Source organism: Haemaphysalis longicornis, unplaced genomic scaffold, assembly GCF_048455015.1.
Source record: "Haemaphysalis longicornis isolate Haplotype H1 unplaced genomic scaffold, Haemaphysalis longicornis Haplotype H1 scaffold_5, whole genome shotgun sequence".
NCBI lineage: Eukaryota > Metazoa > Arthropoda > Arachnida > Ixodida > Ixodidae > Haemaphysalis > Haemaphysalis longicornis.
This window is the reverse complement of record NW_027526385.1, coordinates 2,497,452-2,641,156: the sequence shown is the minus strand read 5'-3', so window position 1 is coordinate 2,641,156 and position 143,705 is coordinate 2,497,452. Positions and strand designations below refer to the sequence as shown.

The 143,705-nt window shown below is 50.9% G+C and overlaps 3 protein-coding genes across 9 annotated transcripts; 2 read left to right on the top strand and 1 right to left on the bottom strand.

The window, feature by feature from the left end:
• Positions 1–13,606: 13,606 nt before the first annotated feature.
• Positions 13,607–22,079, bottom strand: LOC144137795 (innexin inx2-like). Its single transcript, XM_077669780.1, has one exon. The coding sequence runs from the start codon at positions 21,880–21,882 to the stop codon at positions 20,797–20,799; it is 1,086 nt and encodes a 361-aa protein (XP_077525906.1). The 5' UTR covers positions 21,883–22,079; the 3' UTR covers positions 13,607–20,796.
• Positions 22,080–34,182: 12,103 nt separating this feature from the next.
• LOC144137794 (alpha-tocopherol transfer protein-like) lies at positions 34,183–48,622 on the top strand. 2 transcript variants are annotated; one of them, XM_077669778.1, is made up of 5 exons: positions 34,191–35,271; positions 36,554–36,816; positions 40,010–40,180; positions 41,044–41,154; positions 46,473–48,622. In XM_077669778.1, exons 1-5 carry the CDS (start codon positions 35,166–35,168, stop codon positions 46,647–46,649), a joined length of 828 nt encoding a protein of 275 aa, XP_077525904.1. In that variant the 5' UTR covers positions 34,191–35,165; the 3' UTR covers positions 46,650–48,622. The 2 variants fall into 2 exon arrangements, with proteins under 2 accessions (XP_077525905.1, XP_077525904.1); XM_077669779.1 differs by lacking the exon at positions 40,010–40,180 and having other exon boundaries at positions 34,183–35,271.
• Positions 48,623–60,900: 12,278 nt separating this feature from the next.
• On the top strand, positions 60,901–137,836 carry LOC144137792 (glutathione hydrolase-like YwrD proenzyme). Of its 6 annotated transcripts, XM_077669772.1 has the most exons (10): positions 60,908–61,247; positions 68,691–68,844; positions 85,544–85,697; positions 87,811–88,014; positions 91,223–91,475; positions 103,738–103,906; positions 105,419–105,581; positions 106,927–107,097; positions 133,261–133,355; positions 136,776–137,836. In XM_077669772.1, the coding sequence occupies exons 1-10, from the start codon at positions 61,079–61,081 to the stop codon at positions 137,029–137,031; spliced, it is 1,788 nt and encodes a 595-aa protein (XP_077525898.1). In that variant the 5' UTR covers positions 60,908–61,078; the 3' UTR covers positions 137,032–137,836. The 6 variants fall into 6 exon arrangements, with proteins under 6 accessions (XP_077525901.1, XP_077525900.1, XP_077525899.1 ...); XM_077669774.1 differs by lacking the exon at positions 133,261–133,355 and having other exon boundaries at positions 60,906–61,247; positions 136,776–136,992; XM_077669773.1 differs by lacking the exon at positions 136,776–137,836 and having other exon boundaries at positions 60,907–61,247; positions 133,261–133,359.
• Positions 137,837–143,705: the final 5,869 nt, after the last annotated feature.

Genomic DNA, 143,705 nt, shown 5'->3' with positions numbered 1-143,705 from the left:
GCAAAGTTGGGCATACATAACTCCCTGGAGGAAATCGGGGAGGCCCAACGGGCGGCGCAGATTGCCCGCCTCGGAACGACCGCGACGGGAAGAATGATACTGCAGAGCGTCGGGGCGAGTCCAACGACGACCGGGGAAGATCGCGAGGACCTGCCCGCAGAGCTAGCAAGATCACTGAGGGTGCCGCCGCTCCCGCGGAACGTGCATCCGGAACGAAACGAAGAGAGAAGACTCGCGAGGGCGAGAGCCCTGGCGGAGGCGCACAAGGAAGACCAGCGGGTGGCCTACGTCGACGCGGCGGCGTACGGCGGTAAGCCGGGACGCTACGCAATCGTGGCGGTCAGGGCGTCCGACGGGGAGATGGTGGCAGCCGGCAGCGTCCGGGCGGCCACGAGCGAACAGGCAGAAGAGGCAGCCATAGCGCTGGCGCTAAGAAACTGCCCAGAGATGACTACAATACTCAGCGACTCCCGAGCCGCCGTGGCAGGCTACAGCCGCGGTCGCGTCGGAAGACCGGCTGCGAGAATCCTCCCGAGAGGAAAGGAGACCGTAACAACGCTGAGGTGGTTCCCGGCCCACGTCGGAGCCCTCCCCGGCGGTACGCCCAACCGCAACGAGGGCGCGGACGCCGTCGCGCGAGAAATCGTGCACCGCGCGACGCCCCCCCCGTGCCCAAGCCCTGCGGACGGAAGACAACATGGCGCCCCTAGCCGGCTACAGTGAGATACTGGCGTGGTACAAGGAGGGACGCCGCGAGCTTCCCGGCCCTCATCGGGGGCTGGGGAGGCACGAGGGCGTGCTCTTCAGACAGCTACAAGTCGGGACAGTGTTGACGCCGGCACTGGCCCGGCACATGTGCTCGGACATTCCCGGCGACGGTGTGTGCTGTGTGTGCGGGGTGGAACTGGCCACCCTGGCCCACATACTTTGGAACTGTGACGAACCTGTGCGGGGTGTGCGGGGCCCCGGCCCGCTACCACCGGACATCGAGAAGTGCATCCGCTCGACGGATGAGGGCGACCAACTATACGCGATCCAGCGGCTCGAGGAAGCCCTGGGCCGGCAGAAGCGAACGGGAGACCCTCCTGCTGGGGGAGCGCTCCCTAGTAGCTGAAGCCAAGGCCTGGGTACCCCTTGAGGCCCAGGGTAGGCGGGGGCGGTGAAGCCCTGCGTGGTGAATCCCGCCCCCCTCGCAGGATTTATTAATAAAGGTCATTTTCTCTCTCTCTCTCTGCTCCCAGCGCGCGTCTTGCCACCCACCGTCTCGAGCGTCGCGCGTCGTTCTTCAGCCGCGGTAGCATTTGCACTCGCAGCGCCTGCGTCACATCCACGGTCGCTTTTTAATTAAGCGCCTCACGAGATCAGTACGTGGGGGCATTCGCAGAAACTGCCGTCGATGCTGATTCGACAGTGCTACGGCGGCTCTGCTCTGTGATATCCCTCCGACGGTCACGTGGTCAGCTTTGTTCACACAAAATCCACAAAATCCATCGTTTCGCGGCACTCGCTGAAACCGAAACTGCGACTGGCCGCATTGAAAATGCCTCTAATTAAACAACCGTTGCACGCTGAAGCAAATGAGGTTTCTACAGGTTATAAGTAGGTCACTAGCTACTTATCGCAAAAAAAAAAAAAAAAAAACAAGATGCAAAATTTTTGTGTCAGTGCCCCTGTAAGGCTTTTGGTGATCTCCTTATACCTGTGTTGACGTGTATATTTCAAATCTTCCTCAAAACTGGCTGGTTTCCCTCTCGTTGAAAGAGTGCGCGAGTTGTTCCAGTTTTTAGGTCAGGCTCAAAATTCGACCCCACGATCTACCGGCCAGTCTCTATTCTATGCTCTGCTTCCAAGCCCTTTGAGAGAGTATTGCATATGCTACTCACGTTCAGTATAAAAGACATATTAATACCTGAGCAATATGGCTTTTTAAGTGGAAGATCGACCATCTCCAATCTGGTCAATTTCACGCTGCACGCCTCGGCAGCTGTGCAGGGGAGAGGCCAACTTGATGTCGTTTACTTTGATTTGAGTAAGGTTTTTGATGTCGTCTGCCACGATCTGTTATTTAACTGTCTCAACTCGATAAACACCCATCCCTCACCTGCCTCTTATGCAATTATTTATGTGAAAGGTCATGTTTTGTGATTGTAAATGGGCAGTCCTCACTTTGCTAAGAGGCCACTAGTGGTGTCCCTCAGGGCTCTGTACTCGGGCCACTCCTCTTTTCAATCTTTATAAATGATGATTCGCCGGAGTTTAAGGATTGCAGTTTTCTCTTATATGCTGACGACGTAAAAATATTTAAATTCATTTCGAACACTGCAAGCTGTTCTGCTCTCCAGAGAGCAATATTGTCATTTTCGCACTGGTGCGCCTGCAACAAACTTCTTATCAATACATCTAAAACTTAGGTAATGACATACACAAGAAAAACTGACAACATCTTGTTCCCCTATGATATTAATGGTGAAGTGCTACCTCGTGTGGCAGAAGTTAACGACCTCGGTGTCAATTTTGACAGAACACTGAGCTTCTCGTCGCATATCCGGTTAATTACTCGTAGGGGTCTTCGATCCCTTCGTGTTGCGTGCCGGATATCGAAGGAGTTTAATTAAAGAACCGAATTCTCTTCTCAAGCTCTACACTATTATTTGTCGCCCGCAGCTTGAGTATGCTTGTGTTGTTTGGAACAGCACGAGTAAAACAAACTGCATGCTCTTTGGCAGGGTCCAAAATAAGTTTATGTTTATCTTTAACCATTGCTTCGCCGGTGATAGTGACTCTGGATCATCTTCTGCATTGACGCCACCACGATTAATCTCCAGGCGGAATAAGACGGATCTTCTTTACCTATTCAAAATTATTCACGGCTCAGTGTCTTGTGTTGTGCTGCTACAACATGTTCCACTCTATGTGCCGCAGAAACTGACCAGGAAACACGATGCTTTTCATAACCCGGACTATCTGTGGGGCTTGTGCCCTCTGTTCCGAATGCAGTGTTTGTACAGCCGGTACTCCGAATACTTAGATACATTTAATAATTCCCCGACTGTCTTTCCCAAGCCTGTCCGTGAGCTTGTCATGTCATAACTTTGCGCTTTTTCATTCTTGTCCTCATGATGTACGACTGACTGTTATGCTGTTATTTCGGCGTGAAGAGCTAGCAACGCAAACATTTGTCCTTCTTTCTTTTTGCTTTTTTTATTTTCTGTTATCTTTCAATGTGTACATTCTTTTTATGCTGTTTGTCTCGAGCGGAAGCCATCTAAGATCACTCCACTTTTTATGCGGCTCACACTATTCCATCCGCATATTTCTCCTGCGAGTGTGTTTGCATGCGCAACAACCATTCGCGTGCATTGCCCCGTTGCTCTAGGCACTGCAGTTTGTATGCATATGTATGTGTGTGTTTGTCAAAGCGTGTAATTTTTGCTCAGCGTAACAAATGATATTTTCCCTTTCGTGTGTGTCAGATGTGCGCATCTTGCGTCACCTGTTTCCTTTTTTTTTTTTCTCGTGAGCCAGCACAAAGGCCATCGACTGTTCCTGGGCACACTAATAAACATTATTATTATTATTATTATTATTATTATTATTATTATTATTATTATTATTATTATTATTATTATTATTATTTATTATTATTATTTATTATTATTATTATTGTTGTTGTTGTTGTTGTTGTTGTTGTTGTTACTGCATGATGCTTACCCACCGTCTCCAGCAAAAGTTTCTGTCTACCTTGAACCATCGCTTTGCCACTCGTAACAATTATGATTCTGGGCCATCTCTTGTGTCAATGCTATACCACGCTTGACTTGCAGGCGAAGTAAGGCGGACATTCGCTTCCTGCTCGAAACCCTTCTTTCTTGCGGCGAGCTGCTCCCCTCCATGCGCCGCAAAGGTCGAACAGGAGACGCGACAGATTCTTTGATCCCGGATGTCTGCGAGGCTTGTGCCCATGTTTCGATTGCAGTGTGCATACAGTCTGTACTCTGGGTATGTAGATATATTTAACGATTCGCCAACTCTGTCCGGCAAAGCACGTCTGTGAGCTTGTCACGTAAGTGACCTTTTTTTGTCCTCTGTTCGTGCGCTGTTACTTCAGTATGCCAAATGCTAACAAAGCAATTCTTTCTATGTTTTTCAATTCACTCCATTCAATGTCTGGTCTTCTCCACATTTATATTCATTATGTACTCTGCTTCTCACATATAAGCTACCTTGAGTTACTGCGTGTTCGCAAAACTTTCCATTGTTATCATTTATGTATATTTTTGTATATGTGTACTTGTGGTGTCCCATGCCTTACTGAAAGGTGATTAATTGTGTTTGTGTGTATGTATGTGTGTGTTTGTGTGTGGGTGCACGTATATGTGGGTGTACTACGATGCGTAATTTTTTTCTGTGTAAGCGCCGATGTCAAGAGGTGCGTGCTCGTACGTTGCTTGTTTTTTTTTTTTTTTCGTGCGCGAACACTAAGGTACCCCGGCTGTGTCTGGGCACATCAATAAACAATTGATTGATTGATTGATTGATTGATTGATTGATTGATTGGTGGGGACGGCAGACAAGTGTAGAGGCCATGATAATGAAAATCTCTACGAATTGTGACTTTTGTTTAATGATGCACAATAAACGAACCAGCAGTTGAGAATTAAGCTCGCGTTGTTTTGGTTGTCCAGAAAAACTGGTGAATCAAAGGGAAGCAGCCAAATAACAATGTGTTTTTTCACAAAATAAATAGCGCTTACCTTCCGCGTTCACTCTGAAACAATGCAGATACTTTCAGAACTCCGAGCTCAAGGAGGGACACACCGCTTGAACCCCCGCGCGGGCCAACACAAGGCTTGAATTCGCTTCGAACTTCCAAGTTTGAACGAACGCTTCGGCAAATTTGGCTAATAGCATCGCTCAGTAATTGCCTCTCGCACCATACGTGCAGGAAAAACGTGTGTCACGGTGAAGCTAACTACCTGTTTTAAACACTTAAGCATTGGGGGCTCTTTACATTCCGCGTTATGTGCAGGCATATCGAACACAAGGCGTCGTTATGTCGAGAGCAAACGCTGGTATTCACGTAGAAAAACAAAACAGAGAAGGTACTCACCCTTCCTCTTTTTTCTCAATCTTGAATGTTGGGTGGAACCACAAGTAGAATTAATAAGGCACTCGCGCACAGCCACCAATGCAAAGCGCAATTGCGGAACACCAGGAATCACAACACTGATGGGCGGACTACGAACGGGCTCAGTGACACAGCGGAAAAGAGAGGAGAGCAGTGCGGGTGCGTGCTGGCTAAACGGGGTGGTGGGTGGAGGAGCTGGGCGGCTTCAGGCGGGTCGGAGAACTACGGAGGGGTGGTGAATCAAAACGGAGGCACCTTCACGCGGACGGTGAAGCAGCACACGATTTTCCTCAGCAGACGATCCACGGCGGAACGCGCGCAGCAGACGACGGAGCGCTGTGCCGGGGGATTTGAATCGGGAGCGCGACGCCGTGAGCGGAGGGAGGGGGGCCGTTAGCGCGCACGATACATGGCGCGGGGAGGGTGGCAGCGGTCGTCCGCACGTCGTGAGCGGCGCTTTCGCTTTGGAGCCCAAGCGGGTCGAGCGCGCGCGTCCCAAAGTAGTCGTCGGCAGAAGGAGGGGGCCGGCCGGCCGGGAATACACACCCGCTGTGGCGGCGGGAGAAGCAGGCCGATCCCCGTGGTTGGAAACACGCGGTTCAAGACGCGAGCGAACAAACGGGGACGCGAGCAACAACAAAGAAGACAGCTCACCACCGGCGGCGGCGGGACACTATTTTTGTGTCGGCCGAGAGAGGAGAGCTCGCTGCGCGCGCGACCGAGAGATGCCAGCAGCCACTCCCTCCATTCCATCTTGTTATTAGTAGAGCCCGAAACAAACGGAGCGAGGCAGGGGCATTGTGCTCTCCTTGGCGGCGCGCTTGTTTGGAAAGAATACGCGTCGTATCCATCATCGGGAACTCCGGACGACTTGCCTCGAGCGAGGGAGAAATGTTTCCCCAGTGACCTCTACTTGTCGCCTGCTTGCGGCTGACGGGCCGCCTGCTCTGCACGCACCGCAGGCTGATCGTACGTCGCTCCGTAATGACGGGGAATTACAACGCAGGAAGCACACTCTTGTTCCGAAGGAGGGGAGAAGAATGGGAAGAGCAGCGCGCGATCTTCCTTGGCTCGCAGGTGGATGACGTGAAACTTTTTTATCTATAATTTTCGGAACACTGGAGTCAGCCGCTGGTGCGAAGGTTTTCGGTGCAGCATAGATGGACGTGAAATAGACACTGCTTGGTTTGGTTGACGTCGACATTCGATGGCAGCAGGTGGTAACTGCAAGCGGGATGTAAAGGTAATTCGCCACTGAGGGAGCGGGGCAACTTCGCTATATTATGTATTCATCGGTGATATCCGGCACGGTATTTTTAGTTTCTCGTTTTGCTGCCTAATCAAAGGGCAAATTTATGATCGTAGGTGTGCGCATGTCATTCTGTAGCGTAAGGTTAGGCGCCGCGAACGTTTCGGTGGACCGCGGTTTTTTACGATGTCGTTGAGCCTAGGTATGCCCCGATTATTCCTGTTGTTGTTCAGTCGAGTATGACACACACCCAATCAAAGGAACGGCCAATCATCAGTGTTTGTAGAAGAAAAAAGTTCCTTGTATAATTACAAGCAATGTACGGAAATAATTTAAAGTGGTTGGAAAGCATTTTGGATCCATGCACAGGGGGGAAAACGGGGAAATTATAATGTGATTAATCGATTAGTATTTTCAATGAAGCTTAGGGTGGGTACAGCGAACAGCCCGTCTCAGAAGCCCCGAATGAAAGTAATGCCGGGGAAGCGGCGCCTCAAGGGGCCGATGCCTGATCCTTGAAAAAAACGTCGACAGGATAATAGATAATGTGCAACGGACTCATATTTGTTACAGTAAATGTATTGTGCTGTTAGAGCCGTACAGCACCTATGAAGGCACCTGTTTAACAGGGTAACTCGACCAGAAAGGGCCGTTAGAGTAAATATCTAGGTCGCTCCAAGGGCACGTTTCAGATTTCCAGGAAAACTTCAGGTGGCAGAAATCTGCCCGCGCACCTTCACACCTGGCATTTCCCTCACCGCTTCACCCGGCCTTAACCCCCCCCCCCCCTCTCGACTAACCGCGGAGGAAGCGATCATCCGGCGTCGATTGCAAACAAACACCTATCACAACCCACCCATCCTCCACTCTCCCACCCACACACCCTCTATTGTTACCCCTCGCTCAATGCTACCACCCCATCGCTCACCCCCAGTCCCAACCCTGGCGCCGAGCAGTGGGAGAGCCTGGTGACCAGCTCCCTCCACCTTGACCTGCAGGCAACTCTCTGGTCACCGGTGCCAGGGCTGCCTGCAGCCAAGGGGTGCCTGTACTTAGGCCAACCCACACCACCGAGTGATAGCTCCACCCTCACTGTTTGATCGAATAAACGTCTACTCTCTCTCTCTCTCTCTCGTTAGAGTTCCAACTTCTCTCTCTTCTCACGATCAGTCGGCTTCCGTGCGCCCCAGGGCAGCGCCTGTGCTTCACTCGCATCTTCTGCACGTAGCCCGGAGTGCCTTACCTTCGCTGCGTCCCCACGGTTTTATCCACAGCCCGGCGGCCGCATGAATCGTGGGAACGGGGCCCTCGGAGTACGCAGCCAACCGCAGTGAAATAAGAGCCGTTCCTCCGTCTACCGGAAGCAGCTCTCCGGAAAAGCCGCTCTTCGCTCGGACGAAGTGAACATCCTCTGTGCGTGTGTGCGTGCGTGCGCGTGCAGACACGTTCATTCGTTCGTTTTGGAAACCTAATCAATTGTTTTTCGATCGTTCTTAAAACATACGTACGATAAAGTGGATTTGTTTTCAAAGCGGCATTTTGTCGTTTTTGCTTGTGCACTTTATAAGTTCTACTTAATATACGGGTGTCACTGCCAGCAACCTTTCAGTAGGCCCTTCCCATATGTGATGCAACCTTACAGCGGAGAAACGCTCCGCTGTACAGATCGACGTGAATTATATGTGAAATGCTAACTACTGTATTGCGTAGTTGTTTTCCTTTTTCCATGTTCTGTTGGTCAATGCTGGGCCCATTGCTGTTCCTCAGTGCATAAGTGCCCTCCTGCTATGGTCTTCCTCCAGACTGGCAGTATTGAAAGTAAATATTCTGGCACTGTTGCCCTGTTTACAATCTGCTTTGTTCACTGCGTTTTCTACCTGCCCACGCCACCTGAAATTACATTTTGGCAGCGGTGCCCAACCAACTACACGAAATGGGGCCCTGACTGACCAGCGAGAAGCGAAACGTTTTAAAAAAAATCTGCTCGCAACACCCCCTCCCCCCCCCCTCGAATTACTACATGAATTTCAAAAGAAACCCAGTGACTTTATGATAAGGTAGCAGCTACGCTACACCACCTCCACCGTGCATTTTCTTCATACAAAGCCCCTCAGTCTATGCAAGGCCACTGACCTGCCCTTTCCTGAAGAAAACTATTCGTCCATCAATGACTCGAAGTTGGATTTTGCTTGCATGAATGAGCATTGCCGGAGGACATACATGCGGTGAGCTCATTCGTGAACCACTATCCACAGATTGGGGCTTCTTAGCTGAAGAATGCGGCACGGTGAGCCTCACTCCGGTGGCTCGATGCAAGGGAGACCGTCCGAGGCGCCATCGCCATCTTTATACACGCAGCTATCGTAGTCCTCCCCACTGTTACGATTCAGCGCACCACCGCTGTGCTGCAAGCTTCGCGCAGCGCTCTTGTGCTTTGTGGCAGAGCCTACCACTACGTGCACCTTCCACGTGGACGCCTCTCTGCATTAACTCAAGCTTGCAGCGACAGCCAACAGATCACAACATGTCGCTGTCGGCGTGATTCAAACTTCGGCGGCGGCATACGCGGCAAGTTGAAACGTGACCCGGCGAGGCTGGCGAGGCAGACGCCGCACCAGATACCTGGTAGGGACAGTCTCCAAGTGCGTTAAGTGGTAGGACGTGTTGCCCAGGATGGCGACTCTTCCCTAGGACAGGTTGGTGGTTGCAAAGTCGTACTATGCCTACAAATGTCCTCCGTCTATATCCTCGTCGCAGCCTCCCGATTTCTTTTTCCGCACCTGTAAACAAAGCTATCCGCGCTGCCGATGCCAGTGACTTTCAGCCGCACTCGTTTTCCCCGGTGGTAGTCCCAGTCCCGTTGTCAGACCGCACTAGAGTCATGGGAGGATTTCACTGCTTCATCCGTCCAAGCCATAATCCCGGTGTGGCCAAGGTTTACATGAGCCTTGTCCAAGTGTAGCAGCTTGCTGTGCAGCTACCTGAACTGAGAAATATGACGTAGGTCCTTGTGCCGCCAAGTCAGCGCAACCTGGCGCTCAATTGTCATCGAATTTTGTTTGCGCTTCTCTATAAGATAAAGCCAACGTCGTGTCGGGGGCGGTCCCCGTTTGGAGGCTGGGAAGGCGCTCGCTCCTGATTTCAGCAATCTCCGGTGCAGTGAGAGTATCGTTGGGACACAAGAGGTCGTGCACAATGCTTTTCATCGCGCGCTGAGGGAAGCTGTCATGCTTCACAGTGTGACATCCACTCTCTTCTTTGCCAGGCCTTTTCCACGAAAATCTTTCCAGTGCGGGGGTGTTGGAAGATTCGCCAAATCTCCCCGCGTACCGGTGTCACGTCCGCTTCACAACTCACGGCGAAAGCAGTCTGTCTTTATTTTAAAGACGATAGTCTTTCTTGGCATACTCGAACGCGGAAATTTAGGCTTACTGTCTGTAACTCGATTCAGCCACCCGGCCAAAGTGAAACGGAAGCTGCTCAATAGGTTCATATACCCACAACCAAATCTAAACGTCTACGTCCGGTGGCAATATTCATATTTGTCAACATTGTAGAACAAGAACAAAACATTGTGCAGATATGAGGCAAAAAAAATCAATACATAAGTTATATTTGCAGTGTTCCTTTATAACAAATTCATGGATGCTTGATTTTCGCAATCAAATAAAACGCTGCGTCCGCTGCATTAAAATTCACTCTGTCGCTTGCTGTCGCCCGAGCCACTATAGCTTCTAGCGGCATTTGGAGAAATTGAACGGAAACAGTTACGGAAAGTTCCACTAGATAGTTTACACGTTCCGCTTGGAACGCACGGGGAGCAGGGTAGTAGGGTGCCTCGATTCACGCGCGTCTCCGCCGTACGGCAGCGCTGGCATCGAGCACCCGGCCCGCAGCAGCGGAACGCGGTAAGTTTAAATTGACCTGAGGAAACCTCAAGCGTGTGTACCTTGGGAGGAGCGCGACGGTAGAGGAACAGCATGATCGGTGAGCGGGAAGGCGAAGGGAGGCATCTTGACAAATGTTGACAAAAGACTATCGTCGACATTTGCTATGAAAGGAGCAGATACGCGGCCAATTTTTCACCCTACCAGACAAACCGCTATAGCTGACAGACTATATATACCAAGAATCAATGTTATTCATTGAATTATTGTTTGGATAAGGCAATACACCCGACGTAATGTAGTACTCATACCTGAATGGCTATACGCCCGACTTAGCGAGTGTCTGAAATAAAACAATGGTGCTATGCATGCTGTGTCGACAGATACCTATAGAAGGCACCAATATACACCAGCGTGTAAAAAATAATGTGTATAAGTGTAATTGATCGATCTGAAAAACTGAGCTCCCGAAGTGCAGAGCAGAACCATAAAAAAGTGTCAAAATGCATCAACTGAGTAATGCCTTTCATTAGAACAAAATCACAACTGCCTTTTAAACGTTATAAAAAACGTTATAGGATGTTTAAACTTTATAGCAGTGTAAGCGCAGACCATTAAATTCATTCGATAGACCTTCGTAATTTGTTTACTTCCTTTTTTGGGCTTCTTTATAGCCAGATTCCGCTATGAGTAGCCAAATTGGATGACTTTTCGCCTTATTTAGTTAGCGTTGGGCTGTTTGGCTATATCTGGCGAAATTTTTATTCCTATTGGTTATATTTCTTGCTTTTATTAACAATAAAGAAAAAAAAGCAACCGAAACAAAGCCAGGAAAACGAGAAGCCGCGGATACTGCCCAAAATAATGCAACGCGCTTATGGTGCAGCACTCACTCTCTTACTCACTAATTGACTTTTTAAGCCCAGCCTTGCGTGTTGCGATGACTGATACGCTCAGATTGGGTTCGTTAAGCACAAGTTGATTGTTACGTAGGCGTGGTGGTCTGGGATGGTTTGTGCAGCCTTTTTGATCGCACGTTAATTGAGTGAGAGGAGAGCTAATCTCACAGGAGCACATCGGAGTTATCTTGGTTGTGCTGTGCGGATGGCCATCCGTGGATCCCCGGTGTAGCCCGTGGGTGTCCATTGAGTGAGATTGTCAAAATAAATCTAGAGCCTTTCTCAGATTCGGGATGTCGTTGAGTAGTAGTTGAAGGTTATTTATTCATAGCGACATTGGAAAGTAGAGGGGAAATAACTGAACCTTTAGGAGCACCTTTGGGGGTCACTTGGAAGGTATCAAATCTGAGATGCAGCACGGTTGGAGAGCAAAGCCATGCTACAATGCCCAGTGAACTGAGTCTGTCCTAGGGCCAATCATCAGCGGAGCTATGACGGAGGAGATGAAGCCGTGCCTTCCTTTTTAGCTGGTGCTGGGCCCCGAGAGTCGACGTCGCAGTTCAAAATAGCTTAATTCGTTCGCAGTGACCACGTACAGAGAAAAAAAAATATTCTTACAGCACTCACGACATGAAAAGTTTCATATTTTGCAGCAGGCCCCATCCATGTAGGGGCCGTTTCCAGTATAAGACGGGTAAAGTCGTCTTCGGAAGTAGGAGAGAGAGAGAGAGAGAGAGAGAGAGAGAGAGAGAGAGAGAGAGAGAGAGAGAGAGAGAGAGAGAGAGAGAGAGAGAGAGAGAGAGAGAGAGAGAGAGAGAGAGAGAGAGAGAGAGAGAGAGAGAAACTTTATTTGAAAATAAGGAGAAGGAAATATGGAGAGAGGTATGGATGAAGTCCTATTTCCAGGACTCCAGTAGCAAAGGCTCCAAGCCCAGCTCGCGCTGTGTCGAAAGGTCCGAGCTGGACAGAGCTAAATCCCGACACTCTCTAGAGGTTGGTAGGTATTTCCTTGCCAAATTACGGGGCAGTTCCAAACTGCGGAAGAAGTCTGCTCTTAATTTGCATTTGTGGCATTTTTCGTTACGTCTCTCTGGGAACATGAGGGACAGCCTGGATTCGTGTGGAAAGACGCTTGTTTGTAGTTTGCTTGGGTTTCTTGCTTCTTCCGCATCTAACACGTGATGCGGTGCGCGCATGATCTTTCTCGCTTGTCTTTGTGTGAAAAGCCTCCCGTTAAGCGTCATGGAGGGAGGGAGGGCGTAAGGGTGGTCCGTTTCCCTACGGCTGTTGATTTGCCTCACTAGGGGGTCGGCTCTCTCGTTTCCTTCAATGCCTTCGTGTGCTGGGCAGTGCGCTCCATACTACCCTGTTTGCCTTTTGGTTCGGCTGGTAGGATGTTCCTGGCTTTTTTGGGAGTAAGGCCCCATATGAGATTTCCCATGGCTCTCGTGGAGTCCGTGATGATGATGAGGTTTTATTCTCGCCATCTTACAGCGAGTAGTCTGGCTGTGGCTTAGCTTCTTGAGGTGTTTGTTTTCTGCTCATGAGAAAGTCCAGAAGTTTGCCCCGTGCATCCGCAACTACGGCTTACGATATTCCGTGCTGGTTGGTGGCGGCGGCATCCGTGTATACTGCATCTAGATTCTTCCCGTATGTGCTTCTTATATAATTAATTCTTGCTAATCTTCTACTTTTGTTGTCACGGGGCCTCATTTTCTTAGGAATGGGTGAAATTTTAAAAGCTTCGCAGGTTGGGATGTTGACTGCCTTGTACTGGGAAGTGACGCTATGAAACGGGGCAACAGGAAAATGTCCCTGCCAGAGGCGGCTACAGAAGTGAACGTCCGCCGAGGCCGTGGAAGGCATCATGCGTCGTGTGCATTTGTGTGCCGTAAAAGAGGTACAAGCGACTCCCGGCCCTGGCGACCGGCCCTTGTGCGTTTAGCAGGTTTTCCCGGCTTTTATTTGGAAGATCGGCCCTGTGGAAAGGGGATTCTGGAAAAATAAACGTTTTGTGACTGTACACGTATAATGCAATTGCCTTTCTACAATTAGCAAATGCTACTCCACAGCCGCCTTCTCCCTCCACTTACCCATTGCATCGTGTTGTTTGCAATATGAAACGCTGGGCGTAGTATTCTAGGTTTACTTGCGACAACAATGCTCAGTGGAACAGTGAAAAAGATTGTGCGTAAATACAGGACGGTTTCGATTCACGTGACAAACGCTACACCTCTCCCTCTCTATACGCACATTCTTCTTTTTTGTCTCTATGACCAGGTATGAATAACAACAAACTCGCCGACTTACCGCTCTGCTGGTTCCATGCAAAGAAAACGAACTTGTTTCGAGAGGTTCAAACGGCGTCATGAATCGCTGCAGACGTCGTGCGCACGGGTACTTGTCCACAACTGTATTTACGATCGAGAGACGCAGTGCCAAGTACAAAAACGGTCACTTTTTATTTCCTTGCTGAACCGAGAAACCAGTCCGTCATTGCGGCAAACTACAATGGCCGCCGTGTGCTACACAGCGAGCACGAGTAAAATTTCCACTTCTAAAAACACGCTGGACTTTACAAAAAACGTTCACGCAACTGCGTCCGTCCCGGGACATCCACACAACCGCAGAACTTCGGTTCCCAAACCAGTGTCTACCCCTAAAAACATTCACATAACTGCATCGTAAGACATTTGCACAACCACCACAATGCTCCTTTTGTACAAAGAAAAATGTATCAAAGGTTTATCCACATCCACATCCACATGAGCACACACACGCACACGCTCTCATCACAACAAAATCCCCACTATGAGCATTTGCAAGCGCTGAATGTTTAATCTGTGAATTAAAGGCGAAGGGTGATTCGCACCTAAAAGTGAAGCTCGCCACTACGCACGCGATCTGCCTGGAAGCTTCGAAACCTAATTTTAAAGTTGTTCCTAAGTCGTTCGTGCTCTCTGGCTAGGCAATTCTTAATAAGCTTTTCAATTTGAAGGGACCTAATTTGGCTATAACGGGGATCTCCAACTCAAGCGTTTCTGGGATACCTTTAATTTATTTTTTTCTTTAAGCAGTCTACAGCTTGTCCAGAGCTTATAAGCCGCACATAGCGAAATATTCTGAATGAAACTTATTGAACGAAAACTATGTTTAATAGGGACGTTTACACAACCGAAGGACGTGGACATCTGTAAACAAAGAGTGGTCCCTTTAAATTGTGCGTAAAAATGACATAAAATGCTGGGTAGTTGTGGATACACAGGACATACAATGACACATATTTGTTCGTTCTGTTGAAATAACAAGAGACACCGGTGAAGTGGCAAGCAGCAGACGTCCCATGTCTACTGGCTCGAAAACTGTGAGCGTAAAAAAAAAAAAAAAACTCGGCGCCGAAAAAACTTCTTAGTGTGACAAATGGAAGGGGCAAACCAAACTGTTCGCTCCACGATGGCGACAATAAATGAGTACACAATTGGCACAATTTAGGAGCAAAAGATAACAAAAATCACGCCAGACATGTACAGTGATACAGGTTACAAAATTAAATAACAGTACTAATGTGCCGAAATTAGTATGCTTGTGCATTGTTGTGAAAAGTGATAAAAGTAACACCGAATGCAGATATCAGTTTTTTGTTTGTTTGTTTGTTTGTTTTCGGGAGCAGCGTAGTGCTGCCGCTGCATCGGTGGCACACGTTTTTGTTCCTAGGTTTACAAAAGCATTAATCACATATATTCACGAAGAAAATTACAACTCGAAACCAGGCGTCGCAATTTCTCAGCGCACTTGCATTCACCGTTGTAAAGATGTCAAAAAGCAGGGATAAAAACACCACCGAAGACACTCTCCTACCCTGTACCTAAGATATGAGTACGAGAGAACGGGCACAGCATAACCGGCGCCTTGTTGCGCTACGCTTAAGCTCCCGTGTTATCGCCACTGCCGGGAGATGGGCTGAGATATGTCAAGTACGCAGGTGGAGTTGCGAGTTCTTTTGTTGAGCACTCGCATCTTTCGTCGCTGAGTACATGGGACAAATACAATGCGTAAAGATTTATCAAAATACATCGGGTAACATTCACAACACGGACATAGTCGTTAGAGTAGGCGGTGTTTTATTAGAACAAAAACATGATCGCCTACGAGAGCATTGCAACAACCTTGGCAATTATATATCGCCTGGAATACAACGGTAACTGCCCTAGCATTGCGATGCCAATCGCCCGACGCCTAAAAACCGACGTCTACAAACAGCCTGAAGAAGGTCACGACAGAAAAGGGAGCTACGGAATGCGGCGCGCGCATATATAATGGCCAAGGTTTGCGGGAATAAACTGCGTCGGGAATGATCGTGTTATTACTGTGAGACGCGATTGCACCTGGAAAGCGTTCCTACATTCGCGAAATTACTTTCATTTAGGTACTCCTCCCGCACGCATTCCAGGGTGAGCTGATACAAACCAACCACACAGCCAAGCCGTTCAAGCGGCTGATATGTGAAACGTTAACTGTACAGCCGCAGTCACCAACAGTATGACAGGCTGCCTCAACGCAGCACATTTTAGGGATAAAAAACTTCCACCCAAAAATGAAATAATGTGGACTCGAGTACTTGTCCCAATCTAGCCACCAGCTTGACTGACGAAGTCCAGTAAAAAAAGAACACGCTAAATACACTTTGGCAAATGCTGAGCACGCTAAAAGGCATCAATGAGGTGAGAAGCTATGTTACTTGAACCGCATTCACAAGGCATGTAGAACATGAAATATCACACTGGCCATTACAGGCATGGCTCAACTTTGGGAAACGGTGGCAGTGTTTGCAGAAGGCTAGGCCCACACTTTCCGACGTCGACGATGAGACTAACTACAGAATGGGGCGCTTGATTGTGGTGTCGGTAGCACTGCGATGCACAAGGGCCTGCGCAATGCACCCGACCAGCGGCGAGGTTTCTGGCGATGTAGGAATTTGCCGAAACTGTACACGGGCAATGAATGGCGTGTTGCGCGAAAGAAGCTTCGAAACGGCGTTTTTTTACTTGCCGCGATTACGAGGGCCATCCGCATTTACGGTTGCGTACTCTTCTGCAGGTCTTTTCGCACCGAACAAAATTATTGTTCGCAGCCGAGCTCGCACACCAACAACCAGTATACGACCACACACAACGGCGCCTTTGCAGCGGCGGAAAGTAAAAAGCTTCCCTCGGAAATGTCAAATCTCCAAGTGCAGCGAAAAGAAAAAAAGTCTTAAGCTCGTATCCCTGCAGCCACATAATTGTGCTTCGAGGTGGGAGAAAGCATGGCTACAGGATCCGCTGTACACTCTTTTGCCGCTGGCGACTCCGCCCCAGGTGGCCTCGCGAGGAGACTGCGCGCATCTGTTGTCGCCGGCCAAAGCGACCCTGCACTCAGCAAAATCGTTCCGTCAACGTGACGAACATCATCCATGACGCGACATAGTAAAGCAGCTCAAATGAATCACAACAGGTCATCCGTGATGTCACTCCCTGAAGCATCTCAGACTAATCCGGACAGATTGTAAGGAGTCGGCATTTTAAAGGCGCTTGGGCGATTTTCGCAATCTCGCGCCGAACCGACGATACAGGCTGTGGAAATGGTTAGTCTCCCTTCGTCACAAGCGGTTGCCTTGCCCAGGCCGCAAACGACTTAGTCACTAACCACACCTGGCGTCCCCGCTTTCAAGGCTTTCCGAGGAGTTTCCCCAGTCCGCGCAAGTGGCTGGAATATAAACTAAGGTTTCACAAGAGCTGCGCGGGCTGCCCGGACAACCTTCCGCATTTTCCGAGTGCGCCACATGCGTTCACCGTGATGTGTGGGCTTTCAGCTGCGTCGCAGGTTTTTATGACGAGCACGGTGAGTTCACGCTACCGAGGCAGCCCCGAGAACCGCGTTTAAGGCGCGCTTACAACCGTTTACGGCAGCACTCGGGAGGAGCGAAAAGCAGCGGCTTGTCATTGCCACCGAAAGCTTCTTTGACACGTAATTTAGTGGGCGGATGATATACAAACGAGGACGTAAAGCGCAAGAAAAGGTTTCAGCTGTGAAATTGAAACACGCACAACACGAATGACTGGAATCAGGGCTAGCTGCAGGAGCAACAGCAGAGCTGGGGGCCCCTCTGCCTTCGTCGGAGACCCGGCCGTTCCAAGCCAGCGCTACGAATAATCCAAAGGAAATGATTTGCGCCCGGGATACGATATCTTAATCGGATGGACGCCGTTTCCATAACGCGAGTGTCCCAGGTTCGATTCCCACCACGGAAAGCGTTTTTGTTTTTTGTATCCAATCGGAGGTTTCTGTTCGCGTTGGACAACTCACGGCCGGGTTAAACAGCGCTGCTGCTTCTAAAATGGGCGCGAAGAACTTGGACGCTTCTGTGCTACTGGCACGAATGTAGTGCGTGATAAATATACGCCCTGGCCAGTAAAACCTGCCCGCTTACCGCCTGATAGGGAGCGGGGCGAAGAGCTTGATCAGCAAAGTGATTCGTACCATTGCGAAGCAAGCTGAATCAGTGCAGGAAACGGAGTGCTGCAGGTCGCTCGATCTGACACATCGAAATCCGATCGGTCCCGACATAAACGTATTGAGTTGACAAGACTGAACACTTAGGGGCGCCAGCTAAACATTAGCCGCCAGTTACTGCCTTTCATTTCCGGCTGAAGCGCACTTTCTTCATGTGGACTCCGTGACTCCAACGAGGTTCATTTCAGCCACCGCCCCTCGCACGTTCGCGAACAAATGCGCAGGGTCTCACTGTGACCGAATGGTATTTGGCACGGAGAAGCGCCAGCCAGCAGGAAGCAGCCTCCGAAGCGGCCTGCAGGTTCCGTCAAATGTACCGTTGGGTTCGTTGGTGCATTACGGCGTGAGAAATGGAGCGCTCAAAACCGGACACGACAAGGACGACGAGCCAGGTTCAATACTCGCGCCTCGACAATTGTTGTCCTCTCCTAGAGATGCTGAAGGGCTACAGGCAGCCGTGTCGCTTTTGTCGTGAGATGTCTTACGAAATAGCGCACACAGCCGCGTCTCTATTTATGGCACCGGTAAGAAAGTGGCAAACTGCGCCTGGCTAAAAGCAGCCGTTGAATGAAAAGAGACACAATAAACATTTGGACGTCCAGAAACTGAAGGAATGGCGAAATAAAAGTAAATCGGCAGGTTTGCAACTCCCTACTAAACAAAGACGCAAAAATGAGCTTCGGGGCACCGCCTAAAGTGCAAGTGAAGCTGATCAGAACATGGATTGCGTAATCCTCCACATTACGACGAGTAGCGCTTCAGTTGTACGAACATTAAGGGAAACAGTCGCTTCAAATGGAACTTCACACACGGAATGCTATTATTCGCAAGAATATTTCCGTTGAGAGGATTCATGAAAGCTGTTTAATTTAACTGACGCCTGGTTCAGACTGTTGTCACAAGTGTCGTAATATCGTTCAATAATGACGTCATTTCACGTCTATGCCAGCCGAACTGCCTGAAACGGCGGTTTTTTACGTCCATAGCTCACGACAGGCTGCTACGTCGGTTGTCTGCACATAGCATGATGGTCAAGTAAAGATTTTTATCGCGTGCTAACTCGAGGGACACTTTGAAGCAGCGTGAAGGATGAAAATGGTTACACCTGTGGTGGAAATGCGGAGCGAACGTCACGCGCGCACTCGGGCAGCCTGCATCGGCGCTGTGAATGAACACGTACCCATTGATTGCGGAGGAGGGGAAGAGATTTGAGTGACTAATCGCAGCCTCTGGGCACGCGGAATGAATTCGTGTAGCGCGGTGCCAAGTCGACCTCGGCGGCTGATGCGCTGGCGTAGGCGTCCACCGAGAATTCAAGTCATGCGGCGAGCACGCACGACTTTTCCGCTGCCGCGTTGGGCAAGAGACCTTGGGGGGTTGCGTCAGCGCGCGACGTCACGTGCCTCCTTCCGCCACCGGCATCCTTCTGCCGCAGCGATTCCGATCTCGATTCATTAAACGCAGGAACAAGGGATCGCCTATGGCTCACTTTTGAAAGGCCTTGTCGCGGTGCTCCAAGGACAATGTACGTGGCAGGCTGCCCAGCTTTGAAATACGGCGCATGTTCCGCACGCTTGAGCTGGGCCGCTTCTGTTTCGCTTTTTTTTTTCTTCTTTGCTGTCTGTCTGGTCGGCCCGTGGGCATCGCTGAGAGCTGGCACAAAGACCGGAAAAAACAAACGCGAACCACCCCCCCCCCCAAAAAAAAAAAAAAAACATGACAGAATATCACCTATTCTAACCTAAGGGACCGTCCTCCTACACCCCAAGCGACTGTCTCTATGAGGCTGTACAAAAGGTAGAGATGCGCCGTTCCCCTCAAGCGCGTTTTTTTTTTCTTTCTTTCCGAGGGTGATTGGAGGGCACGACTTTCACTTCTCAGTTAATGTAGCGAAAAATATAAGGCACTGCAGGCTTCGAAATGGTATTGTGAAGAAGAGAGCATCGTATGTGCAGCAATTACACGTGAAACCGCAGTGTTCGACGCTGAAAAAAAAACACATCGCTCTACAACGGCACCTTTCCTGCCGCAGCAGGCGACAAAGCAATTCTTTCTTCAATCCGCCTGAGACGATCGGATTCACACGGACCCTCTTAATGCAAGTTTCCATGCCCCATATTTTCATGCCAACTTTAGCGGCGATGGTAATTGGCACACTAAGCCCAGTCAAAAGCGATGCAGCCGAACAATAAGCGCGAGTACGAGTACTTTTCCTACTCGCGTGTATTGATTTGCCCTGCGCTGCCTTTCTTCAAGCCCGGCTATTGTCTTCGATGCCATTGTCAACGGATCGCAGCGCTGCGCGTGGGAAAAACGTGGGCGCCCGCGCGTTCCGGCCTGCGGGGTGCTGACGACGTTTCGGCGCCACCGGAGAGGGGGACGCGGCCGCGTTTTTATCGATCTCCACCCACGCTGCTGGGAGTCAGGTAATGGCGGAGAGACGGGCACGACGACGAACACGGAGCGCCAGCTTTCTCCCACGTACCCCGCCATACGAAAACCGGGTTAAATTCAACCCGCGGTAAGGCACTGTAAAACGGCAGCGTTGCACGACACGTCTATGTGCAAGACAGAGGCTGCATTAGCTTATTGCGACGAATGCATCACGGGTGCGACGCTGCCGACGTGAGCGTACAGGGCGGTCGATTGAACCGAGTTCTCCGCGTGTTTCGGCACGCTTGGCTGCTTTCAGTCGCACGCGGCGCTAAACAAACCGGGCATTATTGCTCCGTAGAAAATGTAGAGGTTGCGCGAGGTGACTAAGCTCCGGTATAAATTAAAAGAAGTACTGTTAGAGAAATTCACAGAGCGCCAGAACCGCCGTCGCGGCGTTAGGCGGTAAACTTTGCTGGCCATCAAAATTCGTTCGACTCTTGAGCCAAAAGGGCTGTAAAAGTTATCAAAAAGAGTAATAAATACACCTTTCTAGTTAGAAAAACTCGAATGATTCGGAGAAACCTAGAGAAATAAAAATACTTGCCCAGCTCCGCATTCTCCGATTCTAAACTCGGCAATGGGATTGTGGTATCTGTGATGAAAGCTGGTGATCCTCTAACATGAACCGCCGGGCCCGGGACCCAGTCATACGAGCTCGAGGCTCTTGCCTTCCAGCTGCTTCTCGAGGTCCGAGATGAAGTCTCTGTAGTGGACGGCGTCGACGTTCTTGGCGAGCAGGTCGAGCACGAACCACTCGCCCAGCTGGCAGCGGTCGAGCACGCGCTGCAGGTACGCGGCGCTGGTGAGTCTGGCGCGGGAGCGGAGCACGTGGAACCTGGCCGGGGGCCAGAGGAACAGCACCGAGCGGTACACGAGCACGAGGCCCGACACGACGGCCAGGATGACGAACCAGAACCACAGGAACACGTAGATCTTCTCGTTGATGATGTTGATGGGCAGGATGCACATGGCGTCGTACTTCTGCACGTCTCCCGAGGAGCCGTACATGTGGAAGGTGCACTTGGTGAGCCTGGGGAAGACCTTCATCATGGGGTCGTAGCGCACGGACCAGTCCCAGTCGGTGAACTCGATGACGCGCGTCCCGTACGTGGAGAACTCGCCCCCCAGGAAGTCGTCCATCAGGTAGATCTGGCCGACGACGTTGACGAAGTTGAGGATCTCGCAGAGGAAGTAGTAGAAGGTGTACATCTTGTGGTGGCCGATGTTGTTGACGAAGTACTCGACGAGCATGCGGCGGCTCTTGCAGCGCTTCTCGTCGCACACCACGGGGCAGTTGAGGTCCAGCACGATGGTGCTGATCTTGTTGCCCTCGCAGGCCACCCACAGGTACCGCGGCACGTAGAAGAGCACGGCCTGCAGGAAGAGCACGAAGCAGACCCACTGGTAGTAGCCGTGGTAGACGCGCTCCTCGCCCGGCGTGTACGTGTCCACGCCCGGGTAGGGGATCTGGACGCCCACTTTCTTGTGCCACGCATCCTTGACGCTGAAGGTGGCGTGCACCCAGCAGAAGGTGTCCAGCACCCGCGACGGCACGCTGTCCTTGCTGATGCAGTCGATCGGGTCGCCGATGTACTGCCTGCTGGTCACCAGGATGCTGAACGCTATCAGGACCGCGCACGTCACCTTGTAGTGCAGCCGGAACACTTGGTTGTCGGTGACGATGGTGTCGATCTTGATCAGGTTCTTCAGGCCCCCCAGCAGCTTGTCCATGGCTGCGACGGTTGGGCGTTCGGCTTCGGCGCTCGCCTAGAGAGAAGCGTCCGTCGTTCGTTGCAGAATAGGCGCGGCGGCGCACATTGTACGCTCCCGCTCTGGCAGACACAAGGAGGGCGAGGGCGAAATGTCTCTCGGCCTCGGGCCGCTAGCGAGCCGCGCCAAACTTGTACGCAGCTGTCAAAAGGGAGCGCGCGGCCGGCTGCAGAAGTTGTTCCATAGAGAAAGAAATTTTTTATTTCTCTATGGTTGTTCGTCAGCCCCCTCGGCATCCGCCCGGGGAGGGGACGCGCAACCAACCGGAACGCACGCAGCCGCGTCACGTGATGCGAACCGCCCAATCAAAGCGTGGCCAGGAGCGCGCCTGGTTCGAACTTTTTGTTCGAGCGCCGGAGTGCGCAGCCCTCTCCCCCTCCCGCGGGAAGAGGAGTACGGGGAAAGGGCAGGCCTTTTCTGCCAGCGGGGTTCCCCCTACGCGAGAGTGGGGGTCAAATCGCGGAGGCCGCTCGGGGTTAGGAAGACAATCCGGCTGGCGTTCTGCGAGGCGCCCAAGCTGGGGGGTCGTCCACCAACTTGGCGGCTGTTTCCGGGGTAGCTCCGATAGCAACTGCCGCTGTTGCGTCAGCGCCCGCGTGCGCGGGTCGACAGCGTCGCGTGGAAACGGTCGAGCGTACAGCAAGCCAAGAGGCCGCCTTCCGGTTTGTGACGGCGTGCATCTTGTTCCGCGTTCGAGGGAAGCTGGACGTCACAGCGATACGTCACATGCCGAGTGCCGCTGACCTCGCAGCCGCCAAGGTTAGCGAGAGCGCAGGGCGGGGGACACTCTCCAAGGTCACGCTTTTCTGGTGGGGGTGATAGCTCGGCACTATTTGCTGTTTTTGCTTTGTCGTAACGGTCGCGCATTGCAAAAGATCGCATGCAGAGAAAATAACACGAACATTGAATAGTCTTTCTCCACGAACTAGAATTAAATATTTTTCGTATACTCGTGCACTACAAACGCGACTAAAAATAGCATCTCGAGAGAAGCACCCGGCCTTTCTAGCCAACCTTCTCCATCCCAGTAAAATTCCTTCGAAAAATCCCTCTCCTATGCAGCCCACACGACAGAAGTGCCGCCGGTACATCCCTCATTTCCCGCCCCGAATGTGCCGCGAATGCCACACCGTGACCAACCCTCTCATCCGGCGCGGCGCCGTGTTCAACCTTCGCCAACTATCGTAGCTGTGACCGCACCGCAGCCGGATCCACAACTCGGCGCTCCCCCACGTTGCCCCGAGTAGCCCTTCTTGACTCGAAAGTGGTCTGGCGTGAGTCGCCTGCGCGAGGATGCGATGAGGGACCTCCGCAAAGGACCTTCTCCTCTAGACCTGTGCCTTCGCGTTCATGCGAGACCAGTGTTGTACACGTTCTTCTAAAACAGGAACGAAAGCTCGTTCCCCGTTCCTCCCTGATTTTGAAACGAGTTCCCGTTACAAGTTCCTTTACTGCGAAAAGAACGCTTTCCATGCAGTTCCATTTCCAACATTGGAACAGGTCGTAACATTAACGTTACATTTCATTTTTTAAATTAAAATATATATTGTCCCGAACTAGGCACTGGGTTAGTTTTTTTATGTTATGTTTTTGCTACCCGGCCGGGCCCGGCTATGTTATACGTGTCCCAAGCGAAGCGCGTGTTTCATTCTTTATTTTTATGCCGCACGGGCTATCACATTTAGATAAGCAGACTGTCTCGCCCTAACGTCACTAGCCTCGAATAATCTTCTTTGATCTACAACGTTCTAGATGTAAATCGACGGTATGAGAAACACTCGCGCCTAAAGATAAAAGCCCGTAGAGCAGACGCCGCGGGATTCCGATCTCCGACGCTCGCTAGCGTTCGTCACTCTGCTGACTGCTGCTTCGCCGTCTGTGTATTCTTTGAGTTGTTAGGGGAGCACAAGTTCGCTCCAATAAACTTGTTTTCCTGGAAAATAACTGCGTCGTCTTTGGCATCGTGACAATATAGTGTCGGATTCCTGAGGTGAAAAAAAGTGAGAAATTTAAAACTCACATGGAGCTACGTATCTTATAGGAATATGAACATCGCCGGCAGCAGTTTATACGGAGATAAAAAGAATCAGAAGAAACGCTCCTAGACGATTTTTTTTCAGGGAGCACCGGACTAACTCCAGACATGTCTAACTACGATTTTGGTGCTCGTCTATTATACGTGCAACGCGTATGACACGCCTCACTCCGGTCTTACGAGTCCGCAATAAGGTTACTGCGCTTCAGATTTGCGAATAGAAAGTTGCTCTCAATTAGGAACGTAATTAAATGTCTTGCATTAGAAACCGCGTCGAAAGGAACAATACTTAGGACTTTAATGACTGCTGATTTAATATTACACTTTGTTTAAAATACCTTACAGGGCGCTTTGCAGGGAATTCAGTACGGGGGTAACAAAAGTGAAGCTTTGCGGATCGTGCAGCACAAATTTGCGAGTATACCAAAACACAGCAGAACAAGTACTGACTACAAGGTTCACAATCTAAAATTTGTCGGAAGACGATAACAAGAAAATAAAAGCCAACAACGTAGTACCACCCGAAATCTACGCACACGAATTACAAGGCTTGCCGAACACAATCAGGGTAGCAGATAAAGGAAAGCAAAGATGGCCAAATATGTGGACGCGACGCACAAATCAGTTGCGGTGGTTAGAAATACGCACAAGGAAAAGCGCAGAATATAACGCGGAGCCTAATCACGTGCGTAAAAATCATTTACACTATAAAAATATAGTCGAACACAAATTGCGACATTATAAACTAAAAGAAACAACCCCAAATAAATAAAGAGTAGTGAGAAAACAAGAAAACATGTGCCGTGGTGCAGAAACGACAGATTCCTTGCTTTTTCAAGCAGAAAAAAAGTTAAGTACATAACAAAGTTACAAGATATAAGTTACAAGATATGGCAGAAGAGAAAAAAAGTAGAATGAATGAAAAAAATGTGAAAACAATTAGTGGGAAAAAATGCCCGAATGCATAGTCTCAACTAAGTTGAGTCCCTTTTTTGAACTCGGCAAGAGTTGCATCTCGATTTTGTAGTCAGACAGGTGAACCCGTTTTTTCGTCAACGCATCATCGGCAATGTTGAAGAGTCGTTCCACGGAAGCGCTTGAGGGTACGTTGTACTTGAAGAAAAGTTGGTTCGGCCCCTCTAGGTTCTTCATATGCGACAGCGGGTAGTCAACTGGTACCAACCAGCAGGTACCGCGACAGCTCATTCTGTGCCTCGGCGGGAAGGGTTTGCTACCCAAAGGAAAAGAAATCCTCGGGTGTGGACGAGGTGGCAAAATCTGCGTTGGATGGATCGGTCGCCGCAGCCAGCACTGTCCGTATGTCGTTGGTCGCCTTGTCTCGCATAGAACTGTCTGGGATCCATGATAAATAAACCTTGGGATTAAGCAACTGGCGACAACGAGATCGCGCTTTCCTTTGAGGGGTCCAAACCTGCAGTCCCGAACCGGTGACTCTGCAATCTCAGTGACCCTTCGAATGGCCTCACAGCGAGAGCAACTCCTTCGACAACAACGCACCCGCGGCTCGCGCGTCCAATGCGGTAATTACCTCTGACAATATACGGTGGTTTCACAAGGTACCTGCAGCGCCGCTCGGACTTAGAAACCTTTCCCCGGCAGGGAACAATTCTATCCGCCAGACGCGCATCCTGGCCTCCCCAGACAAACGATGAAAGGTGAAAAAAATTCTCGTGGCTGCGCTATTCACCCGTCGAACGCCGCGCAAGCTCAACCGACTTGGCAGCAAGCACAAGCTGCGGCCCGCTGCGTGGTTATTCTTCTGCCCTTGACCTTCGAGGAAGCACGTTCCGCTGAAGGGCGGGCAAATCGCCCAACTTATAGGTAGAGAAACACAGTAGCGACTTGTGGATTTTAGATGCAGAGCATCTGATTCACTCGCCTTGTCCCTCCGGCGTCGTCGTCGTTGTCGGCGTTGTCCGCCCCTCCCCCATTCTCCTCGCCGCGCCAGCTGCGCTCTCCGCCGCTCACCCCCTCTCCTCTCCGATAGCGAACACTCTCTCGCGAGGGGCATTGGATTGGATTCGATTGGCTTGGTTTGGTTTGGCTTGGCTTGGCTTGGCTTGGATTTGGATGGGATTGGATTAATGTGGATTGTGTTGCGTCATAGCCGCGGCACGTTGCGTCATAGCCGCGGCAGACGCGCTGGGGCCGGCGCATGTGCAGTACTCTCTCTTCCGCGGTTTCCTCTCCTTCGGGAGCGCTGCGCATATAACCGGTGTGCCGTTCTCCGGCGAAGCAACATCCACGCTTGGCTCAAACACCTAGGGTCCACGCCGCTTTACAAGTACGCCAACGTCGTCATCGACTGGGACCGGCTTACGCAGTCCCCTCAACGTTATGCGCGCTATAAAACGCGGTGCCTGCGCCGCTCCGCTCCATCGTTCCAGCGCCGTTCCTCCGCTGTCCAACGCTGCAACGTGGACCCCCTATGCGTCGCATCTACACAGGGGTTCCCGCGAGGGGAGGTGGGAGATTTTGCGTACTCGAGCCTTGGCATCAGAAACAGCCAATTCTTAGCGATGTAACGTTTGCAGAAGAAACGCTGTTCCTGCCGTTCCTTCAAAAACCTAACGAGTTACCGTTACAGTTCCACCGACCCTTACTGGAATGGTGGCATTCCTTCGTTCCTCCAACAAGGAACTAGTTACAGGAACGCCGTTACGTACAACGAGACCAACTCTCGGCGCTGTGACGCCAGCACTGCTGAGACAGGACGCGCACTCGCAAGCTGAAATCGACTTCCCCACGCTCGGCCGGGTCGGGCTATCGGAGGCGCCGGATGTATGGCTGATCGTGTGCGCCGCTCCTTCGGCTTCGCTTCGTATCATGAACCGTTGAGTCCCAGTAACTGATCGGTGTGCCCGCATTCCTCGTCGCTCGTCAAACGAAAAGAAAGCACTGACCCCCCATTCGTGATTTAACCTTCATATTCATTCCCCGGTTTCCTCCGCTTTTTTTCTCGTTCAAATATGAGGGTCACTGACAATACTTTTGTTTCTGGGAACGATAGTAGTAGGTGTGGCAGTAAGCGCGAAGATCAGTGGTCCAGAATGGGAGTAGATTGATATTAGCTTAAACGCGCTTGCTCAGTGCTGGGTGTGTTCTTGCACCGTAAATGCCATTTTAATTGCGTCAAAATCAACTAATCTAGAGACAATTTTATCAAATAATGTTGGGACAACGTGTTCTGGCAGCGTAGGAAGTTGGCTAGATCACGGCATTTATTTCTGGGATTTTTGCAACAGACACTGAAAAGTGACATTGAGATTACCCCGCACACCATTCGCATCTTGCCATTTGAAGATGTTAATCGGGTGCCATATGCTGTTTTTCTTCTGCAAGGATTGTCTAGCTTGTGGGAGGGCCGCATAATTGATCGGCATGCGGAACCCCCTAGGCCAACCAAGTGCATTTTTCGGGAACAGGCATCGTTGGTGCGGAGGGTTTATGAGGCGCAGAGAGACCCGCCGGAGCGGCTGTATTTTTGGATGCTCGCGTCTGCTTGCCCGAGTTTTAAAATGGTGCCGATATTTGTTAGACTGATGTGCTTTCTCGTCGCTGTCTGTTAGTTTCTATGTTCTGTGTTAATCATCATGTCTGACTCAGAATTAATTTTCTATGCATTAAAAAAGAGAGTCGGAATCATGCAATCGGACAGACATCGGTGTCATAACACGAGGCACCAGGTTTGATTCCGACAAGGGGAAGGAATAAACGTTTTTGGTTCCTATAAAAGGAAAATTGAGCGCTGGATGATCTTCATCGTAGTAGCGTTGATCATCCAGGGTGGGTGGCGTCCCTAGTCTAGGATGTCATGGCCCTCAGCTGCTTGTCTGGCCCGGATCACCAGGCCGCGCAGGTCATCCAGGACCTCGCTGGACAGCAGGGCCTCCCACTGCTCCGTCGATGGCGCCAGAACCTCCGGGAGTTTCTTCACACCCTTTCACTCACACACCATGTGGTAGAGTTTGTTGGGGGTGCCGCAGAATTGGCAATCGTAACTGTAGAGACTGGGATATGAATCATGTGCAACTGTGAGGCGTGCGGGAAAGAGTTAGTCTGGAGTCTTCTTAACTGCGTTGCTTCTTCTTTGGCGAGTTGTGGATGAGGAGGTGGATATTTCTGTCTGCCCAATCTGTTATGTTCTAATATGTCCCTGGTGCGTCGTGGGATAGGTGGGAACATTGGTGGGAGCTTGAGCTCCTGTGAGGATGGTGAGGATAGCGGTGGTTGTCCGGCGGGAATGATCTCGGGCAGTGGCATCAGCCGCCACATTACCCTCCAGAAACTCGTGCCCCGCTGCCCACGATGTCCGGTACATCATCTTTTTGATCCTTTAGCTTCAGGAGTATATTAAGCACCGCTATGGAGATAAGACCCTTCTGAAAATTTCTGCAGGCTTCTTGGGAGTCCGTGATTATGATCATGCGAGCTTGACTTCCCGTGATCGTTGTAGTAGCGAGAGCAATCGCTGCCTCTTCTGCGGAGTCAATGTCTTCAGTCGTTTAGTGTGTGCCGAGCTTAGCTCCTTTGCTTTGCTGTTGGCCGCGGCTATCGCGTGTGCCGCATGGTTTGTGCTCGAATACTTTGCGGCGTCGACGTACTGCCTCGTCCCGCTATCGTTACCATCGGCCCTTTTCAGTGCCTTTACCCAGGCGCAAAGATGGCTGTGGTTCGTTTCCCCGAAGTCCGGTGTCGATCAGGAACCCAATCGCCCGGGCCCCGGTTGATTTGGCAGGAGGCTGGCAGGGCGATGGTGTTGGAGTTCTTGGAGACGGCGGTCGAATTGACGAACTCGAGGAGTTGGGGTTGATTAAGTGAAACGACGAGTTTATATACAGCTATTTACAGCAGGAAAACTGTGTACATGAGTAATGAGAAGAAAAACTCCGAACTTCTAGACGCTAGCTCCGAGTGCGCACAAATCACTCGAGCTCCTCAACTTCGTCTAACTCTCCTATTCTCGGAGCGTACACAAACCGCTCGAGAAACGACGGCGGAGACTCTGTCTCGCCGCAAGATCCGTCTAGTTGCCCGTTACGGCGCTGCACCCTAAACCTCCGACGCGATCTTAACCTCTAAGCAAGGGGGCTCACAAATCCCAACCTAGCTTCAACGGTCGAGACCCCTTGTCCCGCCGGGAACTGCCCAGCTCGGCGCTCAGACAAGAACGATTTCCAACGGCCAAGTTCGGCCTTATAAAACCTCGAGATCACGCTCTCTCGGGAACGCCCCTGTAGCGTTCGTACACGCGCAAGGGAGTGCCCAAATTCACGTAGACAGCTGTCACTCAGCACGCCACGGAATATTCAATGAGGCGCCGCCATCTTTGGGTCAACGGCACGCTCGCAGACGCGCAGTTGCGCGCGATCCCGCGGGGTGAGAGCGAAAGGCGGCGACAGTGCACTGTGCCGGCCGGGGCGCGTTAACAATGGTGTCTTGCGCGGCGCGCGCTTCGACGCCGGTAATCCCACCACCTCCGCGCTTCACGCAGACGGTTCCCGGAATCCGGCGGCGCCGTCTGCTTTCTCAATGGGGGATTATCCCTGTGGTATGCGGTGGGCCAGACAATCCGTCTCCCGTGCGTGCCGTGACGAATTGGCGACGGCTGCAGCGTAGAGTCTACAGTGCTGGGCCACCAGACAGAGTGGCGGGTTCTCACGCGCAGCCCGGGCGCCTGGCCGCTAATCTCATAAGTGGACCTTACACCAGGCATTTATCCTTTCTTTGTGGTAAAGACGGTGCATGTTGCGAGGGATATTAGCAACCGTGATGTACTCCCTCAGGCAAAGTGGGATGCGCCTTTTTTGGGTTTGGTATGCCGGGTTTGGGATGTCTCATTCCCGAGACGGCGTAAAGTGGCGCGACCTGTTTCTGTGAATTTCAGCCGTTCAATTTGGCTAACCCTGTGTGCCTCTACAAGTTCCTCCCACGTGTTATGTACACCTAGTTGCAGTAGCTTCTACGCACGGTGTAAGAATGCTTCTACGTCGAAGTCTTCGCCGGTAAACTGTGGGAACGCGACCTTAGCGCGTTCCCTTTCGTTCGGCTTCGCCGCACTGCTTGCTCCTCGCGGGAACTTGCTTGGCGAGACGTCGGCGAGGGGGATCTACCTCTTCGCCGAAGGAGTGTCTTGTGGCAGGTGAGAGTGCGCGGGATGCGAGCAGTGGGAGTTTGGAGCTCGGGAAGCGAGGTGGCAGGACGCGCCTGGTGACCTTCCTTCGAGGATCGCGCAAAAAGGAGGGCGACAATGGCTGCCATCGGCGTCCCAACGAGGCAAACGCGAGCGCGCTGAGGCGCCCCCCGGAGATGACTGTTGTCGCGGTGAGTCGGAACTCTCGATTCCCCTAAATTGCCCGGGCGAGGAACCAGATCCTCGCCGTCAAACAGCTAGCCTGCATGCTCTTTGTATGTTCATTATCCAGTAATAAATGTCAATGAGCGAAAATACTTGTAATGTCAATGAGCGAAAATACTTGTCGCTTCCTTTGTTCCGTCGAGCCACGGCCCGCCGCGGCTGGCGCGATACAGCGCGCAGTCGCGGGGTGGGAGATAGCTTGCTAGCTGGGCCAAACGAGAGGACAAAGGCTGATTTGTGTCTCTCGTCGCCGGTTTTGCTATTGCGTGGGGAAAGTAACTAACCTACTTTTACCCCTCTGCAATCCCACAAGACCCAGTGCCAATTCGTATGTTTGCTTGATGACGATCTCGGGTTTCTCTTTTTCGGCGTTTTAAAACCCCAAATATGGGGTACCATATATTATGCTGCTAATTAATGCTTGCATTAATCCAATTGTGTGCTTTTTGCTCGCAACCCTCTTGACCAGGTGGGTTACCTGGGTGATGGCGCTTTGGAGTGTAGCGAAGGAGTGCAGCAGAGCTCCTGTTCCGTCTTTTTGTAGAGTATGACCCAATACTCGCAGTGTGTCGACCCCTGGTATAGGGATGTCATGAAACTTCAACGGGAAGCGTTTTTTTTTCTCTCGAGGCGCTTGATGTGCCTCTGAGAAACCCATTGTGCAAGTTGGCTTTCCTGCAGTGCGCTTTGGGTGCAACGGTTTGAATTTTGGATTTTGACTTTGGACTTCGAAAAATTGGTTTTCGACCAGAGTTTCAAGCATATTTCACTGCACCCACGATCATCATCATCATCGTCAGAGAAAGTTGGCTTTGCTGCAGTGCGTTTTCTCATGTGCCCCTTCCCCCATCAGGGAGGCCTCCCATCTATGCCTTTCCGGGAGGCTTTCTATGCGTCCCATTAGTGAGGCATAGACAGCTTCGCCTTAATACGCAGTTGTTCTCGACCGGATTGCAGAGTGCAGGGCACGATAGGGCCAGAAAACCATTGCACGAAGAGGATTAGTGTGCCGGGGGAAGTCGTCGACTGTATATCAGTTTGTTATCAGCACGGTGAAATCGACGACGGGCCAGTAAGCGACAGAACACACCGATCTGGTGAGCAGAAAGGAAGTCATGAGGGAACGAATGGGCTCGAACATTTATCAGCCGCTAAAATGATGGGCTGCCTATCTCGTGGTCAGGGTCGTTTTCAAATGGTTATTTAGCATATAGGCTTGTTTAGCGATAGCGGGATTAAACTTGCCGGCGTTGTATACGTGTATGCAAGGATACGAAGCTGCGATTTTCATTCGTGAATTTCGCACTAAGACTTGCGTCCAAGCCGATATTTCGAAATCTCTGGGGCCGCTGTACAACTGCGAATATTCACGATGGCTGATTACCTTTGTTAAAAAAAATTGCATTCACATCAAAGCGCACCATAATGTCTCGGCAGCCAAACGTGGTATGATTTGCTTGAACCTATTTGTAATAGAACGCGAGCTGCATTGGTTTTACACTAGACCCCTTAAGTAAAGCATACGCATTTTAGAGTAGTCAGTGGCTTGGACTTTACAAACGTACCAAAACCTCCGTCGAGAACTCAGTCTTTATGGCCGGTGCGTCACCCTTGAATAACAGTGCAGTGCAGTGCAGTGCAGTGCAGTCCGCTAGGGAGATTTCAGTGGCGCCCCTACAGGCCGCGCTCGAGGCGTATAGCACTAGCGCTTTCCCGCTTACCTATGCAGCACAAACTAGCTTCCACTGATGCCCTTGTTAGCCTTCGTTGAAAGAAAAGAACTGTATTTACATATGATTGCACACAGAGTGTTTTTACGAGAAGTGTCCTCACCGATGCCGTTGTGCGCCAATACGACGTGCAGGAAACTCTGACGATGACGATGAATGATCCTGGGTGAAGCGAAAGAAAAAAAAAACGCTTCATGTGGCCGGAATCGAACCTCAGTTTCTCGCGTCATGAAGCCGGCGTCTATTCTGCTTGGACACAAAACAGGTACTCAACAAAAACACTAAAATAACGCACCAGAAATTTTGCCGCCGCCGCGTTTAGATCACATTTTTTAAGAGAAACTAACTCATCGAGAACTGCAGCCGCTCAGGCCGTTCCGCCTGAGTGGCTGATACACATCCCGCAGATACACAACACTTTCAACGAGGTAAGGTACTTAATTTCGACATGGTCGAAGCCAACGCCAAGCAGCAGGCACCGATTCGCGCCGTACACCCCAAGCCCAAACGTTAGGCCGACGGAGAGCACACCTGAGAGTTGGTGTGGGTGTTCCAGAAAAGTGCTGTGTGCCTCCACAGTGACACATGCTCGCAGTGTGGGAATGGCCGACCAAAGAATCCGTCACGAGAAAGCTTCGCAGCCAATTATCATCCTCGTTGTTGTTCCTTTGTTATTGGCGCATCCAATAACTTGTCAGGTTGGAGAAAAAAACAGGTTCTTATCTAATTACGGCACTTAAGGAAGATAGTTCAAAGCGATTCGGAAGTGGCTTTTATGACTAAGTTGAGAAAGAGAGTAAACTGATAGTCGCCATTCCTCTTCACCATTCTCTCACCATTGTCGCCAACATCTGCAGTAATTTCTATGTCTTCAAGCATAAAGTTTCATACTAATATACAATTAGAATGAAACTCTATGTCTTCAAGGCAGTAAAGTTTCAACGAAACCAACGTCCGTGTTGGCTGCAGCCAGCACGGACGTTGGCTAACATGTCAGCACTTCCAAGGGATGATGAAGAAAATCCGATATTGTAAAAAAAAAAAAAATGTTCTCATGGTGCGCTCCCCGTGACATAATGTGAGCTTATTGAAAATCTACGCCAAAAAGTCTGCTACGGGGGAAACGTGTTTAGCGTTGTGGGCATTATCCTATCCTATCCTTAATCCTTTCCATTAAGGAATAGAATAACAATAATAGAATAACGCGCCGTCGTTATTCTCACTGCTCTCGCGCAGCACCGAACTGCCCTGCCGAGAGACTCTGCCCACAACGGGTTCGAGAGCGAGCCACGACTCTCGCCGCGAGTGTACGTTTTCAATCACTTCACCGGGAAGCGATATCTTTCATAGTACAGGGGTTTATTACGCGGACAACCACGACACAAACACTACACTGCACTACGCACCTAGCCCCTGGGGCATATACAGCCGTCAGCGGGTGCCCAGCCCGTAGTCGGGCAGCAGTTAGCGTCCGCCGGCTTTGGCCGGCCGCAACGCTCGCTGACGTAGGGGAAGGGGGCTCTCTGTGGCCGCAACACATTTCAAGCCACGCCACTGGACACGACTGGGCGGCATCGGCGCTCGTCCGCTGACCTTAGACGGCGCAAGCCGTCACATCGCGGACGCGGGGGCAACCCACCAATGAGTGGAATATGCCCGCGGAGACTCGCCGGGCATCCTAGATAAACGCACTGACGCAAATCGAGGCATGCGCTAATCGACACGGTGGGTGCCGTGACCCACGTAAGTGGGAAACAACGGCCAATGCAAGAAACAGCCAAAAGTGGCCGAAGGGCATTTACGTACCGTGCGATCGCTGCTCGTCCCAAAGGCGGTCTCCCCCCGGGGAGTCTCCTGCGCGCATCCCCCGTCGCCTCGTAGGGAGAGGAGGGAAGCGCGCGAGGATCGCCCTCGCCCCACCAAGGAGGAGGACGTCGCTAGCGCCTCCTCGCCCCGATATGAGGGTCTTGGCCCCCACAGCGTACAACGAGTGAAGAAGAGGAAGAATCTATTGGCAGGCGACGCTAACATTCGGGGCATCCGTAGGCTGTGCTTACTTCAAAGTCTGCCTGATTCTACTTACGACGACTCGGAGCTCGAGCACCTCCGGTACTCATAGAAGTGCAGCATAAGCCAGTCGCCAGCTTGTGAAGTAACCCTCACTAGCTTTCGCTGTCGCGTGCCAAATTTAAATTGTTACTTGCACTGCTCTAATCTGGCCCTGTCGCCGTTATGCGCCTTTTGCAAAGAACCAGAAACAATCGACCATTTCTTCTTCTCCTGCCGACGGTTCTCCTCGATAACACGAAGATACTTAGAAAGTACATGCAGCCGGCTAAACCTCCCACTGTCTGCTACAGTTATTTTGTCATTCGGGGCGAAGGAACTGGGATTCTGTCACGGGGATCTTTGCAGTGCGTTGCACTCATTCATCCTGGAATCAGGCCGTCTGCCGTGCTAGACAGCATTTAGCTTAACAGGATTTTCTTGTCAAGAATGTGCGCGCCAAGCTCACTGCTTCGTCTGTACCACTTTCTTCGTGTTTCTGACTTCCAATTCTCATTAAATGGCGTTCGTTTTTACCTTTTTTTCTTTCTTTCTCTAATATCCTTACCTTTATTTCTCCACACATGTACTGCTAATCCATCCTAATAATTAAAAATTGGTCTTTCCCTTCAAAAATTACCTAATTTCTTTCGGTAAAGCGCCCATTTCCTGGCCAATCCCCCTGAGTGGGTACGCGCCATTTCATTGGAACCACCACCACCACCACCATCCGAAACGGGGTTCTGCCGCCGGGATGTATGCTCTGCCCTCCTTCGCTTCATTGAAAATTCCAATAGATTCTCTTTACGATTGCGATTGGTCACCCTCGCCTTGATTTTCCAGTTTTTTTTTTTCTGTCGTTTATGGAACCAAAACTCTTTTCAACTGGTCTAAATTATCTTTCCTAAGCGTCTCGTAATTAGATAAAAATTCCATTTATTTTAATCGTCCTCTGTTGATTGGCCGATCCCCTGATTGGGTATGTGCCATATCTAAAGGCGCAACAACAACAGGCGACTCCCGGTTTCTCTGCACGTCGTCGGAGAAGCGCAGTATGGCCTCGACCCCGGACACGCTGTCCGATGACTCCGGCGAGGCCTCGCCAGACGTGTCTCCGTCCGAGCAAAGGGCCCTGACCACGCTGCGAAAGCTCATAGAACGTGAGTCCCACACTCTCGCTCATCGCGCTTCCATTTTTTGATCATCCACGGTGCTTGAAATATGCGCACCTTTTTTTTTATCCCGTTACGGAGCTCCAAGGGCGATTTGTCTACAACGCGTATGTTTTAAAACGGGTGTGGATATTGCGCTTAGCCCTTAGGAATATTTTGCCGGCAGTCGGTGTTTTGCTATCTTTCGCGCTAGCTGCTTCATTCTATTCGTGCAGGCTTTATCCCTGTGCCCCTTTAAGCTAACTTCGTCAGAATACCAGTGTCCTCGACACTATACCGAGTCAAATTCCGTGCACAAATGCAGCACGCTGCCGTCTACCCGGAGCCCATATTCAGCAGCGTGAGACAAAAGCATTTGTGAACGTCAACAGCTTTGTCTCGCAAAATAAAAGAATACAAAACTGTCCGACGAAAAACGGTTACTTCCGAGAAAGGTAGGTAGATGTGAGTCAGTAATACGCAGAAGGGGGCACTCAAGGGCTTGTTGGTACACTCCAACGTTTGCAGAAAGCGCGAAAGACGGGACTAAGGAGGGAACAGGCGACTCAGGCGCTGCGAACAACAGTGGACATTTTAATTGGCAGGAAAATATACCTGAAAAGCGAAGTGAAAAAAGGAAGAAACGAAAAAATCGAAATAAAATTTTGCCGGTCAAAGTGAAATCAACAAATTTGTTAGAATGGCACCATTTTTTATCCGCCGCATGACGATTTGTGGACGACTTGTAGATGTTTGGTATACACGATCTCCTTATCTAGCAGCGACACGGACGGTCCACTAATGCAATCGCTTCCTTTCCTGTTGATTTGGAAGGCTTCAAAGATCTCCCTCCTCCTTTCGCCCACGGAGGATGGCACATTCTCTGAAGCGGGCAGTGCAGCCGCAGGAGGCGCTGAAAACATGCCGCGTGTCGGAGTCCTGACTTTGTTCGCGTGCTCCCTCGAATGTTCATTCAGGAAGCGGCCTGATTGTCCCGTAGCGTTTACACAACATCAGTAATACGCTTCATTATGTTGATTTTACACCAGTTGGCGAAGTGCTGTTTAGTTCGGTAAAAGTGATCATCGAGCATTTTATGAATAAGAGCAATTTTTGCGAGGTATTCTGCTTTGCGAATAATAACCAATTTGAAGTTATGATATAGCTTATATTATCTTGCAGTGACTGAACGGTCGATTGAAATATCGACCGAGGGATTGTTTTAACCCCGCTATTACGTTATGAGAACAGCCGTCATCGTCGTCGTTAACCCCCTGCATACCGCGTGCAGACGACCCTTCGCTGAACGCGAAGACGGAGACGGAGTTCCTGCTGCGCTTCCTGCGGTTCTCGCACATGCGTCCCAAGAAGGCGCTGCAGGTGCTCAAGAGCTACTACGACGCCAAGAGGAAAGAGCCCGAGCTGTTCCGCAACTTCCTGCCCTCGGAGCTGGCGCACGTCTTCTCCAGGAACCTGGTGGGCCTGCTGCCCGACCGCGACACCAAGGGCCGCCTCGTGCTCGTGCTCAGGGCGGGGGCCTGGAACCCCGAACAGGTGCTGCTCCGTCGCGCTGCTGAACACGCGCGTCAAAAGACGTTTGCTGCTATACCGTTTCGAGGGCCAATTGCCGTCATGGTCGGCCTGTGTCCACGGCAGGTGTCGGCTGCAGGTCAAAGGCCTGCTATGCGCAGACTTTTGTCGTGCGTTGACCGACTCATTGTTTGTCCCTGAACTTACTTATTTTGTTCTCAACATAGTTAATTGCCTTCGCATAATTTAATGCCGCCTATATAACCCCAGCTTTCATGAATTCGAGCTGACGGGGACTGTAAATGCCACAAGAGTTCATAATTACTGTTACGTGGCGTGACATGGCGAGACTTCGCCAACTTTTGTTGAAGACCAAGAAGCAGACGTGGATTAGAGTGCTTATTGGCGACCTCCGAGGGGGTATACCTTATTATTAGTAAGATGAGGCTAAGCCTCGCCTTTTGCGTCATCGTCTCCCCAACCAGATCGTACTCTGTAATAGGCTAGGGGAAGGCCAAATAAAACGGATATGGATAGCTTTCAATCGCTAATTTATTGGGTCTCCAACGCTCTGAACATTTGAATCTGTAGCCTGAAGACTATAGAGTGATTCATTCGGCCTGCACTAAGTGATTGCGGCTAATGTACGCACTTCACAGGAACAAACGTATAGTACTATGCCTTGCGAAATCTGAGTCAGTCGCCCCAGTTTGCACAACTTTCCAAGGGTGCTCTTCCGCTTGACAAGAACAACGACTGCGACATGGGCACAAACCAGGGCTTCCTGTGGAGTCACGTGCGCAACAGTCGTCTGCCGTTGGCTCGAATCGGTACCAGAATGCGGGCGACTCAAGTTAAATCTCAAGCTTGGTCAATTGAACCTGAAGCCGTTACTTGAGATGCGGTAACAGCGTGCATTGCACTGAAGGGCACGCGGCCGCAAGACGTCTTTCAGCGCGGACGGCCATGCGTGCGATGGAATCGTGGTAGTTGCCAACTTGCCGTCTGGTGGCGACCATGGTGCGAAGCCTCAATGCGTGTCGCCATGAGAAGGCGACAATAAAACACAGGCGGTCCACGAAGAACAGCGTGGGTAAACGAGATGACCAGGTCTCCTCGCACTAGGTTGGTTGCCAGCATAGAGATAATATACTGACTCTAGAGGGAAAGCGCGCCGCTGAGCCCATGCATTGGAGCCGTACGACACACAGTGGCAGACATGATACAACGATTTGAAGGTTGCCAGCTGAGCTTTGGCTTACTAAAAACGGCGAAAGCGATGGGTTGTAATCTGGCAACGTGCTACTGTGGCGTTTCCGCGTCCGGTTAGCGAAGCATGCCGGGATTAATTGTAACATGGCGGACCGCTGTCCAGGTGGAATTTGTGTAGGCGGCGTCGACAGCATTGCGTAGTTTATCTCCTGTGGGTAGGTAACCGACGTGTTTTCGGTATAGCGTGTGACTTATATGTACCGAGACTATTTGAGCAAGATGCGGCAACGCTCACACAACACTTGCGCGCAAGCTTAAATGCGACTGTTCGCTTCGCTAGGACGCCAAGGAATCAGCTGATTCATACTGGGGCGCACAGAAAAATGAATCTCCGTCATGATCTCCGTGCATTTTTGCACTGTGCCGCGTTATTTGCCATTCTTTGACATTTTGCGAGTCGCTCAATGCTTTTCAAACGAAGTGAAGTGAACTGTGGCGTTAGCTGAATCTAAAACCTTCAATGACACACACACAAAAAAACCGTCAGGGCATGGGCCAACGCTGATATTGCCGGTGAGTCGCGACCCTTTGAAGCACAGGAACGAAAGAGCGCGGTCGATCGCGGGCCAACGGAGTGGCAGAATGCATGCCAACGGAGTATGCGAAGTACAGTCCACGGCGTGTCCCGTTTTCCTTTCTGTCTGTATTCGTCAAGTTCTAGCTGCTTTCCACCACTTCAAAAGAAAGCTTGCGGGACTGAATGGCCAGTAATTTGCCGAACAGAGCGCGCGAGGATAGAACATTGACTTATTGCGGCTGATTAAAAAAGAAACCGCATTTCGTTACCTATTTTTTCGTTCTACCTTCACGAACGTTTGCGCGAAAGTTCGAAGCACGGAGAGCTGTAAGAAGTTCCATGAATAAAGCAACTGGAACCGAACGATTATAAAAGCTCATTTTATTTCTCTTCCAACGGTAACGATCGCTGGCTCCCATTCCGTAGCCTGTAGTGAACTTGCGGTAGTCAAGGTCAGATCGGAATCGCTCGTTCCGGCGTCAGTTGAGGGGCAATAGATAGGGTGCGTAACGTGAAGAAACGAATGACAGCCTCGCAAGCGCCCGGGGAGGCACATGCTCAGCGCGTGCATCCGAGTAGTACCAGTTGTACACGTTTTGCACGCACGCACTGCGCAAGTCAGGCGCAAGGGCCTCTCCACTTACTAGCACACTTAAATAAAATCGAAACCAAAACTGAACTACGCACTTACTCTTTGTTCGCTAATTAGAGCTTAATTAGACTAAAAGTTTTTATATAGCTATTTTTAATTACTGATGCAATTATTTGTTACTATTTTGCTTCAGTTCTTTGTTTTACTTAATTAATTACTGAACAACTTTTTAGAGGGCTGAATACAATTGATCTGGCAACCATGGCAATTGTATCATGTCAGCGCCCACGATTCGTACGGTCTCGGAGCTCGCTTTACCCCCCTGTTTGCCAGTCAAGACTTCACAAATATATATAATTGTGCACGCGAAACGCCGGCTACGCTGGTTTGAGGCACTTCCGGATTTAATTGATTCCGATTTTTGGGGGTCAGCTCTAGTTTTTCTTATTTATGCTTGGGAATTGTACTGCTAGTAGACTGATGTCTCGCTATGGTGCAGTTGATCGCCATTAATGTGAATTCTTGCGAAGTGACAGTGGCCGGCGAGCCAGGTGATTAACGGGCCTACAGGCAGCATTATTTAGAGCGTTTCAGCGCCGCGTGAACGTGTCGCCGAATGTGTCGCCATCTTAGAATGACCACGGCTGGGGCAGCTGGACTGCGCACGCTTAGTGTGGAAACCAAAATCTCCGCACAGGCTTGCGCAGGCGTGTCCACGTCACACCGAGAAAAACGTTTCCGTCAATTTAAGACGACTGTCTTTCTTGGACGTCCGTCCGTCCGTCTGTCTGTAGAGGAATGCGGGACAGAGCAGCCAGGATGCGGCGCATGCGCAGGTGACGTTCGTGGACGCGGTGCGGGCCATCCTGATGTGCTTCGAGTGGGCCATGATGAGGAAGGCGGCGCACACCAACGGGCTGTGCATGCTGTGCGACATGGACGGATGGGGATATAGCAACGTCCTCTCCGTCCCCGCTTCGCGCCTCGGCGGCTTCGCCCGCGTATTTGTGAGAACCAAGAGCGCTGCCGCTGCTTTGCGATCGAATGCCGCGCAGCCGTATATTGTACGGCCACACGTGCAGTTTTTGTCAAAATTTTCCAGCCCATCCCAAAAGTGCGCAGGACACGAAAAATTCAAAGTGCTATCCTTGCTCGCCAGCAAGGCTAGCACAATGAATGAATGAATGAATTTATTTAGAAGGGAGAGGTCGAACGCCTCGTGCAGGGGAAGGGGAGGAAGAGGAGGGGAAATAAACCAGCGGAGGGGATTGGGTTCAATCACAAAGCATGTCCGCACAATAAAACGTTTTTCTTATTTACAACTGCCATGAAATAAATTGGTCGCATTTAAACGTTATAAGCTTTTGTATTGAATTCGTTGTGGCCAAAAACAGTTGGCGTGGCCTAGAAAATATTGACAGACTTTACATGCATGTTGCATGAATACATACATACATACATACATACATACATACATACATACATACATACATACATACATACATACATACACACATACATACATACATACATGCATACATACATACATACATACATACATGCATACATATGTAATTTAATTCTGGTTGTTTCTACAGATTTTATATAGAAAAAGTCAGCAGAAAAGGCACACTACAAACAAGAAATCGGTGATTATTGAAACAAGAAGGAAACTACACTTTAAAAGTGGTCTTTTCTGCAGTGCGTTTTCGACGCGATTTACGCTATCAGTGACGCTGTGAAAGCTTCGCTTTAAAATTTACACACTTGTGCAATCTCGACTACAAAACACCCTGTAGATAGTGCCGGAAAACTTAGGCCATCCCGTAATGACTACCTCATCTTTCTTTTTTGTTGTTGTTGTTTCCAGCCGGGGTATCCCGTGAAGAAGCGCCGAGTCGACATCGTGAAGCAGCCGTACAGCTTCAACGTGTTTTTCAAGATGATCACGCCGTTCCTGGACGCGTCGTCAATCGCAAAAGCAAGTCTTCTTTTTTTCTTACAAACACTACACGCTTATCGTGCAATTTTTAGCGTATACAAAATAGAACTACCATGTCAGCTGGCTTCGCTCGCATTCAGTTAACTTTCGCTGGGGATTCCTGAGATTCGTTTCAAAGATATGAGTCCACCACCACCAAGCATCATTGACACAGTGATGCCTATTGCGCACGCCTTCCGTCGATTGTCAGGACAGCTCGTATTGTAAGTTATCGCGGGAACATTTTACAAATGAGTGTTTTGACGGGAGCTTTTGCCGTACGCCCCGTCCCAGTACCTGACGAGGAGAGGCGGCTGTGCTCGAAGTGGCGGAATGGTAGTGCGGAGGACGCTTTGGCGTGGGAACGTCCATCCTTTTACGGCCTCTTGGAAGAGAAAGCCGCGTTTTTAATTTCTCTGTTAGCGGTGCCTGACTGAATATGCGCTAGCACAGCTGCGCGTGTGGTGAAGACCCGAAAAGAAAAAAAATAAAGAGCAGAGTAACAAAGCAGAGTTTTTGTGTGTGCGTCGAGTGCCGCTTAGACTGACTCCGTGCCGGCGGCTACAACGGAGGTGATGCGTTCACCCCAGGATGGCAGCCGGTCAAAGAGCGCCGCCTCTCCTCGACGGGCGCACTCGCGCTGGCGGCGCACTCTGGGCGCGCTCCAACAAAGAAACGCCATCGGTCCTCGCCGAGGGTGCAATTGATACCGACCATAGAAATAACCTGTAAGCCAGCCAGCACAAGGGCGACCACGGCGCTTTAATCTTCACAGACATACCACAGCAGCAATTTTCATTTGCCCCTTCTAGGCTTAATGTGCTGTGTTGGTGTGAACGTCGAAGCTGTAAAGAAATGTTGGGAGTACTCCACTTCAGTTTTAGTCTTTCGTTACGCACACGTGCTCTGAGAGACCTAAAAATAAAAAAAAATTTTATTTGAATCTCATTCACGGCATTCAGAAAACAACAAGGTTTCTGTGTTATTTCACTTCCTTATGAAATGCCCTCGTGACAAAAGGCTCTAGGCTACAATTATTGTTCAAGCGATAATCTTGTGCTGAGAACGAAATCCCGTTGCAACTAAATTTCCCAGCGGGCTTTCGCAACATCCTGTAAGCGTGTGCGGGTAAATCTCGCTGAAGTGCCTCGAGCCGGCACGAAGTCAGTTATGGCAGTCGACAGATTAAGAAAACTGTTTTGTTACGCTGCTCTTTGTTTTTCTCAAAGAAAAGCGACGCCTGTAAGGGCCCGCCTTTAAAGACGATAGTCTCTATCGGAAATTGTAATCTGTCTGCATGTCTGTCTGTCTGTACTACGATTCAGGCACCAGACCAAAATTTCAAAGAATTTTTAAGAAGTATTTATGTAGGCAAAAGCCTTTCCAAACTACTTAATCTGTCACCATACTCCATACTTCTCAACACCTTAGAGAGAGGTATAACGGGGAAAAAAAGCAAGCAAACCATCAATACATAACTGGTCCTTTGAGCCTTAATTTAAATAAAATTGTCTTCAACCCACGCTGTGAAAGTAGTTGGCAAGCCAAGCTTTAAACAACACCCACGACAATTTCCCATGCGACGTCAATTGAATCCACACACGTGGCTCTACAAAGAGCGAAACCAGAGATTCTGCATTCGCGGGGGCGTCGTCCCGAATGCAGCATCGTTGGCCACGGCCGGGCTCGAGCGGCGGACGCCGCCGCTGTAGCCCGGACGTGCGTCGGCAGAAAGGAAACGCCGAGGAGCGCCATTCGGAGAGTGGGACAACGGGACCCAGTCATTCCGATGTGCTAGCTCACGGTGCTACATCACCGCGCGACACAAGCGCAGACACTGAAACAATTCGGCATGTGAGCTTAGTGATACCCATTTATACCGATTTAAACTAGTTAGTTTAGTAAGTTTGAATAATTGCGAGAAAACTGAGGGAACTCTTATAATCGCTATTTTTCAGAACAAGTTACTCCTACCGCCTTTTAAAACAACCGAATTGGTATTCACCAATTTAGAAAACGGAGCCCCATTCGTGGCAAGCAGTGCGCAAAAGGTAGCGTTTCTCTAGCGGCCAGATGTCTGCATATGGTCTCTACATTTTGTTTTCCCGCCCTGCAAAACAATCCTTAACGTATTTTTGCCGTACGGCCACTTAATTCCGTCAGGTCCGGGTTATTCAGGAGGTGCTGTCGAAAAAGTTATTCAAGCCGTGCGACGGCAGCGAGTGATGGACGCAAAGCTGCGCCAAAACAGGCCCAAAATTACCGTCGCTAAAGCAGACGACAAAGCCGTCCCGCCGACGAGCCCGCCGGTGTGAACAGTGCGCGGGGAACGGTGGGTAACCATTCGCCGCGCCATCTACACTGTGCTCCGTGAGTGAAACGGCCCTCCACCTCCCCAGCCGCGTTTGGAGTTCCTAGTCCCGCATGTCACGACGGAACCGTTGGCTGGTAGAGGCAGAAAGCTTTGCTTTAAAACTGGATGTGTGCTTGATTTTCGCGAAAGGAAATATAAAAAAAACGCGCCGAAAACAATACTTCGACATAAAATTCGAAAATAATTCGTGCCCTTCCACTGTGTGAGAAGGATGACCAGCGAAGCCGTGGTGCGTAATGTTGAAGAGTCTTAACGGCTAATTGTCATATAATTTCTTTCCCGATAGTTCGGGTAAAACAACAGTCACAGCCGTTTTCTGTAACTATACTTTTTCGGTAGATGGCCATTCGGCAGGAGACAGTAATTTTGTAACGTTTACAACTTCAGTGTGCACTAATTATTGTTAAACTCGGTGTTACGGTAAGGCCGTCTTAGCGGCTAATTGTCATATGATTTGTTTCGAGATAATTTCGATGACACAAGAGTGAAAGCCGTTTTATGTCATCGTACTCCCTTCGTAGGTGGCCATGCTTCACTGTGCAACCCAAAATGTAGAAAAGCCGGCTGCAAAGACCAAGCTTACACCAGTTTGCGAAGTCGGCTTCACCTCTAAACACTAATGCATTGCTAAAAAACATCTTGTTAGAGGTAACATAAGCTGTCATATAAGAACACATGAAGGCCTTCGGACCTGTTTTCATTTATGAATTTATCCATACTGGGAACCGGTTTTTGCGCGGCGGATGAACTTGCTCCAGAGACGTGACACGATACCAGCAAAGAATGTCGTCAGGGTTAGAATATCTCCGCTGTTAAAAGGGCTCGCTTCCGAGCCTAGGCCTCGAGCGGCCATGCCAAGACCAATAGTAACGGAAGGTTCCAATAGATCAAGGAAGCATGTTTTTTCCGGCTAGTTCCAATTAATAAAGAACGTCGTTGTTCTAGTTCCAGTAGATGGCGTTGGAGCCGTGGGAATGCGGGAAAATTTAATTGACTCTAGCAACTCTTGCCACCGTGTTCATCATGAAAGGAGAGGGACGGGAGGGAGAGAGAGAGGCGGCCAGGGTGGAGGCAAGGAGAGGTGTCGTTTTTCTGTGACATTGCAGCGAAGCGAGCACATGCGCGGCCGGCTTTTTTTTCGGGTCTGTGTTCGCGTGTATTCAGTCAAACCTCGCCAATAAAAGAATCCAGAACAGGGCTTTCTTTCTTTACAAGGTCGTAGCAGGTTGAAAGTTCCCTGGTGCTACCGCGGAATGCGAACAGACGCTTTTGTTTAAGTCAGAAAATCAGCGGCGTCGCCCATGGCATGGACACGAGCTCGAATGCAAGGCTTCAGCTTATAACTTCATGATCAACAAAATAATGCTGCATGTCTTTCAGCAGCGCTGTTTTCTCATTTGCGCAGTTTTGAAAAGACTCAAGGGCGGCCTCTTTTATTTTGATTTTTAAAGTTAGGAATTTTAAATTAGGAAAATGCACAGCAGTCATTCTTTGTGCATATTTATATTTTGTCAAGACAAGTGATCTTTTGTGGGCACGTTTAGCAATACGTGGCCGACATTACCTATCACTTAAAAGTTGGCTGCTATTGCAGATACTTAGATGGGGCGCGTCCCAGTGAGCGACATTCTAGCGTCTGGTCGGCTATCGCGATTTTTTGTACATTTTTGGTTCATTGCTGACCGCGAAATTCGCCTTGAACTGACTTCATTCTGGTACGGTCCTTTGTTTGAAACAAATTTTAGACAGTATTGATACACCTTGCCATGCGCAAACCCTGAAAGTGAAAAAAAATGATGCCCCCCGCCGTCTAACGCGAAGCTTTCTCGCGAGGGTTTCTTCTCTTGAGGCGAACGCCTAAAGCAGGCTTCACACGGGAAAGGGTGTATTTGAGGCAGAGTACGCCTTGCATGCACAAGTGGGCTTTCCTGCCGAGGGTTTTTTAGGTGCACTTATAGGCGCCATCAGGGAGACATACAAAGCCTCGCTTTAAGCTTCGGCCGTGTCAGAATGGCGCATCGGATGAACGCCGGCTCCAATAAAGCGAGGGAGCGAGGTTTGATTCCGACCACAGGAATGGCTTCCTTTGTTTCACTTCACCCGCCATCATCATCATAGTCTGAGAAAGTTGGCTTTCCTGCGGTGGCTCTGAGGTGGACTGTAGACGCCATCAGTGAGACATAGAACGCTTAGCTTTAAAAAAATCGGTGTAGCTTGCACCTAACATGGGTTTCCGAACTTGCCGCTGAAAGTCCTCGACCACTGACAGGCCCGGATGCTTTTGTCCGCAGTATTTCACATTCTCTCAGAAAGTGGAGCGCTGTTAGCACGCGCTAGAACCGGCGGCAACCGGCTTCGCGAACTCGGCGTATGTAGCGCGAGCTGCTTTGTGTTCTCCATGTCAGACGAAAACGCGCGTGAACTGACGAAGAGACGAGCACGCGAGAGACCACGCCACTAACGCCGGGCAGAATGTTCTCGAAGGTCGAGTTGGACGATGCCGGGCGCTCGTCACGAGGCGCACGCTCACGTGCGCTCGGTATTTCTTCGTGGTATTTTTTTTTTTTCGCTGAACGCAGACAAACCAAGCTCAAGCTTAGGCAGCTCTACTGTTGAAGCTGCAGCTGCCCCAAAACCGCGCTTCAACCGCCCCACCTTAACAATTTTTATTTCTCGCAAAGTACGCACGTGGCACGAAAAAGGCTATCCTTTTGGGCTGTTACCTGGCTTGCGCATGACTTATAAAAATATGAGAAAAACAAACGAACAAAAAATGCCCGCGTACACGCATGTTCGATCTCTCGTTGAGTTCGCCCTCGCGGATAGTGCGACCAGCGCCTGCTGTTCGCCACTCTGTGTTCGCATACGTCGCCGATGGCGGCTGCTGCTGTCTCCGAGGCCCCCGGTGTGTGCACATGGAGCCTCCCTGTGTGGCGTGCTGCAGGTGCACTTCCACGGCACCAACGTGAAGGCGCTGCACAAGCGGTTCCCGGCCAAGATGCTGCCCAGCGAGTTCGGCGGCACGCAGGGCCCCTTCGACGCCTCGAGCTGCCTGGAGAACCTCAAGAGCAAGGAGGCTGTCTTCGCCGAGGACTTCGAATACGGATACCTGGACGATTAGCGACCAACCTGTTCGCGGTGGACTGAAAACAGCGCGCGTCATGGGAATAGCGATTACTTTCTCTCACACAAAGGGTGCAAGGAATTGAGTAGGAAGTGTGTGTCACTTAATCACCGCCAGCCATGCTTATGCATAACCGCGTGTAAATATCGCGGCCGCTAATATAGCGCATTGATATGATTTTTTGATGTTAGCGTTCTTTTCTTTATAGGTTATTACTTGCTTCGAATTGTTCTATCGGAACAGCAGCATTCGTTGACTGCCACGGTCCCACCCGCAACCTCCGTGCAAACGCTGCATCACCGCAAAATATTGATGCAAAACCAATATGCTGAACTACGTTATGAATGTAAAGGGAAGAAAATTAAAGCCGTTCCGCTGAATGTGAAAGCTGTCGGAAGTGCAGAGCAGTGATTTGCCATAATGGTTACTGGCGCCGTTATCCGCTCACTGCTGCTACTACCCTTCACGCTCTTCGCCGCCCTGTCTCACTCCTCTCTTGATGAATATGCAATTCAAATTTCCCGCCTTCGCAGCGCTCGCACGCCCCCTCCCTGAAACTGCGCTAGCGGGAGGTCTTTTTGTGCTCGCTTTAATTGTGGTTGCTGGTGCTGTTTTGCGTCATTTCGAACGCGCCATTTTTTTCTTGCGCGGCTCGAGCCTTTCTGCGTAGCGCCATTTTTTTTCTTGCGCGACCGCTTTTTTAGCTTACTATCGTAGAAACCAACCCGACGAGCGTTCCTAACTAATTGAACGCGGGGGCTGCCGGTTATATACACCGATTTTGCCTGAAATATACCTGCAGTTTTCTTTGCGCTAAAAAACGGTTATGACCCTTTAGACCTCGTCGTTAATCGAAGCCTCAGCGTGACCCCCTGACGACAGCAGGCCGTGTTTATCTGGTGTTCATCGTGGGTAAGAACGAACAGAACGAACCTTTTTCAGAAAGTGCGGGAAGCCGGACTTGGTTTATCGCATTTATTTAGTACGCAGGTGGTCAATAGATTTCTGTTTCTTCGTGATGTTGAAGACGCGTTTCTTAGGACAGTTTGTCAGCTGCGACTTGGAAGACTTTTGTCTGAATTTGTTGTGAGCTGTGACTGCATGAGGGGTTCTGTACGAGGATTTTAAATGCAGAGCATTTCAGTAACTCACGATGTCACCTGCGTTGACGTCCGTAGTCCGCACCGTCGTTGTCCCTACTATATATAAAAAAAATACTATCCGGCGCCCGGTTTCGATCCCTCGACCCTGCGGGCGGAACGCAAGGTACATGGTGCTCTACCCACTGCGCCACAAAGCCGACACAGAATGGGACACTACGAACGCGCCTTATATCATTGACTAATTCAAATTACTGCTGACGAGCGCTCTCTCGTCAGCAGTTGCCACAAGTGCAACAACATTAACGTAACGCAAACTACTTAACGTCGTGCGCCCACGGAAATGCTCTGCATTTGATCGTGCCCCTCGCGAGGGGGATGTTTCACTGCGTCTTCTCTCGGTCGCGGGACCCGTGGCGCCATCTGGCGGAGGCGCGGCACAACTCGTAGCACTTTGAAAAGATGCGGCGCCAGCCAGCTGTGTGTGTTTACTTTTTTCAGGGAGCACCGGACTAACTCCAGACGTGTCTAACTACGATTTTGGTGCTCGTCTATTATACGTGCAACGCGTATGACACGCCTCACTCCGGTATTACGAATCCGCAATAAGGTTACTGCGCTTCAGATTTGCGAATAGAAAGTTGCTCACATTTAGGAACGTAATTAAATGTCTTGCATTAGAAACCGCGTCGAAAGGAACAATACTTAGGACTTTAATGAATGCTGATTTAATATTACACTTTTTTTAAAATACCTTACAGGCCCCTTTGCAGGGAATTTAGTAAGGGGGTTACAAGAGTGAAGCTTTGCGGATCATACAGCACGCATTTGCGAGTAACAAAACACAGCAGAACAAGTACTGACTACGAGGTTCACAATCCAAAATTTGTCGGAAGATGATAACAAGAAAATAAAAGCCAACAACGTAGTCCCACCCGAAATCTATACGCACACGAATTACAAGGTATGCCGAACACAATCAGGGTAGCAGATAAAGGAAACAAGCAAAGATAGTCAAGTATGTGGACGCGATGCACAAATCAGTTGCGGTGGTTAGAAATACGCACAAGGAGAAAGCGCAGAATATAACGCGGAGCCTAATCACGTGCGTAAAAATCATTTACACTATAAAAAATATAGCCGAACACAAATTGCGACATTATAAACTAAAAGAAACAACCCCAAATAAATAAAAAGTAGTGAGAAAACAAGAAAACATGTGCCGTGGTACAGAAACGACAGATTCCTTGCTTCTTCAAGCAGAAAAAAAAGTTAAGTACATAACAAAATTAAGTTACAAGATATGGCAGAAGAGAAAAAAAGTAGAATTAATGAAAAAAATGTGAAAACAATTAGTGGGAAAAAATGCCCGAATGTATAGTCTCAACTAAGTTGAGTCCCTTTTTTGAACTCGGCAAGAGTTGCATCTCGATTTTGGAGTCAGACAGGTGAACCCGTTTTTTCGTCAACGCATCATCGGCAATGTTGAAGAGCCGTTCCACGGAAGCGCTTGAGGGTACTGACGTTGTACTTGAAGAAAAGTTGGTTCAGCCCCTCGAAGTTCTTCATATGCGACAGCGGGTAGTCAACTGGTACCAGCAGGTACCGCGACAGCTCATTCTGTGCCTCGACTGGAAGGGTTTGCTGCCCAAAGGAAAAGAAATCCGGACAGAACCTTGGTCCACAACGAAGCCCAGGAGCTCGATCCTGCTGGCAGCCAGTTGTGCCTTGTGGGGGTTTACTGTGAGGCCTGCGTTCTGCATGCGCTCCAACACAGTGTGGACGAGGTGGCAAAATCTGCGTTGGATGGCTCGGTCGCCGCAGCCAGCACTGTCCTTATGTCGTTGGTCGCCTTGTGTCGCATAGAACTGTCTGGGATCCATGATAAATAAACCTTGGGATTAAGCAACTGGCGCCCACGAGATCGCGCTTTCCTTTGAGGGGTCCAAACCTGCAATCCCGAACCGGTGACTCTGCAATCTCAGTGACCCTTCGAATGACCTCACAGCGAGAGCAACTCCTTCGACAACAACGCACCCGCGGCTCGTGCGTCCAATGCGGTAATTACCTCTGACAAAAACTCCCACCTTTCCTCGCGGGAACCCCTTTGTAGATGCGACGCATAGGCGGAGCGGCGAAGGGACCGCGTTTTATATCGCGCATAACGTTGAGCGGACTGCGTAAGCCGGTCCCAGTCGATGACGACGTTGGCGTACTTGTAAGTTTGAGCCAAGCGTGGATGTTGCTTCGCCGGAGAACGGCACACCGGTTATATGCGCAGCGCGCCCGAAGGAGAGGAAACCGCGGAAGAGAGAGTACTGCACATGCGCCGGCCCCAGCGCGTCTGCCGCGGCTATGACGCAACGTGCCGCGGCTATGACGCAACACAATCCACTATAATCCAATCCAAATCCAATCCAATCCAAGCCAAGCAAATCCAATCCAATCCAATCGAATCCAATCCAATGCCCCTCGCGAGAGAGTGTTCGCTATCGGAGAGGTGACGGGGTGAGCGGCGGAGAGCGCAGCTGGCGCGGCGAGGAGAATGGGGGAGGGGTGGACAACGCCGACGACAACGACGACGACGCCGGAGGGACAAGGCGAGTGAATCAGTTGCTCTGCATCTAATATGAGGTACCTGCAGCGCCGCTCGGACTTAGAAACCTTTCCCCGGCAGGGAACAATTCTATCCGCCAGACGCGCATCCTGGCCTCCCCAGACAAACGATGAAAGGTGAAAAGAATTCTCGCGGCTGCGCTATGCACCCGTCGAACGCCGCGTAAGCTCAACCGACATGGCAGCAAGCACAAGCTGCGGCCCGCTGCGTGGTTATTCTTCTGCCCTTGACCTTCGAGGAAGCACGTTCCGCTGAAGGGCGGGCAAATCGCCCAGCTTATGTAGAGAAACACAGTAGCGACTTGTGGATTTTCGTACTCGAGCCTTGGCATCAGAAACAGCCAATTCTTAGCGATGTAACGTTTGCAGAAGAAACGCCGTTTCTGCTGTTCCTTCAAAAACCTAACGAGTTACCGTTACAGTTCCACCGACCCTTACTGGAACGGTGGCATTCCTTCGTTCCTCCAACAAGGAACTAGTTCCAGGAACGCCGTTGCGTACAACGAGACCAACTCTCGGCGCTGTCAGCAGTGCAGTGACGCCAGCACTGCTGAGACAGGACGCGCACTCGCAAGCTGAAATCGACTTCCCCACGCTCGGCCGGGTCGGGCTATCAGAGGCGCCGGATGTATGGCTGATCGTGTGCGCCGCTCCTTCGGCTTCGCTTCGTATCATGAACCGTTGAGTCTCAGTAACAGATCGGTGTGCCCGCATTCCTCGTCGCTCGTGAAACGAAAAGACAGCACTGACCCCCTATTCGTGATTTAACCTTCATATTCATTTCCCGGTTTCCTCCGCTTTTTTTCTCGTTCAAATATGAGGGTCACTGACAATACTTTTGTTTCTGGGAACGATAGTAGTAGGTGTGGCAGTAAGCGCGAAGATCAGTGGTCCAGAGTGGGAGTAGATTGATATTAGCTTAGACGCGCTTGCTCAGTGCTGGGTGTGTTCTTGCGCCGTAAATGCCATTTTAATTACGTCCAAATCAACTAATCTAGAGACAGTTTTATCAAATAATCTTGGGACAACGTGTTCTGGCAACGTAGGAAGTTTGCTAGATCACGGCATTTATTCTGTACGCTGGCGCATGTTAAGCCCGCTTTAACAATTTGAACGCAATGATTTCGCCCAGTAACAAAAAACAAAAAATCGAAACCCTTTGAAGAGAAAGATGGTTTAAACGCGAAGCGTGCTCCCATGCAACCTGTGTCAAAGTCCAACATGCAAGCTTCTTCAACCGCGTCGGAAGGGTGCTGTCACCCAGTGTAGAGAGAGAGAGAAACAACTTTCGCTGAGCCCATTTCAGGTGACGCTCGCAGGCGTCAGACGGGGTGGAACCCTAGTCACGAGTCCCATATGAGTCCAATAGCTCCTGGCCCCTGGACGCGAGCTCTTGCTGCGTCGACAGGTCGGGGCTGGACATCAAGATCTCCCATCGCTCGGGTAGGGGGGGAAGGGGAAGGGGGAGGGAAGGTAGAGGATTCTTGAGCTCAGTACACTCCGCCAGTATGTGCGGCAGGGTGCCTTCCGTCTTTTTGCAGAACGGGCAGATGGGGTCGTGTTCTGCCGGGAACATCTTGTTCAATAAAGCTGGGTGCGCCAGTGACCCGGCTTGCGCATCCTCGGTCTCTTGCTACAACGAGACGGCAAGGCGACAGCGGCCATTGCTAAGATCAAGATGGCCTCCGAACAGGTCACCGGAATGATCCGACGCGTTGCGAACCGGAACAGAGGACTTAAAGAAGACGACGCCTTCCGCCTGGTCAGAGCGTTCATCGTGTCTCGCATCACCTACTCGGCCCCGTACCTCCAGCTAACGAAGGCGAACAGGAACACCCAGTGTAGAACCAACCCGGAGTGCACCATTCCAACCTTCGTGTGGGGATCCGAATGGGAGCCACTGCGCAGGGGTAATCTGCTTCTTCCTCTGCAGGTGTCTGGTGGTGTTGGGTTAGTGCTTGTTTGTGCACCAACCTTTTTTTACTTCGTGTTCTTGCCATGCGGCATATGAACGAAGTTGAGGAGATGAGAAAGCAGAAGTGGGAAAGCAACAGAGAGAAGGGGTAGAAAGATCACAGGTGGTCAGGAAACCGGCAACAGTGGTCAAGGCTACAGGTGCAGTCCGGTTTCGGGCAGAAAGTTCATTAATGACCTGCAGTAGCGGTGTTCTTGCACCCACCGGTTGAAGTCGCCCGCTTTATCTCACCGAAGACCAACCACTCTTAGCGCACTGTCCCGAGCTGGCCTTGTTCCTGTGCACATCCACAAGAGATGTCTGACACCAGCGTCAGCCGCCGGAGCCGGACACTTGGGACCATCTTCTGGTGAGGCTCCCCAAGTGCAGGTGACCGAAGGTGACGTGGCCAGCCCAGCCCGAAGCCTCCTGAGAGAAGCTTCCTCCACCCGGGAAAGATTAGGGGGGAGGGAGCAGACACAGGGGGGATTCAGCCTGCAAGGCGCATGCGTCCCTTCTCAGAACAGATTTCCTGGCTGAAATACGCTTGAAGGCGGATCACAGGGAAGAGGGCTCGGGGAGGATTTAGATTCAGGCCGGGAAGGAAAGTGCGAAAGATTGCTTCAAAAAATTATGACCGTGGGTGGCCCTGTACCCAGTGTACTGTCGTAAAAAATCGAAACACGAACAACGGAGCACGTGGCTTTCAGTACGTGCTGCGCGTCCTGGTGACGGGCCGCGTATGCGCAGTGCGAACAAGTGACGAGAGTTTGTGACTAACCCATAGAACTAACCTGTACATGGAAAGACCATCGTATTTCCGTCGTGCGTTGGGCGCTCAGCGCGAAATAAAGAATAACATAATATAGCCGCGTGTGCCGTTTTCACTCATCGCAGCAGCACGCTTACGTTAGCAGGCGCCGGACGCGGTGGGAAGACAAAATAGAGAGACTAAAATTTCTCCACCAGCTCAAGACCAACAAACTTGGAATTAGCCCTGACCAGTATATTCAACCATTGACAGCTCCTCGTACACGGCATCGACACAGCGCACCACTAACCCCCTATATATGTATACAATGCCAGGACAAACGTGTTCAAATTTCCTTTCTTTCCGAGCACCATATCTGAATGGAATGATCTGCCCATACCTGTTATCAGCTGCATAGATGCAATCGATCATTTGGAAAGTTGGGGTGATGTGTCTGTGTGTGTGTTTTCTTTTTCTTTTTCCTCTGTTGCTATATTTCACCCCATGTTGTCAGTGTGTTACACTGCAGTGATTCTGCCCCTCCTGCTTGGAGCCCTTGTGGGGTCTGCAGTATGTCATCAATAAATAAATAATAAAAAAAATTGGCCGCGTATCTGCTCCGTTCGTTGCAAATGTCGCCAAAAGACGATAGTCTTTGTACACATTTGTCAAGGAAATGCCCCTCTTTGCTTTCCAGCTCACCTCTCATGCTGTTTCTGTTCCGTCGCGCTCATCCCAAGGTAAACACACTAAAGGTTTTCTCAAGGCGATTTGAATTTACCGCGTTCCACTGCGACAGGCGGGGTTCCTCGATGCCAGCGCTGCAGTACGGCGGAGACGCGTGTAAATCGAGGCGGCCGACTTCAAGGTTTATAGAACAGCGTTGCCATGCTCCACCTGCGTTCGAAGCAGAACGTGAAACCTAGTTAGTGGAACCTTTCTTTGCTGTTGCCGCGTGATTTCTCATACGCCGCCAGGAGGTAGCGCGGGCAACAGAACAGCAGGCGGCGGTTTTTTTCAGTAGATGTAGAATATCATTTGGTATCGAAAAACCAAGCATCCATTAATTTTTTTAAGGAGGTGATGCGGTCATACCGTTTTCAAATTTCAGTGCGTTTTTCTTTAGAGTATTTAAGCGGAGTGATTCGGAAGAAACTGTGCAAAGATATCGTCGAGAGTATATTGCCAGTGCCAATATACCGCAGCAAGTGTAATCTAAGGCCTGAGAGAGATGTACTTAACCGAGTGAAAAGAATGTCGGTCCCAGGTGGAGTGAAATCTTTCTTTTTTAAACTCCATACTGGAACACTGGAAGTAAAGGCCTGGATGGAGGAAAAGGGATGGTTTGTGCCATGGGGTGTGCACTGTTTTCTGTGTGGAAAGCCAGAAACAATTGAGCATGTGTTCTGGGAGAGGTGTTCTTTTGGGACATCCTCCATCCAACACTCAAAAAAGATTTGCCTGTGGATGCTTGCGGTGTTAGGTTTTTGAATTTTGAAAATGAGGACGGTGTGCCGTTTGACACAATTATGCTGTATGGACTATTACATAGCATCTGGAGAAACAGGATGGCGGGACGCTACTCCGACCCAGATGCGAGACCCATCCGACAGTACTTCAAAGAGTCAATAGGTGCTTTTGTGCAGATACAGCAACTTCAGCCCTCTGAACCAGAGTGGCTACCCACAATCGAATCATTGTTGGTAATGAAAGAATACTGAAATCACCCCGTAGGTCCAAGAAGGGCTGGAGTTTTAGGGTTTGCATTAAGTGTACACATAATCATTTACGTGTGCATATGTGTGTTTTCCATGCATCTGTATGTACAGCTCGCTTGTCCGAATTTGTTGTTCCCTATTTTGCCGTTGTTTTCAAATGTATTTTCTTATTTTCGATGGTTTCTCATGACTACAAGACTCTGCCGCTCACGCCCTACGTGGCTTTTGCAGGCCAGACGTTTTGTCCTATCTCAATAACGAAATAAACGATCTCATCATCATCATCCATTAAAATTTCGCCACGAAGTCACCACACAAGATACCTGCGACCAATAAATTCTTGTCGCCATTAAATTCCCCGATGATAACTTGATTTTGCCCAAAACTGGGTGAAAGGAGGAAGGGGAAGTGGGAATCTTCCTCGATACCCTTCCCCTTCACATGGCGGCGTTTGCGCGCGAGCGGCATTTTCGGCAAAATGGACGACCTTGATGTCGGAGCCAAGCAAAAAGTCCTCGCACTTCTCCGCACTATACTCGGATACAAGTCAAGAAAAAAGGGGCGTCGCCTAATCCCCCACTTCCACCACCCCCTTCCAGCCAATAGTGTCGCTCTATCAAGGTGACGTCGTGGCCGACCGCATTGCACCTGCGGGCAGCACTCGGAGCCACGCTTTCCTTAATGCGTCCGTGCCGAAAAGTAGTTCGTAAGGGCGCCTTCACTTTGAGCGGAGATAAAAACCTTAGCTAAAATTCTTTATGTGCCCGTTTTAATGCAATGCGTGAAAGAATTTATCGTCAGCTGCAGTAGCGAGTTTCAATTATATTCCTGATGGTGAATTTCTGCTCTTCCGGGTTTTCCCTCAGCCGCTTGCTTCTGGCAGCTTCTGGTTTTATGCATTGCCGGCACCATTTCCCGCCATGGATCCCGAAGAAGTCGCATCTGAATGTGCTTCATCGTTCTCGACTGAGAATTGTGGTGCGTTGCCATCTACGCCACGCCGATGGTACAAGAAAAACAAAAGCGGCCGTGTCATCTGCAGCTGCGGACGGGAGATGATCCGGAACGCGTACGTTCGTTTGCGGCATCTTCACCCAGAGCGCAGCGTTGAAGAAACGGCCGCGACCGTGAGCGATCTTCTTGGAGTCAGCGTGAGCTTGGTGATGGACGTGAAGAAGGAGATGAAAAATAACGACGGAAATGTTGCGACGCCCTCCCGAAAGCGCCCGCGAAGCGCCGGAAAGAGACGACGCACAGAAGTGTACGACGACTTCACGAAGTGCGCATTGCGGTCGTCCGTGCACCGTTTGTTTCGCAGCAATGAGATTCCGACAGTGAAGGCAATTGCTTCGGATTTCAACGCTAGCTGCGATGTTACTCCTCTCAAGCCATGGACTGTGCGCCGCCTGCTGAATGACATCGGGTTCAGGTATGAGAAGAGGGGCCGGAACTCGCTGCTGATCGAGCGGGACGACATTGTCGCGTGGCAGCAGAAGTACCTCTATGACGTCGCCAGGTACAGGATGGAAGGTCGAAAAATCTTCTACCTTGATGAAACCTGGGTGAATGCGGGACACACGCTATCGACTGTTTGGGCGGACACGACGGTTGCTTCCCACCACGACGCCTTCATGCGTGGTCTGACGACAGGTTTGAAGCAGCCGTCAGGGAAAGGACAGCGCCTGATTGTAACGCACATCGGCAGCGAGGACGGCTTCGTCAGTGGTTGCCTGGATATCTTTCGGGGTACGAAGACCGGCGACTACCACGAGGAGATGGACGGCACCCGCTTTGAAAGGTGGTTTGGCGCCGTTTTGCCGCAACTGCCACAAGGTAGTGTAATTGTCATGGACAATGCCTCGTACCACTCGCGGCTGGAAGAAGCAGTGCCTACGACGTCGTCGCGCAAACAGGTCGTTCAGGACTGGCTGACGTCCAAAGGACTTGCTTGGGATGAGAAAATGCTTAAAAAGGAGCTCCTCAGCCTTGTGACCTCTGTAAAGACACGGTACATCAAATATCGTGTTGACGGTGCAGCTGAAAGGGCAGGATGTATTGTGCTTAGGCTCCCACCCTACCATTGTGAGCTCAATCCCATTGAGCTCATATGGGCGCAGATGAAACGAGGTGTCGCAGCCAGAAATGCCACATTTAAGCTGGCAGATGTAGAGGTGCTCCTGAGGGAAGAAGCTGCCAAGGTAACAGCTCAACACTGGGCAAACGCAGTTCAGCATGTGATCAGCATTGAAACAAAGTTCAGGGGAGACGGTGGAGCAAGTGCGCATGTTCAACCTATTATAATCCATCTGGATGAAGATGACATGGACTCCGACAGTGACCTATCTGGTATCGAGTCCTCTGAAGATGTGTAAGGCGGCCAGCTATTCGCCAGTGCCGCCTTTGCCCCTTTCAGTTAGTGTGGAGTGCGCAATTTAGCTTAAGTAGGTGTGTTTCCATAGCTGCAGGAGCAAGAAACTCCATCAGACAGCAGAGAAGACCAGACATGCTGTTTGTGTGCGTTATTAAGACTTATTTCTGGAGTTAACTGAGCAGCCTGTGTGTTCTGCGTAACTTGTTCATGGTTGATTGCTTTGATATGTAGCTATGAGAATCAGAAGATGGAATTGCAGCGTTTGGTTTTTATTTCATTTGCCATTACTGATTGTTGTATGCTGTGTTGTAGAGTCGACAGGGATTTTCTAGTATGACAGTGAGGGTGACAAGTTATTTCAACAATCGATGCATGATATCATTTGCTGTAGTGAACCGAGCGGTGTATTGTGTGGTGCTGGCTCAGGACTGGTTGCCTTGATATGTAGCTATGAGAATCAGAAAAGGCTGTTGCAGTGCTTGGTTTCTGATTTCATTTGTTGCAAGTGTGGTGCAGGAATTAGGCCGAATGAATGCAGTCCTGACAAGACACTGCGTGGCAGACGTATCCATAAAAGAAAATTGTACATCTCGAGCTAGAGGAAACCCACACTGTTCCAAACTATTTTCTGGAAGCAGGGCCACGCTTGCACTATGCGATAGTTTTCGCTGCACAGGGAGGATGGCTATTCGCATGTGTAGCATGAGGTGTGTGCAAGCAGAGTCAAGCGAGTTCGCAAATTCACTTCAAGCAGAATCATCTGCAGTGTGTGGCTCTACGGCTCCTTGTGCGACACTATATAAATGGCTATAAAGGCAAGTTTCACCTACAGGAAAAGACGCTAGCTCGAGTTTTCACCCCACGTTTTTTTACATTGTTTGGACACTTATGCATGTATTGAATGCAGAAACAAAGTTGCAAATTAAATGCCTACGTGAAAGCATGTAACTGAACATTGTGTGTCCGTGTGGCTGGCTGAGCCAAGTTGTCTTCTTGTAGAACATTGAGAACAAATAAATCTGTTTAAGTGTCTTATTGCTCGTTTCATTTGCTATGCATAATTCAGCAGTGCGTCTGTTTAGCTGTCTGAGCCAAATCTGACAGGATACAGCAGTGAGGACAAGAAACGTTGCTTCGGTGTTTTATTTCTAATTTGATTCTATTTAGCTATCTGCTGTCTTACGCACGACTTAGGATATATAGGTTTTATCTGTTGCCTACTCCACTGGATAAAATGCAGAATCACAATGTTAAAAACAATCCCCAAAGCTTTGGGAAGGGGAAACAAGGTTGGTTTCAATCGATCCTCCCATGTATGGGAATAATTTCATGTAGTGCATATTTGGCGAGATTATAAATTTCCTCCTGAACATATGATCCGATTTTGCCTTTGCGTAGCAAGAAAAGTATGATATGCATTGACCAGTTTCAGTGCAGCGATGTGTACCATATGTGTGGTTCCATGCATCAACTCAACCGACATGTCATCAATCAGTGCAGATCACTACGTAACCCTTCAAACAGACTTCATTGCCTGTGTTATGAAGTGGGCATCAATTCATGTTCTGTCATTGTGATTTACACTCCTAATATATGTGTAGACATTGCACGAGTTGAGTTGCGAACAGTCCTGTGGCAAGCAGCAGCTTGCTATTTGACTTGGAGCAGCGAGCTTCTCGCTCCAGCGGCCACTTGTGACGCAACAGTGGGAATGGATGAAATGCTGAGCTGTTTTCCAACCTGAATGCTCTATTTTGAATTTAGAGCACGTGCATGCAGATGACCATTGCAGCAGGAGCTTCTTACTTAAGAGACAAAAACAAGGCGGGCAGTGTCTATATGCACATAATGCACATCTCATGCAAGAATTTGATTTGGTGAACAATATGCATGCGCATGTGTAGAAAAAGCTGAAAGGTGGTTTATTTGATTTCAGTGCTGCGTTTCATGTCTTCACATGTATTGTTGCAGCTGGTCATACCGGTGAAATCTAGCTAATGCAATGTCACTATCGCGAACCACAGCTCATTCGCAAAGCATAAACGGGACAATGAAATTGAACTTACAGTGGTAACACTCCTGTGGAATCTTAATTATCATAGACAATGCAAACTCAAAGCAGATGCCTATTCGTATTTAATTCACAAAGGTTTTTGTCCGAAACAACAACTTAAGGCACTCCAACAAAAAACAGGCGACAAAAACATACTTGTGGCAATTAACACATTTAACAATGGTATCTCAGCGTAACCGAGAAAAAAAAATAGAAAAGGTGGCATATTAAATCCCATCACGTAGCTAAGCTACAGCTCGTACGCATTCACGGTCAAAAAGTGCGAAAATTCTGCTTCTTGTATTTGGCAACTTGATCACAATTTGGGCGAATACGCTTGCGCCCGACATGGACTTGGGCCACACGGCTCGACATATATGCTTTAACGAAATGCAGCGCGCGCCGTCGCGTGGCTTGCGTTTCGCCCCGTGCGTACTGTCCATGGCGTTAATAACTTGCTGGCGTAATCTACGAGAAATAAACAAGGAGTTATCGCCCCCTGTCGCAGACACTGGTGCGATAACGTGGGTAGCACAGACACAGGAGGGACTAAACGGTAGAACGGTACTTCACGCTCAAGGCCAAACGCCCGCACAGGATGACGACGACAGCTTCGTATCATACAGCGTACTGCAGTAACTGCAGCGGCGGCTGCCTACCGGCAACGCGAGCGCTCACAAAGCAGAAGAAAAAACCCCGTAGCGATTGTCATTACCGAGCATGTTAAGAACACTGTACACAACACGCAAACAAGGAATACGACTGAACGGCACTAAAAATCGTCCTCAGAGAGTCCGACGACGCCGACGGTTTGACGCGAACAGCGGAGGCGGCCATTTTGGTAGAAGTCCGGAAGCGCGGAAGAACATGTTTTGTGATTTCTTCCGTGAGCGCGGCGTGGAGGCGGTCTACCGCGACGTCACGTTGATACGGCGACACCATTGGCTGGAAGGGGGTCCTTTGATGAGGAAGAGCCGCACTTTTCTTGAGTTGTATCCGAGTGTAGCAATGCGTAGGCGCGCTCGTAGAGTTCGTGGCTGAGCATCACGAGCCCAAATCATATGAGTGGGTGTGGCTCGACGGGCGCACCACTTGCATTGATCATTGTTAAATACGCCGCTTTTGCGAGAATTAGCCACTCAGTGGCTACCCCGCACATGAGGCTGCTACCCAAACATGCCGGACACGGCGCGGCAGGACGACGGCAGCGCCGCCGCTACAAGCGACACCTGCGATTCAGCCACCATACCTGCCCTGACGCGCATTTCGGGGCGCAGCTGCTTCGTTCGCTCCTCTGCGCCTTTCGTTTCGCTGTAGCAAGTGCGCACCGCATGACACCTGAGTTGGCACGGTACGCTCTGTTCAGCGTTGGTGAAAAACAAAGCTATTCACTGCAGCAGCCATAGGTGTTAGTGGATGTTTTAGATAACTATCAATTGTAATTTTGACCGGTACACTTTAGAACCAACCAAACGCACAGCCTACCTAATACCACGATTGAATAACAAAACCGTCGCGTGCGAGATCTCGTCGCCTGTTTGCGCGGAGATTTTATTCTCTGGCGTATACCTTCTGCTGAAACAGTTGGCCCTAAAGAACGCGGCCGCCTCATGCACAGCGAGCTGCGCTCGCACGCATGAACAGGCAACAGTGTTTCCCAGCACAACACGACGGCACCTGCTTATTGCCGACGACGGGAACACGGTGGCACGTGTCGCGACCCTTATTTGGTTTCCTTTTGGAGCACCGTCATTGCTTGGCACCCAGCTGTGCCGCACCCCAAATGGAAAAGAGCGTTCTCGTACAGATGCAGCAGGCAACTTTCTGGCGGAAGGCATACCGGTGCACGAAGTCTTGAAGCAGATGTACCGTCGCTTGAAGATGATGAATTTTCTGCACCGCGTGACAGCGATCAACACACCTGCGCAGGCCCAGCTGCGAAGCCTGAGATGCTTCTCCGATCGATTTCCCGTTCTCGCGTCCAGGGCGGCCGTGATCAGCGAAGAAGTACTCGCCAGCCAGGCCGGCCTGGGTAAGCGATTGCGCCTGACATGAAAAGATAAAGGAAGCTGACACTAACACGTAAAACTTGAAGGTAGCGAAGCTGTGCGCAACCTTCACGACCATCACGAAGGTTTAAGCCCACGACTGCTGCCCATTTGCTTCTTCTTCGCTGCCGCAACGACCTTTACTCCGTAATTGTTGCTATACGGTGTGAGCTTCTTTCGTTTTTCTGGAAGTGATAATTATTGGAAATCACCTTGGAGGGGCGTAAGCTATGCTGTGTCTTTCTCATTCCGAGCAAGCGTTGCCACGATTGCGGTGAACTTGGGAGTTTCTTTTTTTTTTTTTGGCAATCTTGGCCAATCACCCTAAGTGGGAATGCTTGGCTTGACGAACGTGCGCAGGGCACGCTGGGCGGTCGTCACGAGGCACGCACACACGAGCGCTAGACATCTTTGTGGTTTTGTTAACTGCCGGGCGGTCGCCGCCAGGCCCGCGCTCACGTGCGCCCGCTCGGCAATTTCTTGGCATTTTTTAACTGCGTACACGAAAAATTGCGATTTGCTAAACAGCCTCGCTGTTGAAAGGAAACTCAGGGGCAGTTCCCACTCTAGCCTCTGGAAACGCTCCATTCAACTGTCTAGGGTTCAATCTGGCTGGGTCATCTTGTTTGCACTGATGCTTCATGCGGCATACAAAACCATATAGAGGGATGCAGACACACTGCCTTGAAATAAACGTTGAACAGGAAGAGGCAGTTTTACGGCGAAATGTCTTGCGTTAGATTCCGGCGGATCTCGCCTTTCCGTACAGACAGTGCGTAGGGCAATTGTCAGCGTATTGAAAAAAATGAAAAAAGCACCGACAGCTACTATACTCCCTAATGTGAAATGTGTGCGCAGCACGAACGGCAGCCTTATCGGTCACGGATCGCATCTGCTCCGTCTCAGGAAGTGATCGCGTGATCAGCGAACGCACGGCAGCGCGCGCTGCTCTGCCGTTATCTCGCAGCACTTCGCCGCGACCGAGCATGTTGTTGTAAATCGTGTTTGGATCTCCCGCGCAAATTTCGCGTGGTTCGGATGAGCGGCGAACCGAGGAGCGACTGGCGATAGTGTGAGGGGGAGGTCGCTCCGCGGCGGCGACACAAACGGCTAAAGTGTGAGTGGGAGGCAGTGAGAGAGATGACTCCATAGCAGCGCGTGCCGCCCTCTTCCTCACACTTTTCCCAGACGCTCCTCTCCATTTCCTTTCTGCCTTCTGTGCCTCGTTGGCTCACTGGGGTACCTGGCGCCAAAGTGCTGCGCACTAAAACAAAAGAGAAGGCCCTGGGGCCTCCGTACTTTGATATAAGATGGCTTATATTGCCCGTAGAAAAATGCCTTCCCAGCAATGCATGCATGTTTAGAAGTGAAGCCGACTTTAAGGGGGTCGTTTTAAGCTTGGTCTCAGTGTTGTGGAGTTACCACTCCGGAATTGTACTGACTCCGGAATCATTCCACTTTTAGATGCGACGCTGAGAGGAGCATCTCTTGCCGACGGCCCTGTCCTGCGTCCGTCGTCGTCGGCGTCCGCGTCCGCACAGCTGCGTCTCTCCTCCGCTCGCCCCCTCTCCTCACTCCGATAGCGAACACTCTCGCCCAACATCTGCGGGTGCGTGGCGCAGCGCACTCACTCCGCCGGTGGGCGGCGCTGCGCGCGGCGCAAGCGAGCTGGCGCATGTGCAGCGCCCTCTCTCTCCACGGTCTCCTCTCCTTCGGGCGCGCTGTGCATATACACCATTTTCCATAAGCAGCCGGGAAAGGAGGAAAATACTCTCAAACCAGTTCTTTCGGCGGCCGACCAGGGTTGCCTGTGCGCGCTGGGCTGCTAACATCGCTCGGCGCGGTGTGCTCCGCTGCGTAGTTCAGGGGTATTTCGCACCGCGTGCTTAGTTTTTGCGGAACTTTCGACTGTTTTAGCCAATGCTGCGATGCCGTTCAAGGTACAAACGTCGCTTGGTCAGCACTGCGCGGTGGTGGGTTATTGAACAACCAGAGAAAGCGAGAAACAGTCGCTGACAGCACGCATGTGCACGACACTGCCTGGAGAAAATGCAGTGCGGTTGCGGCGTGTTTTTGCTGCATCGCTTTCCAACACACACCGAGTTGAGGTATTGGTGGATGCCGTTGATAAATCGCAACGACTTTGTACCAACGACCAACTCCAGGATTTGTTGGGTGCACTTGGACGGCAAGCAGACGGAGCAAAATTCATTTATCACACGCAAAGCTGCGACAGGGAACGGAACCCCCTGAAATGTTAGAAGCAACTTTATCCTTTACAATACAGCATTGATTGATTGGTTGATTGATTAATTGATTCTTTATGGTGTTTAACGCCCCGATGCTTCATGGGTGATGAGGCGCGCCGTAGTGGAGGGCTCCGGGTTAATTTTGACCACCTGCGGATCTTTCACGAGCGCCGATACAATACAACATTACAATAACTTCTGGTTCCTTGTAGTCAATTTAAAGTATCATATATTATTTGGTCATTACAGCCGATTGGCATTAAACAATCTCCTTTTCATCTAATCTAACCTTTAAAATCACGGCGTTTGTTTACTTTTTTTCAGGCCAACGCATTACACTGCCAAACGATATGAAAGGATAACTTTCTCCATCGCACACTGTTGGTCGATAGCAGGATAAGAAGGCAGCCCAATGTGGAAACGCAGCTCGAGATACGTGTGAACGCTGCATTTGGAAAATAGCTCAACCTGTTCACAACGCGGTCAAAGGAAAAGCTTCTACTCCTTTTGCGTTGTCACGGAATCTAACTACAATTACAAAACAGTTACTGCTGGTCGCGTAAAGCATTTGTGGTCCAAGCAGCGGTTTCACAAAGGTGGGCTCCGAGCGACAGGCCACATGCGCTGCGCAGAGTTAGGTCAATCATAATCACGATCATGATCAACCAATATTAACTCGCCCGAACGTTGACCCTACTGCTCAACCTTCGAATAGTAATTTGACTGGTTGTGCGGTCGTGTTATTTTTCCGGCCAGGTAATTTCGTTTCGTCAGTAATCGTCGTAAGTCTAGTTAAGAAAGATTATATTACATTGCAATGTCAACAGCGTAGCAATCGCCTCGTCGAAAGTCCATCGCGAGCAGGGATCACCGTGACCCACATATGCTGTGCGCGTTTCGCATTCGACGTCCGCGCTTCCGTAAACATGACTAATCGGTGAACATAACAAGCAAGGTGGCATTGAAAACACGTATTTACTCCCGATATCGATTTCTATGTCAGTTGGTGCGATACCGGTACGTTTGCATCGCGGAACTGGGGAGCATCACCGGCACCACCACCACACTGCTACTGCTGCTCGCAACAGCCGGGATCGGCATTTTCCGCTCTGGCAGCAAATTAAGACCTAAAATCCGACCGCAGATGATGAAAACAAAACAGAACACACACACACACAAGCACTGCAACCGCTAACTTAACGCCAAACCACTACGGTTCACTCGGTAATGCACGGGTACCGAGCCGACGCACGGAAAGAACGGAGCACTTAACAGCCCAGCGCGGAGGTTTCGGCAGTTTCGGCGGTCGCTTCATAGACGGCGCTAGCGTCCGGTCAGAAAAAGCAAATGGTGGCGCCCACCTCTAGCAAGGAAAATGGTGTATAAGCGGAGTGCCGCGCTCCGGCCAGTCTCTCAGTCGACGGTCGTCCGCGCTACGCTTGCTCTCTCTCTCTCTCTCTCATTACCCGACGACTGCTCACGCAATTCGAGTAATCGACCCAACGGAAACGCACAAGTAAACCCCCTTCAGCGTCGCATCACACCAGGGTTCCCGCGAGGGGAGGTGGGCGTAATTTTAGATACGACGCCGAGAGGAGCATTTCTTGCCGGCGGCCCTGTCCTGCGTCGTCGACGTCGTCGTCGACGTCCGCGTCCGCACAGCTGCGTCTTTCCTCCGCTCACCCCCTCTCCTCTCGCCGTGATAGCGCGCCCTCTCCCCCAACATCTGTGGCGCGGGCAGTGCGGCGCGCTCTCACTCCGCCGGTGGGCGGCGCTGCGCGCGGCGCAAGCGCGCTGTGCGCATGTGCAGCACCCTCTCTCTCCGCGGTCTCCTCTCCTTCGGGCGCGCTGCGCATATAAGCAGAGTGCCGCGCTCCGGCCGGTCTCTCAGTCGACGGTCGTCCGCGCTGCGTTTGCTCTCTCTCTCTCTCTCTCTCTCTCTCTCTCTCTCTCTCTCTCTCTCTCTCTCTCTCTCTCTCTCTCATTACCCGACGATTGCTCACGCAATTCGAGTAATCGACCCAACGGAAACGCACAATGGAACCCCCTTCAGCGTCGCATCACACCAGGGTTCCCGCGAGGGGAGGTGGGCGTAATTTTTTTTTTCGATATGCCGGAACAGAATGGGAATGGAATGAGGACAACGCTTAAAGAGATTAAATGGGAATGAAATTAAGCGAATTTTGCCCGGAATGGAATGGGAATGGAATAGGGATTTTCAGACGACGATGTCCCCATCGCTGTCGCCTTTCGGCTACTAATTAGTCTGCGGCGACGACTGCATCGGTCGACGACGAAAACGAGAACGCATACCCAGCATCCCAGGTAACCGGACCCGCGAAACCTGCAGCAGCGCGTGTGAAAATGAACTTCGAGCGGCGCGAGCGCGCGATGCGCGCATTCCTCTACCAGAGACGACTGTGTACAGAGCCCGCAAGGGGCAGTTGCTGTAAGTCGCTTTGAGTGGAAGCACTAAACCTATGCTTATCCACAAGTTTAAGGTTGCATTTTAGAAGCTCCTCGTAAAACAAATTCTAAACAGTGTTTTTCAGGGTTCTGCTTAGCTCCACTACACTTTTTTTCTATCCCAAGTTAATGGCACTTTGAACTGTACAAAAATGTGTTTTATTGCTCACAGTGGCTCCCGCGCATGCGGATAAAAGTGGGCGCGAAAAGAAAAGGGGGTTTTGGAAAGCATATGTGCTGAAGCTAGACCAAAAAAAAAAAATATGTTCGAAGTTAACAGTTTCTGGAGCACCAGAGCTTTCACGTTGTTGTTTTATTCTTTCGGCTGCCTACGGCATTTTTGTACAACGCTGTCAGCGATGTGTAAATCCCTAATGGCGCACGGATTTTGTACAACGTTGCGTTTACTTTGGGCGTGAAAAATTGTCGCATGGGTTCATTCCTCACTTGCGATTTGGGTGTTTGAAGGCTTGACGATCGGTTGGGCTCAGTTTCAGGGAAAGTTGGACCCAGTTTTAGCTTTCGCACTTCCCTCTACATTCGTTAAGAAGGGATGGCAAATTTTTAGATTAGGAGGGATATGTCTTGCGGGAGATATGTAACTAAGCTGCTACCACCTATATCAACTACGGTGACAAGTGACGCATTTTGTGCAGTTTTCAACGCGTATGATAACGTCAGATTCGTGTCGTGTTCCTCAGTAACTTGATAGAGCACCTGAGGCAGTTTTTACGTCCAAGAAAATAAGGAATGCAATTGAACTGTCCGTCAATTCCAGGAGTGGGAATGGGCTAACTGCTGTCATTCCGAGGAATTTAAAGGAATGGAATCACGGTAAGTTTTAATTCCTCCAAATGGAATTTGAATGGAATGGGGATGCCCATTCGGCAACACTGCTGGTCGTTGCAAGCTGGCTTCCCCACATTGTGTGCTCCACAGTGAAGCATTACCATCTACGGAGGGAATCTGGTTGCATCCCCACTTTACCCTCATCTCGACCGCCGCCACCTTTTGAAGCAAAGCTTTACTAACTTAATGAAGTCGAGTTTCACCGCCGCCAGCAATTTGACCTTCATTTGACCGCAGCTGCGCCCTAGCGTTGGCCATAGAGTTTCTTAGTAAGTATACAAGAGAGGAAACTGCGCCTCGTAAGCCATGTCATCGTGGGGGTTCATGGGAAGACCCCCTTTTTGGCTTGGTATAGTCATGACAATTGGATTCTTAAGCGGTTTTTAGGATTTGCTTTTTTTACTATGCATTAACACGTTTACGAGCTACAAGGAAGCCGAAATCCTCCCGTTTCTGTGGTAGCCGTAATCAGTGAAACAGCAGGCAATGCGTGATCGCACCTCACGTTCCTCATGCCGCAGTCGAAGGACGTATGACTGAGCGGCGCCGCGAAATTTGTAGCCGACAAAAAGAAGAAACAAAACGTGTTTCGACGAAGACAAGATACGGCAGATACGAGCGCTTGTATGCATCCTATCTTGTCATCGTCCACGACTGTTTAACGCCACGTTTTCTTTTTTCTTGTTAAACTAGCTGGCGGTCGCGGCGCACCGGTTCACCACGAAGGCAACGTTTTCATAAGCACGCTCAAAAAAATTTCGAAACTCTTCAAACAACTTGTTATTTGAAATAACGGTAAAATTAATAAAATCACAGTCTCTAATGAGTTACCCCCCAAATATTAGCATTGTTCGTAACTACACCCTTGGCCTGTGGAATAGCAGGCACAACCATTCCGGCAAAAATACGCTTTACTTCTTTTTTTCTTAGCTTTAAAACAGCCTGTTTTTATTTTCCACTTACTTAATTGCACACTATTCTTCGCGTTTTTGTGGCACTTTGTTTAAATTCGCGGTAACTAAGACGTTTCAATCCAAGCCAATTATGAAACTAAGGCGAGCGCGATGTATAATGGCGGTCCATGACGACACAGGCGACCTTGATTGAGCCGCATAGACGCTAGCGCCAGATTCCTCTCTAGTGTATACTCTAAGAAACTTTATGGCATTGGCAACACACCACGTGACTCGCTGCTCCGAACTACGCCGCCGCCGCGGGCGCTATCCACCACCGCCGGCTTGGAGCATGCGCTCTCCGCAGCTGGGTCGCCGCCTGACCACAAGACGTGGAAGGAGCGCCGCGCTCGTCTTAGGCAATGCGAGCTTGGCCATGGATGAGAGCGAGGCCGGGCCGCCTTGTAGCGTTGCGCGGAAGCGGTAGGCTTTGAGCTGCCGTCGGCAAGCGGCGTCTACCCCCCCTCCCTCCAGATATCACGGGCGAGCTGCTACCCAAGACTTAACCAGGCCAAAACAAGCCCTCGCTTTGAATATCTATAGTTACCTGAGCTCATCCGGCGCCACCTTTTTCCCGAGTCTCTCCCCCCGGACAGAGCGCAATGCCGCGCGCTCTCCGGCGGCCACCTGTGCGGCGCACTAGAGGAGTCACTGTCTCTGTCCACCAATAGCGTGTGCTATTATTCTGGACGCGGAGATCGCGCCACCGTCCTTAAATTAATGGGCACTTGAATAGACCACATGGCTGCTTCGCATTCTACTCAGGGTTCCCTTACGGGAAGATGGTGTAATTTTTTTATTTCGTGGTGCCTCCGAATAATTCTCGTTTTCAAATAAATTGAGCATCCGCTTGTACACGCGGGTGGTGGTCGACGCACCACTCCCGCCCCTGCTGCCCCCCTTCGTGCAGACACGCTGCGCCGAGGGGGCAGCGCGGCCGACGCCGTGCTCACGATGGCGGCCTGCATGCAAGTGCTGCAACCGTACACGGCCGGCGTTGGGGGCGACTGCTTTTCCCTCCACTACGAGGCCCTCGGCAAGACTGTGCACTGCGTGGACGGCAGGTGAGCAACGACACGTAGCCCCACAGCACTTGCCGCGTGTAATCCAGTGCGGCTCTGCTATACGCTCGAAAGCGTTACGCTAGACGCCATGGCCGATCCATGTTGAACCACAGCGCAAACGACGGGACAACGGACGGTAGCAAGAGGACACACGAAGCGCCTCGTGTGTCCTCTTGCTACCGTCCGTTGTCTCGTCGTTTGCGCTGTGGTTCAACGTGCATCACCAACTCGCCCAAGTTTTCACCTTGCTAAGCCATGGCCGAAACAGCGGAGTCATAGTGACCACGCAGCCTGATATGCAGAGTACACTCGCGTACACCCGTGTCTTCTCGAGTTAAATTTCAGTCGGTGGTCAGCTTCTTGTCCTGTATTTGTTGTCTTTCGTGGTCGACCAAGCTCGAGCTGCTTCCCACACAGCCTGATATTGGTATACGAGCGAAAGAGTAATAAGGCCCCATTGTAAGTTGGCCAAAATGCAACATGTGTGGTCTGCAAAATACAATGGTACCATGCAGTTTGGTTACACTTCGTTTCCCTAACCGCCAATTAAACTGAAGGACGGAACTGTTTCTGGCATGCCCGGATAGTCGCGTGTCGTCTAGTTGGTCTTCTGTTCGCGTGTAGGAACGCTGGGCTACTGTTTGCCGCCCGAGCAGCAGCACCGTTTCACGCATATGCATGCTGGTGCGGGTCGCAATTTGTCGCCGGAATGATACCGTGCTCGTCGCTGCCTCTGGCCTTGGAGTTCATCCTTCTTATTCTTCCGCAAGTCCCAAAGGCGGCCTGTCCGGACTCAGAGCTTCTTAGCACCCTCTGCTGGCCTGATCGCCGCCGTGCTCTACAGGTGCTCTACAGCTGCTGGGGACTGAGGGCCGACGTTTGCTTTGGAAAGTCATAGGAACTTGACCCTGGCAACGTTCAACGCCCGAACCCCGTCTAGCGAGGGAACCTTAGCTGTACTACTAGGAGGGCTCTCGTACATTACGTGGGATACCATAGGGTTAAGTGAAGTTAGAAGAACAGGAGAAGGCTTCATGGAGCTGACTAGCGGGCATATTTTGTGCTACAGAAGACTCCAAGAAAAGAAGAAAACGGGGGTGTAGGATTCTTAATCCATAAAGAAATAGCAAGGCGTGGAAGAATTCGTCAGCATGAACAAAAGAGTCGCAGCCATTGTGATCAAGCTAAACAAGCGATACAGGTGAAAGATACTGCAGGCCTATGAGCCAACAACCAGCTATGATGACGAAGCTGTAGACATTTTCTACGAGGACGTGGAATCAGTAATGAGGAAGGGAACAACACAGTTCACGATAGTGGTGGCAGACTTTAACGCGAAAGTCCGTAGGAAGCAAATGCGAGGAATGTCAGTGGGAAACTTTGGAATAGATAATCGCAACAGTCGAGGAGATACACTGGCGGTATTTGCAGGAAGAAATAACCTGCGGTTGACGAACACATTCTTCTACAAACGAAAGATTAGGACATGGACATGGAAAAGTCCCGATGGTACAACAAAAAACGAAACTGACTTCATTTTATGTGACACCTTAGGTATTGTGCAGGACGCAGAGAGAGAGAGAGAGAGAGAGAGAGAGAGAGAGAGAGAGAGAGAGAGAGAGAGAGAGAGAGAGAGAGAGTAAATGTTTATTGAAAAGGAGAAGAGGTCGGCCTGATAAATTGATCTTGGGCCTGCTACTTCCCTCTGGGGGAGGGTACTGAGGACAAAAAAAAAAGGAATGAATATGGAATGTATGGGAAATGACAATGAAAGCGACAAATTAACTATCTACAAGCAGTAAAACGAATAAACGTCTCATGTACAACGGGGCGCTGAATCAAATGACTAGAGTTCACTTTTCAGCACATGACTATCATCCATGGAAAAAAAAAAAAAAGGTACTGCTCAGACATTATTTCGCAGCCTGTTCAATTTTGTTGCAACGGTGCTAAGTAAGATTAGGAGCACCGATCATAGGGTGGTTAGGGGCAAGGTAAGGCTGCATCTCAAAAGAGAAAGAAGGAAACGTGAAACGTAAGACACCCAGGATGGAGTCAGTCAGAGCAGGACGTAGGAATTCAAAATAACTCTCCAAAACAAGTTTGCGCTTCTAAACGAGGAGAACGAGGAGGCAGGCTCAATGACAACCTAACAACAGCAATCACAGAATCTGCAGCAGCTGTAGGAGAAGCCGCATGTAGGAAAATAACTGGAAAACTAAGATGAAGGAAGTAATTACGCAACGTAAAAACACGAAGGTTTCAAGTGCGGTGGATCAAGTTGAGCTAGCAGGGTTGTCTGAATTGATCAACAGGAGCAAAAGAAACTAAATTCGTGCATATAACGTGGCAGTGATCTAGGGAACGCTGCAAATAAGAGGAGTGTGAAAGCAACTACGAGGAAGCTAGCCATCGGCAAAGACAGGATGTACGCACTCAGAGACGAGCAGGGCAGCATTACGCACAACTTGGACGAGATGATTAAGGTAGCAGAACGATTCTACACCAGGCTGCATGCCAGCGATGTTAGACCAGGCGAAACTGCTGAGCGTACAAGCTCAACTTGCGATTCCCCACTAGTAACTAAAGAGGAGGTAGGAAAGACTCTCAAGGGCATGAGGGGAGGAAAAGCTGCATGTGATGCCGGTATAACCGTGGATTTTTTGAAGGAGGGGGAGATACTGTATTGGAAAAGCTTGCTGCGTAAGTGCCCATAACCTGTAAAAGCGCCAAAATTATTCTGATCGATAAAAAGGGCGATACCAAGGACCTGAAGAATTACAGACCCATCAGCCTACTCTGAGTTGTTTACAAACTGTTTACCAAAGTTATTTATAGCCAAATAGGTTTCAGCCTGGATTCACAACAACCCAGAGAGCAGGCGGGGTTTACGAAAGGGTACTCAACCATGGATCACATCCATGTTGTTAATCAAGTAATAGAAAAATCCGCAGAATACACTAAACCCCTACACCGCATCTGTGCTAAAAGCATTAAAAGACCAGGGAGTACAAGAAACATAGACTTCTAGACAACGTATACAAGGGATGTAGCGGCAGGATAACACTTCAGAAGCAAAGCGATAAATTCCCTATCCGAAAGGCAGTTAGAAGGGATACACCATCTCGCCAAAAACTGTTCACAGCATGTCTGGAGGGGTATTCAGGAAGGTTGACTGGGAAAAAAACACAGGGCTAAGGGTAAACGGAGAATACGTGAGTCATCTGAGATTGGCAGACGGCATTGTCTTGCTGAGTGAGACAGCAGAACACCTGCAAAAAATGCTTGAGGAACTGCAATCAGGAAGCACGGCTGGGGGATAAAAATAAAGATGAATAAATTTAAGGTAATGAGGAATAATCGTGCCGAAAGCTCCCCATTCAGCTTAGGAAACGAAACGCTAAAAGTAAAAGAATATAGCTACCTCTGACAGATGGTTAGTGCGAACCTCAGCCGCGAGAGAGAAATCCGGCGCAGAAAGGGTATGCGCTGGGAAGCACTCGGCAAGCACTTCCAAATAATGAAAAGTAAGCTACTCCTGTCATTCAAACTAAAAATATGTAACCAGTGCATACTGCTGGTGATGACACACGGAGCTGAAACTTGGCGCCTTATAAACAACTTGAAAACAAACTTAGATCAGCTCAATGAGCGATGAAACGAAAAATGTTAGGTGTAACACTTAGGATATGGTCTCTCTACCTTACAATGTGCATAACCCATGCATTACAAATCATAACAGGCACACATACTGCGAGGAACCACCGCGGGTTCGAGCTATAGCTGAGCACGCTCACGATACTAAAACGCCGTCGCGCAACCCTCAACACCACCTCTATTGGGCAGGTGGAGTATAGGAGCGCAAAGGATTATGACCAGAGTACCGAGGGAAGACGTTTATTCTACGCCAACCTCCCTTTTACATTGGTTACAGTTGTGTAGTTCCCTTTTGGTGAAAGCGGCGATGGCGCAAAACTGAAAAGTGGGCTAGTTGGTAAAGCATGTCTTTCAAAAAAAGTTAAACAGCGCTCAAATTTACGGGACAAAAGAAAGGAAGGTGCCCAACACTGTGTTGTGCACCTTCCTTTCGTTTGTTCCGTGCGTTTTAGTGCTATTTTTTTTTTCGTAAGAGCGACGGGGCGCCATGCGCAAGCGTGCGCGTCGTCGGCGCGCAGAGCCAGTGGGCTCTTCAGTCAGGGCAAAATCCGGGGCGCGACGCACCGTTGTGCGCGCGCATTGCCGTGCTGGCCAGATCGGCTCGCCGCAGTGTGTGTGAAAGGGAATTTAACCAAGGGTTAGCGCAGCTTGGTGGCCGAAGACCGTAGAGCTTCGGCGACTGTGGCTGCCCGACCCGCGAGCGACTTCTGGAGATCCAGGCTTGAGCATGCCAGCGTTGCTTCCCACTGGTCGACGGAGGTAATGAGAGGGAAGGGATCGTTCTTGCAGGCCCACATATTGCCGCGAACCATACATTGGGTTTGTTTATTTGTGTTTTGCTTTTACCGCCCGGCTGCGCCGGTCTGGGTTATCTCTGCGCCAAGGGAAGCGCGTGTTCCATTCTTTCTTCTGTGCCTCATGTGGTATCTGTTGTGATAGGGAGAGCATTCCGATCTAACGTGAACAGCCCAGAATAATCTTCTTGGATCTGCTATGTTCTCGATGCGAATCGACGTTTCGAGAACCACGCGCGCCGAAAGATAAAAAGCCTGCAGTGCGGACGCCGGGGCATTCGATTCGACGACACTCGCCTGTGCAAGTCACTTTGTTGACCGCTGCTTCGCCGCCTCTGTATTCTTTTGAGTTGTTAGGGGAGCACAAGTTCGCTCCAATAAACGTGTTTCTCATTCAACGCAACTGCATCGTCCTTGTCTTCGTGGCATCTGGTGGAGGTGCGGGGTACGCACCCTTCATGCCCACTACAACCTCTGGAAGCCGCCAAGCCAGTCCAACAAGAGCCAGCCTCCGCGTGCAAGATTTACCACCCGAGTTCGGTCTACTACCGGAGAAGACTAAGAAGAAAGACGTCGCAACCAGCACCATGCTCAACCAAGCCAATCCTCCTGTCGTTCTGCAGCAGCCACGGGAACCGCCATCATTCCGAGGAGCCCCCGCAGAAGACCCAGAAGAATGGTTGGAAAAACTGGAGCGCGTCCGGAAATTCAACAGGTGGGACGACGCAGAAACGTTCCGGCACGTTTTCTTTTACTTGGAAGATTCGGCTCGCACTTGGTTCGAGAACCACGAGAGCTCCTTGACAAACTGGGCTCAGTTCAAAAGCGAGTTCACTAAGACCTTCACTACCGTGGTCAGAAAAGAACGCGCAGCGCTTTTACTCGAAACTCGAACGCAGCACCATAACGAAGGGGTAGTGATCTTTGTTGAGGAGATGAAGAGGTTGTTTCGACGTGCGGATCCGGAGATGACAGAAGAAAAGAAACTAAGGTTTCTCATGCGAGGGGTAAAGCAGGAGCTTTTTGCTTGCCTTGTTCGCAATCCTCCCAAGACGGTGGCCGAATTCGCGTCTGAGGCGGCCGCGATGGAGAAGGCGCTGGAAGTTCGAACGAGGCAGTACGATCGCCCGGTCAACGTGATGGTTTCCGAGACGATCGGTGGCGGGGCTACAAGCTCCGACACACTGCGTGAGACCATCCGAGCAGTGGTCAGGGAGGAGCTTCGGAAGCTTTTTCCGACGACGCCGCAACCTCAAGTGTCTTCCCTGACTGACGTCATCCGCGAAGAGGTTCAACACGCTTTGGGCACTTCTATGCCATCCGAGGCACCCCGCGAGCCACAGGCGATGACCTATTCTGCGGCTGTTCGTCGACCCCGCCCTGCTCCAACCCGTCTACAAGAAGCTCCACCGTACCGCCGTCCACTCTCGCCGCCGTCCCCACTCTCGCCGCCGTCGACCGTACCGCCGTACACAGCCCAAACCCAGACGCCGAGGAAGACTGACGTTTGGCGAACGCCAGATCATCGTCCGCTGTGCTACCATTGCGGGGAGGCCGATCACATCTATCGTCGCTGCCCGTACAGGAGACTCGGACTGCGTGGTTTCTCCGTCGACGCCCCACGCCCCCGACCCGGCCAGCGCCCTACTGAGATCGACGAATACCTGTCCAACACCAATCGAGGACCAGCCCGCTCACACCGATCGCCATCGCCCTACCCATACCAGTCGCCTAACCGCCGTAGCAATGCTGATTTCGCACGTGGAAGGTCCCCCAGCCCACGCGGGGGAAACTAAAAGCAGCAACTTCTGGAGGTGAAGTTGCTCTACGGCGAAATACTGGAAACCCTCCAACGACGCAAGGACGCGCCGAAGACTGTGATTCACGACATGCCCTCATCCCGACGACCCGACCAAGCCCTGACGAGACTCCTGAACACGACGACAGCTACACGGCGCGACGCGTACCCGACCTGACCGAGACGTCCGTTGAGAAGACGACGACAACGACGATGCACAGTGCCCGACCGTCAACATGTACAAGCAGAGATACGACGCCCCGACGAACCCGGAACTCGAGGAAGACTGCATCTGACGTCAAGGTGTCCATCGACGGCTTTGACGTAGTCGCCCTCGTAGACACGGGAGCTCACTATTCGGTAATGAGCAGACCATTTGCGTCTAAACTGAAGAAAGTTATGACCAGATGGGACGGTCCGCATATACGCACAGCAGGAGGCCACCTCGTGACGCCAAGTGGAACGTGCACATCGCGCGTCACCATAGACGGCACGACGTACCCTGCCGCGTTCGTCATCTTGCCTAACTGCTCCCGCGACGTAATTCTCGGAATGGACTTTTTGACGGACAACGGCGCAATAATTGATCTGCAGACCAAGTCGATAACTTTTTCCTCCGATCACTCCATGACGCCGGAACCGAACCCCGAACACCGTGCAGCTGTAAGGATAGCCGATGATCATGTCACCCTGCCTACCCCGCGCAAGTTTGATGATCACCGTCTACTGTGAAGGTGCTGCTCCTGACGTTGACGCTATCGTGGAGAGTGACCAAAGGTTGCTTCTCGACCGCGGTGTGTCTGTCGCAAGAGGCATTGCGCGCTTCAAGGAACACCAATCCCACATTTTGGTTACTAATTTCACCGAGGAGTACCAGCATTTAAACAAGGGCGCGGCAATTGCATTCCTCGAAGAAACGCAAGAAGCAAGTGACGTGATCGCGGTCGCCGACTTTGAACGCACCCCCGTAGAAACCTTCAAGCTCCCGCAGCCCTTCGACGTGAATCCGGCGCTACCGCAAGAACAACGGAACAAATTATTGGCTTTGCTGCGTCGCTATAGCGAATGTTTTTCGTCGAGCGCAAAACTACGACAGACCCCTCTAGCGAAGCACCGAATAATAACCGAAGATGGAGCCCGACCTACCCGACAGTCACCGTACCGCGTCTCTTCACACGAACGGGAAGCCATCCGGACTCAAGTCGACGACATGCTCAGCGACGACATTATACAGCCATCGAAAAGCCCCTGTGCTGCGCCCGTCGTACTCGTAAAGAAAAAAGACGGCACATTAAGGTTTTGTGTTGACTACCGGCGACTGAACAAAATCACGAAAAAGGACGTGTACCCCCTCCCCCGAATCGACGACGCCCTCGACCACCTCTGCCACGCGAAGTACTTCTCATCGATGGACCTGAAGACCGGCTACTGGCAAATTGAAGTGGACGAGAGAGACCGAGAGAAGACTGCATTTATAACCCCAGACGGCCTATACGAGCTCAAGGTGATGCCGTTTGGGCTGTGCACAGCACCAGCGACGTTTCAAAGAGTCATGGACACTGTGCTAGCTGGCCTTAAGTGGCACACCTGCCTCGTATACCTCGACGACGTAGTGGTATTCGCCCGGACTTTCGACGAACACCTTGCAAGGTTGGAGTCGGTACTCGAGGCCATTCGTACGTCGGGGTTGACGCTGAAGCCTGAAAAGTGCCGTTTCGCATACGAGGAACTCAAGTTCTTGGGCCACGTCGTCAACGCCGCGGGAGTCCTACCTAACCCGGCAAAAACTTCAGCTATCGCGAACTTCCCTAGGCCGAAAGACAAGAAGGGCGTGGGAAGATTTCTCGGGCTGTGCGCATACTACCGGCGCTTCGTCGCAAACTTCGCACGCATTGCAGAGCCACTCACGCGCTTGACGAAAGACAGCACCCCTTTCAGCTGGGAAAACGACCAAGAAAAAGCATTCTGCGAGCTGCAAAAACGCCTGCAAAGCCCGCCCGTGCTCGCTCATTTCGACGAAAATGCCGAAACGGAAATGCACACGGACGCCAGTGATATAGGCTTGGGTGCCGTCCTTGTCCAAAAGCAAAGCGGCTGCGAAAGGGTAATCGCCTATGCCAGCCGTGGTCTGTAGAAGGAGGAGAAAAACTATTCTGCTTCTGAAAAAGAGTACCTGGCTATTATATGGGCGATTTCAAAATTTCGCCCATACGTGTATGGAAGGCCATTCAAGGTTGTAACAGACCACCATGCGCTGTGTTGGCTCGCCAATTTGAAGGACCCCTCTGGCCGTCTTGGGCGGTGGAGCTTGCGCCTGCAGGAGTTCGACGTTACAGTCGTTTATACATCCGGCAGGAAACACTCCGACGCCGACTGCCTGTCCCGCGCCCCCGTCGACCCACCACCAGAAGACTCTGATGAAGACAGCGCGTTCTTCGGGATCGTGACGGAGAGCGACCTAGCCGCCCAGCAGCGTGCCGACCCCGACTTACGCGTCATAATCGAGTACCTCGAGGGATGCAACGTTGCCGTTCCTAGGACCTTCAAACGCAGCTTACCAGCATTCAGCCTGAGAAACTCCGTCCTCGTGAAGAAGAAGTTCAGCCCCGGAACAAGAGCGAATTACCTTCTCGTCATCCCCGCGGACCTTCGTGACGAAATTTTGGAAGCGTGCCACGACGACCCGTCTTCCGGACATCTCGGCACAGCCCGCACTATTGGAAAAATCAAGGCGAGGTACTACTGGCCCGGCCTTACCTCTGACGTCACCCACTACGTCCGGAGCTGCCGTGACTGCCAGCGACGAAAAACGCCGCCGACAAGACCCGCCGGACTTCTGCAACCGATCGCCGTCCCATCGAGACCGTTTCAACAGATTGGAATGGACCTTTTAGGCCCGTTCCCTACGTCACGATCACAGAACAAGTGGATTGTCGTAGCGACAGACTACATGACGCGCTACGCAGAGACCGCCGCTCTTCCGAGGGGGACTGCACAAGAAGTGGCGAAGTTCTTTATAAGCCAAGTTGTGCTGCGACATGGAGCCCCGGTAGTCCAAATCACAGACCGCGGAACGGCATTTACTGCGGAGCTGATGCAAGGAGTATTACGCTACAGCAACACGGATCACCGAAGAACGACGGCGTACCACCCCCAAACGAACGGACTAACAGAACGTCTGAACAAGACAATCGCAGATATGCTGTCAATGTATGTTGACGTTGAACATAAGACTTGGGACGAAGTGCTCCCGTATGTCACGTTTGCGTACAACACGGCTATTCAGGAGACGACGCAGCTGACGCCGTTCGAGCTTGTCTACGGTAGAAGGCCGACTACGAAGCTCGACGCCATGCTTCCGCACGTAGAAGACGACGACCTCAACGCCGACGTCCACGGATATCTTCAACGTGCGGAGGAGGCCCGCCAGCTCGCTCGAGTTCGTATAACGGACCAGCAGCTGGTGGATGCGGGCCGCTACAACCTCCGACGCCGAGACGCCGAGTACCAACCAGGGGATCGTGTGTGGGTTTGGGCTCCCATCCGACGACGCGGACTCAGTGAAAAGCTCCTGCGACGCTATTTCGGACCCTACCAGATTCTACGACGTGTTGGCCAACTTACCTACGAAGTGATCCCTGATGGTGACTCCGGCACATCACGACAACGCAGGCGGCCTGAAGTCGTCCACGTGGTTCTCCTAAAACCTTTCTACGGACGATGACGAACTTTTATTTTCATTTGTTCGGACTGTCGCTTATGTTAGCATCGGGTCGATGCACTCTTAGAGGGGGGGGGGGGGTAATGCCGCGAACCATACATTGGGTTGGTTTATTTGTGTTTTGCTTTTACCGCCCGGCTGCGCCGGTCTGGGTTATCTCTGCGCCAAGGGAAGCGCGTGTTCCATTCTTTCTTTCTGTGCCTCATGTGGTATCTGTTGTGATAGGGAGAGCATTCCGATCTAACGTGAACAGCCCAGAATAATCTTCTTGGATCTACTATGTTCTCGATGCGAATCGACGTTTCGAGAACCACGCGCGCCGAAAGATAAAAAGCCTGCAGTGCGGACGCCGGGGCATTCGATTCGACGACACTCGCCTGTGCAAGTCACTTTGTTGACCGCTGCTTCGCCGCCTCTGTATTCTTTTGAGTTGTTAGGGGAGCACAAGTTCGCTCCAATAAACGTGTTTCTCATTCAACACAACTGCATCGTCCTTGCCTTCGTGACAATATGATGATGTAATGTAGCCCGTTCTCCGCAGTGCTGGCAGAGTGTTGTGGGGTACAGTGAGGGGTGGATGTGATGAAGTACGGCTAAACAGGGGAGGGATTCAGTTGAAGCTGACGCCAAAGGCGTTCCTCTTCCACTGAGGCATGGGTGGGCGGGAGGGTATTTGTGGCGAGGGAGGCGGTAATGTTCCGTGATGTCTCTGTACGTGAGTAAACTATCACGGGCTGTTCTGGCTCCATGGGAGGCAGTGCTGGCATCACAGGCCCGGGAGACGAGAGCTCGGGCTGCGGTGTGTGCCGCTTCATTTCCTCCAATACCCGTGTGGGCAGGGAACCAGATCAGTTCTACAAGATCAGTAGGTGGTGTTCGATTAAGAATTTGGTGGGCCTGAGGCGAGATCTGCATGGCCTCTGGCATAGTTTAGAAGGGCCGTTTTCGAATCGGAGAATATGAATCGGGGGGTTGGCCTATGCGAGAGTGCAAGTGCTATCGCCGCCTCTTCCGCCACTTGAGGGTTGCGGGCTCGAATGGTGAGGGCCGTGAGTGGATGACCGCCAGGGCAAAAGCGCCCACATGATGGAACTACGCTGCATCAACATATACAGCGTTCCTTGATCAATGGGGTGTTTTGCTGGTAATGCACGGGCTCGTTGCGCCCTTCTTTGGGAATGATACTGGGAGAGTGCATGTTTCGAGGAAGGGGCCGAATAATGATGTTTTCTCTCGTAACGGTGTCGATGAGTGATTTTGTCTCGGGCTCTTGTTGGTAGCCCATGCGTAGGCTGTCAGGGAGGGCTTTGCCGGCTGCACAGCTGCGCGTCAGGCGGCCAAGCTGCCCCGTGCGATGTCCTTCGATAAGCTCCCTGGCGTATTGCGTACGCCTGTGCTCTCCAGTCTGGCAGTGGAAGCTCCTGCGGGTATTTGTAGAGCGCCTGTATAAGCCTTCCGAATTAGGCAATCGTTTTCATAGGGCTAAGATATGGGAGCGCATATGCAATCCTACTTATTAAGAATGCTTGCATTAGTTTAAGCCGATCTGTTTCTTTAAGGACATGTCGTCTAAGAAGCCCGATTATTTTGCGCTACATGATCCGATAATTTCCTGCAGATGTACGCTGTATTGCGTCGGTCGTATTGCAGAGGCAGTCCGAGTATGTTTATTTGCGGGTTTACCCTCAGTTGTATCACGACTGAGGCGGCTCGTGGTGCTCTAGATTTCTTGGGTGGGAGCACTAATAGTTCAGATTTGGCTGGTGAACAGTGAAGGATGTAGGCGCGTACCATGCACACGGCGCGATCGTTAGGTGTTAGATACGGCCTATGTGAGCGTCGGGTCGGAACAATCATGGGCCGGCAGCCGGAAGGGCTTGCGGGCATCTGCGCAACCAATGTGCGGCCGGACGGTAGAGAATTGGTCACATATAATCGGCGTCTGTTGAGCGTCTCCCCAACCGTCCAAGATGGGGATCGAAAGGGTCGATGAGGTGAGGTTAGGCCCACTACCAGGGCAGAGCGCCTGCTGCGTGACACTGCTTTATCGCCGCAACGGTCGCTGCAGCCTTCACCTTAGCGAAGAACCTGCCGTGCCGCCTTGCCGACGGCCGCCTGCGGTGTGGCGCCTCATCCTTTGGCGCCGCGGCTGTCGGCGGGGCGGCACCGCAGGTTCAACGCCACTGTGCACGTACAGGTGCCGTCAGAACCTAAGCGCGTATGAGCGACGTGTAGCTGCACCGGCGGTAAACTAAAGGGGCAGAACACGCATGCGTGCCTGCCGACGGTGATAGCCCATCTATATATACTGTCAACCCACTTCTTTTAACGCAGCTACGAGCGTGGCTCGCAGCATACTGGTTTCGGCGATAGCGCTGATAGCAGACCCACCTGTAACAGCTCGCGCGCGCTAAAAGCTAAAAGTGTGTGAGCTACGCTGCCATATACCATCTCTGCTATCAGCGCCATCGCTCAGACCATTACTCTGCGAATAATGCTCGAAGCCGCGTTAAGAGAAGTCGGCTGAGAAGTATAGATGGGCTATCATTGTCGACAGGCGCGCATGCGTGTTCTGCTCCTTCGGCCCCAGCTCCCGTGCTCCAATTACTTGTGACGGCACCTGTACCTTTAAGCAGGAGTTCGAGAAGTCGGCTCGGCTCTACAAAGTGGCGCCGAGACGAGCCGGAATTTCGGGGAGAGGGGAAAAAATGCCGCGCCAAAGGTACAAACCTAGCGACCGCGCAATGGCTGGGACGCCAGGATCCCCACAAGGGACAGGAAACGAGCTTCCTTAATCAAAGAACAATCACGAGTAGACAATAACACCGATCAAATAAAGAAAAATAAATGGAGTTGGGCCGGCCATGCAGTGAGACTGACCGACAACCGGTGGACAATTGGGCTAACGGAGTGAATACCAAGAGGTGGGTCTAGAAGAATGGGAAGGCCAATTAACGCGATGCAGGGATGAAAATAGGTGAATTCTGTAGTCAACAATGGACTAGAGCGGCACAGGACAGGAGCGATTGGAAGTCGTTGGAAGAGGCCTTCGCCCTCCATTGGACCTAAGTAGGCTGTTGATGATGAGGAGGATGATGATGAGTCTTCCCCACCCTGTTTGAGTTACCGACAGCCACTTTTACCACGAGTCAAAACACCGGCGACCCCAAAACCACGGGGTTACGGCAAAGGCCAGAGAAAATAAGGTGGCAAAGGGACATCAGGAGCGGATTTTGCAGCCGGCCAGTAAGGTTGCAAAAGAAAAAAAACAAATGAGTGGAGGCACCGATTTTAAAGCAAAGCTTTTTACCTCTACCCCCCAAGGGTTATTTCGCGACCGTTGGTGTCACCAGAAAACTCCAGCGAATAAATAAAAGAATTTACTGGCACCGCCGGGAATCGAACCTACAACTAATAGACGAACAAAGCGAGAGCCCGTTGTCTTACCGATTTAGCTCCCAGTCCACGCGAAGACTGGGAAGACAGGTGGTGTACTCACCAAGCACATCTACGCGTTTACCCCCTGCGTTCTCGCTGAATGCCACGTGAAAGCGTCACGGGACCACTCACGCCCGTCTAGCGGCACTATGCGCAACTTGCTCAGATGCTAAGAGTTACAAAAATTAAAGGAAGCTCACACCAATGCATGGCATCTCACTTCTAGTACGCCAATGTGGTAAAGCCTGTGGCCTCCAGTGTTCACGTAAACAATCACAGTACCTTGTCGTCCGCCCTCACGCCAAACCAAGGAATACATTCAAATACACCTTGATGGCCAGGCCATCATTCCAAGCCCCAGCATCAACATCCTGAACCTACACCTCGAGGCTAACATCAAGAGCTACGTCTCCTTGCAGCGCCTCAAAAACAGCATTAATCAAATCATACACATGATCAGGCGAGTTGCCACCAAGAAGCGAGGCCTAAAGGAATCCGGTACCTTTCGATTAATTGAAGCTTTTGTCCCCTCGAGAGTTACTTACGTCAACCCCCTGTCTTCTTCTCGACAAGGAAGACATAGTGATGCTTTATATAATGATTACAAAGGCGGTCGAGCAGGCCATTGGTCTTCTCATGAGTGCGTCCACACAGAGGCTGTATAGCACGGGGCTCCACAACACGGTGAAAGAGCTGATAGAAGGCCATCTTTCTAACCAGAAGGTCCGACTCAGAACTGCGATGGGTAACCGCATGCTTCACCAGATTGGCTGGGCAGCCCAGAATGTCACTCCGCGTGACGTACTCCCAGACTCTTGGCGACTAAAACTAAAGACGCTCCCTTTGCTAAGAAATATGAACCCCTCACATGACGAGGGTAACCGAAAAGCACGGGCTCAAGGGCTAAACACCACCCTCGGTGGGGATCATGCAGTTATCTACACAGACGCCTCCAAACATCGAGGGCAGCAATACGCCATCATCGTGGCTACCTCCAGAAGCAACCTCCTTGCGTGTACCTCGCTTGGGACCCAAGAAATGAAGGCAGCAGAAGAGGCAGCCATCACCTTGGCTCTCGCTCAACCAGGGGTTCGGAGGGTAGTCGTCGATTCCCAGCAAGCCTAATGGAATTATCAGTAGGCTTGGGTGTCCTCACCTGCACTGCGCGCGCTAAAAACCCCTCCCCAAACGGTTCCATTCAGCTCATCTGGACACCCCCTCACGCTTCAATGGAGGGCAACAAATACGCCCACCCAACAAGCCTGCGCTTTTACCTCTTGTGCTATGGAGCTGCACGAGGACAGTCACCTGCTTGTCACGTTCAGGGTGATAACCCAGCATTATCGCCTTCTGAGAAGAGTCGGGCGCTTCGACGCACCAACTGGCGCGGGCCCTGGGGCGAGCAGCGCGAAAATGGAAAGCACGTGTTGCGCGGCGCTTTCGAACGCCGCGCATTCCGACAAAGACCGCGCCTGCTCGCACTGGATGTCCTCACCGCCACCACATGGGATGGCCACCGACGAAGACGACTGTTTTTTTCCTTCTTCCAAGGCACTCGGCGGCAAGAGGAATGGAAACTTTGACAGGGAAGAGAAGAGACGCAGTCCGGGCGCAGGAGAGCTCGGCCTGTCGTCTTCGGGCTCCGCGCGAGTACTGTTTTTTAGTCGCCCGCCGGGCTGTAAATAAATGTACAGTTTTGTATCGGAAGCTGAGTTTGTCGGTTGAGGATACCCGGGGTCAGATCCTCAGCGCCACTGCGGTGGTGGAAGAGAAGCCCCGGGGAAAAGAACACCACGAAGATAACTCGTACCTTCGCCTTACCCTGACCTTTCCACGAAGATAACTCGTACCTTCGCCTTACCCTGACCTTTCCAGAGAACAATAAACTACCCTACGGCTCATACAATCCGGGCTCCTTCCCACAGCCTACGCGTCTTCAATTAATGTATCCGAATCGCTACGACGCTGAATGTCCATTTTGCTCAGAAGTAGGAACACTCCGCCCCGCAATTGGGGTGTGCGACTTTAGCCCTGAGCACCCTCCTCTCCTTCCGTCAACTACCCAACAAGAGCAATGGGAGATGCTGCTGTTAAGGCCCTCTCTACCTAGCCAGCTTCAGATGGTGGACAGAAGACAGGCCGCGCGGACTGCATATGGGCCCCACAGAAGAAGGAATAGCTCCCCAGGGCTGCACTTGGGGCCGTTCAAAATCTAAACAGAAGTATTTCTTCCTCCTCCTCCTTCTCTGCCGCAAATCTCGTCGCCTACGTCCGCGGCGCAGAGACGGAGAAGATAGATCGTCTAACACCGGGTTGGAGCATACTTTAATTTAAAAAAAAAAAAGTTTCCACTCTTGTGCTACACCAATACAACTCATGCAAACACCGTTAATGCTTCATGCATTGATTCAACCTTAACAAGAATATCTATTTGAAGTAATAAATGGTGTGGTTAAGTGCATTTCCCTTCTACCTGGTTTTGCTATTTGTAGAGCGATGTGAGTGAATTTAAGTGTCGTCGCATGGGTAATCGTTATGGGTGCCGTTTACAGCTTTGCTTTCCAACCACATTCACAGGGTGGATTGGCGCGATTTTTATCTTCTCGGCTTGTTTTATGGAGCGACACTTAAGTGTGGGCCCTGGAAAACGTTGGCACGCCGCGTCATTCACCGCGTGACAACTGATCAAGGAATTGGCGCCTGTTTGTCGAAGAAGCCCTAGCGTGCCATGACGCCAGATTAGACAAGGGGTGCGCACAGAGCAAGGCGCCTGTAGCATACGTACGACTGGCGGGAAGTGGAGAGTTTTAGCTGACCGTTTTTCACGGTCCGCTCCGCTCCGATAGCAAGCGGGAGCGCCATTGCGAATGCGTGGCGCGCTTGGCCGCGAACGTTTAGCTGACCGTTTTTCACGGTCCGCTCCGCTCTGATAGCAAGCGAAAGCGCCATTGCGCATGCGTGGCGCGCTTGGCCGCGAACGGCATTGGCTCCGGTTGCGCCACAGAACAGGTTGCGCTGAGCGGGCCGCCGATACCGGAGCGGAGCGTCGAGAACGGTCAGCTAAAACTCTCTATTGGCTCCGGTTGCGCTGACCGTGCCGCCGATACGGGAGCGGGCCGTCGAAAACGGTCAGCTAAAACTCTATTGTCGCGATCTACTACTGTCCTGATGTTCGTTGCGTTGTCAGTGGCCAGCGTTAGTTCGTCACGTGGCAGTGGGCAATCTCGCATATTTCCGTGCGGCCGACAATTGTTCACTGCAACATTGCTCTTTCCTGTTCTCTCCCCACAGCGGTAAAAGCCCGGCCGGCCTGACCCTGGAACTCGCGCAGTCACGGCTCGGCAGTGGCCAGTCCCGCAGCAGAGTGCCATCTGGGCTTCTGGCCACTGTTCCGGGTGCCGCCAAGGCCTGGTTTCACATTGCCGCGCGCTACGGATCCGGAAAGGTGCGCTGATGTATACGTTTTCCACACCTAAAAGCATTCCCTGCCAGTGTGGTGCAATGCTAACTTACTCCCAGCACTCCTCGCCGGAAGAAAAATATCGACGTGGAGTGTGCCTTTCAGGAGACTTGTGGAATTTACCACGAGACAACAGTACAACTGTACCCATCGAACGGCGATTGTTTATCCCCGCCCGCCATCGCTCAGTTACCGAACACGTGACATTTGGCCAGGCTTGAGTCGACCATCTCCTCTTGCGATAATACCGCTTCTTAGCTGCCGAAAAGTGGAACAAGGAGGAGTAACACGGGACAGCGCTGGACATCAACTGACACCCAAATACGAAACAGAAACCTGCGCGCATGCTTACGCGCATCGTTACTTCAACTGTGAAGTAGTGAGGACAACCTACCTCCTTGTTTATCACGGCACAGATGGGACGCGTATTTACACAAATGTCCACACTATTTTATGCCGCAGACGTTGTAGTCCCGAAAGGCCACAGAAGCCTTACACCGTTTTTGAAGCACCACAGGCTTGTCTGAACGATTGTAGGGACACTGTGTACCGTTTTCTCATTTGGGCAGTTTACCTGTGCTGTTCTCGGCATTGTTATCGACCATGGTTTTGTCTTTGTACTTAACTTTAGCCTTTCGCCTGGCGCCCCTAGCCACCCGCTCTCCATTTTTAACAGCGGAGCTGGCTAAGGTTTTAGTTGGGACAGCGCACGTGCTTCTCATCCGTATATCCTTAATAAGGCACTGCAAAAGCGCCACGAACGTCCGTTATCGGCTCAGGTCGCAGGTTCGAGGAATCACAGGGACGCCGAGCGACTCACCGTGCCATGACCCGCTTGACGAGGCTATCGGCTGCTGACACAACGGCATACCGGCACTGCCGTCCAACTTGGCTCCCCACACAGCGCTCGTGTTGTGCACCTTCCTTTCTCTCGTCCGTTTGCGCGCTGTTTTTTCGTAAGGTACGCCCCACACTTGCGTCAACCTCCCTCGTGTCAGCATGATCCCTTGGTGACGCCATGCACGCATTTCTTGGCGGTACCATAGAATTGGCTGAAGTGTCCCTTAGAAAATATATTTGCCGGTACGAGGTTGATACGCACGACACACGTATCGCTATATATATACTGTCGAGTGAATAATGAACAAGGTGCTTGGTAACTTGAAATGAATATTTGGCCTCTCGGTGGACTGAATTGCTCAGCGAGTGACCATATGCCCAGGTCGTCCTTGATCCGCCCTGTGCACGTCCAGCGGCCCTCCTGGACGCCAGCGTTGTTCTTCGCCAGGCTCGTCCGCTCTCTCCCAAAACTTGTTCGCACTGTGCTCCTGGGTATCTCAATGAGACGACGATGATGCTTGGTTCTGCGCGGTAATGGTATGGTGCCGCGATAGGCTAATTGTTTTCTTTGCTTGAGGTACGTTGCGCGCTATAAATGTCAATGGTCACCTCGTTGAATTCGGTGCGGATAAACCACCCTGAGTAGCCACCGGTGATGAGTTTTAATGCAGGAATATGGATAATTTTTTTTCCGTGGCGCAGTTTATGAGAATGGTGTATACGGTCCTTTTGCGGGCATGCGGGTACGTTTGGATCGACAACTCTTTTTCTCGTGCAACAAATTACCTCCGCCTCAAGGGCCTTCCTTAAAATCTTCGATGAAGTGGCATGGCTATGCTAGGTAAGCAAGAACACCGCGACACCTTGAACGTCTAGTACAGCGGGTTCTAGTGTTTTCGAGAGACATGCATTTCATGAAACCGTTATGTGACGACGTTATGTGACAGCAGCTAAGTGGTTTTCCTCAGTTATGTGTGATGTGATAAACTATCTTATCTATAACCCGGGCGGTAATCAACCAATTACGTAGACAGGGTGCCTCATCATTGCTGACGTTTTTTTTTTTTTCGGCAGTAAGAAAAAAAATCTTGGTGGAAGATATAAAGCATGAAGGGTAACTAGATTATCTTCGTAAAAAACCGGCGTACGGCGTAATCAAGTGACCCCTGAACGTTGCAGTACCACGGGATATTAGACTTGCCTGATTACTCGCCCAAAACGACCTTCCTCACCACATCTCTGCGACCTTGCCTCCCAGCTGACCATGGCTGAACTGTTCGCACCGGCCGTGGCCTACGCCCAGCATGGTTTCCCCATGGACCACATGAAGCGGATCGCGTGGAAGACGATTCTGAAGCGCCGTCTGGACATACCCGGCGGCCAGTACTTTCTCCAAGGGGGAACAGAGATTCCCAAGCTCGGCCAAGTCTTCTCCAACCGTCCCCTGGCCGCGCTCCTCAAAGTGAGACCCGCGGCAATTTGTGCTCTGGAAGATCGCTTGCCACAACTGTTAACGCGCAGGGATTTGTGCACAGTCTCAACAGATACAGCCACAGCCAAACGATGCTTAGAAAAAAAATCTGACACTCCTTTTCAAGTCTTTCTGTAATGCCTTCCGCCCACTATACTTTAGAACCTTTGCAGTATATAGGTTATAATTTACTGTTTTTCTATTTTTTTCTACTGCCACCCCTACAACAATGCCCAATGAGGGATGTAGGTACTTGAAATAAATAAATAAATAAATAAACAAACAAACAAACAAACAAATAAATAAATAAATAAATAAATAAATAAATAAATAAATAAATAAATAAATAAATAAATAAATAAATAAATAAATAAATAAATAAATAAATAAATAAATAAATAAATAAATAAATAAATAAATAAATAAATAAATAAATAAATAGAAACTGCGCGCCATTCTGAACACTAGCGACAATAGCACTCGCAGACCTCCTCAGCACAAAATTTCTTTTTACAGTAGCCGCCCCATCTGTTAATTTTCGTGCGTATATGCGAGTGTGGAAACTATTGGGCACAGAGCTGTAAAATAAAACGCAATTGTCAGTAATCCAGATCGAGTACAGGCCCCGCGTGGTATACGAAACGAAATTCCTTGGATGTGAGTTCCCTTGCTGACAAGAGAGCAAAATTTCAAGTTTTGGCAACGAAGTTTTGATGTGATTGTGAAAACTTCGCTTTGGAAGAACTGTGGTTCATATAATTCGGCTCAGTTTGATTGACAAACGTTCAAACCATTACTAGATAAATTTGGACGATCATCAGGAGCAATTCTCCGTCTCATCATTTATGTCACACGTGAATACGGGGAGTCGGGCAATCATACGACCGTTTACTCCGGGTGCAGGCATGTTGGACACTGTGACGTCACTCGTCACGGCTGCCCTTCGAAAAAAACATAGAGTTGAAAAAAAGAACGAGTCTCTCGCCGTGGCCTTCCTTTTGGCCGGGGCGCATCGGCGAGCGCCGGAGTTGTACATGGTTGGAAAAGCGCTTTTTGTAACACAAGGGACAAACGTGGAGCGAAAGAAAACCAGACAGAACGAGTGAGGCGCTACTAACAACTGAAGTTTATTCAACAAAGAAGAAGGAAAAATATAGATGATCCACCACTTATGCCAACACTGTGCGCATGCGTCAAATTTCTTTGTTTATTTATACCGGAGATACTCCTTTTCTCTCTCTAGCAAGGTAATGGAAGGGGAGCTAACGCACTCTCCTTCTATTCCCGATGTCATGCAAAACGCCTCCCAAATTTCTCTGGTTATTTTATCATTTGATTTGAACAGGACCTCAGTATCATTGAATGCCGGAGCACATTTGACTGTCGAATTCCTTTACAGTCGAAGCAGTGCAATGAGAGATTACCCGAATGGTCTTCTGCTCACATAGCGTGCGGTGCTCCTTGAGCCGCTCGTTAAGGCAACGTCCGGTTTGCCCCATATATGCCCTCGTGCACGAAAGAGGGATTTTGTTGACAACACCCATGCAACAATCAACAAACTTGCGCATGTGCGCTACACCACAGCTGCGCTCACCAGTCATTCCTCTGCTCTGGCTACCTATCTTTTTATCGACCGAATTGCACAACTTCGAAAGTTTCTGCGGAGCGGAAAAAACCACCGGAACCTCGTGTCTCGCGGCAACTTTTTTTTTAACCGATGAGACAGTCCATGAATGTACTGGATCACCACAGGACGTTTGTCCTGTTTTTTTTCGCTTGACCTGCCTTCCTTTCGCAGCTTGGTTATCTAAGCTTTCCGCAATAGCATGGAAACAAGACTTGTTTATCGCCTGCGTTAGACAAGCTTTGGCTATACCACACTTTACCACCTTGCTGTGTGCCGAATCAAAAGGCAAAAGCTGCTTCTCACCCCTGGTATGGTAGCACCATACCAGGGGTGAGAAGTTAGCGTTAGTTCCCCTTCCATTACCTTGCCAGAGAGAGAAAAGGAGTACGTGTCTCCGGTATAAATAAACAAAGAAATTTGACGCATGCGCACAGTGTTGGCATAAGTGGTGGATCATCTATATATTTCCTTCTTCTTTGTTGAATAAACTTCAGTTGTTAGTAGCGCCTCATCCGTTCTGTCTGGTTTTCTTTCGCTCCACGTTTGTCCCTTGTGTTACAAAGAAGCGCTTTTCCAACCATGTACAACTACCGATACCAACTAGCCCAACAACAAGCCTTACTGAGCGCCGGAGCAGCTTTGTGGGTGATTCATGCGATTACTTTCGAATGTTACCTTGCATGGGCAATTTTCCGGCAACTAGATATCGTGCCAACCGTCTGAGTTCTAGGTTATAACTGAGTTTGTCTTGGGCATAATTTGTTCTTGGGCGTCTAATCTACTGTGATATTGTCAAACGCACTTACCGTATTTGCACGATTCTAACGCGCCCCGAATGTAACGCGCAGGTGGCGCGTTAGAATAGCACAAATACGGTAATCACATATGACGTCACGTATCTGCAGAAGACAATGTACAATTTACCTTGCAATTTATTTGACGCACGCAAACTTGTCAGAAAAATTCCTTGTGCTTCATAAACTCGCTTATTCAGCTCCTGCTGGCATTAAAACTAAAGCGGGGAACATTGAAAGCTGATTACGGTTTTGAACCCGATTGTAACTCGCAGCAAATTTGCTACTTTTAGCGAAAAAGGGTGCGTGTTCGAATCGTGCAAACACGGCACTTTCATGGGTTGAAACTAAAAATAAGACGGAACCGATCCGGGCCATCGGTGGTCTGGTGTTAACATAAAACTGCTCTGACCCAACAAACGCACACACCCGCGATGCGCGGAGAATCGCAAAGAATAAACAAAAGCTCCACGGACCACATATCCGTAAGGGCCACCTCGTTTGCTCGATTTCCTCGCCTGTTTGCTTGCTTGCTGCATTTAGGCCGCTCTTTTTTTTTGTCATTTTAGGCACTCCGCAACTCTATCGGGGAAACTTGAGTGGTTATTTCGGTATTCTCATGAAACTGGAACGAAAGGCTTCCCTATCCCCGACTGTTTCAGGCAACATGCAGTGGTAAGAAAGCTTCACGGCGAAACGAAGCCCTGTCTGCTCCACGTGCCGCTATCCGCGGCCATTTTTGGAATTGCAGAGCAGTCGCATACGTCCCCGAACGCAGAGGCTGTCTCGAGAAGGTCCCCGGGCCGTGTACGAGGGCAGCGTGGCCGCGAGCCTGGCGGAAGCCGTGCGCCGGGCAGGGGGCGTCCTCTCGACCTCGGACCTCGCCGAGCACCTCTCGTCGGACGAGCCGCTCCAAGTGGAACCGGCCTCGAGCACGTACCACGGACGCGTGGTGCACGTCCCGCCGCTGCCAACTCAGGGGGCCGTGCTCCTGGAAGCGCTCAACATCCTCGAGGGATTCCACCTGCGCGGTGCGCTTCTGCCGCAGTGGGTTAAACTATAAGCACAGTGGCGCGGCCTGTGCATCGCAGACAAAGGACGCACATGGTTGGTGGGTGGAGTGAACGACGTCTGCCGGACAGGTGGCCGCCCAAGAGGGCGCCATGGCGCGATGTCAGGCCGCGAGCGGCGAGGAGTGTCGGGGTGGAGACTCGCCCCACTCCCCGCGTAGATGGCCCAGCTTCACTGTGGAGCGCACAATGTGGGGAAGCCAGCTTGCAGAGACCAACCTTGCACCGATTCCCTTTTAAAGGCAGCTACCGATTAAGGCTCCGAGATCGAACACAGTCGGCGCCGCGGAGGGACGAATCCTTCCTAGTGTGGATGCCGCTTTCGAATTTTATACAATTATTGTACGAAACTATGGCTCGTTCACGTTGCGGGCAAAGACGCGCGCTGCACACGATTAAAATATACTCCTGCAGGGTTAAGTATGCTTGCGGATTTTATTTCTGAACGCAATAATCAGCGGCCGTTGTGGGGGCATAACGCGCTAGTTTAGTTCCACAAAACATCGTCGCCGTGGTCATCGCTTGGGCGTGAAGCGTGTCAGTAACATTGTTTGGACAGTTTTCCTCTTACCCGTGAGTGCAGTCGTCTGCCGTCTTGGGAACGTGAAAGGGGGCTTTGGGGAGGGGGGCGTGGTGGTTATTTAAAGGAAAAAAAGTTAGCAACGCGAGAAGGGCGAGGCACGGAGAGGCCCATGTATGTTCGTACATTTGCCACATAATTGTGAAATTTCGCTTTGTCCTTTCAGAAATAAGAAACAAACAAAAACAACTTTGCTGCACAGGCCCGAGCACTGTCCGCCAAACATTAATGGGGACGTATTTTACACACGCTAAAGTGCCTATGTCAGGAAATTCTCCGCCTTCCTTTTTTTTTATATTTCCTTGGACCCTAGCTCATCCGAAGTTTGCACGGTCCAGCGGCTCGGCTAACCCTAACGTCGAACGTCGAACGGCACCCCGCCGGCGTCGGCGGCCTCGTCGGCGCACCGGCCCCCTCGCTACAAGCCTGCCACGCGGCACCAGTTCTAACAGCGACGCCTAAGGCCCAGGCCTCAACGTTGGGAAGATGGAGCCCGTTGTGGTTCAAGGTGAGGACATTTCTCCCGATATGGTCACCCCCGAGCGGGGACGGCTAGAATGCTACCGCCAACGTGGCGCTCGCACTCTGCAACAGCATCAGAGCGCTCAACCCAGCTCCTCAACAGCCAAGCAGGATAAGTCCTCGTGACAGCCTCGCAAGCCAATCCGACCACCTCAGTTACCGAGGGAACACCTCAAGATAATCATCCGCCCTCGTAACGGCCTTGATGTTACAAAGGCCGGCATGGCCGAAATCCGAGACGCCATCCTTCGAGCTGCTGTTCTCCAAATAACGAAGCCAGAGAAGACATAATGCGCACAAATCCAGAAAAGAATATCGTAGTAGTAAGCACGCCGAGCCTTGTCCGAGCAGAGAAATACAATGCTATTGCTTCTCTCTCCCTCCATGACCGAGAATACCCGACCACCTCTTATGCGGCCAGCCCTGAAGGTACATCCAAAGGGGTCATTCACGGAATCCCCGCCTACGACTCCCCCGAAGACATCACAGCAAGCATCATACACCCGGGCAACCCAACAGCGCTACAGGCGCGCCGCATGGGTCGCACCAACACCGTCCTCATTCCCGCGCCCGTTCGTCCCTCCCGGCACTCCGCCCTCCCATGCGGGAGGTGGGGGTCGGGGGCCGACGGTGGCGGCCGGGAGCGCTCCGAGTAGCTCGAGCGGACGCCGAGACCAACCGCCTCGGGGTCTAAGCCCGACGCCCTAGGACTTTTGCGACTTAGGGTGGTTAGATAGAGGGGACGCGACCGAGCCCTGCGTGGCCGGGAATCGTGTCCTTTGCACGCCGGATGCCTGAATAAAGTTCCATCTCTCTCTCTCTCTCATTGTATTTGAACGCTTTCGGGTGCCACACTACCTCTACTACCGAGGAGCAGAGTACCGCTGCCACATCCATCGAAGAAAGACGGAAGCCTGCCTATCGTGTGGGGCTCTCGGTCACCGCGCCGATGTCTGTCCCAATCCTGACCCTTCTCGCTGCCAACAGTGTGGTGTCCAAGTATCTCCAAGTGACCAACACTCATGCGAACCCACGTGCGTCGTGTGTGGAGGCCGCCACGTAATGGGTGACAAACTGTGTAAACAACGTTTCCAGCCGCCAATACATCGTTCACATCCACACACCTCCATCGCACAGCGGCAAGTTGGTGCCGTTCCTACTGATGCATCCCAGAAGCAGGCTGCAGAAGTCTCCGAGAAACTTGCCATCCCTCCAAAAACGACAGCAGCCACTCAACACGAAGCCCGTCCACAGCACGTCTCCCGCCGAACACTTCAACGTACGAGCATAGTGCTGGTGAATCACGTGGAAAACCGCCTCAGCGCACTTCGGGCCACCACCCCAGGGTAAGCTGGTCAGTTGTGGCCTCCCGCTCTCCTCAAGCTACCGAAATAGCATACCTTAAGCAATTACTGGACATGGTACTAGCTGAAAACGAAACCCTAAAAACTGAACTCAAAACTCTCAAAGCATCCATCAACAGCCTTACTCCTCCCTCAACCTCCACCACGCGAGACGACGCGACGGATACCGAATCCCCCTCTACACCGAAATCAGAAGCGAAATCCCTCAGGTCCTCGACTAACACCATTTCCCCCCCCCTCCTCCTCCTCCTCCTCCTCCCGCAACCTCCACCTCGCGCGACAATGCAATCGATACCGAATCTCACCCTACCAAGCGCCGTGCGCCCCTCTCTTCCAAACCCACACCAGAATACATCACTAAAGAGGAGATTGAATCACAAATGCGAGAATTCCATGCCAATCTAGCCGAAACGGTAGCTAAACAACTAGAACCTTTTGCTGAACTTGTAGCGACACTCCGCTCTCAGATAACAGACTTCAATGCTCGAACGACTGCATTTGAAGCCAACTGTTCAACACCATCCGCATTATCCAAAAAATCTTCCAAACCCTACGACCGACCCAAAACCCCCACCGCTTCTGATAATGGAGGTACAGAACATTATTATCTGGCAGTGGAATAGCCGGGGATATCGCCGCAAACGTTGCAATCTCCAGCACCACATAGACTATAAAACCTTAGGCCCACCCCCAGATGTCATTTGCCTGCAGGAGACGGGCTGCATAGCAAAATTATCCGGGTACAAATCCTTTCCAAATAGTGACCCCCAACCTCGTGAAACGACCATCCTCGTCCATCGTAACCTCCGAGTAATACAACACGATCTCCACCTTCCCACACATATCGACCATGTTTTCATCGAGCTCATTCCTCGATCCAGTAAACGACAACAGACGTGTTCATATGAAACATATATAGCAGCCCCCGACTACAGCACCGTTTCCACGTACTCTTTAAACAAGCGATCACTCTAGCAGGCAGACATCCCCTCGTAGTAGTAGGCGATTTTAACCCCCACCACCCCGCCTGGGGCTACCCAAGAGAAAATGTTAAAGGCCGCCGTCTCTGGTTAGACTGCCAACAGGAAGGTCTCACCTTACTCACAGACCCCGCATACCCAACTCGCTTAGGAAATAGCGTTTGCAAGGACACGTCTCCTGACCTCACCTACACAAAAAACACTCATCCCTCTCCGATCTGGTATAACACGCCAGCCGATCTAGGCAGCGACCATAAAATTATTAAAATTGAAATGGGCCTACCATCAATACGACCCAATCAAAATAAACAGGCCCGAATAACAAACTGGGACACCTCCAGGGCACATAAAACCGGACATCAAACCCCCACTGAACCCGTTACCATCGCCAACCTCGCAAGGTGGGAAGAAGCTCTACACGAAAGCCTACGCAACTCTACACAAACAGTAGACATCCCAGCAGATTCCCCAGAACCTGACTCCAAACTCGCCCACATGTGGCAAGCAAAGGCTAGTCTCCAAAAACGCCTCTCTAAACAGCGGCACAATCGAACCCTTCGAAGGAGAATAGCTGCTCTCGACCGCGACATTGAAAAATACACCCTGCAGCTCCTCACTCATAACTGGCATTCTGCATGCGAGGCTTTTAACTCGCACTTCAATCTTTCGCAGACGTGGAACATTCTCAAACACCTAATTGACCCCTCTTCCACACGCACCACACAACGCCAACTCGTATCCCACATCATACATCAATTCACTGGTACTGACACCGAACTCCTCGATTATATTCAGAAAAAATACGCTCCTGCTTGCCCCACCTTAACTCATTCAAGTTACTGTGTGGGGATCCCAACCCAGAGCTGGACGCACCCATAACGGAGGCGGAGGTGCGCGCCGCCATCCAACACCTCAAAACCAAATCCTTGCTCCGACAAAATAACTAAAAAGCTCCTTCGAAATCTAGACGACCCTACCATCGCCGACCTGACTGCACTTTTCAATGAATGTTGGGAGAAGGGGGAACTCCCACCTCAATGGAAGACAGCCAAAACCGTTCTTATTCCAAAACCGGGGAAGCAGCCACACGTCGATCACCTCCGACCTATATCGTTAACATCGTGCCTGGGCAAGCTCTTAGAGCACGTCGTTCTCACCCGGCTCAACAGTCACATCGAAAAGCACCGTCTGCTCCCTCACTCCATGCTGGGGTTCCTACCCCAGCTCTCTACTCAGGACGTCATGCTACAACTAAAACACCACATAGTAGATGCTCGATTCAGTTCCACACATAACACCAAGGCGATCTTGGGCCTCGATTTAACGCGAGCGTTCGACTCAGTTAGCCACTCGGCAATACTGGAAGGAGTAGCCGCGGCTGGAGTCGGTGCGCGAGCATACAACTACATTTGTAATTTCCTCACGGGTCGAACAGCCACACTCACCCTTGGACAATTGACTACACCCCCGATCCCCCTCGGTAGCAAAGGTACCCCCCAAGGATCGGTTCTTTCCCCCTTTCTTTTTAATATGGCCCTACGAGGTCTACCCCCGCTCCTCAACGCCATCCCTGACCTACACCACAGCATATACGCCGACGACATCACGTTGTGGGTTACTAGAGGATCTGATGGTCACATTCAAGATACCCTACAAATGGCAACTGATGTCGTCGAAGCGTATGCTGCCTCTCGTGGTCTGTCCTGCTCCCCAACAAAATCAGAGCTTCTTCTATACAGACCTAAATACCAGGAAAACAACCACCTTCCCCACTCTCCCTCATCCAAATCACTACCTCTAACGGCCAACCCATCCCAATAGTTGACTGCATCAAGATTCTAGGTCTCCGTATACAGGCAAACGGATATAATGTAGATACTCTCCGTGCCCTAGAAAAAGGGGTTTACCAGACTACACGACTCATCTCTCGCATAGCTACCAAACATCGAGGAGTAAAAGAAAACAATCTAATACGTCTCGTACAAGCCTTTGTCATCAGTCGTATAGCATACGTCACCCCCTTCCTAAACCTCAAAGTCAGGGAAACGCACAAAATTGAAGCTATGATACGTAAATCTTACAAGCAGGCGCTAGGTCTCCCCGTTACACTCTCAACTGACAAACTACTCTCGCTCGGTCTACACAATACATTAAACGAAATTATCGAAGCCCAACGGGTCTCGCAATTTGAGCGACTCACGAGGAGTGACACTGGACGCCACATTCTTCAGAGTCTTGGTCTCAGTCACCCCACTATCTCTGACACGCACGTCGACATTCCCACAGTCATTCGAGACCAACTGGTAATCCATCCCCTCCCTAAACACATGCACCCGATTCATAACGAGGAAAGGCGCCGAGCGAGAGCACAGGCTTTACACAAGCAACACTCCTCCAACCCACAAGTAGCCTACGTGGACGCTGCAGAATACCCAGGACGCGAAGCCATGGCAGCGGTCGTAGTTGATTCATTTCACCGAACACTAGCCGCCCTCTCCTTCCCTACTCAATGTCCAACCGTAGGCGAAGAAATGTCTATCGTTCTTGCCATTATTTCCAGCCCTAAGGTTACTACTATAATAAGCGACTCCAAATTGGCCATTACCAATTACTCCAACGGGCGAGTTGACCCCCGAACTTTACGCCTACTCCTGCAGGCACGCCAATTCCTGAAACGAAAAATATACATTGTTTGGGCACCGGGACACTCCCAACTCCCAGGAAATGAATTGGCACACGAGGTTGCTCGAGAACTGGTAATCCGAGAGCCCAGTGACGCTGCAGAATCTCCTCAACCATTCTCCCATAGGGACCGCCTCCTGACCTACCGATCGGCACTCGATCACTACCGGCTGTCCAGAGCTCGCTTCCCACCACCCGACCCCTCCCTCTCCCGCCGCCACGCTGTTGTATGGCGCCAACTTCAAACATCCACATTTCCCACCCCTGCCCTCCTATCACTCTATTACCCCGAGTTACACTCTAACCGATGCCCTCTTTGCCATAAATACGCAGAACTATCACATGTGATTTGGTCCTGTGAAGAAAAACCCCTCCAAACTCTTAAAAATCACCCCATTTTATTACAAGTTACGAACGAGGAGCAGTGGGAGGCCGCGCTGCTCAGCACAGACCCTATGACCCAGGTCTCACTAGCCCAGGTGGCCGAAGACATGAATCCTGCCGTCGCCGGAAGGACACTGAAGTCGACCTGAAAACGGTCCCACCCGTGGCAACAATAAAGTTTAATCTGATCTGATCTGATCTACTGTTTTTGGACAGTCGTTGCTGCCACTGTTAACAGCCTTGCTGGTATTTATGTATAATTTAATGTATATTTGTGACACGAAATTGTTTTATGCGGGGTACAGCAAGACTTCAGCGACGTCATATTCGTCACGTAAATGACATCACGCGAAACACTTCCATTAACGCGACTGCGCTAGGATTCGAGTTCACGATCACTCTGACCGAAACGGGAGGTGTGTGCGTAACGCTCTGCCAACTGGGCTATGAACTCAGGCGTGAATAACTGTACGAACGCGCATTATGTCCTTCCCTGTAACTTTCTTCATTCAGAAGGTGCTGCGTCTAGGAGACGTGAAACGAAGTGCGTCATGACGCTAACGAGCGCCGATAGTTGGCGCCTCCATAGCTAGGGCAGCGTAGCTGCGGTGTTTATCCGTCCGGTGCCTATGCTGCGGGTGGGAAGGCCCCGTGCCCGGTGGAGGACCGTGTAACAAAACTGTTGCATTAAGGCGAATGCCGCGCTCCTGACGGCTTCGATGCGACGAGACACGCCAGCGGGAAGCGGAACGCGTTCACTCATTCACGGTCCAAGCTACGATCTCCGCCTCTCGCGTTCCACAAGCTGAACTTGTCTCAACGCAAGCGTCTGCCGCACACGCCACGGGCAGGATTGAAGTGGCCGCCCCGTAGCCGAAGCGACCCGCCAGCAGGACGTCGCTCGCCAGTGACTGCTGCCGACCCGCAAATTATGCTCCTTTCGCTGTAGCGGGCCGCTACTTCACCAACCGATTCGTTGTCAACCCGTTCGGTTTCGTTCGCACGGTTTGCGATCGCCTGGGGTTTCAATGGGATTAACGCAATGCTCCGGCGCGTGTAATCAAGTGTCTAATGTTGATACGTCTAACGGTGACATACCGACGAAATATAAATACACTCTAAGCTGGGTGACCCTTAATAGAGGTGCAAATTTCCGAATTTTTGTAACCAATAATTTATAATTTTTGATTGATTTGATTGTAGGGTTTTAACGCGCCGACGCAACGCAGGCGATGAGGCGCGCCGTAGTGGAGGGCTCCGGATTAATTTTGACCACCTGGGGATCTTTAACGTGCGCCGAAATCTCGTACACAAGGGCGTTTTTGCTTTTCGCCTCCATCAGAAAAGCGGCCGCCGCGGCCGGGAATCGAACCCGCGACCTCGTGCTCAGCAGCGCAACGCCTTAGCCACTGAGCCACCGCGGCGGGTCCAATAATTTATAAGGTACAAAAGTAACCTATATCTTAGTAACCTTTATCTACGTATACACGTAAGGGTTACTTAGTTATAGGTTACTTTGCAACTTTCAGCATGTATACCTTTATATAAGGGACATCTACCGCCGTCCAGGGCCACACACCTGGAAGGTGTCATGTTGCGTGCCACGCGCGCTTTCGCCGGCGCTGCTGAGGCGAGCCCCCGAAGGCGCCTTTCTGGCGCAGTAAACAAACAGTGCGTCACTGGAAGAGGGTTGCTCGACTATGCTCTCCCTTGCGCCGTCTGAACTCGGAGAGCCTTGGGTGTCTTTTTTTCGTCCCTTGAATAAACTGCTGGCCACACGGCTGTGGCTAAAACAGCAGTTACTTTTACAATTCCTAAAACTTCGGTGCCAGAAAGATGAAAATGTTCTCTTAATATTTATGCATTGCATGACCGGTTCGATAATCGGTACCTAGATTATCACTAAAAAATCTTTGCGAGTATTGGCAACGCTTAAGGCTTATGAACAGGCATGACTAAATTTGATGTTTGCATCAGCTTTGTGCCGTTTAAGAAACGAGCATCAAACACGGTAAATTCTGGGCATAAATTTAAGCTTTAGTTAAACAGCATTAAGCTTTAGTGAAACCAAGATTCAGTGGAAACATGCACTTGATAGCTTACTTCAAAAGGACGCCAAAGTTGTGATAACATAGCCAGAAGCCAAAAATCTTGTGTTACAACTTAGGTCATGATTATCAACAAAGTACTGCAATACATGCATACGTGTTTTCACATTTAACAGGAGCACATTTCCAGAATTTTGGCATCAGTATAGCGATGTGCAAGTTCATATCGATGCAGAGTAAACATTCAACTGCTCCTGTGAAGGCACATTTCACTTTCGTGTTTTACCGATTCCTATGAAAGAGGGATCAACCACATTTTTTTTTGTGGATGTGCCACAGTATTTCAGGCAGGTTTCTCGGTGGAGTTAGGCAGTTGTGAGTTTGCGTCTATTCCGCTGCCTGTCGTGTCTCATTTTAATGTATCCTATTTAAACCCCAAAACGAATCGCCTCGCCCAAAAACGTGTCTTGCTGAGCATAACTCCTTGCTTAAAATACTAAGGCGTGGAACACTTAACGTGGATCTGACTTTACAGAAGAAAATATCCCGTAATTGAACACTGACTAACCTGCCAGTTGCGGACAAGTTCTCACACGAAGCTTGCACAGAATTCGCGTCCCATGAGGGGTTAGCAGCGCCGAGCTCGATGTTGGCAACGCGCGCCGCCCGCAGATGGCGGTACTTTGAATTTTGGTGACAAAAGGTGCCGCGCATGGTCCGCCAAGTTCGCGCCATTGAAATTTTTATACAGCCTTTGTGGCGTCAATGTCTGTCTACAAAGCTCACGGAAGTGTCGCATAGAACTTCGCCGTAAAATATGCACACGAAGTAGGGTCATAACGACATTAGTGTATACGCGCTTGAACATAAACACAATTTTGTCGCAATAAAAAGACAGTCAGCGACCGGAGGAAACTGTAGAAATTTCAACAACAAACAGAAAGAGGCGTTTCGGCTTCGCTGCTGAAGTTTTGTTCAAGAAGGGGTGAATGCTCATCTCAATTGAGGGTTCCTTCCCTCAATCGTATAAAGGGAACAAGGCTTCTGTAGCGAAGCCGAAACGCCTCTTTCTGTTTGTTTTTGAAATTTCTACAGTTTCCTCCGGTCTAAGAATAAAGGCCAGGACGCCGACCAAAAGTTATTCATAGTTTAATAGAAATTAACGTTTCTGCTTCCACAAGGAAGCCTGGGTTACAATGGAATCTTAAAAGGAAATAATCGCCTTCAGTACGTTTCACAACGCTGCACAGGCAACTTGCGTAGATTGGCGGCAGATTTCCGGCGTTCCTGTTCAGCGTGTGTTCCGTCATCCGTATGTGAAGTGATTGCAGTAGCAGGCGTGAGGTAGCATTCCTTTCTTTTGCGAGAACACGTGCAGCAGACCAGTTGATTGTGTGCGAAGTGGTATCGCAGTGCTCGGCAAGGGCGCTTGTCGACACGTGGTTCTTGTTTACATCATTTTGATGTTGCTGCAAGCGTTTCGCAAAGTTTCCTGACTCACCAATATACACGTAATGGCAATCTACACAAGGAATGACGTAGGCGACTCCTGGATACCTCTCTTTTTGCAGCTGGTCCTTCACGTTCACAAGTTCATGCCTAAGTTACTTACGCGCCGCGGTGGCTCAGTGGCTAAGGCGTTGCGCTGCTGAGCACGAGGTCACGGGTTCGATTCCCGGCCGTGGCAGCCGCTTTTCTGGTGGAGGCGAAAAGCAAAAATTCCCGTGTGTACGAGATTTCGGCGCACGTTAAAGATCCCCAGGTGGTCAAAATTAATCCGGAGCCCTACTATGGCGCGCCTCATCGCCTGCGCTGCGTCGGCGCGTTAAAACCCTGCAATCAATCAATCATGCCTAAGTTTGCGAGACGGCACATGTGCAGTTTGCACGTTGTATGAGCGGAGTATGCGTGACAGAGCCTCGCTGATGCCGGGCACGTACGGAATTGCCGCGCGCTTTTGAAGTCCGACGTCGGCAGGATGCGCAGGGCGAGGGCGCTGCCGCTGAACAGAGTTGATGAAGCCTTCAGGGTACCTGCACGATGGAAGCTCGAGCGAACTCGCGTATTATCCGCCACCCGGTCCTCTGGCTTGCTGCCGATCCTGTAAGCTCTGCGGAGAAGGGAGGCCACCACAGACCGCTTCTGTGCTGCCGGATGCAGTAAAGTGTAGGTACCGGCCGGTGTGAGTCTTCTTTCTGAACACCGTAAAGGACAGCCCCACACCATCACGCTTCACCAGGACGTCTAGGAATGCCAGACGCCCGTCGGCCTCTTCCTCAGTCGTGAATTGGATGGCCGGTTCTATTCCATTGAGGCGAGCAGTGAAGGACTGTAGGGAGTCTTTTGGTAGCACACAGGAGGAGTCATCGACGTAGCGCAGGAACGTCCTCGTTTGCGGTGCAAAAGAGGCGAGGGCACGCTCCTCGAGTGCCTCCATCGTCAGGTTGGCGACTGTCACGGAAATAGATGCACCCATCGCCGCTCCATGAACTTGCTTGAAGAATCTCTCGTTGAATGGGAAGTACGTATTGGACAAGCAAAAATGCAGCAGCCGCCCTAGGTCGTGTGCCTCGATTGGGCTTCTCTCTGGTAGCCTGGGGGCAGTACTCAGTGCGGAAGTGCAGACGTCCACAGCCAAATCAATGGGAACGCTCGTAAACAGTGAGGTTACGTCAAACGACACCATTGTATCGGAGACGTCGAGCTGAAGGTTTTGAACCTTTTCAATGAAGTCCTCATTGTTGCGAAGATGGGCTGGGCTGCTTCCGACTAGATGCGGGAAGCCGGAGAGCCTGCGGAGCGGCGAACGGCCAAAGTCCACCATTGGCCGCAAAGGAACACCAGGCTTGTGCAGCTTGGGCAGGCCATATATTGCCGGAGCTCATTCGTTGTGGCCGAGGAGCTTGTAATACAACCCCTTGCGTTGAGGCGGTACAGCGTGGAAGACGTCAGCCAAGAGCTTCTGCAGTTCCCGTTGAACCTTTTGAGTCGGGTCCTTCCTAAGACTTGCATAGGTGCCAGCGTCGCCCAACGAGGCGAGCATTTTTGTCGTGTACTCCTCGGCGTCCATGACGACGGTGGCGTTACCCTTGTCCGCCGGCAGCACAACGATTTCCTCGTTGTGGTCGCGCAGGGTTCTTACAGCCGCGCGTTCACTTTCGGACAGCGGGGATACCTCGAATTTGGCGCGTAGCTTGGAGAGGACGCTGACTGCACGCGTACGGGCCTCGTCACGGAGGGACGCCTATTCCACCCCACATACCACTTTATCGGGGTCGGGTGCAGGTCCCGTAATGAAGTTCAGGCCAAGTCCTAGCACAGATAATTCAGCCTCTGTCGGCTGGTAAGACGAAAGGATATGCACAGCATTCCTCGGAGCTTGACGAAAGGTGACTGCACGGCGCTCTCTGAGCCTTTCAAGCTTATTTTCGTGAGCGCGTTCGTTTTTTAGGTTCTGCAGAGACGCTTGAAAATTTGGCTTTGGAAAATTTGGAAAATTTGGCCTTTCTTCTTCAAAATGCATCCCGACCAGACGGGTTTCCGTCATACCCTTGACTTCAAGTTTCTTCCGGTCGCTGACTGTCGTTTTATTGCGACATGTTACATCCGGACCGGGCGGGCTTGCGTCCAACCCTCGACTTCATAGCCACTTCCTTTCCGCAGGGCTCCAGCATGTGCCCGGAGAGCTGGATCACGTGGTGATCGAAGCCCTTCGCCACGCGGTTGCCGACGGGCTGTGCCACGTGGCCTGCCCTAGCAGCAGTTCCTCGATCGAGCTCATGGTCTCCAAGGAGCACGCGGCCCTCAAGAGAGCCCAAGTGGACCCGCACAGGTGGGCAGCTAGGGGTCGGCACGAAGGAACGAGCACATATATAGGCGCCGATTCAGAGGCCATTCAGACAAAATATTTGCAAAACATCCTTTCCGCAGAAAAATGCTTTTGCAAAAATTGGGTGGCTCGAAAGTTTTGCTCTGAAATAGATTTGTTAGTCATTGGCAAGTGGTATCATAAACGGGAGAATCAGGAGTATATGAAAGTTTGCTTGTAAATATAAAGAACGCTGCTCATTGCACAAGCGGTGGTTGTAAAGCGCAGTTGGGCATTTATTTTGAATGCTACAGCGTAGCGAAAAACAAGGACTACAATGGAGGCACACCGCGTTCGTCCTGTGGGCCTCAACTTTAGTACTTGTATTTTGCGACATCGTGGCATTAAAGGAGGTTCTAAATTAGGACGCTTGGCTGATAACAGTGCGCGATGATTCTAGGAGAAATGTCGTTTATGTGCTATGCCAGTAATTGCGAAAAATATTTCTTCCGGGAAAGTTCACAACCAATTTTGTCTTCAGAGTATCACTGTTTTGTGCTTGGACAGGTACATTGTCTTTTGTCGAGGGCAAAATGACGCTCTCTCTTTTTTGGAGGGGGGTCTGGTCTTCCCCTCACTGACGTCATGGATTCCTGGTTCCAGGCGTGGTTCGGCCCAAAAACGAGAATGAGGCCCGGAATGAGGCCCGGTTTCGTGTTGTACTGTAGCGCAGAGCGGGTACCGTTGTACGAACTATTGATCCTTTCATCAAACCAGATGCAAAATCGTTTGATTCTATGCAAAACCTTATACGTCTCACCAGTTGTACTACATGCACTTTGAGTGCATTAGTTATGGGACCGTTTTCAGGTCAGTAGAGTCTCCGGTAGATAATAAAGTTTCTCAAAGGTTTTCCGCTGCGCGACCCACGTGCGATCCGCGTCGGCCACTGCACCGGTCTCTCACAGGCGGCGTTCCAAGCGCTCTCGTTTCTAATCAACTCCAGCTCCTCGCGGTGGCGGGCCTCTCGTCGAGACAAGTCGCCGTTCTCCAACTTCGGTTTCGCCTCTCTGTTGCCGTCGTGATGGCTGCCCCGCGTATAGTCCAGACTCAAGCTTCGCAAGTCATATACACCTTCGCAGAGTGGAATGGCTCACGAATTTTTATGACCATCTTTGGATCACGCCGTCGCCAACGCCTTCTCCGTGGTCTTAGGAAAGGCCTTCGGCTTCTTGACGGTGCACGACGAGCGGGAAAGGTTCAAACGTTCGAGGAGTCCGAGGAGCACGTTGCGGTGTATACTTCGTCCTCCTTTTCTCCTCTTTCGGTTGCGAATTGTGCTTTGTGCTGTCTGCTTGTTTCCTGCATGTGCCTCGTTGTTTCCGCACATGTCTCCGTCATGACACCGACCTGACTGAGGTTGTTCATGCGAAAATTAAAGCTGCGCTTCCGACATTTGATTGACGAATCAAAGGTTCCTCCCGCACATGTTTTGCGTGAGGCGTGCACTACAATGTTCCGCCGCGTGCCCTGCAGGAGAGCGGAGAGCGTGTTCTCCGGCCCGTACTCGTCTTGCGGTCTCCCGGACACGACTTTCCTTGCCGCCACCGACGAGGCAGGAAACGTGTGTGCCTTCATAGGAAGCAATGCTAACTACTTCGGCTGTGCAGTGGTCGAGGAGCACGGATTCGCAGTTCACGTAAGCGTTCCCACAGAATACCTTATCTTTTTGTTCGCGTTTGCTACTAACACAATTAAGCATGCACCTGACAAAAGTCAAAACTCAAGGGAAGCGTTCGGAATTTGTGTCTAGTTTTATTGTTACCTTTCACAAGCTGTTTGGGCGCCGAAACTTCAAGCGAAGCTTTCACCAGAAGGCATGGACACTTCATTTGTTGCAGTAATATTTCATAAACCGCAGGCATCAGAGTACCTGTGTCATAAATATCGCAGCGGGTACACAGCATAACAATTATATCTGTACTATAGCGATATTTATTCGTAAGCAACAGATGATTCGTAACGTTTGTATTTCTTTGTACTGTGGTTTGCTGGGTTGACACCAAGTATTGGTATTTTGGGCGTGCTTTAAAAGTCTTGAGTTGAGTTTAGTTTGAGTGTAGGGTTTAACGCGCCGACGCAACGCAGGCGATGAGGAGCGCCGTATACTGGAGGGCTCCGGATTAATTTTGACCACTTATGGGGATCTTTAACGTGCACCGAAATATCGTACAAACGGACGCTTTAAGACTCTACTTGTCTTAAAATATTGTTTGTTTGCTATACTTTTTGTACATGGCTATGGCATGAGGTGCAGCCTAATTCCATCAATGTCACCGGTCATTACAGATGCACTCGTCTGTGGAGGCGCCCTTTATTATTTTCGCGTGGATATATTTCCCTCATAATTTGATAATATTTAGTCACTGCACAAGGAATCGCAACACAATCCGTAGCTTTCCAACCTTGGCATGCACTCCATTGCATTAGACAGCCCTTGGAAACATCGTGGCTGCAAAATATGTGGTCATGCGCCGCAGAAATGAGAGCAGTTTTCCGGTTGTCACTTGGTTAACGATTTGTCACGTTGCGCTGTGAGGTAGATGCGCAGTATAACGGCGCGGTGCATCACCCGAGAAGGCCCTGTGCTGTTGGTGAGCACTTCAAATAAATAAATATATGGCTATCCCCGTCTCCATTTATGCTCACGCGTGCGCCGAAACCTGCCGCAGCGGCAGGTGGCCCGTACTGTTCGTGACGGCCATCGGTCGCTGAATGGTTCCTCAGCTGACTTTGTAGCATGGTGTGCGTTCCCTTAACGAGAACTTACGTGTTACGGTGTGACACTAAATTTACGCGCATTTAGCGGGGAGAGCAAGTGTGCGTGATACAATCTGTAAACAGAAACTTTGAGTTTTTCTTCGGTCACTGCCATCGTGGACATCTGACAGCAACGAGCGGTACGCTATATATCCAATCCTTTTGCTTTGCTTTATGCGTGCAAAGGTGACCGTGCAGGCTGTGTCGCTGCTGCGTCTTTGCAGTGCCGGGGAGCGGGCTTCTGCCTGGAAGCAGGCCACCCGAACTGCTTTGGTCCTCGCAAGAAGCCGTACCACTCCGTCATGCCTGTCATGGTGACGGACGCCAGCTCGCACGACTGGCTTTGCACCACGGGAACCATGGGCGGCTACGCGCAGACCAGCATTGTCACCCAGGTGATGCAGTAATTTTTTTTTTTGTAATTTGAGAAATCTAAGCAAATAGATCAAACCTTCCATTGTAAGTTCGTCGCTGTGACACCTGTGCCGATCACAATTGTCTGATTTCAAATCTTACGATTTCACAATTTTGGAAGGCACTCGACCATTCGAAGCCTCGTGTTCTTTCAGCTTTCATTTTATTTCCTTAAAGGCCCCATTGAAGGGGTATTACATAAGGGGTGGGTATCCTACATGAAAGCGTGAAAGCCATATTTTATTACAATGCAAGTTAATCTGTTACGGTGTTCAAACAGGTGCCCACAAATCCCAACGGAGCTTGTTCGTACTTAGCATTTACAGTCCTCCCGAGCATCTGCTCCCCGGCACCCGTGACCTACTAAATCACGCCACGACCAGTGCGAAACACGGCCCGATGACTGTCCCAGGTGTCTTTAATGCCCCACACATGGCCTGGGGCTACAGACGCAATGCCATCGAAGGCACCACATTACAAGGGGCTACCGAGAAATTTAATTTTGCGCTTTGAAGCGTAAAATTAACTCAAACGACAACTCTACTAGGAAATAGTGTTTCCCAAGATACCACCCCAGCTGACCTCACGCTCACCAAGAATATCAGGGACGCCCGTTGGGAATGTATGCCGCACACCCTGGGCAGTGAACACTACGCCCTTGCATTGACGATCACCAATCACAAATGCGCGCAACTCCGTTTTGGCTCTGCCAGATTAACCAACTGGAAGAATCTCCGCCATCATCAACAAGAGGCACCAATCGCAGACATAGAACAATGGATCCAAGATCTACTTACCAGACTCGGCAAGTACACCACGGAAATCCTCCACACCGCTGACTACACTGCATGCAAGAGATACTCATCTGCGACATGTATGCCATGGACGCCCGCGAAGGACTATAAAACGATAGGAAAAACACCGTACTAATCGAGAACTCAAACAACGAATCGCAAATGTAAGGAAGGAAGCAGCCGAATACGCCGCATACCTAAGCAGACTGAAGGGAACTAATTCTGTGACAAGCTGTAAGGTACGCTTGGTACCCGTAAAACGTGGCATATACTCAGCACGCGCTAATGGGCTCGCGAGAAACAAAGACAGCTACAACTCATCAACTTCGTCGCCTCATCCATAACTACCCGGGATCGGAACAAGAGATACTCAACGACCTCATGCTACGCTATGCAAGCTCCCACTCCAACCCTCCTCCGCCTCTCCTTCCCCTGTACACAGGACAATCTAGCCCAGAATCGGACGCCCCCTTCATGCTACGAGAACTTGAAGCCGTCCTTCACAAACTCACGCGCAATACCACACCTGGCAAAGACAAGATACCAAATAAAAGCCTTGATCACTTGCTGGACTATCTCAATGCGCAAGGCCCTATCCCCCCCCCCCCCCCCTTCCCCGCCTCCGCAATGGAAGCACGCAGACATTGCCCTTATACCTAAGCCCAACAAACCTCTCAAGTTGGACAATCTCCGTCCCATTTCCCTGACCTCCTGCCTGGGAAAACGTCTTGAACTCCTCGTCCACTAACGCACCTCTGCAAACGTAGAAGATAATCACGATTTCCCGACACCATGTTTGGCTTTCGTTTCACCTCACGACGCAGGACATTCTCTTAACATAAAAGAAGACCTTCTCGACCACCTTACCTCCCACAATCGGTATACAATCCTGGCGCTTGATGTTATAGGCGCATTTGACAATGTACATTGTTAAATTTAGCCCGGCGAGTATGGCTTCATGGGACACATGTCCCACGAAGCCATACTCGCCGGGCTAAATTCGACGGACAACATACATACAACTAGGTGAAGGCATCCTTTAAAAAACCGTACAGCCACGGTGGGTGAAGCCACCTACGCACTTCCCTTTTCCTACACGTCCACATGGTACGCCCCGAGGATCGGTGATTTCCCCCCTTCTGATTAACCTGTCAATGAAAGACCTACCTCCGCTGCTGAAGGACCTTCCTTACCACAAGCCCGTCATCTATGCGGACGATCTCACACAATGGACCCCTACTGGCTCCATTAGAGAACAACAAGACACTGTACAACAAGCTGTCCACGTCAATCAAGACTATACATGCAACGAATATGTCTTACGTGTGCACCCGAAAAATCATCGCTTCTGACTCTCACAAAACCCACCTCTCACAAAACCCACCTGCAGTGCCTCAAAGATAAAATTACTCTCCCAATAGTTACCTTAAAGGAGCCATGAAGAGAAAATACCACTCCGTTTAATTTGAAAGAACTAGGATTCAGTATCTCACTCAGCTCCATTACAGCCACGAAAGATGTTTTTTAACGAAAAAATGCAAGAAGTATTTAAAAACTTTCAAATTTTGCGCCACAGTGACGTGTTATGAGCAAGAATGACGTCATACGGGCCAACAATAAAACATAATTTTCAGTGCGTTAACTGCACGTTAGCATTCTAGTGATGCGGTCAAATGGAACTAGAGGCCTCATTACAGACGTCCAGTCATGTGCCGTCGCGACAGGTCAGTTAGGCGGCCGCCAATATCGCACAAACAAGGTTCTGTGGCGTCATAGAAAAGTTGCGGGAAATTGGCTAGGGGGTCGCGACTGCTTCAAACGTTTTCTTTAATATCTCCGTTATTTGTTCGAAGATTGCGATGATATTGGTATAATTGTTATTGGCACTATGCAGTCTTTCTAATAAACCCAACTTGTATTTTTTCTTCATGGCTCCTTTAAACGGACGAGCAATTACTCACGCTTCTCACATCGGCATATTAGGTCTCAATATTCCATAAGGCGGTTCCGGGTCACAAACAATCTTGCCATTACAGCGCACAGTAACCAGCTAACATAACTTCTACATCGAGTAGCACGAAGACGACACGGCCTTAAAGAACATGACAGCATAAGACTCATCCAAGCACTTCATACAAATCGCATCACCGTACCTACTCCTCAAGACTGCAGAATTAAATCCAGAAGCTAGACACTCTAATCCGCCAGACCTACAAGACAGCACTCGGCCTTCCTTTTACTACAGCGCCCAAGAAATTACTCCAATTGGGTACCCACAATACATGGCAAGAACTTATCGAAGCCCACAAAGCCACGCAACTACGTCGGCTCACCTCAACACCCCCTGGCCGGAACCTACTCACCACACTCGGCTATTCAGCTCAAGCACGGCGTAAACAAAATAAGCGAACCCCTCTCCAGATCCATCAGCAATTACGCATCGTTCCCATACCACGCAATATGCATCCAGAATACCACACCTTCCGCCGTCAAGCCAGAGTTCACCATCATTCTACTGCATATACCCAACAAACCACCACTCGATACGTAGACGCCACGCCATACAACAACCCCAAAACTTTTGTTGCCAGTGTCATGAACCACCAGCGACAAGAAATCACCGCCGTTACGATTCGTACCAGATAAACACCACAGCGGAAGAAGTCGCCATTGCCCTCGCTTTACAAACCACCGAAGAGTACATCACGATCTTCGCAGATTCCCAATCAGCCTGCCGCAACTACCTCACCGGCCGTACCTCTCATCAAGCCCTACAAATTTTACACCAGAATCCCCATGTGCCCCTTGCACACATCGTTGGGACCCCAGGCCACATGGGATTAGAAGGCAACGAAGCGACCCGTGAACATGTACTCCGGGCCGTTGGCGACTGCCTTAGTGGCCCCCTACCCTTCGTAGGGTAGGGGGCCACTAAATTGAGATAATTGGTCGAACAGAATTTTGAGAAACCAAAAAATAAAAAATAATAAATAGCGAAATTGGCGAACCGTGTAACGCCCTGCATTTTCTCAAAAATGGAGATATGGCGGAAGTCTCACCTGTAATCATTATAATAACGTTAATTAAGACGATTGATCGAACAGAATTATGAAAACCCGAAAAAGAAGAAAAATACAAAGAAAATAGCGAAAATGCCGAACCGTGTAACGCCCTGCATTTCCACAAAAATGCACATTTGGCGAAAGTAATACCTGTAATCATTATATTACCGTAATTTGAGACAATTGACCGAACAGAATTTGAAAATTCAGAAAATAAGAAAAATAGAAAAAAATGGCGAAGATTGCGAAACCGTGTAACGCCCTTCACTTACGCAAAAATGCAGATTTGGCGGAAGTGCACCTGTATTGGTTATAATAGCGTAAATGGAAATAATTGGTCCGACAGAATTTAGAAACCCCAAAAATTTGGCTGTAAAGAACTCGCACTCTAAACAAGCGGCATAAGAATTAGTAGATAATTATTTTAATTTCAGCAGATTTCTTCAGCTTTTTTTTTTTTTTTGAAATCCCAAATGCTTGCAGAGCGTAGTCAATCAACACATCAAGTACTTAGATTAGCATGTCGCACGTACCTCCGCTTAAAATGACTGCTCTATGCCCATCAGATAACTTGTAAACTTGCTCCAAAGATTTTTCGCTGTTTCCCGGTCTTGGCTTTCTTCGACCGCTGGAATTACGTCATTGCAGTGGTGTAGCGGCTGTCGGCTGCAGCTTCCGTTCAGCTGCATCAACTAACGCATTCGATGGCCACGTTGAAACAAATTGGCGCAGCTTGCACTGGCGGTGCAAGGTTGAAAACAGAGCGGAGATTAGGGGCGATTCCTGTTTTGCTAAGTTTTGCTCGGTTTTTCTAGGCTTTGCTAAGTTTTCTTCGGTCTTGCAGTGTTCTTGCCAGGCTATATAGCTAAGTGTTGACGGGTGTGTCCCATTTTAGCCCGATTATACAAGGCCGTTTTGGTCGATCACCCACAGTGACAGCGGATCCCAGGCTTATTGGGAAGAAGCTAGGTCGACTCCCACCGCGTTTCTCCAGCCTTGTGCCTTAAGTGCGAGCTGCGCCAATTCTTTTGTGTTTTGTTAGCACAAGAAGGACAATCACCTTTAGAATGGCGTAGTGAAGGGTGCGCGTACGCATATGCCGCTTGTGCTCACACTCGAGCTGGCGCGAAAGCCGGCTTCACTGTCAGAACACTCTATCTGCGGTGGTGCACTCTGTACAGGCGGCGCAGTTTTTAAAGACGATAGTCTTTCTCGGGCTACTTAAACCCAGAAATGTTGGTCTGTCTGTCTGTCTGTCCGTCTGTCTGTCTGTCTGTCCGTCTGTCTGTGACTCGATTCAGCCACCCGGCCAAAGCAAAACAATGCCTGCGCAATAGTCTTATATAGTCACAGCTAAATCTACCCATCTATGTCTGGTGTAATGTTCATACGTGTCAACATTGTAGAAGAAGAACAAGACATTACGCAAATATGAAACAAAAAATCAATACAGAAGTGATATTTGCAGTGTTCCTTTATAAAAAAATCAAACATGCTTGACTTTTGCGAAATTAAATACTTCATCAACTGCAGAAAAAGAATTCACTCCGCCGTCGCCTGCTGTCGCCCGCGCCACTATAGCTTCTGGCGCCATTTTAAGACATCAACCGGCAACAGTTACGCAAGGTTCCACTAGATAGGTTCCACGTTCTGCTTGCAACGCACGTAGAGTAGGGAAACGCGGTTCTATAAACGTTGAAGTAGGGCGCCTCGATTAAAGGGACACTGAAGTGATTTGTAAACAATGCGGGATTACCAGCGCAAATTGTAGTTCGGAGTCCCTAGGCCCTGTTTCGACCACTCTGAGCGTGTTTACGCGAATTTATTTAGTAGAAAAATCAATTCGAAAATGCTGTCCTCCTCTCTTTACGCTCGCCCATTTTCTGTGGCGTTTTCGTGTGACGTCAGCAGGAGAGGAGCTGGCAATTGGCTGCGCTACTGCACGGCTCGCCGACCTTCCGCGACCGAGTCAGTCGGCCCAGCGTTTAGTCCGCCGGCCGCCGACGTGTCGTCGCAATTCGCTCGATCAGTTGAAACTAAGCCACAACACGTTTGGGAATGGAAGAATGTGCCTTTCTTTACTTCGTTAGTTTGTACACTGTATCTAGCTCCAAGTCAAGGTCGCTTCACACAAGCGCTGCACAAGCGCACATGCGACGCTTCGCTGACTGGTACGCCAGTAGGAAAATATAAGGCCTCTTGAAGGGGGAGAAGAGTCAGCGAAGTCAATATAGGTACTAAGGAAATAAAATCAACTGATATTTCTATCGTACAGCGTAAAACTAGGGTGCGGGAAGCACTTTTTTGCGCTGGGCGAACAAGCACAGCGGTCAGCAGCACGACTACGCATCTGCGAACGCTCTTCCGTCTACGAAATGCAATTGCTAGACGTGAGCTATTGTGGAAACTCGGGGGACGCTTACTGCACGAGCGCAATACAACAAATAGTCACCTAAACTGCTTGAAATACCAAAACTAAATAAAAGTGTAAACTGGTTATACATTATATAGCTTATATTTCCACTATCGGCATCGCCCGTTTGTAGCCTAGTGGTCTTGGGCGCTAGGTATGTCACCCGAATTGTTTTGCAAGTCACAAGTTCGAATCCCCGCGGGTACATGCTTTTTTTTTATAAGTTCACTTTTTCGTTTTTTGCCGATGTTTTCTATACTGGGTTCACCTTTTTTTGGGCCGCAATGTTCATTGCTCCACGGACTAGTCCACAGAACTCGCGCAGGCTGGCACTGGCGCGCTAGCGAGTTCTCGTTGGCGTGCTGTTGCCATATGCACCGACTGCATGCAGGCAGTGGGCCCAGGCCAGAATCAACAGACCCTTGGACTGGTGCGAACACGCTTTTTACGGTACAGGCATGAGTGAGGCAAGCTCCAAATATGGGGTAAAAGCGCATGCATTTGAGCGTCTGCGGGGACGCGGAGGGCGTTCATGCACTGCGTAGGGCTCAGCTAATGAATGCTACGATTCCAAGCCGTCCTGGGAGGCTTATCTTATGCATTTTACAGTCGACAACATGGCAGAAGCGCGGTACTACGATTACTGTGATATTGAGAATGCCCATCCAACGATGCCATCGGATGTCAAACATGTTGTTTTACAGAACCGAAACAGAAACCGAAGCTTGTTTGATTGCTAACCTTGGGCATCGTCCAATCACGGTGCCCCCTCCTCCCAACGTCACAGCTTAGTTGGTGTGGCCGCCGCAAACCGCGCATGGTAGTTTTTCTTCTTTCGCGCTTTGTAAAATAATTACCGATTAGTCAACCGGATAAACGACGAAAAGTGTGCTAATTTGAGCCAGTCTACGCAGTGCAAGCAAAAACAGGAGCTTGAAAAATTCACTTCAGTGTCCCTTTAACGCGCGTCTTCGCCGTACGGCAGCGTTCGCATCGAGACGCCCGGTTTGGAGCAGTGGAACGCGGGAAATTTAAAAAGATTTAAGCAAACCTTTGGCGTCTTTACCTTGGGAGGAGCGCGACGCAAGAGGAACATGAGAGGTGAGCGGGAAAGCGAAGGGAGGCATTTACTTCGCAAAAGACGATAAAGACTATCGTCTTTTGACGGCATTTGCAACGAAAGGAGCAGATACGCGGCCAATTTTTATCCTTGGTACCTTTTTGCTAACGCCGACGGAGCAAGCTCACGCTTAAGCAGCTCCGCTGCTAAAAGAAAGCCGCACAAGCAAAGCATCAACGGAAGGCGTATCTGCTGCGACGAGCAGATCACGCTGCAGTGCCGCTCCGTGGTGGCGATAGCTGGAGCTTTCGCAGTGCTTCTAGACGCGAAGGAGAGAGTGATAGCGTTTACCGGAAGTGTTGCAGAGTCCCTTTAACGGTGAAATCCACTGAAAAATGTTTTTTTTTTTCTTGGAGGTCGACGATTACAACACTAACTAAAGTGAAATAAAATGTTTGCACAAGCACTTAAGGCTGCTTTTGCGTGTGAAAGCAGTACTATTTATGGCCGGAAGTTTTTTTTTAATAATGTAGTTTAGTTCATTCATATAACTGAATTTAATTTTGTTCTTGGCTCATAAACCCGCAGTTCCATACCCCAAAGTTGTTTTTCTTGAAGAAACAAACAAACAAAAAAAAAGACTGACGATTACGACTCTCCAAAGGTGGAATTTGAGCGCAACACAGCTTCAGTCTTCTCGGAGATGGCGCATAGCTGCTGCGTCTTTCTTTCTTCATTTTTATTGCCCCTCCTCCCAATAATGCATATTTACCTTGAGGGTACAATAAATACAAATATAAATATAATTCTTCATAAATTTCAGTGCTAGATGTCAATGTTATGCTAGAAACAACATAACAGCGCAATACATGCATAAAGAAAAACATTTTATGGCATTCAGGTGGTCGTCACTTACTAAGAACTGTACGGGTGTTTTTCGCGCAACTACATTTCCTGATTGGTCGAGGGGGAGAGCGCCGCAAAATTTCCAAATGCGAAGCACTCCAAAAATATCGAGGTTGGTCCGACCCACTAATCCACCTTAACCGGCCCGCTAATTCCTCTAATACAAATTAATCAACATGCCAACCCCACTAATTCAAATTAGCTCACCCACTCATCTCACTAATCCACACTATTCTACCCGCTAATCCGCATTAATCGACTTTAATCCATGCACCCCTTAATTTTGCCGTTGAGCAGATTCAAGATGATATGAAAATGCTGTCGCATTCACTTTAAATGTGCAGCTGAGAAGTCCCCAAAGTTGTTTTTTTTTTTAATTCTCACACTCTCTTAGAGCAGTAAACAAGGGACACAGTGTCACCGTGCAAGAATTGCCGGTGACGTAAAGGACTGCGAGTGTTTGTATCTCACCGCTGCTTGTATTCAAACTAGAATGAGTGGAAGGTAAGGATTTAGTGTTCATGTCCCTGAAGGCCTTCATAAGGGGGCAGGGGATGCATTAAAATTTACGACACATTGAAAACTTTACACAAAATGAAACACCATGCACATAGGAACCATGAAGAATAAGCCTGATATGTTGTCTCGGAATATATAGGTTCAAGCTTAATTTATTGTAAATGCTGCGAAAGAGAATGGGGGGAAATGGGGAGTATCTAACGCAAACTGATGGCGTATACGGACAACTTTACACCAAATTGAGGGTAATAATAGGACGAGAAACTGATGGGTTGTGGGACTGCAGACTATGCATAATATTTGGTAACGTTGTCGGACGAGTAGTAAAAATATTGCCACAAGAAAGAGACGAAGAAGTGGACACGTGCCGCCATGTTTGCTCGCCTTCGAAGAAGATGAAGCGCATCGAGTGACATAGTAGTGCTCGCGCCAAGATGGTGGACTCCCATTAAAATCATCGCCTCATCAATCATGGTTCGTCTCGTCCTTATTCGGCCACGTAACAATATCCCCAGACCGAAGGCATACAGTTCACCATAATTAAACATTGGAAATTGCAGTTTTGAAGCCAGGAACCGGTTCGGAACGGTGCCTTCGATTCGTTCCGGTTCCGTTTCAGTTCCGAAATGGCAGGAAAAATTCGGATTCGGTTTTAGTTTTCGGTTCACCTCCGGTTCCGGCTCGACATCCTGCTTGCTTCTGAGGTTAGAGTCGAACTTCACTTGTAGATTAAAAGGCAAGCTCTGGCACCATTTGTTACCCCCTAAAAAAAGCTGATCAAACCGTCATCACAAAAAAAACCTATAAAAAAATCCGCAAGTTTTTGCCAAGATTCGAACCGTGGACTTTCAAAACAGAAGCCCAACAGTCAACTTCTCGGCCACGCGAGTAGACGTTGCGGAAGCCAAGAATTTGGTGTACTAACCTAAGCTGCCAACGAATATTGTCGGGTGTGTTTTGTTTCAGCCGTATTTAAGAATTTTGGGCAGTTATAACGCTTTTTTCTTACGCACCGATCTCGGAGGCGAGGCAAATTATGCTAGTACTACAAGCGATGTAACCAAAGCTCTCTTATTTGATTCAAGAAAAGCTATCGCACACCGGTCTCCCCTACGGCCACGATAGCCGCGAACGGAGTGGAATGCACCGCTAGAATTCTGGCGTTGATGACGCTTGCTCGTCACGCACCGATCTTGCAGGCAAACCGCTTCATGTTAATGCTACAAGCGATGAGGCCAGGGCTCCCTGTCGCAAATCCTCGATCTCCCGGATGGAAGCCAAACAAGCCACGAATGAATGAGCGCTTTTGAACAGAAACAGCTTGAAATCTGTCTCAGGGCAGCCGATTGCCGCAGGTTAAATAGAAATTGTTTTTAGCTGAGCGGAATGACCCCAAACCACGAGATGGACAGCCAACTGCCGCCCGCTTTTCGATATTTTCTGCGCTGCGTCGACGCCGATATCTAGCGAGCATAGACATCGGCGTTGCTCGCGCGTCAGCTCGCGACTTCATGCATTTTGGCGACGCGCGATGACGCGCGGGAAATACGCTGCATGTGGTTACTGGCTGTTGCGCCGCTGTGCCAGGTCAGCGGGCCGCGTGCTACATTTCCCGCTTAACAACACAGCACTCGAAGCCACAGGTGCCACTCTCCGCGTTCCACGTGACTAGGCGTTGCCGGTCGTTTTCCTGCCACAGCAGACGCCGGCTTTTCCGCACAGGGGGCCGTTCGACGCTTTCGCATGAACAACAGATGGCAAAGCTTGCACCAAGCGGCGCAAGGCATGAACCATAGTGAAGCTGCAGGATTGCTTATTTACACGTTCCGTCGTCGCTTTGCACTGTGCTATACTCGGGAACATGTTAAAGGAGCCATGAAGAGAACAGAAACTCTGGCCCTGGTATTTGTTTTTCTTGGAGAGCCTTTCAGTTTGATCATATGCAAATGTCGTTTCAAATCGCGCGCCATCAGCCGCAAAGGGTTCGCACATCATCCGACAGATGGCGACGAGTGTACTGGCCAGTAGGAAGACGCATTGAAACATCCCCCTCGCGAGGGGCACGATCAAATGCAGAGCATTTCCGGGGGCGCACGACGTTAAGTAGTTTGCGTTACGTTAATGCTGTTGCACTTGTGGCAACTGCTGACGAGAGAGCGCTCGTCAGCAGTAATTTGAATGAGTCAAGGATATAAGGCGCGTCCGTAGCCTCCAATAGACCCTATGCGAAATTGCTTGGTGATCTAGCAACACTGATGTAAACGAGACCGTCGGCCATATTGGTACGGGCGCCGATCGGGAAGTCTCGTATTGTTTACTGTGGAAGAGTAGGTGACGGTAACGCGGTATGACTCAAACTGGACGGCGTTTTCCGGCTCTCGACCGCGGATTGTGGACGAAGGACTTGCCTGCGCTGCCGACTGTGTCTGAAGACTCATACCACTCGGGGTGCCGCGCCAACGACCCATCCGAGCGGCAGCGGAGCAGGGCATGCCGCCTAGCCACCGAGGCGCATTGCTCGCCTTCATCGGTGCGGACAAACACGTGCGAGTCGCAGTAAGTAAATCCTTCTTTGTTTTTACTTGACGCGAGTTAACCGGTATGAGCATTTGTAGAGCACTTTGTTCATCGTTGTTTACCACGCAAATGCGTAGCGGCGACCTTGTTGCAGTATCCCTGAAAGAGGAGAGCGACAATCGCCAGACCGTACCGCTAGTGGGTGGATAGGTATTTTCAAATGCTGTACATGGAATTTACGGGATGATTTTTGGTGAAGATGTTTACGGAAAGGTTGCGGCCGTTTTCCGTGACGGTCGTCCGCCCGCGCGTTTGCCGCAAAGCAATCGTGCTTTGCGGCGAAGTCAACTACAAAAGCGCACATACGCCTTGAATTTTCTTTTTTTGTGTGTGTTCATTATTTATTGTGCATGTTCTGCGCAAAAATCTGTTTGTGTGTCTTTCTTCTCCTTTTTTGGTGGTGGGGTGGTTGTGTTTGTTTCTAAAGCGCGAGTTTTTGGTGTGAACGAATAGATAATACAGTAAAACCTCGTTAGCTCGAACTCACTAAACTAGAAGATTTTTTTTAATTCGATGGGTGATCGGTATAGCCCGAATGTTTACCTGTTTATCTCGAAAGATTCTGGAAGTGAGTTCCAGATAATAATATTATTGCTTGCTTAAGTTATGACGAACACGATTATGCGGGTACTGGTATCATTACCCACGCTGAGGTTTTTAAATGTTAAACTCCCTTCTCTTGAAAAATGCATTAACAAAGCATGCAGAGATACTTGCACGCTCGAACTTGACAAACAATTTTGACATTATTGCTGTTTGAAGTGTAGATTATTGCCCTTGCAACAGTGTTAAGCAAGACACAAAATCTGGTCATTTTGAGTCTGTTCCTTGCGGCCACTTCTTTCTGCTCTGTCCCTTTACCATAAACTGTAGCGGACTAGTCCTGTTTTTACCTGGGTGTTATTTACTGATACTCTCTCTGTTCTTGCAGGTTGGGCCTCATCCATGTGTTCAGCAGCTGCTTTTGCTCCCAGAAGAAAAGTGACCGGCCCTATGTTGTGTGCCTCACCTTTGAGACGGACAGTGGGGCGATTGGGAAGGCATCGTGCGAGTGCCCGGCGGGTTGCAGTGGAGCATGGAGTCACATCCTGGCTGCTGTGCACCTACTTGCCCTCTTGCAAGCCGGAGGTTTTAAGAGGCGCCACCGGAGCTTGCGTGCACTGAGCTGCCACAACAGTGGGGACGTCCGAGACAGCAGGGCATCAAGCTAGCGAGTGTCCAAAACATTGATTGGAGAAGCCCGCGATAAAATGGCCCCTCCCTTCCCTTGCCAATGCGTCTGTTCGATGCACGTCGAGTACAGGAGCAATGCGAGCAGCAACAAAGTGCCGTGCAGTCGCTTGGGAGAAAACTTGGTAGCCTTGGGAATGAGTTTTTTGCCCCAGTTGTGCTGGCCTCACCCCCCCCCCCCCCCCTTAGTGACAGAAACAAGGACTCGTGCCACATTTCGCCGTGGTCATCTCGCAAGCACGCAGAGGCTGGGCAACGTCGTGTTTACTAGACCGCGACATGCAGGGGTGTGCGAATGCTTCTTTTTGTTCCATTTATATCCACAGTTATATCCACAAAAACGCAAAAGCAATCAAGCTGATGCGCGGTGGCCTGATGCAACTGTGGCCGTTTTCTTTTTTCTTTTTGAATAAAACTTGAAAATTGTCTCAGCTACCTACATCAATGGCCACTATCATTACGTCGGAGGCATGCATGCAGCATGTGACAAACTAGAGGAGTGAGTGTGTATTTTAGTCGCAAAATATTCGACAGTAAATACATCGTTGCTGGAATGACAATGGGCACCAAGTTAACTTGACGTAACAACAAACCTTTCTGCCCGGCAAATCGGGAACCAAGTGCAAAAGCTCGAATTTTCCACCGTTCGATCATCATAAAACAGAGTTCGCCACTTCAGCAACGACACGCGGCTAAATGCAACGTAAAGAAACCAACAACACACTCCCATACCGTGCGCGCCCGCCACAGAGGAAATTTTCAACCGCGCCGTGATGGCGTAGTGCGGCAAGAAAAGTTTGTTTACAGCCCTAGGTAAGATAAAAGCTCGTGTAGGGGCTAAGCGGCACCATTTAACAATGAAATGAAGCGGGCGCAGAGCCACAGCGACGAGTAAAGAAACAGCCTAATTTTGGCAACGTGTGGTACTGTTTTCCCGGTCGAGCGCCGCTGTCAGTCGCGTGAATAGGCGGCGCACGCTCAGGCTTCATTTAGAATACAATGGCTGGACAACAGAACTCCAACACAGCTGTATTTTTCATACGGACAGCGACTACGGAACCCCGCGCTTAGCGAACCAACGACAAATATTCGCTCCAAGCGCACCGCGCCCAGCGTGTCAAAAAGGTTGCTCGCGCCGGCACAGTTCGTGTCGCAAAGTTCGTTCAAAAGCAAGGAACTTCACGTACCTTTTCTCCATTTGAACCGGTATTTCCGCATTGCGTGCTCTGCGGCACGAAGCAATGCTCCGGCATTGTAGTCCATCACCAAGAGCGGTCAATGCCCGCCTTCTATGTTTTGCTAATTGGTTTCGGTTTCAAACGACCGTACCAAAATGGCGGACCTAGTTACCGGAGTCGACGTGAGATGGCGGGGCGCATTTTGCATAGGGTCTATTGTGTGTTGGCTTTGTGGCGCAGTGGTTAGAGCACATTGTACATTGAGTTCCGCCCGCAGGGTCGAGGGATCGAAACCTGGCGCCCGATAGTATTTCTTTTTTTTTATATAGTAGGGAGGGGTGCGGTGCGGACTACGGACGCCAACGCGGGTGACATTGTGAGTTACTGAAATGCTCTGCATTTAAAATGCAAGTTGGTTTTATTCGAAAGATTTCGTGTTTTATAGTGCCCCCAGTGCTTGTCCGGATACAAACGGTGCTTTATTCACTGAGAAATTAAACAATTCCGGTTAACATTTTGATTTTCCCGCTCAATCGTGCGTTTTCGTGGTCCCAAATGACATCACAGGAACCGACCGCTCTGCAGCCTAGAGGACCTTCATTCACGCATCCGCCGTACAGGGTAGAGACACGTATGCGCTGGCGCCGCCATTTTCGGTTGCTCGCTCGCCGCCGAAGCAAGTCATTAGAGAGTTTTAGCTAACCGTTTTCTACGCTCCGCTCCGGTATCTGCGGCACGCTCAGCGCAACCGGAGCCAATGCCGTTCGCGGCCAGGCGTGCCACGCATGCGCAATGGCGCTCCCGCTTGCTTTCCGAGCGGAGCGGACCGTGAAAGACGGTCAGCTAAAACTCGCTATTGTGTCAAAACCGCGCTAAAATTATCGCCGCAACGCGGTTTACTGAAGAAGTTTGAATCATATTGTCTGTTTCGCGTTGCTAGGTCTCGTGGGAAACGAAAAGAATAACGCGTTGAGCCCGCTGGCCCAATTGCGGCGGCACGGGACCGTTCAAAGGTTGTCTCCACCCTGTACAGCGGTGTTGGTTTGTTCCCGCGTTTCTTTACGTTCCGTAACCTAGATGGCGCCACCATACCGTGGCAAGCGTTTGGTTTGTTTTTGCCCGCATTTAAACCTGGCTTGTTTTTGTTCTGGGAGAAAATATTCGTTCCCTGAAACAGTGCTCGCTCGACAAATGGGGTCGCGTAAGACACCGTTGCTTGCGTCAATCAGCCAGTGTCGTCTGAGACAACCCCAAGCCCCGTAGTGCTGTGCAGCTAAACCAAGCATGCTGTGCGCAGTACGAACAGCAGAACGCATCAGTACTTCTATGTTTACATGTGCTTTCGTAACTTCCACTGTTTCTCCCATCATTCTTATTGCTTTGTATAGTATGTGCCCTAAATTTAAGCGCAAATCGCTCGTTCGTCTAGTTTGTAAGCTTTACCTAATTTGCGTCTGCTTCTGCCAGCCTCCACCAATCGCAGAGCTTAGCTCATGTGACATCATAGGTTCTGTTGCGGGAAATGAGCTGGTGGGTCGCATGACCATTCCCGTTTTTTTCTAATTATGTAGCTTATTTGAGTGAACTTTACGTTAAAAGTGGTGTCAGTATTATTCTAACGAGACAATCTTTTGAATGAACCAAACTTGTGTTTTCTCTTCATGGTTCCTTTAAGAACGGCACTACTCATGTCTGGTATCACTCCGCCTAAGCGACGGACCGGGATGCCAACGGGGGCGCATTTTGAAAGGACATTGCTATGAATGCGTGATATCGACTGCCTTTTCTCACGTAGTTTGTTTTTCGCCGCTGCAGTAGTTTATAAGCATATTAAGTCCAAAAAATCACGGAAACGGCTCGTTCCACGTCAAAATTTTCCCAGTAATGCACTACTTGCGCCGCGCGGAGTAACATCCGGCTGCGGTAATGAGGCACAATGGTAACTTCCGTTGCCGTTCTTACGTTGTAGCCCAGTGTAACAAACGGCTGCACTAGGCATACGTAGGCGCAATAAACGTGGATAGAAGGCGAACGCTACAAGCGGCGGCGACGCCGTCTTTTTAGGGATGCTCTAATTAGCATGACAGCTTTTGAAGTTAATAACACGAATATATTTTCTCGCTTTTTTAGAAGGTAGTGATGTCTATGATGAGCTCTAGAGGACGTTCGATTCCAGTCGCTTTCAATAGAGAGTTTTAGCTGACCGTCTTTCACGCTCCGCTCCGCTCCGATAGCGAGCGGGAGCGCCATTGCGCATGCGTGGCGCGCTCGGCCGCGAACGGCAATAGAGAGTTTTAGCTGACCGTTTCTGACGATCCGCTCCGCTCCGATAACAAGCGGGAGCGCCATTGCGCATGCGTGGCACGCAAGCGCGCTACCGGCGATACCGGAGCGGGGCCCCGCTCCGCTATCCGGGGCCTCTTGGCGGACCGTCGCGGCAGCTTACACTACCGTGAGGAATTTTAAGATGGCTGCCCCCGTGATGCGAGCCCGCTACGACGAACTTGGTTGCTCCAGTTGAAACACGACCAACGAAGCCGCGAAAGCGCTTCCGAAAAGGCAATGGTGCCACACACCTCAAAGATCTTTAGAACGGAAGCGATAAACGTCGACCGAAGCGCGGGCTGCTTCTATGCAGCGCCGAGAAAGACAGCCTTGGCTTGGCTATTCCAAAGTTTATCGGCTTGTTTATTGTTATTTAGAAAAATTAAACCATTTCAGCGATTACATTATACAAAAAAGGTTAAATGAGGCCAAGAAACACGGTATTTTGCTTTGTTTGCGTGATCAAATACAAATTCTGATGTTTCCTTTAGGATGAAACTCTGGTTTACAGGCGCACGCGAAACGACCAGTCACGCGAATCATTCCCCGTCGAGGGAGATACGGTTATCGCTTAGCTAAAGGCCTTTCGGCTGCTGACGCTCCGGTTGTGCTGAGCGGGACGTCGGGAGCATAGCGGAGCGTCAAAAACGGTCAGCTAAAACTCTCTATTGGCTCCGATTGTGCTGAGCGTGCCGCCGATACCGGAGCGGACCGTCGAAAACGGTTAGCTAAAACTCTCTAATGCCGAAAGCAAAAGCGAAGCCCACGGCTGCGCCATTCCGTCCGCATAATGTCACTAGATTTCATCAGCTATTGCAAACTTCTGCTTTCTTCTAGACGTCGCCCGGGATATTTGCTGATTGACCGTTTCTAGCTGCTCCCCACCGTATATACGTCATAGCTGGGTCCTTTCCACATCACCTTGCTGTGGCGCAGTACGCGGGTAATTTCAAGTTCTCCCATTTGCACAAGGATCGGTAATTTCACCATTCTTATTTAACGCCAGCATGATCGACCTCGCCAACAAATTGCAAATCATAGATTAAGTACATCACAGCATTTACGCCGACGGTGTCACTTTGTGGACAGCGGGGGCAGAGACGGATACGTACAAGATCGCCTTCAATAGACCCTATGCAAAATGTGCCCCGCCATCTCACGTCGACTCCGATAACTAGGTCCGCCATTTTGGTACGGTCGTTTGAAACCGAAACCAAGTAGCAAAACATGGAAGGCGGGCATTGACCGCTCTTGGTGATGGACTTTAATGCCGGAGCATTGCTGCGTGCGGCAGTGCACGCGACGAGGATACACCGGTCCAGATGGAGAAAAGGCACGTGAAGTTCCACGCTCTTGAACGAACTTTCTGACGCCAACTATGCCGGCGCGAGAAACCTTTGTGACACGCTGGGAGCGGTGCGCTGGGAGCGAATATTTGTCATTGGTTCGCTAAGCGCGGGATTTCGTAGTCGCTGTACGGATGAAAAATACAGCTGCGTTGGAGTTCTGTGGTTCAGCCTTTGTATTCTAAATGAAGCCTGAGCATGCGTCACCTATTTATGACTGACAGCGGCGCTCGAGCGGGGAAACAGTACCACACGTTGTCAAAATTAGGCTTTATTTCTTCACTCGTCCCTGTGGCTCTACGCCCGCTTCATTTCATTGTTAAATGGTACCGCTTAGCCCCTACACGAGCCTTTATCTTACCTAGGGCTGTAAACTTTTCTTGCCGCACTACGCCGTCGCGGCGCAGTTGAAAATTTCCTCTGTGGCGGGCGCGCACGGTATCGGAGTATGTTGTTAGTTTCTTTTCGGTGCATTTAGCCGCGTGTCGTTGCGGAAGTGGCGTACACTGTTTTATGATGATCTGACGTTGGAAAATTCGCGTTTCTGCACTTGGTTCCCGATTTGCCGGGCTGACAGGTTTGTTTACGTCAAGTTAACTTGTTTCCCATTGTCATTTCAGCCACGATGTATTTACTGTCGAATATTTTGCGACTAAAATACACACTCACTACTCTAGTTTGTCACACACGGCATGCTTACCTCCGACGTAATGATAGTGGCCATTGAATTAGGTAGCTGAGGCAATTTTCAAGTTTTCATCAAAAAAAAAACGGCCAGAGTTGCATCAGTCCGCCGCGCATCAGCTTGAGTTCTTTTGCTTTGTTTGTATCCACAGTGAAAATCCCAGTAAATTAAAATACTTCGCTGATTTATAACGCGTGCAGTATAGCAAACTGTGGATATAAATGGCACAAAGGGAAGCATTCGCGCACCCCTGCATGCCGCGGTCTAGTAAACACGATGTTGCCCAGCCTCTGTGTGCTCGCGAGATGACCAAGGTGTAATGTGGCTGGAATGCTTGCTGGTTGCTCATAGGTGACCCTCCAGGTGCCATGCCAGTCCTTGTTTCTGTTACTGTGGCGGGTGAGGCCAGCAAAACTGAGGCAAAAAACCCATTCCAAAGGCTACGAAGTTTTCTCCCAAGCGCTTGCACGGCACTTTATTGCTGCTCGCATTGCTCCTGCACTCGACGTGCGCCGAACAGACGCAATGGCAAGGGAAGGGAGGGGCCATTTTCTTGCGAGCTTCTCCAGTCAATGTCTTGGACACTCGCTGGCTTGATGCCCTGCTGTCTCAGACGTCCCCACTGTTGTGGCAGCTGTGCACGCAAGCTCCGGTGGCGCCTCTTTAAAACCTTGAGCTTGCAAGAGGACGAGTAGGTGCACAGCCGCCAGGATGTGACTGCATGCTCCACTGCAACCCGCCGGGCACTCGCACGCTGCCCCACTGTCCGTCTCAGAGGCGAGGCACACAACATAGGGCCGGCCACTTTTCTTTTGGGAGCGAAAGTAGATGCTGAGCACATGGATGAGGCGCAACCTGCAAGAACAGAGAGAGAGTAACAGTAAATAGCACTCAGGGAAGAACAGGACTAGTCCGCTACAGTTTATGGTAAAGGGACATAGCAGAAAGAAGTGGCCGCAAGAAACAGACTCAAAATGACCAGATTTTGTGTCTTGCTTGTCATTGTTGCAAGGGCAATAATCTACACCTCAAACAGCAATGATGTCAAAATTGTTTGTCAAGTTCGAGCGTACAAGTATCTCTGCATACTTTGTTAATGCATTTTCAAGAGAAGGAAATTTAACATTTAAAAGCCTCACCGTGGGTAATGATACCAGTACCTGCATAATCGTGTTCGTCATAACTTAAGCAAGCAATAATATGATTATCTGGAACTCACTTCCAGAACCTTTCGAGATAAACAGGTAAACATTCGGGCTATACCGATGAATCATCGAAATAAAAAAATTCTAGTTCAGTGAATTCGAGCTAACGAGGTTTTACTGTATTATCTATTCGTGCACACCGAAAACATGCGATTTAGAAACAAACGCAACCACCCCACCGCCAAAAAAGGAGAAGAAAGACACACAAACAGATTGTTGCGGCAGGACATGCGCAATAAATAATGAAAATACACACACAAAAAAAATTCAAGGCGCATGTGCACTTTTGTAGTTGACTTCGCCGCAAACCACGAATGCTTTGCGGCAAAGGCGCGGGCGGAGGAGGAAGGAGGAAAATGACTTTATTGCTATCAATCCGGCATGTAAGGGTGGATCAGGCCGCGCAGGGCTTCACCAACCCCCTATCTCACTAGACCTCAGCGTGGACCGGTCCGGCGCTAGCTACTAGGAGTTACCTCCGTTCGCTTTTGCCGGGCCAGGGCCGCGTCGAGCCGCTGGATGGCTTGGAGTTGCGCCTGATGGTCAGGCGAACTGATGTAGTGTTCCATGTCCGGTGGCAGAGAGTTCCGCATGGTTCCCCCCGCACACGCGTCACACCCCCACAGCACGTGGGCTAAGGTTGCCAGTTCTCGCGCACACACACTGCACGTAGCACTTTCAAACAGTCCGGGACACACGTGCCGGGCTAGGGCCGGCGTGAGTACTGTTCCAGTCTGTAGCTGTCGTAAGAGGACCCCCTCACGTCGCCCTAGTCTCGGGTGAGGCCCAGGCAACGCTCGGCGGCCCTCTCGGTACCAAGCGAGGATTTCTCCGTAGTCCAGTAGCGGGTCCGGGTCCAGGAAGTCAGCCTCATCCGCTTCCGAGGGGCGGGGGGGCGCCGCACGGTACGCGAGCTCACGCGCGACGACGTCCGCCTCCTCGTTGCGGTTGGCCGCTCCCCCTGGGATGACTCCGACGTGGGCCGGGAACCATCGTAGATGGGTCGTGGTTGACTTGGTCCTCGGCAGCAGGCTCGCCGCCGGCGTCCCGACGCTCCCGCGGCCAAAGTTGGCGATGGCCGTGCTGGAGTCGCTCAGGATCGTGGTCGCCTCCGGTGTGCCGCTCAGCGCCAGGGCGATGGCGGCTTCCTCCGCTTGCTCCGCAGACGTCGCTTGGACGCTGCAGGCGTTGAGTACTTTCCCGTCCGTGGCCCGGACAACCGCTGCCACGTACGTCTTCGGCTTGCGTTGGTGTTTGGCTGCGTCCACGTACACCGCCGTTGCGTCGTCGGCGTATGTTTCTGCCAGCGCTCTCGCCCTGGCAACCCTTCGCTCCTTGTTGCGGTCCGGGTGCACGTTGCGCGGGAGCGGCAGGACCACCAGGCGCCTTGCTACTTGCTTGCTCACCTCCTCCCGCTTCGGGGCTTCCTCCCAATAGGACTCGGCCCTTGGCGGGCGCAGGCCGACCCTCTGTAGGATCGCTCTTCCGGCTTTGGTTGTTGCGAGGCGAGTCAGCTGCGTCGTGCGCTGGGCCTCGCTCACCTCCTCCAGGGTATTATGGACTCCTAGTCGAGCCAGGGCGTCGTTGCTCGTACTGGCGAGGAGGCCCAGTGCCGTCTTGTGGGCCTTCCTTATTGCAGCGTTGATTTTCTCCCGCTCGTGCCGCAGCCATCCGTGGAACGCGCCGACGTACGAGACGTGGCTCGTCACGAACGACTGCAGCAGTCGCAGGAGATTCGTCTCTCGCATCCCGTGTCGTTTGGTGGAGATCTGCTTGACCAGGCGGGTCGCCACTCCCACCTTCGTTAGCAGCCGGCTCAGAGCGGTGTGGTTGCCGTTTCCCGCGTCGACGTGCATGCCAAGTACTCTGATTTCTCGGACGTGCGGGATGGTGGTGCCGTCTTCGGTCCGCAGCGTGATGTTAGCCGCCTCCTTCTCCGCCGACTTGCGCCAGTGGCCAGGAGGTGGCAATACCAGTAGCTCCGACTTCTGCGGAGAGCATCGGAGGCCTGTCCCCCGCAGGCAATCTTCTATCTGCCAGATTGCCTCTTGCAGTGACTCCTCTATGTGGCCGGTCGTGCCTCCCGTCATCCACAATGTGATGTCATCTGCATATATTGTGTGCTGGACCTGCGGCAATCGGGCAAGGCGCTCGGCCACTGGTATCATGACTATATTGAAAAGAAAGGGGGAGATGACGGCCCCTTGCGGTGTGCCGACGCTGCCCAACCTTCGCTCCTCCAGCTGCAGGTGACCGACGTGGAGGCACGCCGTCCGATTCGAGAGAAAGGCCCGGATGTAATCGTACGTTCGCCGTCCCAGCCCGAGCCTCTCGACCTGTGCCAGGATTGCGGAGTGCAGCACGTTATCAAAGGCACTCTTGAGGTCGAGGCCTAGGATCGCCCTGCAGTCGGTCTTGCTGGGGGACTCGAGCAGGTCGTGCTGGATCAGTAGCATTGCGTCCTGCGTGCTCAGCCGGGCCCGAAAGCCCAGCATCGCCGCAGGGTACGCGTCGTGCTCTTCCATGAAACTCTGCCAACGGTTGTTTAGCACGTGCTCCAGCACCTTGCCCGCGCACGACGTTAGGGAGATCGGGCGGAGATTCTCAATGCTGGGCGGCTTGTTGGGTTTAGGGATCAATATCGTTCGGGCGGTCCGCCACTGCTTAGGCAGCGTGCCGGAGCGCCAACAGTCGTTGTAGAAATTCGTAAGGGCCGTAATGGCCACGTCGCCAAGGTTACGCAGGGCCTTATTGTGGATCAGGTCCGGGCCGGCTGCCGACTTGCAGTTCAGCTCTTGCACCGCTCGGCGGACCTCCCATTCTTCTATATCCGCGTCGAGCGCGGGGTTGTCTGGGCCTTCGTAGTCCGGGTGTCGGACTTGTGCGGTGGCCGGGAGATATTGATCGTGTAGGCGTTTGCCCACCTCGTCCTCGCCGTGTTCTTTGATTGCCGCGTGCAGGATCTGCGCCAGTCGGTGTTGCTGGAACGATTTGCCCTGCGTCTCGTCACGTAAGTGGCGGAGCAGCTTCCACGTACGGCTGGCGTGCAGCTGCCCGTCGGCTTCGTTACAGATGGCATGCCACTGCTGCGCGCAGAGCTGCCTGCTGTATTTTTCGATTTCGCGGCCGAGGTGGACGATGCGCTTGCGCAGTGTTCTGCTGTGCCGCATGCGCTTCCATCGGCGTTGCAGTGATTGTCGTGCCTCGATCAGGTGGGCCAGTCGAGGGTCCATACTGGGGATCGATTCGTCCGTCTCCACTTCCGTGCTCACACGCGCCGCCGCGTCTACCAGGCTGCGCGTCCACTTTTCGAGGTCCTCAATGGTGGGCGCAATCTCCTGCCGGCGGAAGGCGTTCCAATCCGTCAGCTTGTGCTTGCGAGTCGGGACCTGCTTGCTCCGGACCCGCAGCGGCAATTCCACTTGTATGATGTAATGGTCACTTCCCAAGTTGAGCCCCGTGTTGCGCCAGCTCACCGGTCTGTCGTCCGGGAGGTGCACGAAGGCGAGGTCGGGGGTGGTGTCCCTGCTTGCTGAAGTGCCAATTCGTGACGGCTGCTGCGGGTCCGAGAGCAGCTCGAACTCGGCCTCTTCAGCCTCGTCCAGCAGGCTCCGTCCTTTGGCAGTCGTGCGGGGGTAGCCCAGTTCCCTGTGGGACGAGTTGAAGTCACCCGCCACGATGATCGGCATGTCGACGGCTTTTCGCCTGGCTTTCTGGAACAGCGTCCGGAACCGCTGGCTGCGGTGCTGCGGGTTGCTGTAGGCGTTCACCAGACAAACGGACTCTTGCGTCTTCTTTCCTACCACGACTTCGGTCGCGCACAACTCCAGGGCCGTGTCGCCATCGAGGAAGCGGTCGAGCTTGATGAGGGTGATGCCCTTGCGTACAAAGGTGCAGACTCCCTGCGCCGCGCCCGTGTTGCTGGTGCGCGCGCTGGGGGGTGATGCGTGAACGTGGTAACCCGGGAGTTTCGGAGTCTCTTCCATATGTGTCTCTTGAATCATGATCACGTCAGGAGGCGCGGCCATGGTTTGTACTTGTTGTTGTAGTAGGGTCTTGCGGCACCGGAGGCCGTTGGCGTTCCAGTGCCACACTCTGAGCTTGGCGTTGTTGGCGGCCTTATCCATGGCTGGGCGAGGCTCCGGGCGACGTGCGGTTGCCGTGGCCGAGGACGACCGTCACGGAAAACGGCCGCAACCTTTCCGTAAACATCTTCGCCAGAAATAATCCCGTAAATTCGATGTACGCCATTTCAATCCACCCACTAGCGGCACGGTCTGGCGATTGTCGCTTTCCTCTTTCAGGGTTACTGCAACAGGGTCCCCGCTACGCATTTGCATGGTAAACAACGGTGAACAAAGTGCTATACAAATGCTCATACCGGTTAACTCGCGTCAAGGAAAAAACAAAGATTTACTTACTGCGAGTCGCACGTGTTTGTCCGCACCGATGAAGGCGAGCAATGCGGCTCGGTGGCTAGGTGGCATGACCTGCTCCGCTATCGCTCGGATGGGTCTTTGGCGCGGTACCACGAGTGGTATGAGTCCTCAGACACAGTCGGCAGCGCAAACGAGTCCTTCGTCCACAATCCGTGGTCGGGACCCGGAAAACGCAGTCCAGTTTGAGCCATACCGCGTTACCGTAACCTACTCTTCCACACTAAACAATACGAGACTTCGCGATCGTCGCCCGTACCAATATGGCGGACGGTCTTGTTTACATCAGTGTTGCTAGATCACCAAGAAATTTCGCATAGGGTCTATTGGCGGTGGACGATGCTGAGCAACACTACAAAACACTCGGCCTTTCCCGTTCTCCGGAAAAGTCTGAACAACTGTCGTACAAGCCCACAAAGCGAGACCAAAAGCCCGAAGATACCCCACAAAATCACAGGACAACTCTGAGAGTAGGTGAAACCCCAATCCTCGAAGTGGCCGAGATACGTATCCTAGGACTCCACTTCCAGGCCAACGGACACAACGGCAAAACAGTACAATCCCTAGAGAAAACCACCCATCAAATGACGAGACTGATTGCGCGGATAGCCAACAAGCATAGAGGCATGAAGGAGAAGACGCTGCTAAAGCTCGTCGATGCATTCGTAATTAGCATAATTACGCACGCACCTCCTTTTGTACCCCTTAAGCACGCAGAGCGCAATAAAATCAACAGTGTCGTCAAGAGTGCGCATAAGCAGGCACTGGGAATAGCTATATGTGCCTCTAAGGAAAAATTTGAGGCACTGTGTACGCAACACCCTCGAAGAGCTCATCGAGATGCATCGCATTGCACACGTCGAACGGCTGACCAAGACGGCCACCGGCAGGCAAATCCTTGACCGTGTACGCATCCCGTATGAGAGGACTTTCGGAGACAAACACACTGTTCCAGCCGAACTACGCAAAGGCATCTGCATTCCTCCCCTACCCAAAAACATGCATCCAGTCTACAACGAAAAGCGAAGAGATATGCAAGCCCTAGCGCTAGGGAAACAGCTCCAAGGAGAACCTCAAGCCGTCTACACGGACACTACCTCTTACGAACAATGAAGGTCTATGGTCTCAGTTGTCGCCGACCAGGAAGGAAAGGTTCTCACCGCCTTCTCCATCCGAACACGACACCCCGAAGAAGGTGAAGAACTAGCCATAGCCCTATAGCCACAACCGAAGCGAGAAAAATTGTCAGCGACTCCCAGCCTGCAATCCGCAACTTCACGAAGGGGAGAATCTCCAGTGCGGCACTGCGAGTGCCCACTGTCTTGTAGACAGTGGGAACTCGCGTGAAGAACGTCGACAAGAACGTAGACACCCGAACCACTTTAACATGGACGCCCGCACACGCGGGACTGGAGGGCAACGAACGGGCCAACGAGGCTGCTCGAGCGTTCACCTACCGGGAGCCAAGGATCGCCTGGGCACCTACCGGTACGTGCTCGATCAATGCATAGGCGAAAGACGGAATTACCCTGCAGCCAACCCCTTGCTGACCAAAAAACAAGAATTTGCATGGAGATCCGAACCCAGGCTTCTACAGGCGCATCCACCCAGAAATTCGTGACGGCAAATGTAAACACTGCCCCCAGCTTGCAAGTTCAGCACACATGCTTTGGGAATGCCCTGCTATACAAGGAACATTTAATATCAACAGCAAACAGCAGTGGGGGACCATGCTGCTTAGCGAGGACCCTGTCATCTAGCAGTGGGCCGTCCCGGATCCACCGAAGACGCCGCTAGGAGCCAAGCCATCCTGGCCGCCACCTGAAGCACACCGGCTCCAACTAAGCCTTTTCCTCCTCCTCCTCTCATTTGCCCATTCGTCGGTGGAAGCCACGTTTTCAATCGAACAATATTGTGGATGGGTATGAGCTCGAGCTGCGCATTCTTTCGAATAAAGCACAGTGTTGTGTGTTGGCTTCATGCCCCATTTTAAAGCACCATAAACTGCACGTGTATGAATTCATTCAGCGTCAATCCTCATATCTATAACCTTACGAATTCTTCAAAAAGTAGTAGTAGTAGTAGTAGTAAAAACGTTCTATCCGGTGAAGTGAGAAAGGAACTCGGTCTTTATATTTTTTAGTTCGCTTTTTTAGTGCGGGCTTTTTCCTCTTTATTTCATCCGCTAGTCAAAGGGAGGAGAAGCCACATGTGTTTCCAGTGCCAGTACGCGTCTTGTTGCTCCACAGGGCTATCACTGCTTTTTTACACAAGGCTCTTGACTATTTTTCTTTTCGAGACACGCACGAGCTGCTGGCGACAGTGAAGCGCATTCGCGCCCTGGAGGCGTTCACGAGGACAGTTCAGTGTCTTCGTCTCATCTCATGGTCCTTTCGTTTTTCATGCAGTTGCTGCTCAACATGATGGAACTCGACCTTGACCCTCAGCAGGCGGTGGCCAAGGCACGCTTCCTGTTGGGAACCTACTCCAGCGTTCATCCTGAGTGAGGATATGTTCGCACGAGGACGCATTTGTGCAAAAGAGTAGATCAATGTCAGGCACATTCACTGAACATGTGGGCATTAAGGGATAACAGAAAAATTACGCCCACCTCCCCTCTCGGGAACCCTGGTGTGATGCGACGCTGAAGGGGGTTCCATTGTGCGTTTCCGTTGGGTCGATTACTCGATTTGCGTGAGCAATCGTCGGGTAACGCGAGAGAGAGACAGAAAGCAAACGTAGCGCGGACGACCGTCGACGGAGAGACCGGACGGAGCGCGGCACTCCGCTTATATGCGCAGCGCGCCCGAAGGAGAGGAGACCGCTGTTACGAATCGGCCAGCGCCGCAGTACTTCCCCGCATCACTCCTCGGCTGTGCAGCGAAGCCACTCGTGCTCCTTCGAAAACAGGCGCAACCATGTCGGTGACAAGTTGCCACAAAGCCGCGTCAGACGCTTCGCTCGCTCTCAGCCCATCAAAACTTCGGCGGCTGGCGGCGTGGCTCGTCTCCACGCTCTTCAAGGACACAGAGGCCCCGTCGATCGTAACGGAGTCCTCCTCTCTCCCCTCTCTCGGACTCAACGTGCCCGAGGCTATGAACGGCTTACGAACTCTGGAAAGAGTGTTGTGCGTGTTCCCGCTTGTTGCGTTTGACCGTTATCGCTTTTGGATATAAATAGAGCTGCCCAAGCGTTGTAACTCATTCCTGTTAGAGCAGCGAATCGATGTTGTCGCTCTGTTCGAGTCCTGTATTGTAACCTCGCCCGTCGGGGCATTGTTCTTTGGCTTCGGCTCACCTCTCGCTATGAAGTAAACAGTTACGTTAGCCTACGGCTTCTGGACTTCTTCACGGCTGCAAGAGCGGCTGGCCGCTCGCATCATACACGCTACCACTCGTATGTCGGAGGCCACGGAACTCGGATCGGGTGCCCCCGCCCGGTCGCAACACCGCGGAGAGAGAGGGCGCTGCACATGCGCACAGCGCGCTTGCGCCGCGCGCAGCGCCGCCCACCGGCGGAGTGAGAGAGAGCGCCGCACTGCGCGCGCCACAGATGTTGGGGGAGAGGGCGCGCTATCACGGCGAGAGGAGGAGGGGCGCAGTGGTGCGGACAACGACGGACGCACGCAGGAAGGACAGGGCCGCCGACAAGAGATTCTCTCAGCGTCGCATCTAATAACGCGCCGTCGTTACTCTCACTGCTCTCGCGCAGCACCGAACTGCCCTGCCGAGAGACCCTACCCACAACGGGTTCGAGAGCTAGCCCAGACTCGCCGCACGTGTACGTCGTCATTCACTTTACCGGGAAGCGATACCTTTCATGGCAGAGGGGTTTATTACGCTGAAAACCACGATACAAACACTACACTGCACTACGCACCTAGCCGCTGGGGCATACAGCCGTCAGCGTGCGCCCAGCCCGTCTTCGGGCAGCAGTTAGCGTCCGCCTAAGTTGGCCGGCCGCGACGGGGCTCGAACGGGCGGCATCGGCGCTCGTCCGCTGACCTTGGACGGCGCAAGCCGTCACAGCGCGGACGCAAGCACCCCACCCCCTTCCCGCCAATGCAGCGGGGAAAATGTCCGGAGACTGACCGGACATCCTTGATAAACGCACTGACGCAATCAAGGCATGCGCTAATCGACACGGTGGATGCCGTGACCCACGCTGGTGGGAAACAACGGCCAATGCAAGAACTGCCAAAAATGGCCAAAAGTCATTTACGTATTGTGCGTTGCACATCCAAAGGCGGTCTTCCCGGGAGTCTCTCTCGCGCGTCTCGCGTCCCCGTAGGGAGAGGAGGGAGGCGCGCGTGGATCACCTTCGCCCCACTAAGGAGGAGGGCCTCGCCAGAGCCTCCTCGCCCCGAATGGAGGGGGCTCCGTCCCCACAAACAGTAATCAAGCATAATCACTCTGACAACACCGAGAAGTTCATGATGGGTGGATAAATGTTAGCAGTCATGATGTTCATCGGATGCACGGGAGAGCTTTCACCTTCACCATTCCAATTAGCAAAGCTTTATGTATACTCTCAACATTGGTCACCTTTCGCAAACCTCCTTAAACTTATGCCGGACGCACTGCGATGTTTGTGTGTCATATAATAGAACGTGTAGATTTATTGCAAGTTCCATCAGCTCGCATGCCCTTGTACGCACCACAGCAAACAAAGCGCAGAGTTGAGCTCGCCGGCATCAGAAGACAATGTCGTTGACACCGGCATCACAGGCCGCATCCAGCAACATGTAGTGAATTCAAACACGCTGAATGATTGCGTTCAACAGCGGCTGAGCTTTTCTGCAGCGCCGGACGCAATTAGGATGTGACATGAATAATTCGAAATTCTAGCTGTTTCTTCTGACAGTTGCATAAATAAAGCGAATTCTAAATAAGGAAGTAAGCGTTTCCACATCGTAAAGCGCACGTGAAAGAGTCCCATCTGATGCACATGTCAACCAGCCTCACCCTGCAGGCCCGGCCCTCCAAAGCCTCCGCGCAGTCCGAGGAAGCGCCCATTGCCCTGGCTGCAGACGAACACGGATGCCGTCATAACGACCTCGCAAAGGACTCTTGTCAGGCCCTTTTTTGTGGGAGAATTCTTTTCTGTTGTTGTTATAAAACTTTATTGTAAGCGCGGTGATGTCCCTCATTCCAGGGGAGACTGTGCTGCGACCGTGCTGTCCCAGCTCTGTGGGCCCTTTTTTGGTGGGCATTCAAGGGGCACTGGTCGTACGGTTCTCCCACAGCTCGAGTAGGGGTTGGCGAGTGAATATAGGTAAGAGCGCACCCTAAGATCCGGCCACAGAAGCCCCTCAGAAGAAAGGCCTTGCTTGGACACCAGCTCACTCGACACGACCACCCACGAAATCCCCGAGATCTATCCCGCCAGGCGTCTCAAGGGTTTGGGTAGTAGTTACGCAAGCTTTCCTTACTTACCAAAGAAATCACACACCATTCTAAGCTCTAAAGGAGGACCAATCCGCTTCCACACGAATCCCTGACCAAGAGCCAGGAGCACTTTCTCCGGCTCCGCACTCTCACAGCTTTCGTCATTCGACCAAATGCCACTTGCTCTACCTTATACGCAGTCCTGCCTGCGGTGCCCCGGCGCCCTGTATCCCATAGTATTGGAGTGTACGGCAAATTCTAACATAACTAGTTTTCCGCACCCTTCCCGTGAACAGTGGGAGAAAGAGCTGTGCAACTCCGACTACCATGCTTTGGCTGGTTGAAAGTGCCGCTGCAGTCTCCAACGGGGTCTGGAAGTGAGGGCGCTACCCACATTTTCAGGCTCTCAGTAGAGGTTATTCTGCTCTTCCAGCCACTGCACATTACCGGAAGGACCTGATACATCTTGCCTACGCCAGAATTTAGAAATGCATTTAAGTGCATATATGAGACGTGTGCTTCTTTCTCTTCTGCAGTGGCCCCCTGGCCGTGGAGGCTGGTTACCCAGAGGAGGCCCTTCGGACGCTGAGGCAGCGGGGCCATCCGATTAAGGATACGCACGCCGACAAGCACGCATGCGAGACAGGCCACGCCCACGTGCTGGCAAGGGGAAGCGGGCTGTGGACGGAGCAAGTTGCCCGGAACACGGGCAGTCAACTGGCCTCAGGTGCCACCCCTGCAGTGTGGTGCGGCACCGACCCTCGTTGCAACGGCGCCGCCTTGGGCTACTGAGGATGTCTGGCGAATCTTAGGAAGCCTGGTAATGGGGCATCACACAGTACGGGTTATGCCACAGATCTCCAAGCAGAAGTTAGTCCTTTCGCGTGTACATGGGTGTGGGCACCGCTATTCCCGTTGTCGTCGTGGTCATTGTTAGGACTCGCTCCTCGACAACCAGAGGCAGACACTATTACACTATTAGAAGACAGGGGTGTGTTAGTGTGGCCAAATAAAGTTTTTGTGTCACTTATTTAGTGTCTCATCGTGTGTTTCGCCTGACCCCGGCAGGTGGAGGGGCAGAGGGTCCACTTTGCAATACGAACACCTACCGGCCACCATGGGTGCTGCTCACCGTAGGAGTTCCTCATTCGTGGTGATGGCTGCGGTTCCATGCTTGTTGGCCAGTTTTCTTCCCGGTTATAGCACCTCTATCCTGCGCTTTCTATACGACGGATATACTCATCTTGAATGACCCGCACAGTAACGCAGCTGCCGGCATGCACCGTAACAGTGAGCTGCTCGTTCTAAATAAGGCATGCGTGAACCCTACCTAATTATCCCAACAGTTGGGTCACTTACCCAAATTGCTTTACTTTTCCAGCATGTGTTCGATTCCTACTCGAACAGGCTGTCGTGCGCGCTACAGTCCCTGCATCGCTCCCTTTTTCTGTTCGTTTATAGTTCGAGCTGATTCAAAGCTCTTTTAGTGCAAGCTTTTTGAAAGGCAAGCGATTGCAGGCTATCACTTGCTATGTCTTCTTTTCCTTGCTTCATTTCATTGATATCCGCTGTGCTAATATGCAAACGTCACAGCAATAAACGGGGGTTGAAAGTCAATGCTTGTGCGTCTCGTCCTTCCATCTGTCTTGGTATACATTTTGCTGTGATCTTAAAGGAGTACTGACACCAAATTTTGACGCCTAAAAGTGATATAATTGGCTTCATTAGTTTGTACAGATGCCTCACAGACATTTTTGCAGCGATCCGAGGCCGGGATCACATCTAAAATCGAATTTGATTGTCCCGGCCGCGAGCTTCCACAAATCGGCAGCACTAACGAAATCGCTTTCGGCGTGACGAAACATCGGCCTGCGTGTTTGGCCGGTTCAGGGTGACGTCATATAGTCGTTTTCGGAACCGGAAACGCTATCCTGCGCTGCTGTTGTCGGTGGTATTCGTTTGGGCAGGAGACGTGGGCGTAGCTGTGTGAGCAATGCTTGTAAACTCTGCGTGTTCGACGTCTTTGCTCTTCAGTTCGTGGCCGGCGCATGGTGTTCCCTTGCACTGGTGCCGAGAACTGCGCGGTGCCGGCACCGCGCGGTGCGCGATGTAGACGCGCACCGCGGCGACGCGCTGGTGCGCGTCGCCGAGCTCGCCCAAGTTGTGCTATGGCCAGTGGCGTAAATCATGGGGGGGTCAGGGGGGTCCTGACCCCCCTTGTGTTCGGGCTGTGGGGGACACCCCTTGCAAGTGTCCCCCCCTTGAGATTCATCTTTCATTTACCTTTGAAAGCTAAAACAACTGTTGTTTTTGTCACTAATAAGTACTGCACGAGCTGACGATACCACAGCATCGATATCGGTACAGTTGTGTCTCGCGTGCGCTTGTTGCACGAAGAACACTGCAACCTCAAGTCCATCGACGACGTGGCAGCAGTACTCCGGAACATGCACACGTCCACCCACCAGTATTTCAAGGAAGTGGAGAGTGTTCTCAGGATTATCTTAGTGATGCCGGTCTCTTCCTGTGAAGCAGAGAGATCGTTCAGTGCCTTGAGAAGACTGAAAACATGGCTGCGTAGTACGATGGGGGAGGAACGCCTCAACTACATGGCTTTGGCACACGTTCATCAAGACATTATAGACCTCATAACGTTGCCAGGGTTGTTGAAAAACTTTGTCAGTGCGTGCAAAAACCGCGCTCTCGTTTTTGGACCCTCTAGAAGTGTCGAAAGCTAGGAAACATGTCATAGGCGATCAGTACTCATATTGTACAGAGTATTTCTTATTGATCTTTTTTTAACGTCTGCAATAGCACAGTGCAATTACGTGAGGTATGAAAGCATGCTCGTTTTTCTTATTTTAATTCAAATCACGATAGTAATTTGTATATAAATGAAAATGAAGCACAAAACAAAATGGCCGCCTTGACAAGATGTGTGTCCCCCCTTGTGATTATTCTGGATTTACGCCACTGGCTATGGCAAGCTCGCGGAATGCGAAGTGCTCGTCGAAGCCTGTCCGAGCAAATCGACGACGACGCCAAGATGCATTATTTTCCACGCGACGACATGCAGCGTTAAATGTGGACTGAGTTCGTGCACGGCGGCGGCCGCAATAACTGTCGCCCAAGCCAGCGGGCTCGGCGTTGCTCTGGTCAGCTTGGGTGTTGGGAACTTTAGGCTTAGTATCGTGGCGACTATTTGGTCGCTGGTATCTGTACAACTGTGAATGACCATCCTTTACACGACTTTTCACCACACTATTATCCCCTTTTTCGCATATGGAGCTTTATTTTGGCGATAATTTCCGTTTCAGCGATCGGTGACCAAGACATCTGCCGTGGCCTGTTTTGATTCTAGCACGCAGGTGGCGCCATCTTTCGGCCGCTCGCCGCACCGCGGTGCCGGCAGTGCTGGGTCGGAGCGCCGAACCTCCGCTGCCGGTCAGCGTAGGCTTACCATCGCGGCAAATATCTGAACGCCGCTTTTAAATTCAGCGCTGATAACAACCCCTAGCACAATTTTTCACCACACTAACATCTACTTTCTCGCATGTGGAACTTCTTTTTCGCGATCAGATTGATTGTAAGAGTGGCGACAAGCTGTTGCTATCACGGTCTGCGCCGGTTCGAGGCGCAGTGATATTAAAAAAAATTCCCGCGCCTTCCCGCGAGGGGAACACGAGTAAATGCAAAGCATTGGGGCCTCAGTACTGGTTGAAGGCAGTGTTGCTTCCATCGCTTCTTCTGTGATGCTGGAGTAGCAGACACGAGTAAACGTGGGAGCGAGCGTCAACCAAGGAAGGAAGGAGCAACGCAGTGACTGAAGCACGAGCGACCGCTAGCGGCTTTATATTTGCAGCGCGCGCAGTAGAGGGAGAGCGGTACGGGGGGGGGGGGGGGGGGGGAGAGCGCGCATGCGCAAGCAGCGCGCGCTCTTCTACGCCCCACCGCGCTGCTATCACGCACCTGTTACGCCGAGACACGGCCGGACTGGAGGAGCGGCGAGCACGCACTTTCATATGAAAGTGCGCGCCCGCCGCTCCTCCAACCCGGCCGTGGCCGAGAACGCGACGGAGCGTTCCGGGGGTGACGAGCGAACGGGCTGACTACGACGCATGCGCGCACCTGCTGCGGACGCGGAGCTGTGGACGCCGTCCGACGCAGGAAGAGGCGAGGCTAAGAAATGCTCTGCATTTAAAAAACGGATGACGGCGAAGACATCGCTGGCCTAATCGCCTGGCCAAATAAAGTTGTTCTGTCTGCCGGGTGGCAGCGACTCATCCGAGTCTGACGATTCAGACATGTCGACTGCGCGGGCGAGTGCGGACCATGTGCAATCGTAGCAGACGATGCGGCGAACGTCCCTGACGTCACGGGTGAAACCGTGACGTAAGACTGGCCCGCTTGCAGGCTGGCCTTCGAACGGCCATTTTCCCGCGCGGCGACCAAATTTGAAACTGGTTGCAATAAACGTGCTATAATTAATTCTGTGTTGGAGACTGACGGCTTTCGGTTCCATTTTCGTAATTACTGGGCCAATAGGTATTGTTTACAGCATAAAAACTGAAAGCGAGAAATTTCGTGTCAGTACTCCTTTAAAGATCGATAACCAACTTTCCCTGGCATCAGCGTGCGTCGGCAAGCTTCACTTCATGCCGGTGACATTGTGGACTTGTCGCCTCGGCTGTGCATGCCCCTATACCGCACTTCAGGCCGTATACGCAACTCCAGGTTCACCCCCTCCGCAAGAAACAACAAGGAGCATCAAACCTGGAAAGATGTATTCGTAACAGAGTACCAACCGATAGCACATGCAGCATTAATTCGCGTATAGGGTGTCGCAAAAGTACAAGATTATCGTCGAAGTCGAATAGATTAACGGGGTCCTGAAATACCTTCCGCCGGTGCAGGGATGTACATGTAACCAAATAAAGTAATGTATTAGCAATCTCCTCCCGCAAGAATTTTGTTAAAGCGATGAGTATTACCTGAGAAATCGTAAATCAAAAACCGCGCATTATCGTCGCGCCGCGTTATCGTCGCGCCGTCACAGCGAAGAATAAGTTATTCTTCGCTGTTGACGGCGCGCAAGCCTTCCCTCCCATGATGCTGCGCTCCTCAGCGGTGACGTACTTCCGCTATTGCGCTCCTCAGACTGCCGTCTGCTACGGGCAAGCTTTGTTGACACCATGAATTCCGCACTCCGCTCAAGGCTGGAAAAGCGAACGAGAAATCTGGCCGCATGTGTGCGGCGGCCTGGCTTTGCCCTTTCGCGGTGTACGTTGCTGCACTTGCTATCGGCAGCACGTGACTTTTTATCGGCGGCGAACTCGCAGCCGCACGGGGAGGATCGTGCGCTCGTTCTCTGATGCACCGCGCACTGTTTATCCAAAAAGCGCCGTATCAGATGTGGCCCCGCTGGTGCCGGGTCTTATTTTTCGGCGGTGGTAATTCCTGCCGGCGGCATGTGAAAAAGACATTTTAAACCGATACAGAACCTGTGCACAAAACGCTTCAATCATGTGACCAGTTCAGAGCCTTGAAGGCTCTGGACCAGTTCAGCTTGGGGCGACGCGTGGTGGAGAGCGGCAACGTTGGCAAAACATGCTCCCTTTCGCCATTGTAAATTAGATGCACCATCCCAGGAATTGGCTCTAAAAAGAATATGCCTCAAAGCGGCTTGTTGCAGTTGACACTCGGCCACATATTAGCCGGCTATACTCAGGCACAAACCAAATTTTTACAGACGGCTCATGTACGCTTCATCGCAGTTCCTCTGGGATCTTTATATCGTCCACTGGACAGATGTTCTCTCATCGTCTTGAGCGGGCAACGTCATCAATGTCAGCCGAGCTTCACGCCATCAAGGAAGCCATCCGGTACATTCTCCGCCAACCGCAGGGGCAATGGACCATCTTCACCGATTCCATGGCAGCCCTGCAAAGTCTACTGCGCAACGACTGCTTCAGCATTCACGAACACGCCTCTCGTGAAATAACCTACTTGCACCACCTAGCCAAAGACATTGGGAACCAAGTGACATTTCAGTGGATTCCAGGCCACTGTGGTGTTCCAGGGAACGAGAAGGCCGATGAAGCAGCTCGCAGGGGCCTTGAAATGCATAACAAGAGGAAGGTTTTCTTCACCAAGTATGATGCCTCAGCTGTGACGAAGGCACTTGTCTTAATGGAGCGGAACCGTCTCTGGTCTCTTCCAGAGCACCATTATGCCTTCTTGCACTACGTAGACCCCGAGCTCAGGATTAAGCTGCCGGAGTGACTTCCGCGCCGACAAGAAACTTTATACCACCGATTACGCCTCAATGCAGCGCTCACGAAAACATACCTGTTTCGACTCGGTGCAACCTCGAATCCGTGCTGTGATAACTGCGGATCGCCGGAAACTGTAGAACACCTACTGTTAGAGTGCCCCGCTTACATAGTCGCAAGGTGCCGTTTGGAGCAGGAGATCGAGCATCTACGCCCAGAACCGATCAGCTTAAAAGTACTCCTCGGTCCATGGCCCTCCCTTTCGGCTCAACGCAAAGCACTAGTGGCGTTATTTGAATACCTAGACGAGATCGCTGTCACTGAACTGATTTGACATACTACGCAGATTGTGACGTTCATCGAACTGTTCCCACAAACTCCACGATGTGTGCTTTTTTTCTTACTTCTTTTCTCCTCGTTCTTCCGCCCTGTTATCTATAGGGCATTTTCTACCATCCCCTTCCCATTCCCCCGCCGAGTAGCATGTCAGTGTAGAGATTCTGGCAAACCTCTCGGCTTTCTTCTTTAATAAAGAGCTTTCTCTCTATATATAGCGCTGGAGCGAGCGCCATTTCTTTAACAATCTCAAACATCGGTTGCCTTGGCAACAATTGAGGCACAAACCGCTCCAGAAGTCAGTTATGGTCGCATGATCCCGGTTCAGCTCGGGGCCCCACCTCGCGACATGTGGGCACTGCAGGATTACCACTCACTCCCATTGGGAAGTGCGAGATGCGTTTGGCATTACAGGAGGCGATGGTGTGTGTGTTGTGGACGCCTTTGTTTCGCGATGAAATGCGACGTTGTGCTTCTTCGGGTGGATAGTGCTTCCCATGGTCTGGATTATCTTTCTCGAGCGACGTACGACTCAACTTCGCATGGGGTATGTGCAGTGTGCGTGGCTAAAAGCCATCTCGGCTTGTGCGCCAGAGTTAAGTGACTTGCTGTTCGTCCACGCAAACCGCCCGCGAGGTGAGTGCCGAATTTACGACGGGCAGGAGGAGGCAACCCATCGTCTGTCCACGGCCGGGCTGGAGGAGCGGCGGGCGCGCACTTTCGGGTATAGTTCCCACCTTTCACCGCCGCTAGTTCGTGGCGCCGCGGACCAAACCTCGCCGGTTGACCTACAGCACGGGCGGGGTAGAGCGGCGGCGCGCGCGCATTTGCCACTGCCCTAGCCCTGCCGTGGCTACA

Coding starts and splice junctions, on each gene's coding strand:
- LOC144137795 (XM_077669780.1), bottom strand. CDS start 21,882: ATGGACAAGCTGCTGGGGGGCCTGAAGAACCTGATCAAGATCGACACC.
- LOC144137794 (XM_077669778.1), top strand. CDS start 35,166: ATGGCCTCGACCCCGGACACGCTGTCCGATGACTCCGGCGAGGCCTCG. Junction 36,817..40,009: donor GGGCCTGGAACCCCGAACAG/GTGCTGCTCCGT, acceptor GCGCATGCGCAG/GTGACGTTCGTGGACGCGGT. Junction 40,181..41,043: donor GCGGCTTCGCCCGCGTATTT/GTGAGAACCAAG, acceptor TGTTGTTTCCAG/CCGGGGTATCCCGTGAAGAA.
- LOC144137792 (XM_077669772.1), top strand. CDS start 61,079: ATGTACCGTCGCTTGAAGATGATGAATTTTCTGCACCGCGTGACAGCG. Junction 85,698..87,810: donor CGCGCTACGGATCCGGAAAG/GTGCGCTGATGT, acceptor CTTGCCTCCCAG/CTGACCATGGCTGAACTGTT. Junction 88,015..91,222: donor CCCTGGCCGCGCTCCTCAAA/GTGAGACCCGCG, acceptor CCCCGAACGCAG/AGGCTGTCTCGAGAAGGTCC.